Source organism: Pseudophryne corroboree, chromosome 2 (genome assembly GCF_028390025.1).
Source record: "Pseudophryne corroboree isolate aPseCor3 chromosome 2, aPseCor3.hap2, whole genome shotgun sequence".
Taxonomy (NCBI): domain Eukaryota; kingdom Metazoa; phylum Chordata; class Amphibia; order Anura; family Myobatrachidae; genus Pseudophryne; species Pseudophryne corroboree.
The window spans coordinates 9,693,387-9,837,565 of record NC_086445.1 but is presented as its reverse complement, the minus strand read 5'-3'; the positions used below and the strand labels follow the sequence as shown (position 1 = coordinate 9,837,565).

Sequence of the window (144,179 nt, the reverse complement as noted above, 5' to 3'; positions counted from 1 at the left end):
TGCTTGCGTTGGAATGTATGGTTTTGTGCGCAGCACGTTCCGGGAATCGAGAACGGAATTGCCGACGCGTTGTCCCGCAGGCAGTGGGACAGATTTCGGCTGATGGTACCTGAGGCCGATGCGCGGGGGTTTCAATGTCCTGATTATGTCTGGCAGGAGATCGGTCCGGACTGGAGAGCTTAGCGATGCGATCTGTAGCTCCGAACACGCTCAAGGCTTACAGTCAAGCTTGGAGTGAGTGGGAAGAGTTTGTCCAGGGGCAGGGCCAAGAAGGTAAGAGCGGGCATCGGTTGATGTTTTCTTTTATTTGGCAGCTTTTTGTCACCGGTAGGTCTAGAGCTGTGGTGTCCCGGTACCTAGCAGGGAACTCATTTTTTAATAAACTGAAGGGTTTTCCTGACGTGACAAAGAGTGGCCTCCTTGCAAAGGCGATGAAAGGGTGGGCGCGTGTGGCGCCAGCGCCGCCAGATAGGTGGCACCCGATCGATGCGGCCCTGCTGCCAGATGTCATCAGTGCGGTAGCCGGGGTTGCATCTTCACTTTTTGAGTCGCTGTTGTTCGAGTTGGCGTTCTCCATGGCTTATCATGGAGCCTTTCGGATTTCGGAATTGGTGGCGCCTTCTAAATGGACAGATTCGCGCATGCTCCAAGACGATGTGGTGGTGGGTGAGAGGTCTTTGCTGTGTAGACTGCGTCGCTCTAAGACGGACCAAGTGGGTAGAGGGCGATGGGTCACTTTGATGTCGTCTTTAGAGGAGCGCATTTGCCCGGTAAAGTTGGCAATGAGATATGCGGCAGTACGGCCCGATGCGGGGGGATCCTGGCTGCTGCATTATGATGGTTTACCATTGACGAAGTATCAATTTCGCTGGATGCTAAGTCGCTGTCTGCCGGCTTGGGCCCTTCACCCACTGCTTTTGGTACGCATTCCTTTGGAATCGGGGCTGTGACGTCGGCTGCTTCAGCGGGTTTTTCCGTTGCGGAGATTCAGGCTGTGGGGTGCTGGAAGTCTTCCAGTTACAGGCGGTATATTCGCCCGGTTTTATGAGTTGCTGTTTTAACTAACGTTAAGAGGTTTACTGTTGGATTTGTTGAGTCCGTCTTTGTACAGTTTGTGTTCGTTTGTCTCCCCTGTTCATCCTACTCAGGGATTAGCTACTCGCCGCTGTTGGCAGTGGGGGTCTGGAGTTCTTTTGCACTTTTTGCCTGACCTGACGGACTGAATTTAAATTTTACCATAATTCGGCTGATTGGTTCCAATTAAAAGTCCCTCAGCAGGTTTTTAAGCTTTCACCTCCAGCTGAGTTCTTCTATGTTTTCCCCATTTACACCCCTGCCCCCCCCCCCCCCCCCTTTTACTTTTGCTCTGGTTTATTTTGATCATTCCCTTTGTGCCTTTATGTTACGCTTCGATTGGCTTGAAGCTTGTTTAGCATGGCTAGGCCGTGACTCAATCAGAAATGAAAACCTTTTTTCTTTTGGCAGATCCTTCAGGTTAAGTCATGTATTAAGCTCATGTTAGGACATTTACTAACCTACTTTTTATTCCTTTCCTTCACTTTAGGTTGGGTGGATGACGAGTTGTCAGTATGGGTAGTCGGTCACTCTTTTGTTTACTGGGCAGCCAAGTTTTTGGCCTCGGAAGGGGTGCAGTTTTTTTCCCAGGCTCATAGTGTTCGTTGGCTTGGTTGGCGTGGAATGATGTGGCATGATTTGAAGGGTAGGTTGGTCAGTCAAGCCAGGGAGCATGAAGTCCCTAGGGTCCCAGTTGTCCATTTGGGTGGTAACGATCTGGGTAAGAGGACGTCTTTGGATTTGAGATGGTCCATGGTGGAAGATTTGTCCAGTATTGCCACAACTTGGCCTAGCTGTGTTTTGGTGTTCTCAATGATTGTGCCGAGGTTGCGTTGGCGAGGAGTGGCGGATGGTCACCCTATTGATGAGGCCAAGCAAAAGGTGAATGCCGCGGTAGCAAAGTGGGTGTTGGTTCACGGAGGGACAGTGGTTCGCCACGCTAGGATTCGGTTCCGTGACACTCACCTTTTTTGGCCTGATGGTGTACATTTGTCCAAGGAAGGGATGATGTTTTTCCTGGAGGATCTGTTTGAGGGGGTGCAGGATTTAGGTTGAGGGTATGGTGGTGGTGCGAAGCCTCTGTAGAAGAGTATTTCGCTGTTGGCGGAAAAGAACGGCAGGTTCTGGTTTGGTTTGTTTGTCACAGTTTATACGGTGTTGGTGTGGTTTAGGTGTACTCACCTCCATTGACTTTTAAGGCCACTAGATCACCCAACAGGGGGCAGCATCATCACCCATCAGGGTGGGAAATCAGCGTGGAGGTCTGAGTTGGATACCTATGTATGGTTTTTGTGGTAGATTAGGATTGTTTTAGTTTTAATGTCTTTGAGGTTATCTTCAGTGGGTTTTTAGCCGTTCTTTTTTCTGCCACCATATTCGGTTAATATTATATGCTAATTTAATATTTTCTTTTACAGGTTTTTTCTAGTGGTTAGGGTTACAATAAATAGTTAACAATTTTCTGCCAAATTAAAGTCTCCATGTCTTTATTCTTAGTATAAGGGTATAAGATGTTTTTACTGTTAGAATGGAGGCACACATCAGACATTAGGAGGTTTAGGAGAACATAATGACAGGCATGGGAATGTAGAGAGTTAAACCTCCTGTGATGGGTGTGGACCAAAATGGCATGACAGGTTACAGCCAATTATAGTTAGGGGAGGGATCAGTATACAGTATATAGGAGATGCATAGGGCATTAGGGGTCTCTTTTAGTTTGCCTTCCCAGCCTCCCACCCCATTTTAGTTTGATTAGGCACAGAGTTTTGTGGCTTTAGGTTGTTAGTAGTGGTTTTCTCATTGGCTATTTGTTTGGCGGAAAAGAAGAACGTCAGGTTCTGGTTTGGTTTGTTAGTCACAGTTTTTACGGTGTTGGTGTGGTTTAGGTGCACTCACCTCCATTGACTTTTAAGGCCACTAGATCACCCGACAGGGGGCAGAGTCATCACCCATCAGGGTGGGTAGTCAGCGTGGAGGTCTGAGTTGGATACCTATGTATGGTTTTTGTGGTAGATTAGGATTGTTTTAGTTTTTTTAATGTCTTTGAGGATATCTTCAGTGGGTTTTTAGCCATTCTTTTTTCTGCCACCATATTCGGTTAATAGTATATGCTAATTTAATATTTTCTTTTACAGGTTTTTTATAGTGGTTAGGGTTACAATAAATAGCTAACAATTTTCTGACAAATTCAAGTCTCTGTGTCTTTATTCTTAGTATAAGGGTATAGGATGTTTTTACTGTTAGAATGGAGGCATACATCAGCCATTTGGAGGTGTATTTGTGTTTACATATTACTATGGACTTCCTCTATAACGCATGCATTCCTGATTTATTGTGCAAGTCCTGCAATCTGAGTTCTGTGAATTATAACTCTGGATTCTTGTTCATCTATTTCATTACTCTGCTGCAAAACTCATACTGGACAACCATTTACAATACAATCTTCTTATGTTGTACCTTGGATTGTTACTGTGATTCCTCTGATATACATTATCATACCACTGCTTCAATAAAGTACTTAGTATTCACTCACTTCTGTGGACATTCATTACCTGCAACAGTGATTGTGATACATTCTGGTCCTGTATTCAAGCCCTGACTCATAGCTGTGTAACTACTCATCTGCTGTTTATCATCCGTGTAAAGTATGGTGCTGCACATAAACCTCATATAGTCTGAGGATTGTCCGTAACATAAACCATAACATTTTAACACTTAACTATAATTAATAAAGACAGGGAGACTTGAATTTGGCAGAAAATGTTAGCTATTTATTTAAGTGAACCATTAACTGATGAATAATTAAAGTAAAGTATGGTGGCTAGAAAGAACGGCTAAAACGAACCTATCCCATGAACAAAAAACCTATCTTATAAAAACTGACGTAAACCTTCCAACAAACAATAGGTATCCGCTCAACCTCCATCTTGACTACCCACCCGTGAAGGTGATGAGGCTGCCCCCGTGAAGGCGGTCCAGCAGATGTAATACCAGTCAACGAAGGAGAGCGCACCTAAAAATCAACCACCAAACGACCTCCAATCAACTCCTTTAATACAACAAAAGTTAACTTGCTGTTCTTTCCCGCCACAACCAAACCGTGACAACCCATATCACGGAAATAGCCAACGCACACAGCAGAAGAAATAAATACCACCAGTAGGGAGGGAGGGTGGGACGATTACAACAGAAGAGGCTGACCCAGCCCCTTTACCAGGCTTAAAAACCCTTTCCACCTACCCCCAACATTCATTCCTATTGGCTAACAATAAACTCCCATAATGCCTTACCGTCCTGCCCTCCAGACTAGCTGAGGTTTAACCCACTCCTCTCCTATTCTGTCAATTTGTTCTCCTAAACCTCATATAGTCTGAGGATTGTCCGTAACATAAACCATAACATCTTAACACTTAACTATAATGAATAAAGACACGGAGACTTGAATTTGGCAGAAAATGTTAGCTATTTATTTAAGTGAACCATTAACTGATGAATAATTAAACTAAAGTATGGTGGCCAGAAATAACGGCTAAAACGAACCTATCCCATGAACAAAAAACCTATCTTATTAAAAACTGACGTAAACCTTCCAACAAACAGTAGGTATCCGCTCAACCTCCATCTTGACTACCCACCCGTGAAGGTGATGAGGCTGCCCCCGTGAAGGCGGTCCAGCAGATGTAATACCAGTCAACGAAGGAGAGCGCACCTAAAAATCAACCACCAAACGACCTCCAAACAACTCCTTTAATACAACAAAAGTTAACTTGCCGTTCTTTCCCGCCAACAGCGAAGTTCTGCTCAACAGCAACTCCGCACCGCCACCATACCCCTAACCCAAAGAACCAACCACCGAAAACAGATCCTCCAGGAAAATAGAAAGTCCCTGCCTAGTCAAATGAACCCCATCCGGTCTAAACAAGTAGAAGAACCGAAACTTGATCCGCTGGTGCCACACCACAGCACCACCAAGAGCCACCACAAACTTAGCAACTGCAGAATTGACCTTCCGCCGAGAGGCATCGATTGCCCTGCAGTCCGCAACTCCACGCCAACACAACCGCGGCACAATACAGGACCAGATAAGTCTACAGCCCGGCCAAGCACCCGCAATCACCTGTAAGGCATGAACAATTGCCAATCTAAGATTCACTGCCTTCCTCTAACCCAGGTCGTTGCCACCTAAATGAATCACCAACAATTTGGGCAGCCCAAAACGCTTAACCTGCTCCAAAAGGGTAACCTTCAGATCCTGCCACAACATCCCCCTAACTCCTATCCACCTCATGTCATCCGACCCAACAAAGCCAGGAGCCCCTTCCGAAGCCACCAACTCGGCTGCCCAAAAAACATAGTAGTGACCAATCACCCAAACACTAAACTCATCCTCCCGCCAACCTAAAAAGGAAAATAAAACAGAGAATCTTGAATATACAAAGTGAAAAAAAAACCCAGACCAGAACAGGAACCAACTACTAGAACGAGGATCTGCCAAAAAGAAAAATTGAATAGAGGACTTTGAATTTCCTCTCGGACAAGCTTCAGGCCAATCGAAGCAACAAAAAGAAACGTAAGGAAAAATCAAAATAAGAAAAGGGGAATGGGGGGGGGGGGTTTAGGGAATGGAGGGAGGGGGCATTTGGGGTCACACAGAATAACTCGGCTGGAGGTGAAACGTAAAAACCTGCTGAGGAACTTGTAATTAGATGTCAATTAGCCAAATTGAATGAATTAAGCCAAATCAGTTCATCAGTTCAGGCAAAAAATCGCAAAGCACTCCAGACCCCCACTGCCAGCAGTGGCGAGTAGCTAGCCATCTGAGTAGGGAGGACAGGGGAGACAAACAATACAGAATGAACAAACTGAACTGAAACGTATAAAACAGTACACGAACAACATGTTAGTAAAAACAACAACTCGCTTACGCAACAACGGGCCGAATGTAACGCTTATAAGCCGCCGACTTCCAGCGGCACAAAGCCTTAATTCCACCCACGGCGCACCCTGCAGATGCTGCGGAAGTGGCGGCCCCAATTCTAAATGAATGCGAACCAAAGTCCCGAGGGGAGAGGCCCAAACTGGACAGGCAGCGCCGCATCATCCAAGTAAATTGGTATTTCGTCAATGTCCCCATTACCTGATGGTGCCAAAGTGATCCAATGACCTCTACCCATCTGATCCATTTTGGAGCGGCGCAGCCTGCACAGTACGGACCCCACACCCACGACAACATCCGCGCGCCGCATAATGGCCTCCGACTTCTTTGAAGCCGCAACTAACTCAGAAACTCTAAACGCGCCATGGAAAGCCATGGAAAAAGCCAACTGAAACAGAAGCGTTTTAAAACGGTAGTCCGTCACCCCCGCCACCGCCCCCAAGAGGGAAGAAAGCAGGGACGCATCAATAGTGCGCCAACTATCTGGAGGCACCGGTGCCGAGCGCGCCCAACCTTTAAGCACCTTCGTCAGCAGGAAACTCTTCGTAAAATCCGTCACACCCTTCAACTTTGAATAAAAGGATATCCCAGCGAGGCATCGAGACACCACGGCCCTCGATCGTCCCGTTACGAAGAGTTGCCAAACGAAGTCCAGAAACAATCTCTGACCCCTCTTACCTCTAGGCCCTTGGTCACGGGAAAAGTCTTCCCATTTCTTCCAGGCCTGACGGTATCCTGTGCGAGTGGACAGAGCCAAAGATAGCTCTGCTAGCCTTTCCAATCCACCATGATGACCTGCCAAACATAAGAAGGGCAGGGCAAACCCGCTGAATCAGCCTCCAGGGCCAACAAACGTAACCTATCCCACTGCCCCCTGGACAATGCATCGGCGATCCCGTTATCCACCCCGGGAACGTGCCGAGCCCGAAATAGAATATTGCAGCGCATACAAGTCAGCACGAGCCGCGACAACACCCGGAGGACCCGGAGGGCATTAGCCCTTTGGTTGTTAACCGCGTGCACGACCCCTAAGTTATCTCAGCGAAAAAGAATACTGCAATCGCGAAGGGGTTCCCCCCAAACCTCCAAGGCCACCATGATGGGAAAAAGCTCCAGCAACAACAGGTCGCCGGTCAGCCCCTCCCACGACCAAGACTCGGGCCATGAAGCCGCGCACCAAGCTCCGTCAAGATAACAACCGAACCCCGACGAGCCCGCCGCGTCCGTAAACTGCAGGTCGAAATTGTCAGTGAGCGGGGCCATCCAGATCAGCACACCATTGAGATCCGCCAGAAACGAAACCCACACAGAGAGGTCTCGCCTAATCCCAGACGAGAAATGGACAAAATGGTGTGGCCTGGACACCCCAGCCATGGACCGTTCCAACTTCCGACAAAAAACTCTGCCCATGGGAATCACCCGACAGGCAAAGTTCAACAGTCCTAGGAGGGATTGAGCCTCCAGCAACGTCACCTTACGCCGCTCTAAGCACTGCGCTATGGACTCCTGAAGCTTCGCAACCTTGTCCCGAGGCAGCCGGCAAGCCTCTGCGACCGTATCGATCTCGATACCCAAAAAGGACAAACAGGAGAGAGGCCCCTCCGTCTTGTCCACGGCCACAGGGACGCCAAAATGCCCCAACAAGGCACGCGGCGACAACAACAGGAAACCACAGCGAGGAGAATACGCGGGCCCCATACACAAAAAGTCATCAAGGTAATGCGCGATCCTGCCACCTCCGCAAGAAAACTCCACACACCAATGTAAAAAGGTGCTGAACTTTTCGAAAAAGGCACACGAAACGGAACACCCCATAGGCAGACACTTGTCTACAAAGTATTCCTCCCCGACGCGGAAACCCATGAATCGAAACGACTCCGGGTGCAAAGGGAGTAAGCGAAAGGCCGATTCAACATACAGCTTAGCCATGAGGGCCCCGGGGCCGCAGCCCCGCACCATGCCCAGAGCATCCTCGAAAGACTGATACACCACCGAACAACACTCCGGTGGAATTGCATCGTTAACCGAGGACCCAGATGGATAAGACAAATGCTGAATGAGCCGGAACTTCCCCGGGGCCTTTTTGGGCATGACCCCTACCGGGAAAATAATCAAATCCTCGACAGGCGGCAGCGCAAAGGGACCCGCCATTCTCCCCAGGCAAACCTCCTGCTCGACCTTTTGCTGAAGCACGTCGGGAAAATCCGGAGCAGACTGCAGGTTCCTGGTGGCCCAAACTAAAACCTCCCCCTCCACCGGCAAACGAAAACCCGACGCAAAACCATCCCGCAGAAATTTTGCGTCGTCTCTGTTTGGGTACCACCCCAACCATTTGAGCATGGCCCCCAAATGAACCGGGGTAGGCGCCCTAACTAGCGGCAAGCCCCCCAGTTGTTTTTCTGGCCGCGCCCCCGGACGCCTTAGCTCCCGGTCACCCTGCGCGGAAGCAATTGGAAGCCGGGTGGGATCCATTACATCGTAAGCAAAGGTGTCGAAAACGACACCTTCCCTTTCGCCGGCGCCTGTTGCGGAGAACGGGCCGTGTTCCAAGGGCGGCACGACGGAGCCTCAACTGCGGGCCGAGACTGACTCGCCACCGCGGTCTGCACCACCGACGCCCCTTTAGCCACCAATTTCATATCCTGTGCTCGCGTGACCCGAAGCCATACCTCCACATCTTTGCATCCGAAGTCAATGATGTGCAGGCAATCGTGTTTCTGACGGAACTGCTTGTCATAATGCAGCCACGAATCTTCTTTAGACTGACGATGCATGTCATGCACGAGGTGGATATAACTGATGACGTTCATGTGTTCATCAGGGCGATCCTCCAAGTAGCACGCCGCGAAGACACAGAAACCCGCCAACCAATTGTCATATGAGCGAAAGGCCTCCGCCCCAATACCGCCTTTCGCAAGGGCTTCCTTACCTTCCCTCTTGGTGTCCTCCGTCAACGTGAAAAGGTCGACGTATTCCCCCGTCTAATCTTCTTCTTGCAACTCTCACGCAACCCTCGCAACACTGCCGTGTACTCGCAGCGAACTACACCCGGCAAATTACGCCTCCTCCTTTCCCGTTGAGAACTACTACTACTCTTCCTAGACCGCTTATCCCGGTGCCGCGCCTTACGCCGTACTTGTAAGCCCTCTTCTTAGCCTTCGTGGTGCTACTAGCTGCCGACTGCAATGAAGAAGAAGAGGAAGAAGATCTACTAGACCTACTGCCGGACGAGGAAGAAGAAGACCCACGTGATACAGCAACTGTATTTGAATCCCACTCACTGGTCGGCCCGCTTCCTGAAGGTGAAACGTCCGCCACGACCGGCTCCTCTTCCCGATCGTCACCCGCAACCGAATCTGAAAAGGAAGGGAAAGCCGCCACGGGTGCCAAAGCCCCCACGGCGGGGATGAAAGCAGGCGCCCCTGCAGGCGACAGGGCAGCGCCACCCAGCAGCGAAGCGGCGGAGCCCATAGCACGACACGCTTGGACAAACTCCGCCATAGCGGGGCCAGAAACACCAGGTAGAACGGCCGCGTCGACCGAAGCGGGAGCCACGGAAACGCCACCCGGGTACAACGCCGACAAAAACGGCGCAAATGCCGCCGTCTTTGCCGACATTGCCGCTGCAAAGGCAGAGGGATCCGGAACCACAGCCGCAGCCCCAACGGACCCCCCGCTCCCCGGGCCCGCAGCAGGGATGGCCCTCGCGCCGCCGCCACGCCGACCCGGGCGGCCCTGACTGGGCCCAACGCCAGACGGCCTCCGTGCGCCCGCACTCCTGTGTGATGCACAAGCCGCCCCAACACTGCCGCGGCCCCCACTGCCCCCGCCCACCGGGAGAACCGGATGGCCACCGCTCCCAGACTGCTCCACTCCACCCTGGCCCCCCACAGTGACCGCAGCAGAATCCGGGGAACCCCCCCCACCGCTGGAGCGAGGAGAGCCCCCAGGAGGCACCATTGCCAAGCGCGTACGCGGGAACGTGCGCACCTGCGAACCAGCAGCCCTGAACAAAGCCCCCTCATCCAACGGGGATCCGTGAACGACTCTTAGCGGTGGAGGGCGCGGGGACCGCGCGCGTCCCCGAGCCACCGCAGCCGGAGAGGGATTACTGCCAGCGGGCACCCCCGCTGGCTCCCCCCTCCAAGTGCCCGATCGCGTACTCCACTGCCCGGCGCCTCGTCCAACACTACCAGCTGCTGCACCGGGAGAATCCCCCGGCGCCCGCGGCACAGCCAGTGCGGGAGCAAACGCATGCGCCGCCGCGCACCCGTGGACGGGCACCTGCAGCAGCGTCCGTAGACTGAGCTTCGGCCGTAAGCGCAGCGCTCCGGCCCGGGGCCCGAGAGGAAGAGGGGGCAGGAGGAGAATACCTTGCAGGGGCACCAGGGGAGCGGCGGGGATGGGACATGGCAGCCAGAACGCGCTTAACCAGGAGGTAATGGGCACAGAGAGGGGATGCAATGTGGCACAAATATAAAGTGCACCCAGGCCAGGCAGTGTGAGTAACACAGGAATAAGGGCTAGCAGCACAAAACACAGGAGCAAAAAAAAGGGGGGGTGAAGAGCACTCACCCCTACCACGAATACAGCAGAAGAGGCTGACCCAGCCCCTTTACCAGGCTTAAAAACCCTTTCCACCTACCCCCAACATTCATTCCTATTGGCTAACAATAAACTCCCATAATGCCTTACCGTCCTGCCCCCCAGACTAGCTGCGGTTTAACCCACTCCTCTCCTATTCTGTCAATTCGTTCTCCTTATAGTCTTAAGGTAGGGTCCACAGTCTGCTAAACATTATATCCTGCTACATCTCGCTCAAGACACTTCAGTATTCCACAGTCAAGTCTGGTTAACCATTTCTGTGCCACTCTGCATCTGCCTGCACCTCTGGCATTTATCCCTTCTCATAATTCACCTGCCAAACATTTAGGCAGGTGAATTGTAACATTATAACCAGCCAAACACTACTGGAGTAGTATCCCCAGAATGGACCCTTCTTGACAGGTCCAGTCCAGATCTCAGCCAGTCAGACTCAAGTCGCAGATACAGTTCCGGGTCTTCTGAGCAAGTTGCAGAACTTTGAGAGTATACAGATACTGCTGTTGCAGGCCTCTTTAGTAATGTCTTCTCGTGTGGATGTGCTGCAGCAGCAGATTATTCCAACCTCTCAAAGTGTCCTGGATGCAGTTAATCTTGCCATATTCAGCTCGGTGAGGACAATTTTGTTGGTACATCTTCTTGTAATTGTTCCAGGTCCTCTCAGTCCCACAATGGAGTGAATCCTGAGCGACTGAGTATATTGTTCTTGAAAATTGAACAGTTACAAAAATTTCTTACTGGTGTAACCCAATTGATACCAGACATTTTTTTAGAGTTTTTGGGACATCTTTAAAGCTTACTCTCAAGTTTTGGAGACCAAGGTGACTACAGACTCTTGTTCACTCACTACTGAAGTTTCCTCGTCAGATCGGAGTGAAGGGAGATTTTGGTGTTACCTGCAACCCAGGCTCTCTGAAGCTGAACGCCAGCGGTGTATGGAGAATGGTATCTGTCTCTATTGTGGGAGTGCTGAACACCTGATTAAAGACTGTTCATTATGAAAGTCCAGAAACTGTGATAAACTTAAGCATTCCAGGCTCCAAGCTGATAAATCACTCTATGTTCTTCCATAATCTACCTTACTCCCAATAAGGTTGCCCAAAAGAAAACTCATATTTACGATTGGAGTCCTGTGATAAGGGGCCCTTAAACTCAAATTTGGGAACCAGTAGGAGATGGTTAAGTCTCTCATCAATGGTGAGGAATTCACTGCCTGTGCCCCAGGAGGGGCTCGAGTGGCTTTGCCCCAGCAGGGGTTTTGAGTGGCTGTGCCCCAGCAGGGGTCTTGAGTGGCTGTGCCCCAGGAGGGGTCTTGAGTGGTTGTGCCCCAGGAGGGGTCTCGAGTGGCTGTGCCACAGGTGGGGTCATGTGTGCCAAAGCCCCAGAAGGGGACTTGTCTGCTCTGGCCTTTGGGCCTGAGGACCTGTCTGCCCTGGCCTCATGGCCTGAGGACATTGTTACCCCTACCATGGGGAAAGTAAGGACCGCCGTGTCCGTGGTCAGTCCAAATGTTGTCTTGTCTTTCAGGGTCTCCCAGTCATCCAGGTCTGCCTTGCCAGGGGTCCGAGAGGAGTCCGCCTTGCCAGAGGTCCGAGATGTGTCCGCCTTGCCAGAGGTCCAAGAGGAGTCCGCCTTTCAAGAGGTCCAAGAGATGTCCGCCTTGCCAGAGGCCCGAGAGGTATCCGCCTTGCCAGAGGTCCGAGAGGTGTTTGCCTTGCCTGAAGTTGTGCCAATGCCTGTCTTGTCTGGAGTCATGCTGATGTCTACCTTAGTCAATGGGTCTTCCCCAGGAGGGGAGGCCGATGTCCAGATTCCAGAAGGGGTAATTGATGAACTATCACCAAAAGGGTCATCAAACCCTGAAGCCCCATGAGGGGTTCCAGTTTCCGTGTCCAGTTCTGAAGCCCCTGGAGGGGCATCTGATCCTGCAGCTCTAGAAAGGGCATCTGATTCAAGTTCTAGTATTAAACATTGTGCCTCAGAGTTGATTTCCCGTTTGAACACAGCTTTCCCAGACGTTATCCAAAATTCCTCCAAATACTATCCTGTTGCATCTGTTAGTTCCAGTTCCAAGAAAGATCACCACTTTAACAAACCAGGGAATATTGTCTTCAAAGGAGATCTTGCTCAATTCCATATCCTGGCTCATCAGTATCACATCTACATCGAATTAGATTCATCAATCAGCATCACTCCTGCCAATGCTGTTAATTATTTCCTCAGATCCTTCAAAGGGGAAGCTTTGGACTGGCCAAGCTCTTCATCAAGTCCAAAGATCCATTACTCACTGATCTTCCTGCCTTCATTAAAGCAATACAACAAAGATTCACCCCAAAATCAGCCTGATCAAAATCATCTGAAGATTCAGATTCTGTCGTATCCATTTCCAGTCAAAGTCTGCCTGTTCCGGTCCGTAAAGTGAATCTAACTGTTCCTGTTATTGAGTCTTCATGTCTTGCTGATCCTAAGGAGAAATTTCCTGCCCTGCTGGTTCCAGGGAAGAACATTAAATTTCTTCAGTCCCAAGTAGGGGCTTCATGTCCTGTCAGTCCTAAGAAAGGTTTTCCTTCTGTCAAGCCTGAAAAAAAGTCCAATCTGTTGTTCCAGCTAAAGACTCTCAATCTGTTGATCCTGATCAAGACCCAGACCCTATCACCTTTAATGGGAAGTTGAAGCAATTTCGAGATCTGTTGCTTCAAGCTCAAGAAATGGTTCCATGCCTTTCCTCTGATGCTGAAAAAATTATATTTTTGTGCATGGCCTTCAAGGGGGAGGCTCTGGAATGGCTTAAACCACTCATCTCTTCTAATAATCCTGTTCAAGACTTGGAAGCCTTCAGTAATGCTGTTATTAAAATATTTATTGGGCCTGAAATAGATTTTTCTGAGTGCTCTGGGAGTCCTGCCTTGTCTGCCAGAGAACCACCTATTACTGAAGTCGGATCACCTTTGAGGAACCAGTGCACTAATATCGCTCCATCTCACAAAAACTACAGCCTTTCTAAATCTTCTCCAGAACAACAAACCAAGTACTTAACTACTGGCTGTATGTAATTTTTTATCTCCATACAATTGGGCTCCTGAAAATTCTTGTCATTGGAACCCATCATCTGCTCAGTCTGTCAAATTTTCATCTCCTGCTAAAAAAGCTGTGATTTTGCCTTGTGACATTGACTCCAATTTGGATTATGACTCAGCAGCCGAAGAAGCTCTGTTACTGGAGGCACCTGTAAGTTATGACAATGTCTTTTTGCTTCCAGTGGTAAAACCTAAATGGTCCCACTGGAAGCATCGTCAGAAATCTTGAATTTGTTTTTTCTGAGTTATTTATTTCAGAGACTTTTTTGTTCCCCTTAGCCCTGTTTGGGTGTCCGGAGTCCACACTGTAGGGGGGGTACTGTTATGATTTTGTTGGTGCATGTATTTCCTCTGTTTAGAATGCACCTGGGGTCAGCTGACATTAACAATCCATCAGTGTCTTTCCTGTGTTTTCTGTTCCTTAGGCTCTCTGTGTACATGCAGCTCTGCAGGTGCACAGGATTTGTAATTAGAGTTAACACCCCCAGCATGGCTTTTTGATTGGTTAGTGTGGCAGTTATAAACCAGCCAGCTTAGCTCTCCCATGCCGGTTATATTATTGTTATTTTCCTGCCAGAATGAGCTGAATTGCCTGGTATCTTTAGACCTAGCTCCTGTTCATGCCGAAAGCCTGGTCTGCCGGTTCCTGTCTTCCAGCAACTCCAGCAACTCTGTAACTTTATTACAGATTCCAGCAGTATAGAGAGGAAGGAATAATCAGTCAAGCCGTTATTATTTCAACTAATTAATTATTCTGTCACTTTAATATTCCATGAACATAATCTCCGGAGTTCTGTATAAGCTCAAATTGCAAGCCGTTTAATAGGAATATTTATCTAGACATTGTGAGTAGTTATAATTGCAGATCATGTTCTGCACCTCAGCAGTTCATAGAGAAAAGAATGCATAATTTATTTGTTACATCATTGTTACAGTGACCTGTTCTGTTACTCCCTGATAGTGAAGAATTCAGCAGAATACATTTTTTGCAACAGTGTATGGGGGAGACATATTATCTAAGTGAGTGGTTAGTTCAATTCACACAGGACGTTAAACTGTCCTATTCTACCACTCAGTGATAAATATACACTACAAAAACCCATTTTCATTTGTTAATCACTCCCTAATTATATAACGATATGGAATAAATATATGAGGAGTGTTTTTTTGTTTTTGTTGATCGGTGGATCACTATGCAATATATACAGTGGTGAAAATTTATATACCACATGTAGATACAATATTAATATTGATATTTGGATCGACTATTGAGTATTAATAGGAGCTATATCAGGCGCCCCAGCGCCAGATTTTATTATTTCATCTCTTACTATCTTCTAGTTTTTAATATTTCTCTTTTTAGATAGGTGGGGAGTTTATTTGAAATACTATAATAAAAGTTACATTTTAATTAATTAACAATAGCCAGTTTTTGACTGTGTGCACCACAATGCTACCTCTTTTCTTTTTCTTTTTTGACATTAACAATCCATCAGTGTCTTTCCTGTGTTTTCTGTTCCTTAGGCTCTTTGTGTACATGCAGCTCTGCAGGTGCACAGGATTTGTAATTAGATTTAACACTCCCAGCCTGTTTTTTTGATTGGTTAGTGTGGCTGTTATAAACCAGCCAGCTTAGCTCTCCCATGCCGGTTATAGTATTATTATTTTCCTGCCAGAATGAGCTGAATTGCCTGGTGTCTTTAGTCCTAGCTCCTGTTCATGCCGAAAGCCTGGTCTGCTGGTTCATATCATCCAGTAACTCCTGTCTTTGCCAGTTTGTGTTTCCAGGAATACCTTAGCTAAGTATTATGGACTTTCACTGTGCTTTGTGGATTCTCTAAGCATTCATTACTTGGGTTTACATAATACTATGGACTTCCTCTATGCTGCATGCATTTCTGATTTATTGTGCAAGTCCTGCAATCTGAGTTCTGTGGATTATAACTCTGGATTCTTGTTCAACTATTTAATTACTCTGCTGCAAATCTCATTTTGGACAACCATTTACTCTCTGCTCATGTTGTACCTTGGATTGTTACTGTGATTCCTCTGATATACATTATCATACCACTGCTTCAATAAAGTACTTAGTATTCCCTGACTTCTATGGACATTCATTACCTGCAACAGTGATTGTGATTATATTCTGGTCCTGTATTCAAGCCCTGGCTCATAGCCGTGTAACTATCCATCTGCTGTTTATTATTAGTGTTAAAGTATAGTGCTCCACATTATAGTCTTAAGGTAAAGTCCACAGTCGGCTAAACATTACATCCTGCTACACCTTGCTCAAGACACTTCAGTATTCCACAGTCAAGTCTGGTTAACCATTTCTATGCCACTTTGCATCTGCCTGCACCTCCAGCATTTATCCTCTTCTCATAATTCACCTGCCAAACATTTAGGCAGGTGAATTGTAAAGGAAGCCTTTCTTTCCCCCTAGTTTTCCCTTGAAAGTATGTCCTTCTAATAGATTTCCCATGGAAGCCTGTGCTTCCTGCTAGTTTTCCCATGGAAGCTTGTTCTTCTAATAGTTTTCCCATGGAAGCCTGTTCTTCCCCCTAATAGTTTTCCGATGGAAGCCTGTCCTTTCACCTAGTATTTCCATGGAAGCCTGTCCTTCCCTCTAGTTCTCCCATGGAAGCCTGTCCTTCTAATAGTTTTCTCATGGAAGCCTGTCCTTCACTGGGTGGAGATCATGTCAAACAAATCTTATTGACTTTTTTGACTGTGTGACTAAAGTGATGGATAAAGGTGGAGCCATGGATATAGCTTATCTAGACTTTAGTAAGGCTTCAGACACTGTTCCACATCGCAGACTGCTAAATAAACTTGTAAGCTTGGGATTGGATACTAGGATTGTTGAATGGATAAGATCTTGGTTGCAGGATAGAAAACAGAGAGTTGTGGTAAATGGAGTGCATTCACAGGAGGGAAATGTTGCCAGTGGAGTACCCAAGGGATCTGTACTTGGACCAGTGCTTTTTAATATCTTTTTTTTTGTGACATTGCAGATGGTATTAAAGGGAAAGTATGCCTTCTTGCAGATGACACAAATGTATACAACAGGGTAGACACACCAGGTGGGGTAAAACAAATGATTGAGGATCTAGGTAGACTAGAGGAATGGTCAAGAGTGTGGCAATTACAGTTTAATGCCCAAAAATGCAAAATCATGCACTTGGGTCTCGAAAATCCAAAGGCTAAATATAGTATTAATGACACTATGCTGGAAACTACTGAGGAGGAAAGGGATCTAGGAGTCACTATTTCAGGTGACTTAAAGGCAGGTAAGCAATGTAATAAAGCAATGAGGAAGGTTAGTCAGATTCTTGGCTGCTTTGGGGGAGGAATCAGCAGCAGAAAGAAAGAAGTAATAATCCCACTGTATAGGTCATTGGTACAGCCTCATCTAGAATACTGTGTTCAATTCTGGAGGCCATATCTTCATAAGGATATTAATACATCAGTGTCACAACTGAGGGCTGGTGCTGACAAGAGGAAGCCTCAGTTGTAGGGGATGAGCTGTATTTAAACTTGGAAGGTAATATGAGACTCTTAGACATGCAGATGGAGTTGCAGTACCAATGCCCAAAGACGTGACCACGACGACAGGAGTAAAAGTCAATGAGTTTTTTATTAAGCACAGTTCAGGTTATACAGCGGCAGTTACTGTGTTCAAGTATGGTATGAGTAACAGAAACAATATACTGTTCCTAGATGTGTAGCAGATGGAGGATGCCTCTGGGTGTGGTAAAATCAGGAACAGTCTTAGCAGACCAGGGGATGGAATGTCCTTAACCAACACCCGTCTACTGGGTGGTGGAATGAGAGTAGGAACTGACCAGCAGATGTCTCACTGGAAGCTGGTAGTATTGTTAAGCTTGAATGGACTGCCGGGTATGCCGGGTGGAACCGGACCAGATAGTGAACTGTGGAAATATGGAAGCACAAATTAAGCTAGAGAGCGATGACTATGGAGATTAATGGTTTGTTGAAGACTGATGGCGGAGCACCGATGATGCTTTGGTGATCGATGGCGGAGCATGCTTTGGTAATCGATGGCGGAGCACCGATGGAGATTAGAAACATGACACCGCTGGAAGCTGGATGCTGGAAGCCGGTGTTAGCAATAGGCCAGTAGCAGGATGCAATGGCATAGCACTGTGGAGTCAGGCTGCACCGCAAGGTGGAAAACTGGTGCGGATCTCTAGTGGAGTTGGAAGCAGGAGCTGGAATATCTGAAGCAAGATAAACAACCACAAGGAAGAGAGACTGGTAACACTGGGTTTGACAACCAAAGCACTGACCACTTCCTTGTTCAGGCACAGGATATTTATACCTGCAGAGAGGCAGGCATTGGATGAGCAATTATGCAGATTCCAACTGAGCAGCAGATAGGTGAAGCAAAGGCATGTGACTGAAACCAACATGCTGCGCCCATGTTAGCACTTGGAGGGAAAGTTAGCTTGTGAGACCATGTGGAGATTCAGCAGTAATGGCGGCAGAGGCCGCGGAGGGCAGGAGACGCCACACTGGTCACTTGCATACTGGAACCACAGGGATGACGGCGGAGGCCGCAGCAAGGCAGGGGACGTTACACTGAGTAATCTGTAAACTGGAAACACAGGAACGGCGGCGGAGGGCTGGAGACACCATTCTGAGATTTAACATTAGGCCGCTGTGACAGCACTGCAGAATGACAGGAGGGAGATGTAGAGTGTGGACATCAGCAACACAGCTGAGATCCGGCCCTGGAACGCTGAGCCAGCCTCAGGAGACATCTGAATGGTAAGTAATGGTGTCCAGTTACCCAGATCGTGACCATTAGAGACTGTACAGAGAAGGGCAACTAAAATGGTGCATGGCCTACATCACAATACATACCCAGAAAGACTAAGAAATCTCAACATGTATAGTTTGGAGCAGAGAAGGGAAAGGGGGGACATGATAGAAACTTTCATATATATATCAAGGGTTTTAACAAATTCCAGGAGGGAAACATTCTCCAAATGAAGAGAAGCAATAGGACACGAGGACATGCAGTGAGACTGGAGGGGGGGAGGTTCAGGGGAAATTTGAGGAAAAATTACTTCACAGAAAGGGTAGTGGACAAGTGGAATAGCCTCCCATCAGAGGTGGTAAGGGATAAGACAGTAGAGCAATTTAAACATGCATGGGATAGACATAAGGATATCTTTACAAAGAAATAAGGATCAAATAAGGATTGAGCTAAAAATAATGTTTAAAAAAAAGGGGGAGAGTAGATGGTCCAAGTGGTTCTTATCTGCCATCAAATTCTATGTTTCTATGTCCTTCCCCTTAGTTTTCCTATGGAAGCCTGTCCTTCCTGCTAGTTTTCCCAAGGAAGCCTGTCCTTCCCTTTAATTTTCCATGGAAGCCTGTCCTTCCCTCTAGTTTTCCCATGGGAGCATGTCCTTCCTGCTAGTTTTCCCATGGAAGCATGTTCTTCCTGCTAGTTTTCCCAAGGAGGCCTGTCCTTCCTTTTAGTTTTCCCAAGGAAGCCTGTCCTTACTGCTAGTTTTCCCATGGAAGCCTCTCCTTCCTGCTAGTTTTCCCATGGAAGCCTGTCCTTCCTGCTAGTTTTCCCAAGGCAGCCTGTCCTTCCTGCTAGTTTTCCCAAGGAAGCCTGTCCTTCCTGCTAGTTTTCCCAAGGTAGCCTGTCCTTCCTGTTAGTTTTCCCAAGGAAGCCTGTCATTACTGCTAGTTTTCCCATGGAAGCCTCTCCTTCCTGCTAGTTTTCCCATGGAAGCATGTTCTTCTAATAATTTTCCCATAGAAGCCTGTGTGGTACCCTGGAAAATTGGTGTGAATGCCCCTTTAAGAGCGCTGTCAATCTGCAGCAGGAGAAGGCACTGGCACAGCAGAAGTTAAGTTGAGCCCATAGTCCGGTAACGTGGTCTGTAGGAGGAGAGTTTATTGGACAGAGGCAGTTTGGTAGACCAGAGCCTTGTGGGAAGAAGGGGCAGTTGGGAATGTACAGACAGGAGGTGCTAGACTGGAGATGCCGGCTGAACGCGGAGCAGAGCGGGATCTGAGCACAAGGCCAGACTCAGGACACTGAGTGGTGAGAGCAGCACTGCAGAAGTGTAAGCTGCAAGGTGCAGCCGGGGAGTCAAGTGCGAGACAGTGGGTGCTGAGATGCCGCAGCCAGAAACCGGACACCGCCAGGCCTGGTGAGAGGCATGGACACCGCAGCCATCCTGTGTCAGCGAGGAACTACTTGAAGCAGGTCCAGCAAGTATATACCTCTGCTCCCAGGATCTGAGTACCTTGAGTGATTCACAGGCAAGAATGCCCTCCATCTTCCGCCATCATTATTCTTGACTGTCCACTGTTAAAAGGGCACATCCAGCAGTGCCATAGTTTACAAGTAAGAACTAGGTTTTCTGCAAGTACACAGCAAATTTTTGTTCTAAAATGATTGAGTTTATTGCAAGTACAGGTTAGACAAGTGTTTCTCAGACACTGTGCCGTGGCACACTAGTGTGCCCTGAGCAGGCTCCAGGTGTGCCGCCATAGAAGCACAGCCAGTCCCGTCAGTGTTTTGCCGCCACTAAGGCCCTGGAACGATCAATACTGGTGGGTTTAGTGGTTGCGGGGCCCGTTCTAATTTTGGGCTCGGGCAGTGTTGGGCTCTTCTAGCTTTCTCAGATGTGGCTCAGGTGTTACCTATGGAGAAGCTGCGACATGACATCCTAGGACACGCAGCTGCACCATGCATCACCATTATATTTGAATGTGCCTTGGCAATATTCAAATCTTGTATGAAAATCTCTGGGTTAGACATTTCTTTTGAAAGACTGAGTTCTAAGCAAGGTGGGCAGTTATTAATGGAAGGACTAAGTGATTTATGCAAATATAGGTAAAGTCCTGCAACAGGCAGAGAACTGTTTGTTCCATCCAAAGCCCCTGATTGAGTGAATTACCATTGTCAAGCGACACTATCCTTCCTTCGCTAGCTACACCTTCTTTGAATAAAAGAACTGAGTACCATTGACATTATCCCAATCCAGGATTCCCCCCATACATCTGTGTGCCCCTTAATCCATTGACACACTGTAACATAGTAACATAGTATCTAAGGTTGAAAAAAGACAATTGTCCATCGAGTTCAACCTATCTGTGGTCTCCTACGCACGATTATTTTGTATAAAATTTTGACTGAAGTTGATGACTGCCGTTACGTTTTACCCCTCTTTTTTATAATAACCATAGTGCGTGACTATGCCCCGTAACCCTGGATATCCTTATGCATTAGGAATTTATCTAACCCATTCTTAAAGGTGTTGACTGAGTCGGCCATTACAACTCCCTCAGGCAGGGAATTCCAAACACGTATCGTCCTTACCGTAAAAAAGCCTTTACGCCGTATTGTGCAGAATCTCCTCTCCTCTAACCTGTGCGAGTCTCCACGAGTTCTCTGTGTTGATCTAACCAAAAACAGGTCCTGCGCAAGATCTGTATATTGTCCCCTTAAATATTTGTAAATGTTGATCATGTCCCCTCTTAATCTCCTCTTTTCCAGTGTAAACATGTTTGTTCTTGCAAGCCTTTCCTCGTATTCCAGCGTCTCCATACCCTTAATTAGTTTGGTTGCCCGCCTCTGAACCTTTTCTAGCTCCAGGATATCCTTTTTGTAGTAAGGTGCCCAGAATTGTACACAGTATTCAAGGTGTGGCCTCACAAGTGATTTATATAACGGGAGTATAATACTCTCGTCCCTAGCATCAATTCCCCATTTTATGCATGCTAATATCTTATTAGCCTTCTTTGCTGCAGTCCTACTTTGGGTACTACTGCTTAGTTTGATATCTATGAGGACACCTAAGTCCTTTTCCAGTACATAATCCCCTAATTTTGCCCCATTTAGTAGTTAGGTGTTATTTTTGTTCTTGTTACCACATTGCATTACATTACACTTGTCTGTATTGAAGCGCAAAATGTGGCACGGCAGACTTCTGCCAGAGCTCCAATGATATTTGCCGGTGAAGATAACTGTACCCCGGCTAAAGAAAGCTAGGAAGTTATTGGTTATGATTACTGAGCATGTTTTCCATTATTCTTCACATCACCACATTATAGAATGGAATGCTAATGTCACAGGCCACCGGGTGGTGTAGTGGCGGTGTTTCGTACCTTAATTTCCCCTGATGATGTCGGTCCCAGTCTTCTTGGACTTTGCTTTCTTGTCACCTCTGGATACCCAGCAGAAGGAGCCCAAACAGACCCCAGACAAACAAGTCACCACACTTTTGGACAGTGACTGGTATTTTATTATCACCAATAAGGTGTCACTGCTATTGTGTTAAACGGTTTAGTAGGGTAGAATTGAAATTAAGCAATGTCACTATATATAGGAACAGATCAATATGCAGATCAGCAGTTCGAGATCATATGGTATCACAGGTAATATAGTCAAGCATTAAACATTTTAGTTACATATAACAAATTCACGGCTTTTAGGAGAACTCACAATTGCAAGTATTTCTTCAATATACTCGTAAATGAACTTCTCACAAATAATTTATCGTATACTATTACGTCACTATTAACCATAACCTTAAATGTCTACCAATTGACTGGCAGCAAGTAACCAGGAACGGTGTCCAAATTAGTGTCCCAAGTGTCCACACGGTGGCTGTAGAATTACTATTAACCGTAGTGTTCCTTACAGTATCTCAAGTGTCCACTAGAGGGTGTAGGAGTACAATCCGGCAGTGACTAGTAACTGAGTTTTGTATATTATCTCAGATATCTTATAGGAAGGCTTTCAGTATAAATCCTGAGGTAAATACGGACTAAAATAACTGGATGCAATTCTGTCAGATAGCCACTCACTATCTAGGGTAAGGGGGGATCAATACTGTTCGCACGGGCTGGTTCTGTCGGTACTAGTGCTAACTAATATCACCTTCTTTAAGGTAACTCCTAATAGGCAGTAACCTTTTTTTCTCATTCCTTGAACACAACACTGTCGCTGTCCCCGGGTGACCTTGCGTAGATTAAAAGCATCACATTCTCCCCCTGGGCTCTGCCTGTCGGACACGGCTGTGCTGCTGCGGTACTGGTTGGCTGACAGGTGTCATATATCTCAGGGCTCTTCCCCTCTCTGTCTGTAGTAACAAATGGGAATATTGCTGCATGAGGGAAGCACCTGGCTGAGTTGGCAAGGGTTGGCTGGCTGTCAAGTTGAGCTGCTGCTGAAATGGCCTCACTGACTGACACTACCTCCAACTGTCTGTCTGACCCTGGCAGCCTCAGGTGATGGGTGACAGGGGTCTTAGGCTGTGCTGACAGACTTATACAGGGCTGACTGGAGAATGACACAAAAAGGGGTTCTGACTGTCACTTGGATATGGCTGGCTGTGCTGAGGCACTGTCACTGGGGTATGGCTGGCTGTGCTGAGGCACTGTCACTGGGGTATGGCTGGCTGTGCTGAGGCACTGTCACTGAGGTATGGCTGGCTGTGCTGAGGCACTGTCACTGAGGTATGGCTGGCTGTGCTGAGGCACTGTCACTGGGGTATGGCTGTCTGTGCTGAGGCACTGTTACAGACACAATGTGAAGGGGCAAGGTTACTCGCTGCTCCCCACAGCTGCACTCCATCCTCTCACTGTCAGGCAGCCTCTTCAGTGCTTCCCAGCTGTGATGACAGAGACTCCATGCTGCTTCACTTGCGGCTCGCACGCTGATATGATTCCTGTCAGCACTTCTCTCTCAGCAGCTGTGACGCTTCCTTCCCTAGCGTCTCACTCAGTTGTCGGGCGCAAACGGCTCCACTTGCGACCGCTCTCCTTTCGCCGCTGGTCACCCCTTTTAGGGCTCTCTGGACGACAACTCTCCACACTGCAGCCTCACACACTCTCCTCAGAGCAGTAACCCTGCCTCCTCAGCTTCCCGCTCTGTAAAGGTCATGGGGTCAGCCAATCGCAGGGTACTTTTCTCCCAGCTCTCTGGCTGTGACAGTTGGGCTCCTCTGGTTCTAGACTTGACTCCCCTGGGTCCTAGTGCCCCCCATGTCAGCTCCTGCTGACACCACTAAAAGTTAGGGGATAGTTAACCTATGCAGTGCTGCGTTGCTAGGCATGGGCCTGTACTGTAGTGGGAACACCACAGGATAGTGCCACATATTCCTCCACTTGAAGGTTGCGTGTCCTCACGCAAAAGCAACATTTATGTACAATGTCCTGACAGTCTTTCTCATAGCAACATACACAACATCTATTTTTAAAATTGGATTTCCAAACACTTTGTTAAGTAATCCTTCATGCATTACTTAAGAGTTCAATTGGCATGAATACAAAGTACATCAAGAATGCAATTTTTACAATCACAGGTAAGTATGTATACAGTGAACACATACACATTTATTCCCTATACCTTAGGGGCAAGACACCTTGGGTGCTTCTTTCTGACCTTCTGACTGCAGGGTCAGGTACATCACTGAAAGATTGCTCAACAGCATGACTGGGACCACTTGGATTATCAACAGGCATGGGTACTGGCTGTTCTAGGGTGATGACCCCTGACGGGCCTGAAGGAACTGAGCCACACATGAAGAGAAGTAGCTCTATGGGGTCATGTAGTGGGGCACCCATTGAAGGTCCGCATTCCTCTGCCACAGGTACATCCTCTCGCTTGGATTCACACACCTTGGTGCTACATCTTTTAATCTGATCACGAGGTACTGTGCTGATGGGACCTTCTTTTCCTTTTTGAATTCTGTCAGATAGCCACTCACTATCTAGGGTAAGGGGGGATCAATACTGTTCGCACGGGCTGGTTCTGTCGGTACTAGTGCTAACTAATATCACCTTCTTTAAGGTAACTCCTAATAGGCAGTAACCTTTTTTTCTCATTCCTTGAACACAACACTGTCGCTGTCCCCGGGTGACCTTGCGTAGATTAAAAGCATCAAATTCTCCCCCTGGGCTCTGCCTGTCGGACACGGCTGTGCTGCTGCGGTACTGGTTGGCTGACAGGTGTCATATATCTCAGGGCTCTTCCCCTCTCTGTCTGTAGTAACAAATGGGAATATTGCTGCATGAGGGAAGCACCTGGCTGAGTTGGCAAGGGTTGGCTGGCTGTCAAGTTGAGCTGCTGCTGAAATGGCCTCACTGACTGACAACACCTCTTACTGTCTGTCTGACCCTGGCAGCCTCAGGTGATGGGTGACAGGGGTCTTAGGCTGTGCTGACAGACTTATACAGGGCTGACTGGAGAATGACACAAAAAGGGGTTCTGACTGTCACTTGGATATGGCTGGCTGTGCTGAGGCACTGTCACTGGGGTATGGCTGGCTGTGCTGAGGCACTGTCACAGACACAATGTGAAGGGGCAAGGTTACTCAGTGTTCCCCGCAGCTGCACTCCATCCTCTCACTGTCAGGCAGCCTCTTCAGTGCTTCCCAGCTGTGATGACAGAGACTCCATGCTGCTTCACTTGCGGCTCGCACGCTGATATGATTCCTGTCAGCACTTCTCTCTCAGCAGCTGTGACGCTTCCTTCCCTAGCGTCTCACTCAGTTGTCGGGCGCAAACGGCTCCACTTGCGACCGCTCTCCTTTCGCCGCTGGTCACCCCTTTTAGGGCTCTCTGGACGACAACTCTCCACACTGCAGCCTCACACCCTCTCCTCAGAGCAGTAACCCTGCCTCCTCAGCTTCCCGCTCTGTAAAGGTCATGGGGTCAGCCAATCGCCGGGTACTTTTCTCCCAGCTCTCTGGCTGTGACAGTTGGGCTCCTCTGGTTCTAGACTTGACTCCCCTGGGTCCTAGTGCCCCCCATGTCAGCTCCTGCTGACACCACTAAAAGTTAGGGGATAGTTAACCTATGCAGTACTGCGTTGCTAGGCATGGGCCTGTACTGTAGTGGGAACACCACAGGATAGTGCCACACTAATGTATGTTAATTTTTATTGATTTCAATTATTTTACGTTGATTTGTGATTCCAATGATATTTTTATTCACCCGTGATTCCAACCAATTGTCTTTTGCATACTGAATGATCCTTTGTGGTGTGAACTGTAGCAAATTGTCATCTCTTGTTCTTCTTGATGCCCAATTGTTTTGTGATTCTTTGAATTCAATAGTCAATTAATCAACCAATAATCTTCAATCCAGAGTTCATTGCAGCTGAATAAAAAGACCTATTGTTGGAATTCCTGACTCATTTGTGATTCGTATTAATCTATCCGGGCTCTCTGAGCACAATACTATGAGACAAGGTACGGGGAACAACATTTCATGGGAAACGTCCATCACACAGCCACCCAATCAATACCTCTGAGACCTATCTCAACCACTTAGACATACCCTGCCAACCCCAGGGGTGTTACACCTGTCCATCCATCTAGTTCTCCCATGGAAGAATGTCCTACTAATAGTTTTCCATGGAAGCCTGTCCTTCCACCTAGTCTCCTGCGATGGCCACTATTTCATGCAGGAATGTAAGGGAGGAACCACGATAAGCAGCCTCTCCCATTCTAAGCGCCGTACTTGATGCAGTTACTGTGACCGCAGCACTTGTAACCAGGAAGGAGCGTGCAGAAATCCATGGTAAAAGACTGCAATTTTAATTGCACACTGGTATAACCGGCTCACCAGGTACCCTGGGTGTTGGGCTGTCACAGCCATGGGATGTTCCACGGGTGTGCATGTGGCGAGTAGGCGAAAAGGGATGCATTCAATAGGCTGTCGGGATACCTGCGTTCAGGGGATCGATGACAGAATCCCGACATCCAGCATTTTCCCGGCACACAGAATCCCTACACCCTCCAGGTATTCCCACCCAGTTGGTGGGTCCCTGCCACCAACCGAGTGGTAATAGAACCTGTGGCTGGAGCAGTGAGCCCACGAGGGTACTCGCTGCCTCGTTGCTGGGATTCCAGCAGATGGGACGCCGCTGTCGGTATAGTGACAGCCAAAATCCCATCTTCCGGGATATCAAATGTACCCCGGGGAGAACCGCCTTTGGAACTCAATGTGCATGCGTGTATCACCAGGGAGTGTATCGCCATACCAACAGGTGTGCACCACACTCAGCTACACAGTATAATATAGGCAGGGAAACAGAGTAAGTATATCAATGTGCATGTGTGTATCACCAGGGAGTGTATCACCACAGCACTAGGTGTGCAACACACTCAGCTACACAGTATAATACAGGCAGGGAAACAGAGTAAGTATATCAATGTGCATGTGTGTATCACCAGGGAGTGTATCACCACAGCACTAGGTGTGCAACACACTCAGCTACACAGTATAATACAGGCAGGGAAACAGAGTATGTATATCAATGTGCATGTGTGTATCACCAGGGAGTGTATCACCACAGCACTAGGTGTGCAACACACTCAGCTACACAGTATAATACAGGCAGGGAAACAGAGTATGTATATCAATGTGCATGTGTGTATCACCAGGGAGTGTATCACCACAGCACTAGGTGTGCAACACACTCAGCTACACAGTATAATACAGGCAGGGAAACAGAGTAAGTATATCAATGTGCATGTGTGTATCACCAGGGAGTGTATCACCACAGCACTAGGTGTGCACCACACTCAGCTACACAGTATAATACAGGCAGGGAAACAGAGTAAGTATATCAATGTGCATGTGTGTATCACCAGGGAGTGTATCACCATAGCACTAGGTGTGCACCACACTCAGCTACACAGTATAATACAGGCAGGGAAACAGAGTATGTATATCAATGTGCATGTGTGTATCACCAGGGAGTGTATCACCACAGCACTAGGTGTGCAACACACTCAGCTACACAGTATAATACAGGCAGGGAAACAGAGTAAGTATATCAATGTGCATGTGTGTATCACCAGGGAGTGTATCACCATAGCACTAGGTGTACAACACACTCAGCTACACAGTATAATATAGGCAGGGAAACAGAGTATGTATATCAATGTGCATGTGTGTATCACCAGGGAGTGTATCACCACAGCACTAGGTGTGCAACACACTCAGCTACACAGTATAATACAGGCAGGGAAACAGAGTAAGTATATCAATGTGCATGTGTGTATCACCAGGGAGTGTATCACCATAGCACTAGGTGTGTACCACACTCAGCTACACGGTATAATACAGGCAGGGAAACAGAGTAAGTATATCAATGTGCATGTGTGTATCACCAGGGAGTGTATCACCACAGCACTAGGTGTGCAACACACTCAGCTACACAGTATAATACAGGCAGGGAAACAAAGTAAGTATATCAATGTGCATGTGTGTATCACCAGGGAGTGTATCACCACAGCACTAGGTGTGCACCACACTCAGCTACACGGTATAATACAGGCAGGGAAACAGAGTAAGTATATCAATGTGCATGTGTGTATCACCAGGGAGTGTATCACCACAGCACTAGGTGTGCAACACACTCAGCTACACAGTATAATACAGGCAGGGAAACAGAGTAAGTATATCAATGTGCATGTGTGTATCACCAGGGAGTGTATCACCACAGCACTAGGTGTGCACCACACTCAGCTACACAGTATAATACAGGCAGGGAAACAGAGTATGTATATCAATGTGCATGTGTGTATCACCAGGGAGTGTATCACCACAGCACTAGGTGTGCACCACACTCAGCTACACAGTATAATACAGGCAGGGAAACAGAGTATGTATATCAATGTGCATGTGTGTATCACCAGGGAGTGTATCACCATAGCACTAGGTGTGCACCACACTCAGCTACACAGTATAATACAGGCAGGGAAACAGAGTAAGTATATCAATGTGCATGTGTGTATCACCAGGGAGTGTATCACCATAGCACTAGGTGTACAACACACTCAGCTACACAGTATAATATAGGCAGGGAAACAGAGTAAGTATATCAATGTGCATGTGTGTATCACCAGGGAGTGTATCACCACAGCACTAGGTGTGCAACACACTCAGCTACACAGTATAATACAGGCAGGGAAACAGAGTAAGTATATCAATGTGCATGTGTGTATCACCAGGGAGTGTATCACCACAGCACTAGGTGTGCAACACACTCAGCTACACAGTATAATACAGGCAGGGAAACAGAGTAAGTATATCAATGTGCATGTGTGTATCACCAGGGTGTGTATCACCACAGCACTAGGTGTGCACCACACTCAGCTACACAGTATAATACAGGCAGGGAAACAGAGTATGTATATCAATGTGCATGTGTGTATCACCAGGGAGTGTATCACCACAGCACTAGGTGTGCAACACACTCAGCTACACAGTATAATACAGGCAGGGAAACAGAGTATGTATATCAATGTGCATGTGTGTATCACCAGGGAGTGTATCACCACAGCACTAGGTGTGCAACACACTCAGCTACACAGTATAATACAGGCAGGGAAACAGAGTATGTATATCAATGTGCATGTGTGTGTATCACCAGGGAGTGTATCACCATAGCACTAGGTGTGCAACACACTCAGCTACACAGTATAATACAGGCAGGGAAACAGAGTATGTATATCAATGTGCATGTGTGTATCACCAGGGTGTGTATCACCACAGCACTAGGTGTGCACCACACTCAGCTACACAGTATAATACAGGCAGGGAAACAGAGTATGTATATCAATGTGCATGTGTGTATCACCAGGGAGTGTATCACCACAGCACTAGGTGTGCAACACACTCAGCTACACAGTATAATACAGGCAGGGAAACAGAGTATGTATATCAATGTGCATGTGTGTATCACCAGGGAGTGTATCACCACAGCACTAGGTGTGCAACACACTCAGCTACACAGTATAATACAGGCAGGGAAACAGAGTAAGTATATCAATGTGCATGTGTGTATCACCAGGGAGTGTATCACCACAGCACTAGGTGTGCACCACACTCAGCTACACAGTATAATACAGGCAGGGAAACAGAGTAAGTATATCAATGTGCATGTGTGTATCACCAGGGAGTGTATCACCATAGCACTAGGTGTGCACCACACTCAGCTACACAGTATAATACAGGCAGGGAAACAGAGTATGTATATCAATGTGCATGTGTGTATCACCAGGGAGTGTATCACCACAGCACTAGGTGTGCAACACACTCAGCTACACAGTATAATACAGGCAGGGAAACAGAGTAAGTATATCAATGTGCATGTGTGTATCACCAGGGAGTGTATCACCATAGCACTAGGTGTACAACACACTCAGCTACACAGTATAATATAGGCAGGGAAACAGAGTATGTATATCAATGTGCATGTGTGTATCACCAGGGAGTGTATCACCACAGCACTAGGTGTGCAACACACTCAGCTACACAGTATAATACAGGCAGGGAAACAGAGTAAGTATATCAATGTGCATGTGTGTATCACCAGGGAGTGTATCACCATAGCACTAGGTGTGTACCACACTCAGCTACACGGTATAATACAGGCAGGGAAACAGAGTAAGTATATCAATGTGCATGTGTGTATCACCAGGGAGTGTATCACCACAGCACTAGGTGTGCAACACACTCAGCTACACAGTATAATACAGGCAGGGAAACAAAGTAAGTATATCAATGTGCATGTGTGTATCACCAGGGAGTGTATCACCACAGCACTAGGTGTGCACCACACTCAGCTACACGGTATAATACAGGCAGGGAAACAGAGTAAGTATATCAATGTGCATGTGTGTATCACCAGGGAGTGTATCACCACAGCACTAGGTGTGCAACACACTCAGCTACACAGTATAATACAGGCAGGGAAACAGAGTAAGTATATCAATGTGCATGTGTGTATCACCAGGGAGTGTATCACCACAGCACTAGGTGTGCACCACACTCAGCTACACAGTATAATACAGGCAGGGAAACAGAGTATGTATATCAATGTGCATGTGTGTATCACCAGGGAGTGTATCACCACAGCACTAGGTGTGCACCACACTCAGCTACACAGTATAATACAGGCAGGGAAACAGAGTATGTATATCAATGTGCATGTGTGTATCACCAGGGAGTGTATCACCATAGCACTAGGTGTGCACCACACTCAGCTACACAGTATAATACAGGCAGGGAAACAGAGTAAGTATATCAATGTGCATGTGTGTATCACCAGGGAGTGTATCACCATAGCACTAGGTGTGCACCACACTCAGCTACACAGTATAATACAGGCAGGGAAACAGAGTAAGTATATCAATGTGCATGTGTGTATCACCAGGGAGTGTATCACCATAGCACTAGGTGTGTACCACACTCAGCTACACGGTATAATACAGGCAGGGAAACAGAGTAAGTATATCAATGTGCATGTGTGTATCACCAGGGAGTGTATCACCACAGCACTAGGTGTGCACCACACTCAGCTACACAGTATAATACAGGCAGGGAAACAGAGTAGGTATATCAATGTGCATGTGTGTATCACCAGGGAGTGTATCACCACAGCACTAGGTGTGCACCACACTCAGCTACACAGTATAATACAGGCAGGGAAACAGAGTATGTATATCAATGTGCATGTGTGTATCACCAGGGAGTGTATCACCACAGCACTAGGTGTGCACCACACTCAGCTACACAGTATAATACAGGCAGGGAAACAGAGTATGTATATCAATGTGCATGTGTGTATCACCAGGGAGTGTATCACCATAGCACTAGGTGTGCAACACACTCAGCTACACAGTATAATACAGGTAGGGAAACAGAGTAAGTATATCAATGTGCATGTGTGTATCACCAGGGAGTGTATCACCACAGCACTAGGTGTGCACCACACTCAGCTACACAGTATAATACAGGCAGGGAAACAGAGTATGTATATCAATGTGCATGTGTGTATCACCAGGGAGTGTATCACCACAGCACTAGGTGTGCACCACACTCAGCTACACAGTATAATACAGGCAGGGAAACAGAGTATGTATATCAATGTGCATGTGTGTATCACCAGGGAGTGTATCACCATAGCACTAGGTGTGCAACACACTCAGCTACACAGTATAATACAGGCAGGGAAACAGAGTATGTATATCAATGTGCATATGTGTATCACCAGGGAGTGTATCACCACAGCACTAGGTGTGCACCACACTCAGCTACACAGTATAATACAGGCAGGGAAACAGAGTATGTATATCAATGTGCATGTGTGTATCACCAGGGAGTGTATCACCACAGCACTAGGTGTGCACCACACTCAGCTACACAGTATAATACAGGCAGGGAAACAGAGTAAGTATATCAATGTGCATGTGTGTATCACTAGGGAGTGTATCACCATAGCACTAGGTGTGCAACACACTCAGCTACACAGTATAATACAGGCAGGGAAACAGAGTATGTATATCAATGTGCATATGTGTATCACCAGGGAGTGTATCACCACAGCACTAGGTGTGCACCACACTCAGCTACACAGTATAATACAGGCAGGGAAACAGAGTATGTATATCAATGTGCATGTGTGTATCACCAGGGAGTGTATCACCACAGCACTAGGTGTGCACCACACTCAGCTACACAGTATAATACAGGCAGGGAAACAGAGTATGTATATCAATGTGCATGTGTGTATCACCAGGGAGTGTATCACCACAGCACTAGGTGTGCAACACACTCAGCTACACAGTATAATACAGGCAGGGAAACAGAGTATGTATATCAATGTGCATGTGTGTATCACCAGGGAGTGTATCACCACAGCACTAGGTGTGCAACACACTCAGCTACACAGTATAATACAGGCAGGGAAACAGAGTAAGTATATCAATGTGCATGTGTGTATCACCAGGGAGTGTATCACCACAGCACTAGGTGTGCACCACACTCAGCTACACAGTATAATACAGGCAGGGAAAAGGGAGTAAGTATATCAATGTGCATGTGTGTATCACCAGGGAGTGTATCACCACAGCACTAGGTGTGCAACACACTCAGCTACACAGTATAATACAGGCAGGGAAACAGAGTAAGTATATCAATGTGCATGTGTGTATCACCAGGGAGTGTATCACCACAGCACTAGGTGTGCACCACACTCAGCTACACAGTATAATACAGGCAGGGAAACAGAGTATGTATATCAATGTGCATGTGTGTATCACCAGGGAGTGTATCACCATAGCACTAGGTGTGCAACACACTCAGCTACACAGTATAATACAGGTAGGGAAACAGAGTAAGTATATCAATGTGCATGTGTGTATCACCAGGGAGTGTATCACCATAGCACTAGGTGTGCAACACACTCAGCTACACAGTATAATACAGGCAGGGAAACAGAGTATGTATATCAATGTGCATGTGTGTATCACCAGGGAGTGTATCACCATAGCACTAGGTGTGCAACACACTCAGCTACACAGTATAATACAGGCAGGGAAACAGAGTATGTATATCAATGTGCATATGTGTATCACCAGGGAGTGTATCACCACAGCACTAGGTGTGCACCACACTCAGCTACACAGTATAATACAGGCAGGGAAACAGAGTATGTATATCAATGTGCATGTGTGTATCACCAGGGAGTGTATCACCACAGCACTAGGTGTGCACCACACTCAGCTACACAGTATAATACAGGCAGGGAAACAGAGTAAGTATATCAATGTGCATGTGTGTATCACCAGGGAGTGTATCACCACAGCACTAGGTGTGCACCACACTCAGCTACACAGTATAATACAGGCAGGGAAACAGAGTAAGTATAACAATGTGCATGCGTGTATCACCAGGGAGTGTATCACCATAGCACTAGGTGTGCAACACACTCAGCTACACAGTATAATACAGGCAGGGAAACAGAGTATGTATATCAATGTGCATGTGTGTATCACCAGGGAGTGTATCACCACAGCACTAGGTGTGCAACACACTCAGCTACACAGTATAATACAGGCAGGGAAACAGAGTATGTATATCAATGTGCATGTGTGTATCACCAGGGAGTGTATCACCACAGCACTAGGTGTGCAACACACTCAGCTACACAGTATAATACAGGCAGGGAAACAGAGTATGTATATCAATGTGCATGTGTGTATCACCAGGGAGTGTATCACCACAGCACTAGGTGTGCAACACACTCAGCTACACAGTATAATACAGGCAGGGAAACAGAGTAAGTATATCAATGTGCATGTGTGTATCACCAGGGAGTGTATCACCACAGCACTAGGTGTGCACCACACTCAGCTACACAGTATAATACAGGCAGAGAAATAGAGTAAGTATATCAATGTGCATGTGTGTATCACCAGGGAGTGTATCACCACAGCACTAGGTGTGCAACACACTCAGCTACACAGTATAATACAGGCTGGGAAACAGAGTAAGTATATCAATGTGCATGTGTGTATCACCAGGGAGTGTATCACCACAGCACTAGGTGTGCACCACACTCAGCTACACAGTATAATACAGGCAGGGAAACAGAGTATGTATATCAATGTGCATGTGTGTATCACCAGGGAGTGTATCACCACAGCACTAGGTGTGCACCACACTCAGCTACACAGTATAATACAGACAGGGAAACAGAGTAAGTATATCAATGTGCATGTGTGTATCACCAGGGAGTGTATCACCATAGCACTAGGTGTGTACCACACTCAGCTACACGGTATAATACAGGCAGGGAAACAGAGTAAGTATATCAATGTGCATGTGTGTATCACCAGGGAGTGTATCACCACAGCACTAGGTGTGCAACACACTCAGCTACACGGTATAATACAGGCAGGGAAACAGAGTAAGTATATCAATGTGCATGTGTGTATCACCAGGGAGTGTATCACCATAGCACTAGGTGTGCACCACACTCAGCTACACAGTATAATACAGGCAGGGAAACAGAGTAAGTATATCAATGTGCATGTGTGTATCACCAGGGAGTGTATCACCACAGCACTAGGTGTGCAACACACTCAGCTACACAGTATAATACAGGCAGGGAAACAGAGTAAGTATATCAATGTGCATGTGTGTATCACCAGGGAGTGTATCACCACAGCACTAGGTGTGCACCACACTCAGCTACACGGTATAATACAGACAGGGAAACAGAGTATGTATATCAATGTGCATGTGTGTATCACCAGGGAGTGTATCACCACAGCACTAGGTGTGCACCAGACTCAGCTACACAGTATAATACAGGCAGGGAAACAGAGTAGGTATATCAATGTGCATGTGTGTATCACCAGGGAGTGTATCACCACAGCACTAGGTGTGCACCACACTCAGCTACACAGTATAATACAGGCAGGGAAACAGAGTAATTATATCAATGTGCATGCGTGTATCACCAGGGAGTGTATCACCACAGCACTAGGTGTGCAACACACTCAGCTACACAGTATAATACAGGCAGGGAAACAGAGTAAGTATATCAATGTGCATGCGTGTATCACCAGGGAGTGTATCACCATAGCACTAGGTGTGCAACACACTCAGCTACACAGTATAATACAGGCAGGGAAACAGAGTAAGTATATCAATGTGCATGTGTGTATCACCAAGGAGTGTGTCACCATAGCACTAGGTGTGCAACACACTCAGCTACACAGTATAATACAGGCAGGGAAACAGAGTAAGTATATCAATGTGCATGTGTGTATCACCAGGGAGTGTATCACCACAGCACTAGGTGTGCAACACACTCAGCTACACAGTATAATACAGGCAGGGAAACAGAGTAAGTATATCAATGTGCATGTGTGTATCACCAGGGAGTGTATCACCACAGCACTAGGTGTGCAACACACTCAGCTACACAGTATAATACAGGCAGGGAAACAGAGTAAGTATATCAATGTGCATGTGTGTTTCACCACGGAGTGTATCACCATAGCACTAGGTGTGCACCACACTCAGCTACACAGTATAATACAGGCAGGGAAACAGAGTAAGTATATCAATGTGCATGTGTGTATCACCAGGGTGTGTATCACCACAGCACTAGGTGTGCAACACACTCAGCTACACAGTATAATACAGGCAGGGAAACAGAGTAAGTATATCAATGTGCATGTGTGTATCACCAGGGAGTGTATCACCACAGCACTAGGTGTGCACCACACTCAGCTACACAGTATAATACAGGCAGGGAAACAGAGTAAGTATATCAATGTGCATGTGTGTATCACCAGGGAGTGTATCACCACAGCACTAGGTGTGCACCACACTCAGCTACACAGTATAATACAGGCAGGGAAACAGAGTATGTATATCAATGTGCATGTGTGTATCACCAGGGAGTGTATCACCACAGCACTAGGTGTGCATCACACTCAGCTACACAGTATAATACAGGCAGGGAAACAGAGTAAGTATATCAATGTGCATGTGTGTATCACCAGGGAGTGTATCACCACAGCACTAGGTGTGCACCACACTCAGCTACACAGTATAATACAGGCAGGGAAACAGAGTAAGTATATCAATGTGCATGTGTGTATCACCAGGGAGTGTATCACCACAGCACTAGGTGTGCAACACACTCAGCTACACAGTATAATACAGGCAGGGAAACAGAGTAAGTATATCAATGTGCATGTGTGTATCACCAGGGAGTGTATCACCACAGCACTAGGTGTGCAACACACTCAGTTACACAGTATAATACAGGCAGGGAAACAGAGTAAGTATATCAATGTGCATGTGTGTATCACCAGGGAGTGTATCACCACAGCACTAGGTGTGCAACACACTCAGCTACACAGTATAATACAGGCAGGGAAACAGAGTAAGTATATCAATGTGCATGTGTGTTTCACCACGGAGTGTATCACCATAGCACTAGGTGTGCACCAGACTCAGCTACACAGTATAATACAGGCAGGGAAACAGAGTAGGTATATCAATGTGCATGTGTGTATCACCAGGGTGTGTATCACCACAGCACTAGGTGTGCAACACACTCAGCTACACAGTATAATACAGGCAGGGAAACAGAGTAAGTATATCAATGTGCATGTGTGTATCACCACGGAGTGTATCACCATAGCACTAGGTGTGCACCACACTCAGCTACACAGTATAATACAGGCAGGGAAACAGAGTAAGTATATCAATGTGCATGTGTGTATCACCAGGGTGTGTATCACCACAGCACTAGGTGTGCAACACACTCAGCTACACAGTATAATACAGGCAGGGAAACAGAGTAAGTATATCAATGTGCATGTGTGTATCACCAGGGAGTGTATCACCATAGAACTAGGTGTGCACCACACTCAGCTACACAGTATAATACAGGCAGGGAAACAGAGTAAGTATATCAATGTGCATGCGTGTATCACCAAGGAGTGAATCACCATAGCACTAGGTGTGCACCACACTCAGCTACACAGTATAATACAGGCAGGGAAACAGAGTATGTATATCAATGTGCATGTGTGTATCGCCAGGGAGTGTATCACCACAGCACTAGGTGTGCAACACACTCAGCTACACAGTATAATACAAGCAGGGAAACAGAGTAAGTATATCAATGTGCATGTGTGTATCACCAGGGAGTGTATCACCATAGCACTAGGTGTGCACCACACTCAGCTACACAGTATAATACAGGCAGGGAAACAGAGTAAGTATATCAATGTGCATGTGTGTATCACCACGGAGTGTATCACCATAGCACTAGGTGTGCACCACACTCAGCTACACAGTATAATACAGGCAGGGAAACAGAGTATGTATATCAATGTGCATGTGTGTTTCACCACGGAGTGTATCACCATAGCACTAGGTGTGCAACACACTCAGCTACACAGTATAATACAGGCAGGGAAACAGAGTAAGTATATCAATGTGCATGTGTGTATCACCAGGGTGTGTATCACCACAGCACTAGGTGTGCAACACACTCAGCTACACAGTATAATACAGGCAGGGAAACAGAGTAAGTATATCAATGTGCATGTGTGTATCACCAGGGAGTGTATCACCACAGCACAAGGTGTGCAACACACTCAGCTACACAGTATAATACAGGCAGGGAAACAGAGTAAGTATATCAATGTGCATGTGTGTATCACCAGGGAGTGTATCACCACAGCACTAGGTGTGCAACACACTCAGCTACACAGTATAATACAGGCAGGGAAACAGAGTATGTATATCAATGTGCATGTGTGTATCACCAGGGAGTGTATCACCACAGCACTAGGTGTGCACCACACTCAGCTACACAGTATAATACAGGCAGGGAAACAGAGTAAGTATATCAATGTGCATGCGTGTATCACCAGGGAGTGTATCACCATAGCACTAGGTGTGCACCACACTCAGCTACACAGTATAATACAGGCAGGGAAACAGAGTATGTATATCAATTAGAGATGAGCGGGTTCGGTTTCTCTGAATCCGAACCCGCCAGAACTTCATGTTTTTTTTCACGGGTCCGAGCGACTCGGATCTTCCCGCCTTGCTCGGTTAACCCGAGCGCGCCCGAACGTCATCATGATGCTGTCGGATTCTCGCGAGGCTCGGATTCTATCGCGAGACTCGGATTCTATATAAGGAGCCCGCGTCGCCGCCATTTTCACACGTGCATTGAGATTGATAGGGAGAGGACGTGGCTGGCGTCCTCTCCGTTTAGAATTAGAATAGATTAGAGAGACACTTGATTTACTAATTTTGGGGAGCATTAGGAGTACTCAGTAGTGTACAGTGCAGAGTTTTGCTGATAGTGACCAGTGACCACCACTTTTATTTATAATCCGTTCTCTGCCTGAAAAAAGCGATACACAGCACACAGTGACTCAGTCACATACCATATCTGTGTGCACTGCTCAGGCTCAGGCCAGTGTGCTGCATCATCTATTATCTATATATAATATTATATATATCTGTCTGACTGCTCAGCTCACACAGCTTATAATTGTGGGGGAGACTGGGGAGCACTACTGCAGTGCCAGTTATAGGTTATAGCAGGAGCCAGGAGTACATAATATATTATATAGTGAGTGACCACCAGACACACAGTGCAGTTTATTTAATATATCCGTTCTCTGCCTGAAAAAAGCGATACACACAGTGACTCAGTCAGTCACATACCATTATCTGTGTGCACTGCTCAGGCTCAGGCCAGTGTGCTGCATCATCTATATATATATTATATATCTGTCTGACTGCTCAGCTCACACAGCTTATAATTGTGGGGGAGACTGGGGAGCACTACTGCAGTGCCAGTTATAGGTTATAGCAGGAGCCAGGAGTACATAATATTATATTAAAATTAAACAGTGCACACTTTTGCTCCAGGAGTGCCACTGCCAGTGTGACTAGTGACCAGTGACCTGACCACCAGTATATAATATTAGTAGTATACTATCTCTTTATCAACCAGTCTATATTAGCAGCAGACACAGTACAGTGCGGTAGTTCACGGCTGTGGCTACCTCTGTGTCGGCACTCGGCAGCCCGTCCATAATTGTATATACCACCTAACCGTGGTTTTTTTTTCTTTCTTTATACATACATACTAGTTACGAGTATACTATCTCTTTATCAACCAGTCTATATATTAGCAGCAGACACAGTACAGTGCGGTAGTTCACGGCTGTGGCTACCTCTGTGTCGGCACTCGGCAGCCCGTCCATAATTGTATATACCACCTAACCGTGGGTTTTTTTTCTTTCTTTATACATACATACTAGTTACGAGTATACTATCTCTTTATCAACCAGTCTATATATTAGCAGCAGACACAGTACAGTGCGGTAGTTCACGGCTGTGGCTACCTCTGTGTCGGCACTCGGCAGCCCGTCCATAATTGTATATACCACCTAACCGTGGTTTTTTTTTCTTTCTTTATACATACATACTAGTTACGAGTATACTATCTCTTTATCAACCAGTCTATATATTAGCAGCAGACACAGTACAGTGCGGTAGTTCACGGCTGTGGCTACCTCTGTGTCGGCACTCGGCAGCCCGTCCATAATTGTATATACCACCTAACCGTGGTTTTTTTTTCTTTCTTTATACATACATACTAGTTACGAGTATACTATCTCTTTATCAACCAGTCTATATATTAGCAGCAGACACAGTACAGTGCGGTAGTTCACGGCTGTGGCTACCTCTGTGTCGGCACTCGGCAGCCCGTCCATAATTGTATATACCACCTAACCGTGGTTTTTTTTTCTTTCTTTATACATACATACTAGTTACGAGTATACTATCTCTTTATCAACCAGTCTATATATTAGCAGCAGACACAGTACAGTGCGGTAGTTCACGGCTGTGGCTACCTCTGTGTCGGCACTCGGCAGCCCGTCCATAATTGTATATACCACCTAACCGTGGTTTTTTTTTCTTTCTTTATACATACATACTAGTTACGAGTATACTATCTCTTTATCAACCAGTCTATATATTAGCAGCAGACACAGTACAGTGCGGTAGTTCACGGCTGTGGCTACCTCTGTGTCGGCACTCGGCAGCCCGTCCATAATTGTATATACCACCTAACCGTGGTTTTTTTTTCTTTCTTTATACATACAAACTGGTTACGAGTATACTATCTCTTTATCAACCAGTCTATATATTAGCAGCAGACACAGTACAGTGCGGTAGTTCACGGCTGTGGCTACCTCTGTGTCGGCACTCGGCAGCCCGTCCATAATTGTATATACCACCTAACCGTGGTTTTTTTTTTCTTTCTTTATACATACATACTAGTTACGAGTATACTATCTCTTTATCAACCAGTCTATATATTAGCAGCAGACACAGTACAGTGCGGTAGTTCACGGCTGTGGCTACCTCTGTGTCGGCACTCGGCAGCCCGTCCATAATTGTATATACCACCTAACCGTGGTTTTTTTTTCTTTCTTTATACATACATACTAGTTACGAGTATACTATCTCTTTATCAACCAGTCTATATATTAGCAGCAGACACAGTACAGTGCGGTAGTTCACGGCTGTGGCTACCTCTGTGTCGGCACTCGGCAGCCCGTCCATAATTGTATATACCACCTAACCGTGGTTTTTTTTTCTTTCTTTATACATACATACTAGTTACGAGTATACTATCTCTTTATCAACCAGTCTATATATTAGCAGCAGACACAGTACAGTGCGGTAGTTCACGGCTGTGGCTACCTCTGTGTCGGCACTCGGCAGCCCGTCCATAATTGTATACTAGTATCCAATCCATCCATCTCCATTGTTTACCTGAGGTCCCTTTTAGTTGTGCCTATTAAAATATGGAGAACAAAAATGTTGAGGTTCCAAAATTAGGGAAAGATCAAGATCCACTTCTACCTCGTGCTGAAGCTGCTGCCACTAGTCATGGCCGAGACGATGAAATGCCAGCAACGTCGTCTGCCAAGGCCGATGCCCAATGGCATAGTACAGAGCATGTCAAAACCAAAACACCAAATATCAGTAAAAAAAGGACTCCAAAACCTAAAATAAAATTGTCGGAGGAGAAGCGTAAACTTGCCAATATGCCATTTACCACACGGAGTGGCAAGGAACGGCTGAGGCCCTGGCCTATGTTCATGGCTAGTGGTTCAGCTTCACATGAGGATGGAAGCACTCAGCCTCTCGCTAGAAAACTGAAAAGACTCAAGCTGGCAAAAGCACCGCAAAGAACTGTGCGTTCTTTGAAATCCCAAATCCACAAGGAGAGTCCAATTGTGTCGGTTGCGATGCCTGACCTTCCCAACACTGGACGTGAAGAGCATGCGCCTTCCACCATTTGCACGCCCCCTGCAAGTGCTGGAAGGAGCACCCGCAGTCCAGTTCCCGATAGTCAGATTGAAGATGTCAGTGTTGAAGTACACCAGGATGAGGAGGATATGGGTGTTGCTGGCGCTGGGGAGGAAATTGACCAGGAGGATTCTGATGGTGAGGTGGTTTGTTTAAGTCAGGCACCCGGGGAGACACCTGTTGTCCGTGGGAGGAATATGGCCGTTGACATGCCAGGTGAAAATACCAAAAAAATCAGCTCTTCGGTGTGGAGGTATTTCACCAGAAATGCGGACAACAGGTGTCAAGCCGTGTGTTCCCTTTGTCAAGCTGTAATAAGTAGGGGTAAGGACGTTAACCACCTCGGAACATCCTCCCTTATACGTCACCTGCAGCGCATTCATAATAAGTCAGTGACAAGTTCAAAAACTTTGGGTGACAGCGGAAGCAGTCCACTGACCAGTAAATCCCTTCCTCTTGTAACCAAGCTCACGCAAACCACCCCACCAACTCCCTCAGTGTCAATTTCCTCCTTCCCCAGGAATGCCAATAGTCCTGCAGGCCATGTCACTGGCAATTCTGACGAGTCCTCTCCTGCCTGGGATTCCTCCGATGCATCCTTGCGTGTAACGCCTACTGCTGCTGGCGCTGCTGTTGTTGCCGCTGGGAGTCGATGGTCATCCCAGAGGGGAAGTCGTAAGCCCACTTGTACTACTTCCAGTAAGCAATTGACTGTTCAACAGTCCTTTGCGAGGAAGATGAAATATCACAGCAGTCATCCTACTGCAAAGCGGATAACTGAGTCCTTGACAACTATGTTGGTGTTAGACGTGCGTCCGGTATCCGCCGTTAGTTCACAGGGAACTAGACAATTTATTGAGGCAGTGTGCCCCCGTTACCAAATACCATCTAGGTTCCACTTCTGTAGGCAGGCGATACCGAGAATGTACACGGACGTCAGAAAAAGACTCACCAGTGTCCTAAAAAATGCAGTTGTACCCAATGTCCACTTAACCACGGACATGTGGACAAGTGGAGCAGGGCAGGGTCAGGACTATATGACTGTGACAGCCCACTGGGTAGATGTATGGACTCCCGCCGCAAGAACAGCAGCGGCGGCACCAGTAGCAGCATCTCGCAAACGCCAACTCTTTCCTAGGCAGGCTACGCTTTGTATCACCGCTTTCCAGAATACGCACACAGCTGAAAACCTCTTACGGCAACTGAGGAAGATCATCGCGGAATGGCTTACCCCAATTGGACTCTCCTGTGGATTTGTGGCATCGGACAACGCCAGCAATATTGTGTGTGCATTAAATATGGGCAAATTCCAGCACGTCCCATGTTTTGCACATACCTTGAATTTGGTGGTGCAGAATTTTTAAAAAAACGACAGGGGCGTGCAAGAGATGCTGTCGGTGGCCAGAAAAATTGCGGGACACTTTCGGCGTACAGGCACCACGTACAGAAGACTGGAGCACCACCAAAAACTACTGAACCTGCCCTGCCATCATCTGAAGCAAGAAGTGGTAACGAGGTGGAATTCAACCCTCTATATGCTTCAGAGGTTGGAGGAGCAGCAAAAGGCCATTCAAGCCTATACAATTGAGCACGATATAGGAGATGGAATGCACCTGTCTCAAGTGCAGTGGAGAATGATTTCAACGTTGTGCAAGGTTCTGATGCCCTTTGAACTTGCCACACGTGAAGTCAGTTCAGACACTGCCAGCCTGAGTCAGGTCATTCCCCTCATCAGGCTTTTGCAGAAGAAGCTGGAGGCATTGAAGAAGGAGCTAAAAGGGAGCAATTCCGCTAGGCATGTGGGACTTGTGGATGCAGCCCTTAATTCGCTTAACAAGGATTCACGGGTGGTCAATCTGTTGAAATCAGAGCACTACATTTTGGCCACCGTGCTCGATCCTAGATTTAAAGCCTACCTTGGATCTCTCTTTCCGGCAGACACAGGTCTGCTGGGGTTGAAAGACCTGCTGGTGACAAAATTGTCAAGTCAAGCGGAACGCGACCTGTCAACATCTCCTCCTTCACATTCTCCCGCAACTGGGGGTGCGAGGAAAAGGCTCAGAATTCCGAGCCCACCCGCTGGCGGTGATGCAGGGCAGTCTGGAGCGACTGCTGATGCTGACATCTGGTCCGGACTGAAGGACCTGACAACGATTACGGACATGTCGTCTACTGTCACTGCATATGATTCTCTCAACATTGATAGAATGGTGGAGGATTATATGAGTGACCGCATCCAAGTAGGCACGTCACACAGTCCGTACTTATACTGGCAGGAAAAAGAGGCAATTTGGAGGCCCTTGCACAAACTGGCTTTATTCTACCTAAGTTGCCCTCCCACAAGTGTGTACTCCGAAAGAGTGTTTAGTGCCGCCGCTCACCTTGTCAGCAATCGGCGTACGAGGTTACATCCAGAAAATGTGGAGAAGATGATGTTCATTAAAATGAATTATAATCAATTCCTCCGCGGAGACATTGACCAGCAGCAATTGCCTCCACAAAGTACACAGGGAGCTGAGATGGTGGATTCCAGTGGGGACGAATTGATAATCTGTGAGGAGGGGGATGTACACGGTGATATATCGGAGGGTGAAGATGAGGTGGACATCTTGCCTCTGTAGAGCCAGTTTGTGCAAGGAGAGATTAATTGCTTCTTTTTTGGGGGGGGTCCAAACCAACCCGTCATATCAGTCACAGTCGTGTGGCAGACCCTGTCACTGAAATGATGGGTTGGTTAAAGTGTGCATGTCCTGTTTTGTTTATACAACATAAGGGTGGGTGGGAGGGCCCAAGGACAATTCCATCTTGCACCTCTTTTTTCTTTTCTTTTTCTTTGCATCATGTGCTGATTGGGGAGGTTTTTTTTGGAAGGGACATCCTGCGTGACACTGCAGTGCCACTCCTAGATGGGCCCGGTGTTTGTGTCGGCCACTAGGGTCGCTAATCTTACTCACACAGTCAGCTACCTCATTGCGCCTCTTTTTTTCTTTGCGTCATGTGCTGTTTGGGGAGGGTTTTTTGGAAGGGACATCCTGCGTGACACTGCAGTGCCACTCCTAGATGGGCCCGGTGTTTGTGTCGGCCACTAGGGTCGCTAATCTTACTCACACAGCTACCTCATTGCGCCTCTTTTTTTCTTTGCGTCATGTGCTGTTTGGGGAGGGTTTTTTGGAAGGGACATCCTGCGTGACACTGCAGTGCCACTCCTAGATGGGCCCGGTGTTTGTGTCGGCCACTAGGGTCGCTAATCTTACTCACACAGCTACCTCATTGCGCCTCTTTTTTTCTTTGCGTCATGTGCTGTTTGGGGAGGGTTTTTTGGAAGGGACATCCTGCGTGACACTGCAGTGCCACTCCTAGATGGGCCCGGTGTTTGTGTCGGCCACTAGGGTCGCTAATCTTACTCACACAGCTACCTCATTGCGCCTCTTTTTTTCTTTGCGTCATGTGCTGTTTGGGGAGGGTTTTTTGGAAGGGACATCCTGCGTGACACTGCAGTGCCACTCCTAGATGGGCCCAGTGTTTGTGTCGGCCACTAGGGTCGCTTATCTTACTCACACAGCGACCTCGGTGCAAATTTTAGGACTAAAAATAATATTGTGAGGTGTGAGGTATTCAGAATAGACTGAAAATGAGTGTAAATTATGGTTTTTGAGGTTAATAATACTTTGGGATCAAAATGACCCCCAAATTCTATGATTTAAGCTGTTTTTTAGTGTTTTTTGAAAAAAACACCCGAATCCAAAACACACCCGAATCCGACAAAAAAAATTCGGTGAGGTTTTGCCAAAACGCGGTCGAACCCAAAACACGGCCGCGGAACCGAACCCAAAACCAAAACACAAAACCCGAAAAATTTCAGGCGCTCATCTCTAATATCAATGTGCATGTGTGTATCACCAGGGAGTGTATCACCACAGCACTAGGTGTGCACCACACTCAGCTACACAATATAATACAGGCAGGGAAACAGAGTAAGTATATCAATGTGCATGCGTGTATCACCAGGGAGTGTATCACCATAGCACTAGGTGTGCACCACACTCAGCTACACAGTATAATACAGGCAGGGAAACAGAGTAAGTATATCAATGTGCATGTGTGTATCGCCAGGGAGTGTATCACCACAGCACTAGGTGTGCAACACACTCAGCTACACAGTATAATACAGGCAGGGAAACAGAGTAAGTATATCAATGTGCATGTGTGTATCACCAGGGTGTGTATCACCACAGCACTAGGTGTGCACCACACTCAGCTACACAGTATAATACAGGCAGGGAAACAGAGTAAGTATATCAATGTGCATGTGTGTATCACCAGGGAGTGTATCACCATAGCACTAGGTGTGCACCACACTCAGCTACACAGTATAATACAGGCAGGGAAACAGAGTAAGTATATCAATGTGCATGTGTGTATCGCCAGGGAGTGTATCACCATAGCACTAGGTGTGCACCACACTCAGCTACACAATATAATACAGGCAGGGAAACAGAGTAAGTATATCAATGTGCATGTGTGTATCACCAGGGTGTGTATCACCACAGCACTAGGTGTGCAACACACTCAGCTACACAGTATAATACAGGCAGGGAAACAGAGTAAGTATATCAATGTGCATGTGTGTATCACCAGGGAGTGTATCACCATAGCACTAGGTGTGCAACACATTCAGCTACACAGTATAATACAGACAGGGAAACAGAGTAAGTATATCAATGTGCATGTGTGTATCACCAGGGAGTGTATCACCACAGCACTAGGTGTGCACCACACTCAGCTACACAGTATAATACAGGCAGGGAAACAGACTAATTATATCAATGTGCATGTGTGTATCACCAGGGAGTGTATCACCACAGCACTAGGTGTGTAACACACTCAGCTACACAGTATAATACAGGCAGGGAAACAGAGTAGGTATATCAATGTGCATGTGTGTATCACCAGGGAGTGTATCACCACAGCACTAGGTGTGTAACACACTCAGCTACACAGTATAATACAGGCAGGGAAACAGAGTAAGTATGTCAATGTGCATGTGTGTATCACCAGGGAGTGTATCACCACAGCACTAGGTGTGCACCACACTCAGCTACACAGTATAATACAGGCAGGGAAACAGAGTAAGTATATCAATGTGCATGCGTGTATCACCAGGGAGTGTATCACCATAGCACTAGGTGTGCACCACACTCAGCTACACAGTATAATACAGGCAGGGAAACAGAGTAAGTATATCAATGTGCATGCGTGTATCACCAGGGAGTGTATCACCATAGCACTAGGTGTGCACCACACTCAGCTACACAGTATAATACAGGCAGGGAAACAGAGTATGTATATCAATGTGCATGTGTGTATCACCAGGGAGTGTATCACCACAGCACTAGGTGTGCACCACACTCAGCTACACAGTATAATACAGGCAGGGAAACAGAGTAAGTATATCAATGTGCATGTGTGTATCACCACGGAGTGTATCACCATAGCACTAGGTGTGCACCACACTCAGCTACACAGTATAATACAGGCAGGGAAACAGAGTAAGTATATCAATGTGCATGTGTGTATCACCAGGGTGTGTATCACCACAGCACTAGGTGTGCAACACACTCAGCTACACAGTATAATACAGGCAGGGAAACAGAGTAAGTATATCAATGTGCATATGTGTATCACCAGGGAGTGTATCACCACAGCACTAGGTGTGCACCACACTCAGCTACACAGTATAATACAGGCAGGGAAACAGAGTAAGTATATCAATGTGCATGTGTGTATCACCAGGGAGTGTATCACCATAGCACTAGGTGTGCAACACATTCAGCTACACAGTATAATACAGACAGGGAAACAGAGTAAGTATATCAATGTGCATGTGTGTATCACCAGGGAGTGTATCACCACAGCACTAGGTGTGCACCACACTCAGCTACACAGTATAATACAGGCAGGGAAACAGAGTAAGTATATCAATGTGCATGTGTGTATCACCAGGGAGTGTATCACCACAGCACTAGGTGTGCACCACACTCAGCTACACAGTATAATACAGGCAGGGAAACAGAGTAAGTATATCAATGTGCATGCGTGTATCACCAGGGAGTGTATCACCACAGCACTTGGTGTGCAACACACTCAGCTACACAGTATAATACAGGCAGGGAAACAGAGTATGTATATCAATGTGCATGTGTGTATCACCAGGGAGTGTATCACCACAGCACTAGGTGTGCAACACACTCAGCTACACAGTATAATACAGGCAGGGAAACAGAGTAAGTATATCAATGTGCATGTGTGTATCACCAGGGTGTGTATCACCACAGCACTAGGTGTGCACCACACTCAGCTACACAGTATAATACAGGCAGGGAAACAGAGTAAGTATATCAATGTGCATGCGTGTATCACCAGGGAGTGTATCACCATAGCACTAGTTGTGCATCACACTCAGCTACACAATATAATACAGGCAGGGAAACAGAGTAAGTATATCAATGTGCATGTGTGTATCACCAGGGTGTGTATCACCACAGCACTAGGTGTGCACCACACTCAGCTACACAGTATAATACAGGCAGGGAAACAGAGTAAGTATATCAATGTGCATGCGTGTATCACCAGGGAGTGTATCACCATAGCACTAGGTGTGCACCACCCTCAGCTACACAATATAATACAGGCAGGGAAACAGAGTAAGTATATCAATGTGCATGTGTGTATCACCAGGGTGTGTATCACCACAGCACTAGGTGTGCACCACATTCAGCTACACAGTATAATACAGGCAGGGAAACAGAGTAAGTATATCAATGTGCATGTGTGTATTAGAGATGAGCGGGTTCGGTTTCTCTGAATCCGAACCCGCCCGAACTTCATGGTTTTTTTCACGGGTCCGAGCAGACTCGGATCCTCCCGCCTTGCTCGGTTAACCCGAGCGCGCCCGAACGTCATCATGACGCTGTCGGATTCTCGCGAGACTCGGATTCTATATAAGGAGCCGCGCGTCGCCGCCATTTTCACACGTGCATTGAGATTGATAGTGAGAGGACGTGGCTGGCGTCCTCTCCATTTAGATTATAAGAGAGAGAGATTTACTGGAGCTTAGGACTAGGAGGAGTACTGTAGAAGTGTAGAGAGTGCAGAGAGTTTACTAGTGAGTGACCACCAGACAGTGCAGTTTATTTAATATATCCGTTCTCTGCCTGAAAAAAGCGATACACACAGTGACTCAGTCACATACCATATCTGTGTGCACTGCTCAGGCTCAGCCCAGTGTGCTGCATCATCTATATAATATATATTATATATCTGTCTGACTGCTCAGCTCACACAGCTTATAAGCCGCTCATAACTTTATTGTGATTACATAAACATTTTACTTAAGCTAGCTTATCACTAAATAAAACCACACCACACACTGAAATAAAGACACGGACACAGTAGCTGGAGTTAAAGGTCAGACGATGTTTATTAATCGCTGACCAACTCTTTAAACTAATAATTGAGGCCGAATTAGAATTGAATTGAATATATATTAACTTTAGTTTGGAGGATGGCAAACAGAAAACCGCTGCCAAACACCAGCACCCGTCACCTAGATGACAACCACCAAACCAAGGAGGGGAGTACACATACCCCGCCTCCTTCCCGCATAACCCGCATTGTGCTGGCCTTACCCCTCTTTCTCTGGCAAACGTTCGGTTCCCGCAGGGGAACGTCTAAATGTCCAACCGCAAGAAAAGGACACACCTGCCGTCCATTTAAAGAGGGAGCCCCACAATGACCACTTATGCCTGTGTGACAGCTGGTTGGCAGCGATTTCCCGCCAATCTGGCTTTCAATAGCCCACAGCAAGAACAAAAAACGTAGACGCATTCTGGGAGGGCGGGCGGGCATAAACTGAAAGGCAAGAGGGAGTCTAGCAAGATGGCCACCCCCTATATACTAACCTAAGAGTAGACCCTCCTCTTCATCCTGATGCACAACCCCTTAAACCAATAGGAAAAAACCAACCGGGAAAACTGATCTGCCTAGCAACTGCTTAGTCATTTAACAACCAATCACAAAAAGTTGATCGCTTATATGGCCTCAGGCTTATGCAGCCTTCAGCTTATCTAAGCCGCTCATAACTTTATTGTGATTACATAAACCTTTTACTTAAGCTAGCTTATCACTAAATAAAACCACACCACACACTGAAATAAAGACACGGACACAGTAGCTGGAGTTAAAGGTCAGACGATGTTTATTAATCGCTGACCAACTCTTTAAACTAATAATTGAGGCCGAATTAGAATTGAATTGAATATATATTAACTTTAGTTTGGAGGATGGCAAACAGAAAACCGCTGCCAAACACCAGCACCCGTCACCTAGATGACAAACCACCAAACCAAGGAGGGGAGTACACATACCCCGCCTCCTTCCCGCATAACCCGCATTGTGCTGGCCTTACCCCTCTTTCTCTGGCAAACGTTCGGTTCCCGCAGGGGAACGTCTAAATGTCCAACCGCAAGAAAAGGACACACCTGCCGTCCATTTAAAGAGGGAGCCCCACAATGACCACTTATGCCTGTGTGACAGCTGGTTGGCAGCGATTTCCCGCCACCAAGGTTTTCCAAACCGCCACCGCCATCCGCAAACAGAACCTTAACCAACCAGAAACTAACTAGCTCTAACGAAAAAGACCGAAAATATCTTCCAGAAAAAACTGCACTCCTTCCGGAGAAAGGTGAACCCCATCGTCTCTATAGAACTGCCTGTTCCGCAGCACCAGCAGAGGATGCTTAATTGCCACTCCGCCTATGGCCTTGACAAACAGAAACACCGTCGAGTTCACCTTTTTGCGTGCTTTCTCCAGCGCCGAGAAACGCACCGCACCACGCCAATGGAAACGGGGCACCATTTCCGACCAGACAATGCATACCCCAGGCCAGTGACAACGTATCGCCACCACATCCGCCTTTATAGACAAAATCAAGTCTATGCCTTTAACTCGGCCCAGATCATTACCACCCAGATGAATGATAATACAACTGGGGCGACCCCAGCGGCGCTCCCTAGAAAAAAGGACGCGCAACAAATCACCCCATAACATGCCCCTAACACCTAACCATCTAAATTGCCGGGACCCAAAAATCTCAGTCGCCCTAGATGCCATGGGATGTTTCTCCGCCCAAAAAACATATGAATGACCAACCATCCATATGTGGTCTCCAAAATTGCTGACAGCTGTAAAAGAAAATATCCTAATGTCAGATTATGCACATAATCTGTAACTTAAACACAACGTAACCAAATTAAACCCAAGTGAAGGAGAAAACTCAAAAAACCTCCCGTGGACCTTGGTAGAACAGCCAATTGAAATTAGGCCCCCTCGGAGGAAAAATTTTAAAAATTCGCTTCACACCCTCGATTCCTGAATGGTAAGCGTTCAAAAACCGACGAGTAAACACGTTTTTGGGTTAGCGCAACAGGCGCACTTATAACTTATCTATACGGACATAGGACTTATAGGAGGCCGACCTCCAGCGACCCAACTCCCGAATAGCCGCTGGTGATGAACCAGCGGCCGCCGCATGGGTAGCCGCCCCAATCCGAAAGGAATGAGTACCGAAGTCCGCCTCCTGCAAGCCCAACGCCGTCAAACATTTCTTGAACACCGATGAGAACTGAAACTTTGTCAGAGGGTCCAACTGCGCGTGCACCAGCAACTGGTTGCCCCCCGGAGGTCTTAACCGCACATACTCTTGCGTCAACCGCAGCGGGCAAACGCCCATACCTCCCTGAGCCTCCAAGGACAACCAGCGACCCCGACCTGTTTGATCTGTCTTGGACCGCACAATCCTACAGAGCAACAGGCCCTCCTGCAAGCGCACATTCTCGTAGAGCAGACCCGATTCCCGGGACGCCTTGCTGCTCGCCACTAGCTCGCTCACCCGAAAAGCCCCGAAAAAGGCCAGGGCATACGCGCTACTAAACAATGCCACCTCAAATTCCGAGGACGCAATCCGAGGTAGCACACGCAGCAATTCCGCTAGCAGCTGCAACGTTATAGGCCTACGTGAATCCGCAGGCGCCGGGTGCAACCTAGCCCAACCTTTCAGCGCTCTGGAAAGGACAAACGACCCCGTGGGGTCCGTTGTCCAGTGGAGTCGCGAGTGAAAGGCGATGCCCGCAAGGGCAGTAGCCATGGCCGCTTTTGACCTACCGTTTTGGTAATGCTCCCAAACAAAGGTCAACAGGGCGTCGGCCGAGGACTCACCTGCTACCCCGTACCTACTCTGAAAGGCTGACCAATCCCGCCATGCAGCATCATACGCTCGTAGCGTAGAGGGAGCCAGTGCACACCTGGCCAACGCCGTTAAACCGCTTCGACCATCTGACAGACAGAAGGTGGGCACTGTAACCCCTCTGCCTCCGCTCCCGGAACCAACGTCCTGAATTTGTCAAACTGGAACCGGGACAATGCATCCGCAATTCCATTGTCAACTCCAGGTACGTGGCGAGCCCTAAAATTAATATTGCGCTGCAAACAAACCAACACTAAATGCCTTAGCAATCGCAGCGCCTGCGGAGATGAGGAACGCTGGTTATTAATCGCATGCACTACCCCTAAGTTGTCGCAAAGAAACAAAATGTCCCTATTTGCGAACCGTCCGGCCCATAACTCAAGCGCCACTAAGATCGGGAACAATTCCAGCAGAAGCAGGTTCTTGGTAAACCCACGCGTTACCCAAGATGCCGGCCAGGCCGCAGCGCACCATGAGCCAGCGAAGAACGCGCCGAAACCTCGACTGCCTGAAGCATCCGTGAACAACTGCAGCTGCTTACTGGAACAACAAGGAGCGGGCCACAACACTTCCCTGTTGAAGGACACCAGGAACGAGACCCAAATCCGCAAATCATCCTTGATCTCGCGGGAAAGGTACACGGAGTGATTCTGTCGAACCGTCCCCGCGGTGGCCCGCTCAAGTTTGCGACAGAAAATCCTACCCATGGGGATAATCCGACACGCAAAATTGAGAGAACCAAGCAAGGACTGCACCTGTTTAAGCCGAACCCTGCGTTTTCCTAAACAGTCTGTAATCAAACCCAATAGTTTCCGCACCTTATCCTCGGGCAAGCGACAGCACCCCCCTACCGTGTCAATCTCGATACCTAAATAGCTAAGACAAGTGCAAGGACCCTCGCACTTATCCTGCGCAACCGGTACCCCTAAAGCGCAGAATAACGACCTGGCCACCGAGAGAATGTCCCCACAGACCGAACTGTCTCCGGGGCCTACAAAAAGAAAGTCATCCAGGTAGTGAGCCACCCCCATCTGCCCGGAGGCGGTCTGGACGCACCAGTGCAAAAACGTGCTAAAGCACTCAAAGTAGGCGCAGGAGACAGAGCAACCCATGGGGAGACACCGATCGACGTAGAATTCGCCCCCTATTTTGAAACCCAGAAACCGCAGGGAATCTGGGTGTAGCGGGAGTAGCCGAAAGGCCGACTCCACGTCCAATTTTGCCAACAGACTCCCCGGACCACAATCCCGCACTAATCGCAGCGCGTCGTCAAACGACTGATATCGAACTCTGCATTGGGCTTCCGGGATAGCGTCGTTGACCGACAGCCCCGGCGGGTGCGACAAGTGCTGTATCAAACGAAACTTACCTGGGGCCTTCTTGGGCACTACCCCTACTGGGGAAATGCACAAGGAGGGCAACGGGGAAAGGGCGTAGGGCCCAGCCATGCGCCCCAGCCCAATCTCCCCGTCAACCTTCCGCCGGACTTCCTGCGGGAATTCCCGAGCCGATCTCAAATTCTGGCGTGCAACCACATACACCGAATCCGGGATTGGCAAACGAAAACCGTGCTGAAAGCCCTGCAAGAGAAACGATGCCGCCGACTCATCGGGGTACAAGGTAAGCCAGCGCTGCAACTCGGGAACTATAATCGGGGAGAAGGCCTTACTTGCCAATTCCACCGGCCTCGGTGGAAGCGGCAGGCTTACCGCCTGTCGCCGCGGTGCATTCCTTGGCCGGGTGACTGGCTCCGCACAACCTGCATGAGTGGCGAAAACGACAGCCCGTTCCTTTGCCGCATTTGCCGTCGTTGTAGGCAAAGCACTTGCCTTTTCCCGTCAATCGAGAAGCCACCGCCCCGGCCGCCCCGGGCTTCTTGGCCGTGACGTCCGGGGTGGGTTTGACCTGCTGCGTGACCTCCAACCACACCTCAACATCCTTAAAACCCGCGGGCAGGATGGGGTTGCCATCCTGATTGCGACGAAACTTCTCGTCGTAATCCCGCCACGCGGAACCCTTGGATTTTAAGTACATATCGTGTACTAAAAACAAATATTTCACCAAGTTGGCATACTCCGCGGGACGCGATTCCGTGTAGCAAGCCATGAACACCAAAAACCCACGCAGCCACTGGTGAAAATTGCGAAACGCATTTTCCCCAATACCACCCGGTTTCTTGGCCGCGTCAAAACCCTGCCGCATTTCCTCTGTAAGGGTGAATATGTCTACATACTTCCCCTTACGTATTTTTTCCCGCATGCGCTTACGAACCCCTCTTGTCACTGCCGTGTTGGCGCAATGTACCATCTCGCCGTAACGGGGAGGGTCGGAGGGGACCACCTGCGCAGGAGCGGCCACCTTGTGCGCCTCCTTGGCCATTCGCCGCGCGATGAGCCTAGCTAATTTACGCGGGCGCCGCGGAGAGCCGGATGATACGCTGCTAGAAGACGAGGAACTACAAGTTGAAACGTGTAAAGGAATATTTAGCTCACCGGAGTTTGAAGGACCCGGAACAGCGTCGTCCGCTGCACCCGCCTCCGCTGATGGCCGTACCTCCACGTTCGCAGTCGCGCTTGTCCGTGACCTTCGCCTCGTGACGGGCGTAGCCCCTGAATTAGACGGAACCTGCAAGGGAGAAAAAGAGGGGACAACCGGCACCGGGGGAACCAGAACATCATTAACACTTGTCCGCAAATGCGGAGGCGGAGAGCCCGTCCCCCCGTTCCGTGGCGGATGGCCGCCCGGCAGCTGCAGGGAGGGGGCCCCCGCCGAGGTGTACCCGATCGACTGCGTAAAGGCTGACCCGCTCACTGCACCGAAACTCGCGGGGTAAGACGGCCGCCACGCCGTATGCGGCGGGCAGCCGCCCGCCCCCGCCCATCCGTATGACGCCAGAAGGAACTGAGGGGGCGCCGCGAGAGGGGGCCAACTCTGTGCCACCTGATACCCACCGCCCGGTGCCTGCCCTGACTGCAGGCCCGCAAAGGCCGGCAAGGGCACCGCGACTCGGGGGCCACCGACCGACCACGTGGACTGCACGCCGGCGCCCGCGCTGGCCCCGTGCGGGGAAAACTGTGTGCCGGACACCGTCATGAAGCCCATGGAAGGCATGCTGGCGGCTAAGGGGAATGCTGGAGCCGGAGGCCACGCAAAACCCCCGGGGAAGGACTGGCTCCCCGCGAAGCCTTGCTGCGCTGCTACCGAAAGCCGGGCGTCATATAAGCCGCCGAGACGGATGTCTGTGTGGACCCAAACTGAAAAAGACCGGGAAGGGCGTGGAGAGGGGTTTGAAAACCGACGAGCGGGGGCGCCGTTAATGGCGTCGGGGCGTCTGACACCCAGGTGGAGCCCGAGCAGGCCACCGAGGCCGGGGGAAAACCCTGCCATGTGACTGCCGCCGGGGCGGGTGTGGCGGCCGCCGCTGCCACGTCCCCCGCCCCGGCGACACTAGGCCCAAACGGCCCAATATTATTTAAATTGAGGTGCGGTGTGCTAAACCCCCCGCTGGAGGGGGGTAGTATGGGGCCCTGTATTGTCCCGGGGACAGCGGGAGCCGCTACCCGCTGCCCTGGGCTCATATCCCCCAGCTGCATATTGACCCCCCCCTCGCCCCCCGCAGCTCTGCCGCGGCCGTCCGGCACAGCTTGTGCCCCCAGGACGCCGCCGAGAGCCGACCGCGGGGATGGAGGAGGAGGGCCGGAGGCACTTATGGAAGGAGGGAGGGAAGTCGTTTCGCCCGCGGGAGGCGCCGGGGAGCGCGGCCCAGCCGGACCGCGCGCACCCGCGCCACGTGCAGAGCGGCCGCCGGCCGCCGGAGGGGAAGTGCTGCAGACGCCCGAGGCAGGAGGGAGAGGAGAGGCCCGTCCCGCTGCGAGCGCCGGGACGCGCGGCCCGGCCGAGCCGCGCGCATCGGCACCACGTGACGAGCGGCCGCTGGCCGCCCGTCTCTGTGCAGCAGGGGAGCGGGCTGTAACTGCCCGTCCCCGCCGCCTGTCTGAAACAGGGGGAAGTCCTCTCTGTGGCGCAACGCTCGGGGAACGGGAGCGGAAGGCGCTCCCCGCATCCACGAGGCGCCGGGGGGGGGGAGCTGCACGTTTTGGACGAGGCATGGCAGAGGGGGGAGAATCTGCAAAAGTAGACAATGACACGCAGAGAGGGGGCACAGCACTGTATAATGCCCTAGAGAAGGCAAATGAAATTCAAAAAAAAAAAAAAAAAAACAATTTACAGGCAGTGAAAATAAGCAATAGTACTTATCCTTCCTGGGGCATAAACTGAAAGGCAAGAGGGAGTCTAGCAAGATGGCCACCCCCTATATACTAACCTAAGACCCTCCTCTTCATCCTGATGCACAACCCCTTAAACCAATAGGAAAAAACCAACCGGGAAAACTGATCTGCCTAGCAACTGCTTAGTCATTTAACAACCAATCACAAAAAGTTGATCGCTTATATGGCCTCAGGCTTATGCAGCCTTCAGCTTATCTAATTGTGGGGGAGACTGGGGAGCACTGCAGTGCCAGTTATAGGTTATAGCAGGAGCCAGGAGTACATAATATTATATAGTGAGTGACCACCAGACAGTGCAGTTTATTTAATATATCCGTTCTCTGCCTGAAAAAAGCGATACACACAGTGACTCAGTCACATACCATATCTGTGTGCACTGCTCAGGCTCAGCCCAGTGTGCTGCATCATCTATATATATTATATATCTGTCTGACTGCTCAGCTCACACAGCTTATAATTGTGGGGGAGACTGGGGAGCACTGCAGTGCCAGTTATAGGTTATAGCAGGAGCCAGGAGTACATAATATTATATTAAAATTAAACAGTGCACACTTTTGCTGCAGGAGTGCCACTGCCAGTGTGACTGACCAGTGACCTGACCACACTGACCACCAGTATAGTTAGTAGTATACTTATATTGTGATTGCCTGAAAAAGTTAAACACTCGTCGTGTGACTTCACTTGTGTGTTGTTGTTTTTTTTATTCTATAAAAATAAAACTCATTCTGCTGACAGACAGTGTCCAGCAGGTCCGTCATTATATAATATATAATATATACCTGTCCGGCTGCAGTAGTGATATATATATATTTTTTATATCATTTATCATCCAGTCGCAGCAGACACAGTACGGTAGTTCACGGCTCTGGCTACCTCTGTGTCTGCACTCGGCAGGCAGTCCGTCCATAATTGTATACCACCTAACCGTGGTTTTTTTTTCTTTCTTCTTTATACATACATACTACTACGACATCTCTTTATCAACCAGTCTATATTATTAGCAGCAGACACAGTACAGTACGGTAGTTCACGGCTGTGGCTACCTCTGTGTCTGCACTCGGCAGGCAGTCCGTCCATAATTGTATACCACCTAACCGTGGTTTTTTTTTCTTTCTTCTTTATACATACATAGTTACATAGACATCTCTTTATCAACCAGTCTATATTAGCAGCAGACACAGTACAGTACGGTAGTTCACGGCTGTGGCTACCTCTGTGTCTGCACTCGGCAGGCAGTCCATAATTGTATACTAGTATCCATCTCCATTGTTTACCTGAGGTGCCTTTTAGTTGTGCCTATTAAAATATGGAGAACAAAAATGTTGAGGTTCCAAAATTAGGGAAAGATCAAGATCCACTTCCACCTCGTGCTGAAGCTGCTGCCACTAGTCATGGCCGAGACGATGAAATGCCAGCAACGTCGTCTGCCAAGGCCGATGCCCAATGTCATAGTACAGAGCATGTCAAATCCAAAACACCAAATATCAGAAAAAAAAGGACTCCAAAACCTAAAATAAAATTGTCGGAGGAGAAGCGTAAACTTGCCAATATGCCATTTACGACACGGAGTGGCAAGGAACGGCTGAGGCCCTGGCCTATGTTCATGGCTAGTGGTTCAGCTTCACATGAGGATGGAAGCACTCAGCCTCTCGCTAGAAAAATGAAAAGACTCAAGCTGGCAAAAGCAGCACAGCAAAGAACTGTGCATTCTTCGAAATCCCAAATCCACAAGGAGAGTCCAATTGTGTCGGTTGCGATGCCTGACCTTCCCAACACTGGACGTGAAGAGCATGCGCCTTCCACCATTTGCACGCCCCCTGCAAGTGCTGGAAGGAGCACCCGCAGTCCAGTTCCTGATAGTCAGATTGAAGATGTCAGTGTTGAAGTACACCAGGATGAGGAGGATATGGGTGTTGCTGGCGCTGGGGAGGAAATTGACCAGGAGGATTCTGATGGTGAGGTGGTTTGTTTAAGTCAGGCACCCGGGGAGACACCTGTTGTCCGTGGGAGGAATATGGCCGTTGACATGCCAGGTGAAAATACCAAAAAAATCAGCTCTTCGGTGTGGAGGTATTTCACCAGAAATGCGGACAACAGGTGTCAAGCCGTGTGTTCCCTTTGTCAAGCTGTAATAAGTAGGGGTAAGGACGTTAACCACCTCGGAACATCCTCCCTTATACGTCACCTGCAGCGCATTCATAATCAGTCAGTGACAAGTTCAAAAACTTTGGGTGACAGCGGAAGCAGTCCACTGACCAGTAAATCCCTTCCTCTTGTAACCAAGCTCACGCAAACCACCCCACCAACTCCCTCAGTGTCAATTTCCTCCTTCCCCAGGAATGCCAATAGTCCTGCAGGCCATGTCACTGGCAATTCTGACGATTCCTCTCCTGCCTGGGATTCCTCCGATGCATCCTTGCGTGTAACGCCTACTGCTGCTGGCGCTGCTGTTGTTGCTGCTGGGAGTCGATGGTCATCCCAGAGGGGAAGTCGTAAGCCCACTTGTACTACTTCCAGTAAGCAATTGACTGTTCAACAGTCCTTTGCGAGGAAGATGAAATATCACAGCAGTCATCCTGCTGCAAAGCGGATAACTGAGGCCTTGACAACTATGTTGGTGTTAGACGTGCGTCCGGTATCCGCCGTTAGTTCACAGGGAACTAGACAATTTATTGAGGCAGTGTGCCCCCGTTACCAAATACCATCTAGGTTCCACTTCTCTAGGCAGGCGATACCGAGAATGTACACGGACGTCAGAAAAAGACTCACCAGTGTCCTAAAAAATGCAGTTGTACCCAATGTCCACTTAACCACGGACATGTGGACAAGTGGAGCAGGGCAGGGTCAGGACTATATGACTGTGACAGCCCACTGGGTAGATGTATGGACTCCCGCCGCAAGAACAGCAGCGGCGGCACCAGTAGCAGCATCTCGCAAACGCCAACTCTTTCCTAGGCAGGCTACGCTTTGTATCACCGCTTTCCAGAATACGCACACAGCTGAAAACCTCTTACGGCAACTGAGGAAGATCATCGCGGAATGGCTTACCCCAATTGGACTCTCCTGTGGATTTGTGGCATCGGACAACGCCAGCAATATTGTGTGTGCATTAAATATGGGCAAATTCCAGCACGTCCCATGTTTTGCACATACCTTGAATTTGGTGGTGCAGAATTTTTTAAAAAACGACAGGGGCGTGCAAGAGATGCTGTCGGTGGCCAGAAGAATTGCGGGACACTTTCGGCGTACAGGCACCACGTACAGAAGACTGGAGCACCACCAAAAACTACTGAACCTGCCCTGCCATCATCTGAAGCAAGAAGTGGTAACGAGGTGGAATTCAACCCTCTATATGCTTCAGAGGTTGGAGGAGCAGCAAAAGGCCATTCAAGCCTATACAATTGAGCACGATATAGTAGGTGGAATGCACCTGTCTCAAGCGCAGTGGAGAATGATTTCAACGTTGTGCAAGGTTCTGATGCCCTTTGAACTTGCCACACGTGAAGTCAGTTCAGACACTGCCAGCCTGAGTCAGGTCATTCCCCTCATCAGGCTTTTGCAGAAGAAGCTGGAGACATTGAAGGAGGAGCTAACACGGAGCGATTCCGCTAGGCATGTGGGACTTGTGGATGGAGCCCTTAATTCGCTTAACAAGGATTCACGGGTGGTCAATCTGTTGAAATCAGAGCACTACATTTTGGCCACCGTGCTCAATCCTAGATTTAAAGCCTACCTTGGATCTCTCTTTCCGGCAGACACAAGTCTGCTGGGGTTGAAAGACCTGCTGGTGACAAAATTGTCAAGTCAAGCGGAACGCGACCTGTCAACATCTCCTCCTTCACATTCTCCCGCAACTGGGGGTGCGAGGAAAAGGCTCAGAATTCCGAGCCCACCCGCTGGCGGTGATGCAGGGCAGTCTGGAGCGACTGCTGATGCTGACATCTGGTCCGGACTGAAGGACCTGACAACGATTACGGACATGTCGTCTACTGTCACTGCATATGATTCTCTCAACATTGATAGAATGGTGGAGGATTATATGAGTGACCGCATCCAAGTAGGCACGTCACACAGTCCGTACTTATACTGGCAGGAAAAAGAGGCAATTTGGAGGCCCTTGCACAAACTGGCTTTATTCTACCTAAGTTGCCCTCCCACAAGTGTGTACTCCGAAAGAGTGTTTAGTGCCGCCGCTCACCTTGTCAGCAATCGGCGTACGAGGTTACATCCAGAAAATGTGGAGAAGATGATGTTCATTAAAATGAATTATAATCAATTCCTCCGCGGAGACATTGACCAGCAGCAATTGCCTCCACAAAGTACACAGGGAGCTGAGATGGTGGATTCCAGTGGGGACGAATTGATAATCTGTGAGGAGGGGGATGTACACGGTGATATATCGGAGGGTGATGATGAGGTGGACATCTTGCCTCTGTAGAGCCAGTTTGTGCAAGGAGAGATTAATTGCTTCTTTTTTGGGGGGGGTCCAAACCAACCCGTCATATCAGTCACAGTCGTGTGGCAGACCCTGTCACTGAAATGATGGGTTGGTTAAAGTGTGCATGTCCTGTTTTGTTTATACAACATAAGGGTGGGTGGGAGGGCCCAAGGACAATTCCATCTTGCACCTCTTTTTTCTTTTCTTTTTCTTTGCATCATGTGCTGATTGGGGAGGGTTTTTTGGAAGGGACATCCTGCGTGACACTGCAGTGCCACTCCTAAATGGGCCCGGTTTTTGTGTCGGCCACTAGGGTCGCTAATCTTACTCACACAGTCAGCTACCTCATTGCGCCTCTTTTTTTCTTTGCGTCATGTGCTGTTTGGGGAGGGTTTTTTGGAAGGGACATCCTGCGTGACACTGCAGTGCCACTCCTAGATGGGCCCGGTGTTTGTGTCGGCCACTAGGGTCGCTAATCTTACTCACACAGCTACCTCATTGCGCCTCTTTTTTTCTTTGCGTCATGTGCTGTTTGGGGAGGGTTTTTTGGAAGGGACATCCTGCGTGACACTGCAGTGCCACTCCTAGATGGGCCCGGTGTTTGTGTCGGCCACTAGGGTCGCTAATCTTACTCACACAGCTACCTCATTGCGCCTCTTTTTTTCTTTGCGTCATGTGCTGTTTGGGGAGGGTTTTTTGGAAGGGCCATCCTGCGTGACACTGCAGTGCCACTCCTAGATGGGCCCGGTGTTTGTGTCGGCCACTAGGGTCGCTAATCTTACTCACACAGCTACCTCATTGCGCCTCTTTTTTTCTTTGCGTCATGTGCTGTTTGGGGAGGGTTTTTTGGAAGGGACATCCTGCGTGACACTGCAGTGCCACTCCTAGATGGGCCCGGTGTTTGTGTCGGCCACTAGGGTCGCTTATCTTACTCACACAGCGACCTCGGTGCAAATTTTAGGACTAAAAATAATATTGTGAGGTGTGAGGTATTCAGAATAGACTGAAAATGAGTGTGTAAATTATGGTTTTTGAGGGTAATAATACTTTGGGATCAAAATGACCCCCAAATTCTATGATTTAAGCTGTTTTTTAGTGTTTTTTGAAAAAAACACCCGAATCCAAAACACACCCGAATCCGACAAAAAAAATTCGGTGAGGTTTTGCCAAAACGCGTTCGAACCCAAAACACGGCCGCGGAACCGAACCCAAAACCAAAACACAAAACCCGAAAAATTTCAGGCGCTCATCTCTAGTGTGTATCACCAGGGAGTGTATCACCACAGCACTAGGTGTGCACCACACTCGGCTACACAGTATAATACAGGCAGGGAAACAGAGTAAGTATATCAATGTGCATGTGTGTATCACCAGGGAGTGTATCACCATAGCACTAGGTGTGCAACACATTCAGCTACACAGTATAATACAGACAGGGAAACAGAGTAAGTATATCAATGTGCATGTGTGTATCACCAGGGAGTGTATCACCACAGCACTAGGTGTGCACCACACTCAGCTACACAGTATAATACAGACAGGGAAACAGAGTAAGTATATCAATGTGCATGTGTGTATCACCAGGGAGTGTATCACCACAGCACTAGGTGTGCACCACACTCAGCTACACAGTATAATACAGGCAGGGAAACAGAGTAAGTGTATCAATGTGCATGTGTGTATCACCAGGGAGTGTATCACCACAGCACTAGGTGTGCACCACACTCAGCTACACAGTATAATACAGGCAGGGAAATAGAGTAAGTATATCAATGTGCATGTGTGTATCACCAGGGAGTGTATCACCACAGCACTAGGTGTGCACCACACTCAGCTACACAGTATAATACAGGCAGGGAAACAGAGTAAGTATATCATTGTGTATGTGTGTATCACCAGGGAGTGTATCACCACAGCACTAGGTGTGCACCACACTCAGCTACACAGTATAATACAGGCAGGGAAACAGAGTAAGTATATCAATGTGCATATGTGTATCACCAGGGAGTGTATCACCATAGCACTAGGTGTGCACCACACTCAGCTACACAGTATAATACAGGCAGGGAAACAGAGTAAGTATATCAATGTGCATGTGTGTATCACCAGGGAGTGTATCACCATAGCACTAGGTGTGCACCACACTCAGCTACACAGTGTAATACAGGCAGGGAAACAGAGTAAGTATATCAATGTGCATATGTGTATCACCAGGGAGTGTATCACCATAGCACTAGGTGTGCACCACACTCAGCTACACAGTATAATACAGGCAGGGAAACAGAGTAAGTATATCAATGTGCATGTGTGTATCACCAGGGAGTGTATCACCATAGCACTAGGTGTGCACCACACTCAGCTACACAGTATAATACAGGCAGGGGAACAGAGTAAGTATATCAATGTGCATGTGTGTATCACCAGGGAGTGTATCACCACAGCACTAGGTGTGCACCACACTCAGCTACACAGTATAATACAGGCAGGGAAACAGAGTAAGTATATCAATGTGCATGTGTGTATCACCAGGGTGTGTATCACCACAGCACTAGGTGTGCACCACACTCAGCTACACAGTATAATACAGGCAGGGAAACAGAGTAAGTATATCAATGTGCATGTGTGTATCACCAGGGTGTGTATCACCACAGCACTAGGTGTGCACCACACTCAGCTACACAGTATAATACAGGCAGGGAAACAGAGTAAGTATATCAATGTGCATGCGTGTATCGCCAGGGAGTGTATCACCACAGCACTAGGTGTGCAACACACTCAGCTACACAGTATAATACAGGCAGGGAAACAGAGTAAGTATATCAATGTGCATGTGTGTATCACCAGGGAGTATATCACCATAGCACTAGGTGTGCACCACACTCAGCTACACAGTATAATACAGGCAGGGAAACAGAGTAAGTATATCAATGTGCATGTGTGTATCACCAGGGAGTGTAGCACCACAGCACTAGGTGTGCACCACACTCAGCTACACAGTATAATACAGGCAGGGAAACAGAGTAAGTATATCAATGTGCATGTGTGTATCGCCAGGGAGTGTATCACCACAGCACTAGGTGTGTAACACACTCAGCTACACAGTATAATACAGGCAGGGAAACAGAGTAAGTATATCAATGTGCATGTGTGTATCACCAGGGAGTGTATCACCATAGCACTAGGTGTGCACCACACTCAGCTACACAGTATAATACAGGCAGGGAAACAGAGTAAGTATATCAATGTGCATGTGTGTATCACCAGGGAGTGTATCACCACAGCACTAGGTGTGCAACACACTCAGCTACACAGTATAATACAAGCAGGGAAACAGAGTAAGTATATCAATGTGCATGTGTGTATCACCAGGGAGTGTATCACCATAGCATTAGGTGTGCACCACACTCAGCTACACAGTATAATACAGGCAGGGAAACAGAGTAAGTATATCAATGTGCATGTGTGTATCACCAGGGAGTGTATCACCATAGCACTAGGTGTGCAACACACTCAGCTACACAGTATAATACAGGCAGGGAAACAGAGTAAGTATATCAATGTGCATATGTGTATCACCAGGGAGTGTGTCACCATAGCACTAGGTGTGCACCACACTCAGCTACACAGTATAATACAGGCAGGGAAATAGAGTATGTATATCAATGTGCATGTGTGTATCACCAGGGAGTGTATCACCACAGCACTAGGTGTGCAACACACTCAGCTACACAGTATAATACAGGCAGGGAAACAGAGTATGTATATCAATGTGCATGTGTGTATCGCCAGGGAGTGTATCTCCACAGCACTAGGTGTGCACCACACTCAGCTACACAGTATAATACAGGCAGGGAAACAGAGTATGTATATCAATGTGCATGTGTGTATCACTAGGGAGTGTATCACCATAGCACCAGGTGTGCAACACACTCAGCTACACAGTATAATACAGGCAGGGAAACAGAGTAAGTATATCAATGTGCATGTGTGTATCACCAGGGAGTGTATCACCACAGCACTAGGTGTGTACCACACTCAGCTACACAGTATAATACAGGCAGGGAAACAGAGTATGTATATCAATGTGGATGTGTGTATCACCAGGGAGTGTATCACCACAGCACTAGGTGTGCACCACACTCAGCTACACAGTATAATACAGGCAGGGAAACAGAGTAAGTATATCAATGTGCATGTGTGTATCACCAGGGAGTGTATCACCATAGCACTAGGTGTGCACCACACTCAGCTACACAGTATAATACAGGCAGGGAAACAGAGTATGTATATCAATGTGCATGTGTGTATCACCAGGGAGTGTATCACCACAGCACTAGGTGTGCACCACACTCAGCTACACAGTATAATACAGGCAGGGAAACAGAGTAAGTATATCAATGTGCATGTGTGTATCACCAGGGAGTGTATCACCACAGCACTAGGTGTGCAACACACTCAGCTACACAGTATAATACAGGCAGGGAAACAGAGTAAGTATATCAATGTGCATGTGTGTATCACCAGGGAGTGTATCACCATAGCACTAGGTGCGCAACACACTCAGCTACACAGTATAATACAGGCAGGGAAACAGAGTAAGTATATCAATGTGCATGTGTGTATCACCAGGGAGTGTATCACCACAGCACTAGGTGTGCAACACACTCAGCTACACAGTATAATACAGGCAGGGAAACAGAGTAAGTATATCAATGTGCATGCGTGTATCACCAGGGAGTGTATCACCACAGCACTAGGTGTGCAACACACTCAGCTACACAGTATAATACAGGCAGGGAAACAGAGTAAGTATATCAATGTGCATGTGTGTATCACCAGGGAGTGTATCACCACAGCATAAGGTGTGCAACACACTCAGCTACACAGTATAATACAGGCAGGGAAACAGAGTAATCATATCAATGTGCATGTGTGTATCACCAGGGAGTGTATCTCCATAGCACCAGGTGTGCAACACACTCAGCTACACAGTATAATACAGGCAGGGAAACAGAGTAAGTATATTTCATTAAGAACCTCACATTAAACAAAATCTGGAAATAAATATATCACACTACAGACCCCACTGTGCACTATAAGTAGAATAGAATGCATGTATATATTTAGCCCTTATTAACCTTTCTCCTGTGATCAGTGCACAGAGTAATTAGTGCAGGAGGACAGAGTGATGTCACTGACAGATTTCCTGCGATCTCCGCATATTATTAGTAATTTGTTCTGTAGCTTCATTTCCTGCTAAAGAGCAGATAGTAGAGCAGTAATCCGTCTCTTATTCCCTGGCAGGAGCGAGAGGAGACGGACCGCAGCCATGAGTAAGTGATCACATACAACGCTTTCTATTCTATCCTGGTAAATGGATATATCACTGGTCCCCACATATCATTATACATCTGTATAGGGCTACCTGGGGGCATATGAGGCATTATGGCAGCGTATCAGGGTTACTGGGGCATATGAGGCATTATGGCAGCGTATCAGGGTTTCTGAGGCATATGAGACGTTACTGCATTATATCATACCTCCCAACATGACCCTCACAAGGAGGGACACAATGCACTGCTCCTGGACTTCCCTCTTAGTGAATGATCACCATCACCTGAAACAACTTTCTTATCCAGTAACCTGTACAAAACAGGTGCCAGCTATCATACAGTAAGAGGCAGGAGCAGAGCATTGTGTCCTCCTGGAGAGGGTCATGTTGGGAGGTATGACATAGGTATGAGCACTGGGTCAGTATTAGGGTACAGCACAGGTGATGGTAATCATACAGTAAGAGGGAAGAGCAGGAGCAGAGCATTGTGTCCTCCTGGAGAGGTCATGTTGGGAGGTATGACATAGGTATGAGCACTGGGTCAGTATTAGGGTACAGCACAGGTGATGGTAATCATACAGTAAGAGGCAGGAGCAGGAGCAGAGCATTGTGTCCTCCTGGAGAGGTCATGTTGGGAGGTATGACATAGGTATGAGCACTGGGTCAGTATTAGGGTACAGCACAGGTGATGATAATCATACAGTAAGAGGCAGGAGCAGAGCATTGTGTCCTCCTGGAGAGGTCATGTTGGGAGGTATGACATAGGTATGAGCACTGGGTCAGTATTAGGATACAGCACAGGTGATGGTAATCATACAGTTAGAGGGAAGTGCAGGAGCAGAGCATTGTGTTCCTCCTGGAGAGGTCATGTTGGGAGGTATGACATAGGTATGAGCACTGGGTCAGTATTAGCTTACAGCACAGGTGATGGTAATCATACAGTAAGAGGGAAGAGCAGGAGCAGAGCATTGTGTCCTCCTGGAAAGGTCATGTTGGGAGGTATGACATAGGTATGAGCACTAGGTCAGTATTGGCATACCTCCCAACATGACCCTCTCCAGGAGGGACACAATGCTCTTCTTCTGGACTTTTCCCTTTCTCTGTGATTGCCATCACCTGTGTTGAACAGGTAAATGGATAAGAAAGGTGTTTCAGCACAGGTGTTGGCAATCACAAATTTAAGAGGGAAGTCCAGGAGCAGAGCATTCTGTCCCTCCTGGAGAGGGTCATGTTGGAAGGTATGGTATTGGGGTACAGCACAGGTGATGGTAATCATACAGTGAGAGGGAAGTGCAGGAGCAGAGCATTGTGTCCTCCTGGAGAGGTAATGTTGGGAGGTATGAGCACTGGGTCAGTATTGGGGTACAGCACAGGTGATGGTAATCATACAGTGAGAGGGAAGTGCAGGAGCAGACCATTGTGTACTCCTGGAGAGGGTCATGTTGGGAGGTATGACCTAGGTATGAGCACTGGGTCAGTATTAGGGTACAGCACAGGTGATGGTAATCATACAGTGAGAGGGAAGAGCAGGAGCAGAGCGATGTGTCCTCCTGGAGAGGGTCATGTTGGGAGGTATGACCTAGGTATGAGCACTGGGTCAGTATTAGGGTACAGCACAGGTGATGGTAATCATACAGTAAGAAGGAAAAGCAGGAGCAGAGCATTGTGTCCTCCTTGAGAGAGTCATGTTGGGAGGTATGACATAGGTATGAGCACTGGGTCAGTATTAGGGTACATCACAGGTGATGGTAATCATACAGTAAGAGGGGAGTGCAGGAGCAGAGCATTGTGTCCTCCTGGAGAGGTCATGTTGGGAGGTATGACATAGGTATGAGCACTGGGTCAGTATTAGGGTACAGCACAGGTGATGGTAATCATACAGTAAGAGGGAAGTCCAGGAGCAGAGCATTGTGTCCTCCTGGAAAGGTTATGTTGGGAGGTATGACATAGGTAGGAGCACTGGGTCAGTATTAGGGTACAGCACAGGTGATGGTAATCATACAGTAAGAGGGAAGAGCAGAGCATTGTGTCCTCCTGGAGAGGGTCGTGTTGGGAGGTATGACATAGGTATGAGCACTGGGTCAGTATTAGGGTACAGCACAGGTGATGGTAATCATACAGTAAGAGGGAAGAGCAGGAGCAGAGCATTGTGTCCGCCTTGATAGGTCATGTTGGGAGGTATGACATAGGTATGAGCACTGGGTCAGTATTAGGGAACAGCACAGGTGATGGTAATCATACAGTAAGAGGGAAGTGCAGGAGCAGAGCATTGAGTCCTCCTGGAGAGGTCATGTTGGGAGGTATGACATAGGTATGAGCACTGGGTCAGTATTGGGGTACAGCACAGGTGATGGTAATCATACAGTAAGAGGGAAGAGCAGGAACAGAGCATTGTGTCCTCCTGGAGAGGTCATGTTGGGAGGTATGCATGATTGCAGTATACAGATTTGTCCTCATTAGGGTTTCCAATCCTGAAATAATTTTTAATCCCACATTTGTGGATTATCAGGCTCCAATCTTGGTATTCCGTGATTAATTACGGGAAAATGTGGAAGAAAAATCATTATATTTTTACATTTATTTTTATTTAATCTCCATCCTTGTCTTCCCTGGTAGCCATCTCTGCCTCCTGGCCTCTCTGCCATAGATCTCCCCTCCCCCACCGCCCACTCTGCCAACTATCTCCCCCTCCTGTGCTCTCTACCATCCATCTCCCCCTCCTGTCCTCTCTGCCATCCATCTCCCCCTCCTGTCCTCTCTGCCATCCGTCTCACCCAACTGTCCTCTCTGTGATCCGTCTCCCCCTCCTGACCTCTCTGCTATCCATCTCCCCCTCCTGACCTCTCTGCCATCCATCTCCCCATCCTTCATCCCCTTTCTGCCCTCTCTGCCATCCATCTCCCTCTCCTGACCTCTCTGCCATCCATCTCCCCCTCCTGTCCTCTTTGACATCCATCTTCCCCATTCTGCCATCCGTCTCCCCCTCTTGTCCTCTCTGCCATCCGTCTCCCCCTCCTGTCCTCTCTGCCATCCATCTCTCCCTCCTGTGATCTCTGCCATCCATCTCCTTCTCCTGTCCTCTCTGCCATCCAACTCCCCCTCCTGTCTACTATGCCATCAATCTCCCCATCCTCTCCTCTCTGCCATCCATCACGCCATCCTGTCCTCTCTACCATCCATCTCCCCATCCTGTCCTCTCTACCATCCATCTACCCCTCCTGTCCTCTCTACCATCCTCTCCTCTCTGCCATCCATCTCTCCATCCTGTCCTCTCTACCAGCCATCTCCCCATCCTGTCCTCTCTACCATCCTCTCCTCTCTGCCATCCATCTCTCCATCCTGTCCTCTCTGCCATTCATATCCCCCTGCTGTCTTCTCTGCCATCCATCTCCCCATCCTATTCTCTCTGCCATTCATCTCCTCATGTCCTCTCTGCCATTCATCTCTCCACCCTGTCCTCTCTACCATCCATCTCCCCATCCTGTCCTCTCTACCATCCATCTCCCCATCCTGTCCTCTCTACCATCCTCTCCTCTCTGCCATCCATCTCTCCATCCTGTCCTCTCTGCCATTCATCTCCCCCTGCTGTCTTCTCTGCCATCCATCTCCCCATCCTAGTATCTCTGCCATTCACCTCCCCCATCTGTCCTCTCTGCCATTCATCTCCTCCTCCTGTCCTCTCTGCCATTCATCTACTCCTCCTCCTGTCCTCTCTGCCATTCATCTACTCCTCCTCCTGTCCTCTCTGCCATTCATCTCCTCCTCCTGTCCTCTCTGCCATTCATCTCCACCTACTGTCCTCTCTGCCATTCATCTCCTCCTCCCGTCCTCTCTGCCATTCATCTCCTCCTCCTGTCCTCTCTGCCATTCATCTACTCCTCCTCCTGTCCTCTCTGCCATTCATCTACTCCTCCTCCTGTCCTCTGCCATTCATCTCCTCCTCCTGTCCTCTCTGCCAACCATCTCCTCCACCTGTCTACTCTGCCATCCATCTCCACCTCCTGTACTCTATGCCATCCTTCTTTTCCTCCTGTCCTCTCTGCCATCCACCTCCCCCTCCTGTCCTCTCTGCCATCCATCACTCCATCCTGTCCTCTCTGCCATCCATCACTCCATCCTGTCCTCTCTGCCATCCATCTCTCCATCCTGTCCTCTCTACCATCCATCTCCCCATCCTGTCCTCTCTACCATCCTCTCCTCTCTGCCATCCATCTCTCCATCCTGTCCTCTCTGCCATCCATCTCCCCATCCTATTCTCTCTGCCATTCATCTCCCCCTCCTGTCCTCTCTACCATCCTCTCCACTCTGCCATCCATCTCCCCATCCTGTCCTCTCTACCATGCTCTCCTCTCTGCCATCCATCTCCCCATCTTGTCCTCTCTACCATCCATCTCCCTCTACTGACCTCTCTGCCATTCATACTCCATCCTGTCATCTCTGCCATCCATCTCCTCCTCCTGTCCAATCCATCTCCTCCTCCTGTCCTCTCTGCCATCCATCTCCCCCTCCTGTCCTCTCTGCCATCCATCACTCCATCCTGTCATCTCTGCCATCCATCACTCCATCCTGTCCTCTCTGCCATCCATTTCTCCATCCTGTCCTCTCTACCATCCATTTCCCCATCCTGTCCTCTACCATCCTCTCCTCCCTGCCATCCATCTCTCCATCCTGTCCTCTCTACCAGCCATCTCCTCATCCTGTCCTCTCTGCCATCCATCTCCCCCTCCTGTCCTCTCTGCCATCCATCACTCCATCCTGTCCTCTCTGCCATTCATCACTCCATCCTGTCCTCTCTGCCATCCATTTCTCCATCCTGTCCTCTCTACCATCCATCTCCCCATCCTGTCCTCTACCATCCTCTCCTCCCTGCCATCCATCTCCCCATCCTGTCCTCTCTACCATCCTATACTCTCTGCCATCCATCTCTCCATCATGTCCTCTCTGCCATCCATCTCCCCATCCTATTCTATCTGCCATCCATCTCCTCCTCCTGTCCTCTCTGCCATTCATCTCCTCGTCCTGATCTCTCTGCCATCCATCTCCGCATCCTGTCCTCTCTGCCATCCATCTCCCTATCCTGTCTACTCTGCCATCCATCTCCACCTAATGTCCGCTCTGCCATCCATCTCCCCCTGCTGTCTTCTGTGCGATCCATCTCCCCCTACTGTCCTTTCTTACATCCATCTACCCCTCTTGTCCTCTGTACCATCCATCTCCCCCTTTATCCACTCTGCCATGTACCTCGCCCATCCTCTCTACCATCCAACTCCCCCTTTATCCTCTGTGCTATCCATCTTCCCTTTTATCCTGTCTGCCATCTATTCTCCCATCCTCTGTGCCATCCAACTGCCCCTTTATCCTCTCTGCCATCTATTCTTCCATCCTCTGTGCCATCCAACTCCCCCTTTGTCCTGTCTGCCATCTATTCTTCCATCCTCTGTGCCATCCATCTCTCCCTGTATCCTCTCTGCCATCTATCCTCCCATCCTCTGTGCCATCCATCTCCCCCTGTATCCTCTCTACCATTTATCCTCCCATCCTCTGTGGCATCCATCTCCCCCTGTATCCTCTCTGTCATCTATCCTCCCATCCTCTGTGCCACCCATCTCCCCCTGTATCCTCTCTGCCATCTATACTCCCATCCTCTGTGCCATCCATCTCCCCCTGTATCCTCTCTGCCATCTATACTCCCATCCTCTGTGCCATCCATCTCCCCCTGTATCCTCTCTGCCATCTATACTCACATCCTCTGTGCCATCCATCTCCCCCTGTATCCTCTCTGCCATCTATACTCCCATCCTCTGTGCCATCCATCTCCCCCTGTATCCTCTCTGCCATCTATCCTCCCATCCTCTGTACCATCCATCTCCCCCTGTATCCTCTCTGTCATCTATCCTCCCATCCTCTGTGCCATCCATCTCCCCCTGTATCCTCTCTGCCATCTATCCTCCCATCCTCTGTGCCATCCATCTCCCCTGTATCCTCTCTGCCATCTATCCTCCCATCCTCTGTGCCATCCATCTCCCCCTGTATCCTCTCTGCCATCTATTCTCCCATCCTCTCTGCCATCCATCTCTCCCTCCTGTGATCTCTGCCATCCATCTCCTTCTCCTGTCCTCTCTGCCATCCATCTCCCCCTCCTGTCTACTCTGCCATCAATCTCCCCATCCTCTCTTCTCTGCCATCCATCACGCTATCCTGTCCTCTCTGCCATCCATCTCCCCATCCTGTCCTCTCTACCATCCATCTCCCCATCCTGTCCTCTCTACCATCCATCTCCCCCTCCTGTCCTCTCTACCATCCTCTCCTCTCTGCCATCCATCTCCCCCTGCTGTTTTCTCTGCCATCCATCTCCCCATCCTATTCTTTCTGCCATTCATCTCTCCACCCTGTCCTCTCTACCATCCATCTCCCCATCCTGTCCTCTCTGCCATCCATCACTCCATCCTGTACTCTCTACCATCCATCTCCCCATCCTGTCCTCTCTACCATCCATCTCCCCCTCATGTCCTCTCTACCATCCTCTCCTCTCTGCCATCCATCTCTCCATCCTGTACTCTCTACCAGCCATCTCCCGATCCTGTCCTCTCTACCATCCTCTCCTCTCTGCCATCCATCTCTCCATCCTGTCCTCTCTGCCATTCATCTCCCCTGCTGTCTTCTCTGCCATCCATCTCCCCATCCTATTCTCTCTGCCATTCATCTCCTCATGTCCTCTCTGCCATTCATCTCTCCACCCTGTCCTCTCTACCATCCATCTCCCCATCCTGTCCTCTCTACCATCCATCTCCCCATCCTGTCCTCTCTACCATCCTCTCCTCTCTGCCATCCATTTCTCCATCCTGTTCTCTCTGCCATTCATCTCCCCTGCTGTCTTCTCTGCCATCCATCTCCCCATCCTAGTCTCTCTGCCATTCACCTCCCCCTACTGTCCTCTCTGCCATTCATCTCCACCTACTGTCCTCTCTGCCATTCATCTCCTCCTCCCGTCCTCTCTGCCATTCTTCTCCTCCTCCTGTCCTCTCTGCCATTCATCTCCTCCTTCTCCTGTCGTCCCTGCCATTCATCTCCTCCTTCTGTCCTCTCTGCCATTCATCTCCTCCTCCTGTCCTCTCTGCCAAACATCTCCTCCACCTGTCTACTCTGCCATCCATCTCCACCTCCTGTACTCCATGCCACCCATCTCTTCCTCCTGTCCTCTCTGCCATCCATCTCCCCCTCCTGTCCTCTCTGCCATTCATCACTCCATCCTGTCCTCTCTGCCATCCATCACTCCATCCTGTCCTCTCTGCCATCCATCTCTCCATCCTGTCCTCTCTACCATCCATCTCTCCATCCTGTCCTCTCTACCATCCATCTCCCCATCCAGTCCTCTCTACCATCCTCTCCTCTCTGCCATCCATCTCTCCATCCTGTCCTCTCTGCCATCCCTATCCCCATCCTATTCTCTCTGCCATTCATCTCCCCCTCCTGTCCTTTCTACCATCCTCTCCACTCTGCCATCCATCTCCCCATCCTGTCCTCTCTACCATCCTCTCCTCTTTGCCATCCATCTCCCCATCCTGTCCTCTCTATCATCCATCTCCCTCTCCTGACCTCTCTGCCATCCATCTCCACCTCCTGTCCAATCCATCTCCTCCTCCTGTCCTCTCTGCCATCCATCTCCCCCTCCTGTCCTCTCTGCCATCCATCACTCCATCCTGTCGTCCCTGCCATCCATCACTCCATCCTGTCGTCCCTGCCATCCATCACTCCATCCTGTCCTCTCTACCAACCATCTCCCCATCCTTTCCTCTACCATCCTCTCCTCTCTGCCATCCATCTCCCCATCCTATTCTCTCTGCCATTCATCTTCCCCTCCTATCCTCTCTACCATCCTCTCCTCTCTGCCATCCATCTCCCCATCCTGTCCTCTCTACCATCCTATCCTCTCTGCCATCCATCTCTCCATCCTGTCCTCTCTGCCATCCATCTCCACATCCTATTCTCTCTGCCATTCATCTCCCCCTACTGTCCTCTCTGCCATTCATCTCCCCCTACTGTCCTCTCTGCCATTCATCTCCTCCTCCTGTCCTCTCTGCCATCCATCTCCTCCTCCTGTCCTCTCTGCCATTCATCTCCTCCTCCTGTCCTCTCTGCCATTCATCTCCTCCTCCTGATCTCTCTGCCATCCATCTCCCCATCCTGTACTCTCTGCCATCCATCTTTCCCATTCTGCCCTCTCTGCCATCCATCTCCCTCTCCTGACCTCTTTGCCATCCATCTCCCTATCCTGTCTACTCTGCCATCCGTCTCCACCTAATGTCCGCTCTGCCATCCATCTCCCCCTCCTGTCTTCTGTGCGATCCATCCCCCCTACTGTCCTTTCTTACTTCCTCTTGTCCTCTGTACCATCCATCTCCCCCTTTATCTACTCTGCCATGTACCTCACCCATCATCTCTACCATCCATCTCCCCCTTTATTCTCTCTGCCATCTATTCTCCCATCCTCTCTGCCATCTATCTCTCCCTCCTGTGATCTCTGCCATCCATCTCCTTCTCCTGTCCTCTCTGCCATCCATCTCACCCTCCTGTCTACTCTGCCATCAATCTCCCCATCCTGTCCTCTCTACCATCCTCTCCTCTCTGCCATCAATCTCCCCATCCTGTCCTCTCTACCATCCTATCCTCTCTGCCATCCATCTCTCCATCCTGTCCTCTCTACCATCCATCTCCCCATCCTGTCCTCTCTACCATCCTCTCCTCTCTGCCATCAATCTCCCCATCCTGTCCTCTCTACCATCCTATCCTCTCTGCCATCCATCTCTCCATCCTGTCCTCTCTGCCATCCATCTCTCCATCCTGTCCTCTCTGCCATCCATCTCCACATCCTATTCTGTCTGCCATTCATCTCCCCCTCCTGTCCTCTCTACCATCATCTCCTGTTCCATGCATCTCCCCATCCTGTCCTCTCTACCATCCTCTCCTCTCTGCCATCCATCTCCCCATCCTGTCCTCTCTATCACCCATCTCCCTCTCCTGACCTCTCTGCCATCCATCTCCTCCTCCTGTCCAATCCATCTCCTCCTCCTGTCCTCTCTGCCATCCATCTCCCTCTCCTGACCTCTCTGCCATCCATCTCCTCCTCCTGTCCAATCCGTCTCCTCCTCCTGTCCTCTCTGCCATCCATCTCCCCCTCCTGTCCTCTCTGCCATCCATCACTCCATCCTGTCGTCTCTGCCATCCATCACTCCATCCTGTCGTCTCTGCCATCCATCACTCCATCCTGTCCTCTCTACCATCCATTTCTCCATCCTGTCCTCTTTACCATCCATCTCCCCATCCTGTCCTCTACCATACTCTTCTCTCTGCCATCCATCTCTCCATCCGGCCCTCTCTGCCATCCAGCTCCCCATCCTATTCTCTCTGCCATTCATCTTCCCCTTCTGTCCTCTATACCATCCTCTCCTCTCTGCCATCCATCTCCCCATCCTGTCCTCTCTACCATCCTCTCCTCTCTGCCATCCATCTCTCCATCCTGTCCTCTCTGCCATCGATCTCCCCATCTTATACTCTCTGCCATTCATCTCCTCCTACTGTCCTCTCTTTCATTCATCTCCTCCTGCTGTCCTCTCTGCCATCCATCTCCTCCTCCTGTTCTCTCTGCCATCCATCTCCTCCTCCTGTCCTCTCTGCCATTCATCTCCTCTCTGCCATCCATCTCTCCATCCTGTCCTCTCTGCCATTCATCTCCCCCTGCTGTCTTCTCTGCCATCCATCTCCCCATCCTATTCTCTCTGCCATTCATCTCCTCATGTCCTCTCTGCCATTCATCTCTCCACCCTGTCCTCTCTACCATCCATCTCCCCATCCTGTCCTCTCTACCATCCATCTCCCCATCCTGTCCTCTCTACCATCCTCTCCTCTCTGCCATCCATTTCTCCATCCTGTTCTCTCTGCCATTCATCTCCCCTGCTGTCTTCTCTGCCATCCATCTCCCCATCCTAGTCTCTCTGCCATTCACCTCCCCCTACTGTCCTCTCTGCCATTCATCTCCACCTACTGTCCTCTCTGCCATTCATCTCCTCCTCCCGTCCTCTCTGCCATTCATCTCCTCCTCCTGTCCTCTCTGCCATTCATCTCCTCCTTCTCCTGTCCTCTCTGCCATTCATCTCCTCCTTCTGTCCTCTCTGCCATTCATCTCCTCCTCCTGTCCTCTCTGCCAAACATCTCCTACACCTGTCTACTCTGCCATCCATCTCCACCTCCTGTACTCCATGCCACCCATCTCTTCCTCCTGTCCTCTCTGCCATCCATCTCCCCCTCCTATCCTCTCTGCCATTCATCACTCCATCCTGTCCTCTCTGCCATCCATCACTCCATCCTGTCCTCTCTGCCATCCATCTCTCCATCCTGTCCTCTCTACCATCCATCTCACCATCCTGTCCTCTCTACCATCCTCTCCTCTCTGCCATCCATCTCTCCATCCTGTCCTCTCTGCCATCCATGTCCCCATCCTATTCTCTCTGCCATTCATCTCCCCCTCCTGTCCTTTCTACCATCCTCTCCACTCTGCATCCATCTCCCCATCCTGTCCTCACTACCATCCTCTCCTCTCTGCCATCCATCTCCCCATCTTGTCCTCTCTACCATCCATCTCCCTCTCCTGACCTCTCTGCCATCCATCTCCTCCTCCTGTCCAATCCATCTCCTCCTCCTGTCCTCTCTGCCATCCATCTCCCCCTCCTGTCCTCTCTGCCATCCATCTCCCCCTCCTGTCCTCTCTGCCATCCATCACTCCATCCTGTCGTCTCTGCCATCCATCACTCCATCCTGTCCTCTCTGCCATCCATTTCTCCATCCTGTCCTCTCTACCAACCATCTCCCCATCCTGTCCTCTACCATCCTCTCCTCTCTGCCATCCATCTCCCCATCCTATTCTCTCTGCCATTCATCTTCCCCTCCTGTCCTCTCTACCATCCTCTCCTCTCTGCCATCCATCTCCCCATCCTGTCCTCTCTACCATTCTATCCTCCCTGCCATCCATCTCTCCATCCTGTCCTCTCTGCCATCCATCTCCACATCCTATTCTCTCTGCCATTCATCTCCCCCTACTGTCCTCTCTGCCATTCATCTCCCCCTACTGTCCTCTCTGCCATTCATCTCCTCCTCCTGTCCTGTCTGCCATCCATCTCCTCCTCCTGTCCTCTCTGCCATTCATCTCCTCCTCCTGATCTCTCTGCCATCCATCTCCCCATCCTGTACTCTTTGCCATCCATCTTTCCCATTCTGCCCTCTCTGCCATCCATCTCCCTCTACTGACCTCTCTGCCATCCATCTCCCTATCCTGTCTACTCTGCCATCCATCTCCACCTAATGTCCGCTCTGCCATCCATCTCCCCCTCCTGTCTTCTGTGCGATCCATCCCCCCCTACTGTCCTTTCTTACATCCTCTTGTCCTCTGTACCATCCATCTCCCCCTTTATCCACTCTGCCATGTACCTCACCCATCATCTCTACCATCCAACTCCCCCTTTATCCTCTGTGCCATCTATCCTCCCATCCTCTGTGCTATCCATCTTCCCTTTTATCCTGTCTGCCATCTATCCTCCCATCCTCTGTGCCATCCATCTCCCCCTTTATCTTCTCTGCCATCTATCCTCCCATCCTCTGTGCCATCCATCTCCCCATGTATCCTCTCTGCCATCTATTCTCCTATCCTCTCTGCCATCCATCTCTCCCTCCTGTCTACTCTGCCATCAATCTCCCCATCCTGTCCTCTCTGCCATCCTCTCCTCTCTGCCATCAATCTCCCCATCCTGTCCTCTCTACCATCCATCTCCCCATCCTGTCCTCTCTGCCATCCATCTCCACATCCTATTCTGTCTGCCATTCATCTCCCTATCCTGTCCTCTCTACCATCATCTCCTGTTCCATGCATCTCCCCATCCTGTCCTCTGTACCATCCTCTCCTCTCTGCCATCAATCTCCCCATCCTGTCCTCTCTACCATCCATCTCCCCACCCTGTCCTCTCTACCATCCTCTCCTCTCTGCCATCAATCTCCCCATCCTGTCCTCTCTACCATCCTCTCCTCTCTGCCATCCATCTCTCCATCCTGTCCTCTCTACCATCCATCTCCCCATCCTGTCCTCTCTACCATCCTCTCCTCTCTGCCATCCATCTCTCCATCCTGTCCTCTCTACCATCCATCTCCCCATCCTGTCCTCTCTACCATCCTCTCCTCTCTGCCATCAATCTCTCCATCCTGTCCTCTCTACCATCCATCTCTCCATCCTGTCCTCTCTGCCATCCATCTCCACATCCTATTCTGTCTGCCATTCATCTCCCCATCCTGTCCTCTCTACCATCCTCTCCTCTCTGCCATCCATCTCTCCATCCTGTCCTCTCTACCATCCATCTCCCCATCCTGTCCTCTGTACCATCCTCTCCTCTCTGCCATCCATCTCCCCATCCTGTCCTCTCTATCATCCATCTCCCTCTCCTGACCTCTCTGCCATCCATCTCCTCCTCCTGTCCAATCCATCTCCCCCTCCTGTCCTCTCTGCCATCCATCACTCCATCCTGTCGTCTCTGCCATCCATCACTCCGTCCTGTCCTCTCTGCCATCCATTTCTCCATCCTGTCCTCTCTACCATCCATCTCCCCATCCTGTCCTCTACCATACTCTTCTCTCTGCCATCCATCTCTCCATCCTGTCTTCTCTGCCATCCATCTCCCCATCCTATTCTCTCTGCCATTCATCTTCCCCTCCTGTCCTCTATACCATCCTCTCCTCTCTGCCATCCTTCTCCCCATCCTGTCCTCTCTACCATCCTCTCCTCTCTGCCATCCATCTCTCCATCCTGTCCTCTCTGCCATCGATCTCCCCATCCTATACTCTCTGCCATTCACCTCCTCCTACTGTCCTCTCTGCCATCCATCTCCTCCTCCTGATCTCTCTGCCATCCATCTCCCCATCCTATCCTCTCTGCCATCCATCTTCCCCATTCTGCCCTCTCTGCCATCCCTCTCCCTCTCCTGACCTCTCTGCCATCCATCCCCCCCCCCTGTCCTCTTTGCCATCCATCTCCCTATCCTGTTTACTCTGCCATCCATCTCCCCCTCCTGTCTTCTGTGCGATCCATCTCCCCCTTTATCCACTCTGCCATTTACCTCGGCCATCCTCTCTACCATCCAACTCCCCCTTTATCCACTCTGCCATCTATCCTCCGATCCTCTGTGCTATCCATCTTCCCTTTTATCCTGTTTGCCATCTATCACCACATCCTCTGTGCCATCCATCTCCCCCCTCTATCCTCTCTGCCATCTATCCTCCCATCCTCTGTGCCATCCATCTCTCCCTGTATCCTCTCTGCCATCTATTCTCCCATCCTCTGTGCCATCCATCTCCCCCTCTATCCTCTCTGCCATCTATCCTCCTATCCTCTGTGCCATCTATCTCCCCTTTATCCTCTCTGCCATCTATCTTCCCATCCTCTGTGCCATCCATCTCCCCCTGTATCCTCTCTGCCATCTATTCTCCCATCCTCCGTGCCATCCATCTCCCCCTGTATCCTCTCTGCCATCCATCTCCTCCTCCTGTCCAATCCATCTCCTCCTCCTGTCCTCTCTGCCATCCATCTCCCCCTCCTGTCGTCTCTGCCATCCATCACTCCATCCTGTCCTCTCTGCCATCCATTTCTCCATCTTGTCCTCTCTACCATCCATCTCCCCATCCTGTCCTCTACCATACTCTCCTCTCTGCCATCCATCTCTCCATCCTGTCCTCTCTGCCATCCAGCTCCCCATCCTATTCTCTCTGCCATTCATCTTCCCCTCCTGTCCTCTCTACCATCCTCTTCTCTCTGCCATCCATTTTCCCATCCTGTCCTCTCTACCATCCTGTCCTCTCTGCCATCCATCTCTCCATCCTGTCCTCTCTGCCATCCATCTCCCCATCCTATACTCTCTGCCATTCATCTCCCCCTACTGTCCTCTCTGCCATTCATCTCCTCCTCCTGTCCTCTCTGCCATTCATCTCCTACTCCTGATCTCTCTACCATCCTCTCTTCTCTGCCATCCATCTCCCCATCCTGTCCTCTCTACCATCCTCTCTTCTCTGCCATCCATCTCCCCATCCTGTCCTCTCTGCCATCCATCTTCCCCATTCTGCCCTCTCTGCCATCCATCTTCCCCATTCTGCCCTCTCTGCCATTCATCTCCCTCTCCTGACCTTTCTGCCATCCATCTCCCCCTCCTGTCCTCTTTGCCATCCATCTCCCTATCCTGTCTACTCTGCCATCCGTCTCCACCTAATGTCCGCTCTGCCATCCATCTCCCCCTCCTGTTCTCTCTGCCATCCATCTCCTCCTCCTGTCCTCTCTGCCATTCATCTCCTCCTCCTGATCTCTCTGCCATCCATCTCCCCATCCTGTCCTCTCTGCCATCCATCTTCCCCATTCTGCCCTCTCTGCCATTCATCTCCCTCTCCTGTCCTCTTTGCCATCCATCTCCCTATCCTGTCTACTCTGCCATCCGTCTCCACCTAATGTCCGCTCTGCCATCCATCTCCCCCTCCTGTTCTCTCTGCCATCCATCTCCTCCTCCTGTTCTCTCTGCCATCCATCTCCTCCTCCTGATCTCTCTGCCATCCATCTTCCCCATCCTGTCCTCTCTGCCATCCATCTTCCCCATTCTGCCCTCTCTGCCATCCATCTCCCTCTCCTGACCTCTCTACCATCCCTCTCCCCCTCCTGTCCTCTTTGCCATCCATCTCCCTATCCTGTCTACTCTGCCATCCGTCTCCACCTAATGTCCGCTCTGCCATCCATCTCCCCCTCCTGTCTTCTGTGCGATCCATCTCCCCCTACTGTCCTTTCTTACATCCATCTACCCCTCTTGTCCTCTGTACCATCCATCTCCCCATGTATCCTCTCTGCCATCTATTCTCCCATCCAATGTGCCATCCATCTCCCCCTGTATCCCCTCTGCCATCTATCCTCCCATCCTCTGTGCCATCCATCTCCCCCTGTATCCTCTCTGCCATCTATCCTCCCATCCTCTGTGCCATCCATCTTCCCATGTATCCTCTCTGCCATCTATCCTCCCATCCTCTGTGCCATCCATCTGCCCCTTTATCCTCTGTGCCATCCATCTCCCCATGTATCCTCTCTGCCATCTATCCTCCCATTCTCTCCGCCATCCATCTCCCCCTTTATCCTCTCTGCCATCTATCCTCCCATCCTCTGTGCCATCCATCTCCCCCTGTATCCTCTCTGCCATCTATCCTCCCATCCTCTGTGCCATCCATCTCCCCCTTTAACCTCTCTGCCATCTACCCCCCCCCCATCCTCTACGCCATCCATCTCCTCATGTATCCTATCTGTCATCTATCCTCTCATCCTCTGTGCCATCCATCTCCCCCTCTATCCTATCTGTCATCTATCCTCTCATCCTCTATGCCATCCATCTGCCCCTTTAAATCTACCCCCCCATCCTCTCTGCCATTCATCTCCTCCTCCCGTCCTCTCTGCCATTCATCTCCTCCTCCCGTCCTCTCTGCCATTCATCTCGTCCTCCTGTTCTTTCTGCCATCCATCTCATCCTCCTGTCCTCTCTGCCATCCATCTTCCCCATTCTGCCCTCTCTGCCATCCATCTCCCTCTCCTGACCTCTCTGCCATCCATCTCCCTATCCTGTCTACTCTGCCATCCGTCTCCACCTAATGTCCGCTCTGCCATCCATCTCCCCCTCCTGTCTTCTGTGCGATCCATCTCCCCCTACTGTCCTTTCTTACATCCATCTACCCCTCTTGTCCTCTGTACCATCCATCTCCCCCTTTATCCACTCTGCCATGTACCTCGCCCATCCTCTCTACCATCCAACTCCCCCTTTATCCTCTCTGCCATCTATCCTCCCATCCTCTGTGCCATCCATCTCCCCCTGTATCCTCTCTGCCATCTACCTGCCCATCCTCTGTGCCATCCATCTCCCCCTTTATCCTCTCTGCCATCTATCCTCCAATCCTCTGTGCCATCCATCTCCCCCTGTATCCCCTCTGCCATCTATCCTCCCATCCTCTGTGCCATCCATCTCCCCCTGTATCCTCTCTGCCATCTATCCTCCCATCCTCTGTGCCATCCATCTCCCCCTTTATCCTCTCTGCCATCTATTCCTCCCATCCTCTGTGCCATCCATCTCTCCCTGTATCCTCTCTGACATCCATCTCCCCCTGTATCCTCTCTGCCATCTATCCTCCCATCCTCTGTGCCATCCATCTCCCCCTGTATCCTCTCTGCCATCTATCCTCCCATCCTCTGTGCCATCCATCTCCCCCTTTATCCTCTCTGCCATCTATTCCTCCCATCCTCTGTGCCATCCATCTCTCCCTGTATCCTCTCTGCCATTTATCCTCCCATCCTCTGTGCCATCCATCTCCCCCTGTATCCTCTCTGCCATCTATCCTCACATCCTCTGTGCCATCCATCTCCCCCTGTATCCTCTCTGCCATCTAACCTCCCATCCTCTGTGCCATCCATCTCCCCCTTTATCCTCTCTGCCATCTATTCCTCCCATCCTCTGTGCCATCCATCTCTCCCTGTATCCTCTCTGCCATCCATCTCTCCCTGTATCCTCTCTGCCATCTATCCTCCCATCCTCTGTGCCATCCATCTCCCCCTTTATCCTCTCTGCCATCTATCCTCCCTTCCTCTGTGCCATCCATCTCCCCCTTTATCCTCTCTGCCATCTATTCTCCCATCCTCTGTGCCATCCATCTCCCCCTGTATCCTCTCTGCCATCTATCCTCCCATCCTCTGTGCCATCCATCTCCCCATGTATCCTCTCTGCCATCTATCCTCCCATCCTCTGTGCCATCCATCTCTCCCTGTATCCTCTCTGCCATTTATCCTCCCATCCTCTGTGGCATCCATCTCTCCCTGTATCCTCTCTGCCATCTATCCTCCCATCCTCTGTGCCATCCATCTCTCCCTGTATCCTCTCTGCCATCTACCTGCCCATCCTCTGTGCCATCCATCTCCCCCTGTATCCCCTCTGCCATCTACCCCCCATCCTCTGTGCCATCCATCTCCCCCTCTATCCTCTCTGCCATCTATCCTCCCATCCTCTGTGCCATCCATCTCTCCCTGTATCCTCTCTGCCATCTATCCTCCCATCCTCTGTGCCATCCATCTCTCCCTGTATCCTCTCTGCCATTTATCCTCCCATCCTCTGTGCCATCCATCTCCCCCTTTATCCTCTCTGCCATTTATCCTCCCATCCTCTGTGCCATCCATCTCCCCATGTATCCTCTCTGCCATCTATCCTCCCATCCTCTGTGCCATCCATCTCCCCCTTTATCCTCTCTGCCATCTACCTGCCCATCCTCTGTGCCATCCATCTCCCCTGTATCCTCTCTGCCATCTACCTGCCCATCCTCTGTGCCATCCATCTCCCCTTTATCCTCTCTGCCATCTATCCTCCCATCCTCTGTGCCATCCATCTCCCCCTGTATCCTCTCTGCCATCTATCCTCCCATCCTCTGTGCCATCCATCTCCCCATGTATCCTCTCTGCCATCTATCCTCCCATCCTCTGTGCCATCCATCTCTCCCTGTGTCCTCTCTGCCATCTGTCCTCCCATCCTCTGTGCCATCCATCTCTCCCTGTATCCTCTCTGCCATCTATCCTCCCATCCTCTGTGCCATCCATCTCCCCTGTATCCTCTCTGCCATCTATCCTCCCATCCTCTGTGCCATCCATCTCTCCCTGTATCCTCTCTGCCATCTATCCTCCCATCCTCTGTGCCATCCATCTCCCCCTGTATCCTCTCTGCCATCTACCTGCCCATCCTCTGTGCAATCCATCTCTCCCTGTATCCTCTCTGCCATCTATCCTCCCATCCTCTGTGCCATCCATCTCTCCCTGTGTCCTCTCTGCCATCTATCCTCCCATCCTCTGTGCCATCCATCTCCCCCTGTATCCTCTCTGCCATCTACCTGCCCATCCTCTGTGCCATCCATCTCCCCCTGTATCCTCTCTGCCATCTACCTGCCCATCCTCTGTGCCATCCATCTCTCCCTGTATCCTCTCTGCCATCTATCCTCCCATCCTCTGTGCCATCCATCTCTCCCTGTATCCTCTCTGCCATCTATCCTCCCATCCTCTGTGCCATCCATCTCTCCCTGTATCCTCTCTGCCATTTATCCTCCCATCCTCTGTGCCATCCATCTCCCCCTGTATCCTCTCAGCCATTTATCCTCCCATCCTCTGTGCCATCCATCTCCCCATGTATCCTCTCTGCCATCTATCCTCCCATCCTCTGTGCCATCCATCTCCCCCTTTATCCTCTCTGCCATCTACCTGCCCATCCTCTGTGCCATCCATCTCCCCTGTATCCTCTCTGCGATCTACCTGCCCATCCTCTGTGCCATCCATCTCCCCTTTATCCTCTCTGCCATCTATCCTCCCATCCTCTGTGCCATCCATCTCCCCCTTTATCCTCTCTGCCATCTATCCTCCCATCCTCTGTGCCATCCATCTCCCCCTGTATCCTCTCTGCCATCTATCCTCCCATCCTCTGTGCCATCCATCTCCCCATGTATCCTCTCTGCCATCTATCCTCCCATCCTCTGTGCCATCCATCTCTCCCTGTGTCCTCTCTGCCATCTGTCCTCCCATCCTCTGTGCCATCCATCTCTCCCTGTATCCTCTCTGCCATCTATCCTCCCATCCTCTGTGCCATCCATCTCCCCTGTATCCTCTCTGCCATCTATCCTCCCATCCTCTGTGCCATCCATCTCTCCCTGTATCCTCTCTGCCATCTATCCTCCCATCCTCTGTGCCATCCATCTCCCCCTGTATCCTCTCTGCCATCTACCTGCCCATCCTCTGTGCCATCCATCTCTCCCTGTATCGTCTCTGCCATCTATCCTCCCATCCTCTGTGCCATCCATCTCTCCCTGTGTCCTCTCTGCCATCTATCCTCCCATCCTCTGTGCCATCCATCTCCCCCTGTATCCTCTCTGCCATCTACCTGCCCATCCTCTGTGCCATCCATCTCTCCCTGTGTCCTCTCTGCCATCTACCTGCCCATCCTCTGTGCCATCCATCTCCCCCTGTGTCCTCTCTGCCATCTACCTGCCCATCCTCTGTGCCATCCATCTCTCCCTGTATCCTCTCTGCCATCTATCCTCCCATCCTCTGTGCCATCCATCTCTCCCTGTGTCCTCTCTGCCATCTATCCTCCCATCCTCTGTGCCATCCATCTCCCCCTGTATCCTCTCTGCTATCTACCTGCCCATCCTCTGTGCCATCCATCTCCCCCTGTATCCTCTCTGCCATCTACCTGCCCATCCTCTGTGCCATCCATCTCCCCCTGTGTCCTCTCTGCCATCTATCCTCCCATCCTCTGTGCCATCCATCTCCCCCTGTATCCTCTCTGCCATCTATCCTCCCATCCTCTGTGCCATCCATCTCCCCATGTATCCTCTCTGCCATCTATCCTCCCATCCTCTGTGCCATCCATCTCTCCCTGTGTCCTCTCTGCCATCTGTCCTCCCATCCTCTGTGCCATCCATCTCTCCCTGTATCCTCTCTGCCATCTATCCTCCCATCCTCTGTGCCATCCATCTCCCCTGTATCCTCTCTGCCATCTATCCTCCCATCCTCTGTGCCATCCATCTCTCCCTGTATCCTCTCTGCCATCTATCCTCCCATCCTCTGTGCCATCCATCTCCCCCTGTATCCTCTCTGCCATCTACCTGCCCATCCTCTGTGCCATCCATCTCTCCCTGTATCGTCTCTGCCATCTATCCTCCCATCCTCTGTGCCATCCATCTCTTTCTGTGTCCTCTCTGCCATCTATCCTCCCATCCTCTGTGCCATCCATCTCCCCCTGTATCCTCTCTGCCATCTACCTGCCCATCCTCTGTGCCATCCATCTCCCCCTGTATCCTCTCTGCCATCTACCTGCCCATCCTCTGTGCCATCCATCTCCCCCTGTGTCCTCTCTGCCATCTACCTGCCCATCCTCTGTGCCATCCATCTCTCCCTGTATCCTCTCTGCCATCTATCCTCCCATCCTCTGTGCCATCCATCTCCCCCTGTATCCTCTCTGCCATCTATCCTCCCATCCTCTGTGCCATCCATCTCACCCTGTATCCTCTCTGCCATTTATCCTCCCATCCTCTGTGCCATCCATCTCACCCTGTATCCTCTCTGCCATCTACCTGCCCATCCTCTGTGCCATCCATCTCTCCCTGTGTCCTCTCTGCCATCTATCCTCCCATCCTCTGTGCCATCCATCTCCCCCTGTATCCTCTCTGCCATCTATCCTCCCATCCTCTCTGCCATCCATCTCCCCCTGTATCCTCTCTGCCATCTATCCTCCCATCCTCTGTGCCATCCATCTCCCCCTGTATCCTCTCTGCCATCTATCCTCCCATCCTCTGTGCCATCCATCTCCCCCTGTATCCTCTCTGCCATCTATCCTCCCATCCTCTGTGCCATCCATCTCTCCCTGTATCCTCTCTGCCATCTATCCTCCCATCCTCTGTGCCATCCATCTCCCCTGTATCCTCTCTGCCATCTATCCCCCCATCCTCTGTGCCATCCATCTCCCCCTGTATCCTCTCTGCCATCTATCCTCCCATCCTCTGTGCCATCCATCTCCCCCTGTATCCTCTCTGCCATCTATCCTCCCATCCTCTGTGCCATCCATCTCCCCTGTATCCTCTCTGCCATCTATCCCCCCATCCTCTGTGCCATCCATCTCCCCCTGTATCCTCTCTGCCATCTACCTCCCATCCTCTGTGCCATCCATCTCCCCCTGTATCCTCTCTGCCATCTATCCTCCCATCCTCTGTGCCATCCATCTCCCCCTGTATCCTCTCTGCCATCTACCTCCCATCCTCTGTGCCATCCATCTCCCCCTTTATCCTCTCTGCCATCTACCTCCCATCCTCTGTGCCATCCATCTCCCCCTGTATCCTCTCTGCCATCTATCCTCCCATCCTCTGTGCCATCCATCTCCCCCTGTATCCTCTCTGCCATCTATCCTCCAATCCTCTGTGCCATCCATCTCCCCCTGTATCCTCTCTGCCATCTATCCTCCCATCCTCTGTGCCATCCATCTCCCCCTGTATCCTCTCTGCCATCTATCCTCCCATCCTCTGTGCCATCCATCTCCCCCTGTATCCTCTCTGCCATCTATCCTCCCATCCTCTGTGCCATCCATCTCCCCCTGTATCCTCTCTGCCATCTATCCTCCAATCCTCTGTGCCATCCATCTCCCCCTGTATCCTCTCTGCCATCTATCCTCCCATCCTCTGTGCCATCCATCTCCCCCTTTATCCTCTCTGCCATCTATCCTCCAATCCTCTGTGCCATCCATCTCCCCCTTTATCCTCTCTGCCATCTATCCTCCCATCCTCTGTGCCATCCATCTCCCCCTGTATCCTCTCTGCCATCTATTCTCCCATCCTCTGTGCCATCCATCTCCCCCTGTATCCTCTCTGCCATCTACCTGCCCATCCTCTGTGCCATCCATCTCCCCCTTTATCCTCTCTGCCATCTATTCTCCCATCCTCTGTGCCATCCATCTCCCCCTGTATCCTCTCTGCCATCTACCTGCCCATCCTCTGTGCCATCCATCTCCCCCTTTATCCTCTCTGCCATCTATCCTCCCATCCTCTGTGCCATCCATCTCCCCCTGTATCCTATCTGTCATCTACCTGCCCATCCTCTGTGCCATCCATTTCCCCCTGTATCCTCTCTGCCATCTACCTCCCATCCTCTGTGCCATCCATCTCCCCTGTATCCTCTCTGCCATCTATCCTCCCATCCTCTGTGCCATCCATCTCCCCCTGTATCCTCTCTGCCATCTACCTGCCCATCCTCTGTGCCATCCATCTCCCCCTGTATCCTCTCTGCCATCTACCTGCCCATCCTCTGTGCCATCCATCTCCCCCTTTATCCTCTCTGCCATCTACCTGCCCATCCTCTGTGCCATCCATCTCCCCCTTTATCCTCTCTGCCATCTACCTCCCATCCTCTGTGCCATCCATCTCCCCCTGTATCCTCTCTGCTATCTACCTCCCATCCTCTGTGCCATCCATCTCCCCTGTATCCTCTCTGCCATCTATCCTCCCATCCTCTGTGCCATCCATCTCCCCCTGTATCCTCTCTGCCATCTATCCTCCCATCCTCTGTGCAATCAATCTCCCCCTGTATCCTCTCTGCCATCTATCCTCCCATCCTCTGTGCCATCCATCTCCCCTGTATACTCTCTGCCATCTATTCTCCCATCCTCTGTGCCATCCATCTCTCCCTATATCCTCTCTGCCATCTATCCTCCCATCCTCTGTGCCATCCATCTCCCCCTGTATCCTCTCTGCCATCTACCTGCCCATCCTCTGTGCCATCCATCTCCCCCTGTATCATCTCTGCCATCTATCCTCCCATCCTCTGTGCCATCCATCTACCCCTTTATCCTCTCTGCCATCTATCCTCCCATCCTCTGTGCCATCCATCTCCCCCTGTATCCTCTCTGCCATCTATCCTCCCTTCCTCTGTGCCATCCATCTCCCCCTGTATCCTCTCTGCCATCTATCCTCCCATCCTCTGTGCCATCCATCTCCCCCTGTATCCTCTCTGCCATCTATCCTCCCATCCTCTGTGCCATCCATCTCCCCCTGTATCCTCTCTGCCATCTACCTGCCCATCCTCTGTGCCATCCATCTCCCCCTGTATCCTCTCTGCCATCTATCCTCCCATCCTCTGTGCCATCCATCTCCCCCTGTATCCTCTCTGCCATCTATCCTTCCATCCTCTGTGCCATCCATCTCCCCCTGTATTCTCTCTGCCATCTATCCTCCCATCCTCTGTGCCATCCATCTCTCCCTGTATCCTCTCTGCCATCTATCCTCCCATCCTCTGTGCCATCCATCTCCCCTGTATCCTCTCGGCCATCTATCCCCCCATCCTCTGTGCCATCCATCTCCCCCTGTATCCTCTCTGCCATCTATCCTCCCATCCTCTGTGCCATCCATCTCCCCCTGTATCCTCTCTGCCATCTATCCCCCCATCCTCTGTGCCATCCATCTCCCCCTGTATCCTCTCTGCCATCTATCCTCCCATCCTCTGTGCCATCCATCTCCCCTGTATCCTCTCTGCCATCTATCCCCCCATCCTCTGTGCCATCCATCTCCCCCTGTATCCTCTCTGCCATCTATCCTCCCATCCTCTGTGCCATCCATCTCCCCCTGTATCCTCTCTGCCATCTACCTCCCATCCTCTGTGCCATCCATCTCCCCCTGTATCCTCTCTGCCATCTACCTGCCCATCCTCTGTGCCATCCATCTCCCCCTGTATCCTCTCTGCCATCTACCTGCCCATCCTCTGTGCCATCCATCTCCCCCTTTATCCTCTCTGCCATCTACCTCCCATCCTCTGTGCCATCCATCTCCCCCTGTATCCTCTCTGCCATCTACCTCCCATCCTCTGTGCCATCCATCTCCCCTGTATCCTCTCTGCCATCTATCCTCCCATCCTCTGTGCCATCCATCTCCCCCTGTATCCTCTCTGCCATCTACCTGCCCATCCTCTGTGCCATCCATCTCCCCCTGTATCCTCTCTGCCATCTATCCTCCCATCCTCTGTGCCATCCATCTCCCCTGTATACTCTCTGCCATCTATTCTCCCATCCTCTGTGCCATCCATCTCTCCCTATATCCTCTCTGCCATCTATCCTCCCATCCTCTGTGCCATCCATCTCCCCCTGTATCCTCTCTGCCATCTACCTCCCATCCTCTGTGCCATCCATCTCCCCTGTATCCTCTCTGCCATCTATCCTCCCATCCTCTGTGCCATCCATCTCCCCCTGTATCCTCTCTGCCATCTATCCTCCCATCCTCTGTGCAATCAATCTCCCCCTGTATCCTCTCTGCCATCTATCCTCCCATCCTCTGTGCCATCCATCTCCCCTGTATACTCTCTGCCATCTATTCTCCCATCCTCTGTGCCATCCATCTCTCCCTATATCCTCTCTGCCATCTATCCTCCCATCCTCTGTGCCATCCATCTCCCCCTGTATCCTCTCTGCCATCTACCTGCCCATCCTCTGTGCCATCCATCTCCCCCTGTATCATCTCTGCCATCTATCCTCCCATCCTCTGTGCCATCCATCTACCCCTTTATCCTCTCTGCCATCTATCCTCCCATCCTCTGTGCCATCCATCTCCCCCTGTATCCTCTCTGCCATCTATCCTCCCATCCTCTGTGCCATCCATCTCCCCCTGTATCCTCTCTGCCATCTATCCTCCCATCCTCTGTGCCATCCATCTCCCCCTGTATCCTCTCTGCCATCTACCTGCCCATCCTCTGTGCCATCCATCTCCCCCTGTATTCTCTCTGCCATCTATCCTCCCATCCTCTGTGCCATCCATCTCCCCCTGTATCCTCTCTGCCATCTATCCTTCCATCCTCTGTGCCATCCATCTCCCCCTGTATTCTCTCTGCCATCTATCCTCCCATCCTCTGTGCCATCCATCTCTCCCTGTGTCCTCTCTGCCATCTATCCTCCCTTCCTCTGTGCCATCCATCTCCCCTGTATCCTCTCTGCCATCTATTCTCCCATCCTCTGTGCCATCCATCTCTCCCTGTATCCTCTCTGCCATCTATCCTCCCATCCTCTGTGCCATCCATCTCCCCCTGTATCCTCTCTGCCATCTATCCTCTCATCCTCTGTGCCATCCATCTCCCCCTGTATCCTCTCTGCCATCTATCCTCCCATCCTCTGTGCCATCCATCTCCCCCTGTATCCTCTCTGCCATCTATCCTCTCATCCTCTGTGCCATCCATCTCCCCATGTATCCTCTCTGCCATCTATCCTCCCATCCTCTGTGCCATCCATCTCCCCCTGTATCCTCTCTGCCATCTATCCTCTCATCCTCTGTGCCATCCATCTCCCCCTGTATCCTCTCTGCCATCTATCCTCCCATCCTCTGTGCCATCCATCTCCCCCTGTATCCTCTCTGCCATCTATCCTCCCATCCTCTGTGCCATCCATCTCCCCCTGTATCCTCTCTGCCATCTATCCTCCCATCCTCTGTGCCATCCATCTCCCCCTGTATCCTCTCTGCCATCTATCCTCCCATCCTCTGTGCCATCCATCTTCCCCTGTATCCTCTCTGCCATCTATCCCCCCATCCTCTGTGCCATCCATCTCCCCCTGTATCCTCTTCCATCTATCCTCCCATCCTCTGTGCCATCCATCTCCCCCTGTATCCTCTCTGCCATCTATCCTCCCATCCTCTGTGCCATCCATCTCCCCCTGTATCCTCTGCCATCTATCCTCCCATCCTCTGTGCCATCCATCTCCCCCTGTATCCTCTCTGCCATCTATCCTCCCATCCTCTGTGCCATCCATCTCTCCCTGTATCCTCTCTGCCATCTATCCTCCCATCCTCTGTGCCATCCATCTCCCCCTGTATCCTCTCTGCCATCTATCCTCCCATCCTCTGTGCCATCCATCTCCCCCTGTATCCTCTGCCATCTATCCTCCCATCCTCTGTGCCATCCATCTCCCCCTTTATCCTCTCTGCCATCTATCTTCCCATCCTCTGTGCCATCCATCTCCCCCTGTATCCTCTCTGCCATCTATCCTCCCATCCTCTGTGCCATCCATATCCCACTGTATCCTCTCTGCCATCTATCCTCCCATCCTCTGTGCCATCCATCTCCCCATGTATCATCTCTGCCATCTATCTTCCCATCCATTTGTGCCATCCATCTCCCCCTTTAACCTCTCTGCCATCTACCTGCCCATCCTCTGTGCCATCCAACTCTCCCTGTATCCTCTCTGCCATCTATCCTCCCATCCTCTGTGCCATCCATCTCCCCCTAATGTCCGCTCTGCCATCCATCTCCCCCTCCTGTCTTCTGTGCGATCCATCTCCCCCTACTGTCCTTTCTTACATCCATCTACCCCTCTTGTCCTCTGTACCATATATCTCCCGCTTTATCCACTCTGCCATGTACCTCGCCCATCCTCTCTACCATCCAACTCCCCCTTTATCCTCTGTGCCATCTGATAATGTCAAATATTACCTTAAAACATAAAGCTATACACTATTACCATGGAGCCGCTATGGCCGCTAGACTTATTACACACACTACGGACTAAGTATGCTATTTGCGTACTGAGTACCATATGGATACGCACTTAGCGTATCATACGCTGTGCCGTGGGCGTGACCCACACGCGGCACGTACGCACATGGATTGAAATACTGTAAACCTTATTAATGAAACAATGTAATAATATGCTTATACTTTAAACCTTAAATAGCACTGGCGATACAAAGTATCTGCAGTGCATACACCTTAACAATGCAGGTAAATCTAAAACAAGTTAAACAGGTTAATCTACTTTAAAAGCCCAGGCAGGAAAGTGAAAACACAACACCGGTTTGTGGTAAACCACTGGGCTCTAACACCGCAGTGGATTATTCAGAGAAAAGGGGTAAACAGGCACAAGTTATACACTACAGGCTTACAAGGAAATCTAAACAGAATAATAGAGAATAATGGCTACAGAGAATATACATACGTGGGGAATCGTTAGCAAGCGCGTCCTGGACCAGTCGTCAGCTATCAGGGAGAAAGCCTTCAGAGTCTTGAGTCCGGCCAGGCAACAGTGGTCTTTTTATACACAACATACATTCACAATACAATGGTCACTGTAATCTCATTGTTCATTGGACACAGGGATGTGTCTCTACATTACAGTAAAGGTCATAGGTGGATTTGAACAGGTAGGCGATGTCCTTTCCCAACTACTCTGGTGGGAGGTATCCTCGGGATTCCCGCCGCATGTGTAATTTACAGCAAATACAGTTAATGTTCATATTTTACTTTCATACATAACTATACGCAGGAGCAAGCGATCCTTTCCTAACTAACACCGGAATGTTACCCTTAAAATACCCTACAGCTGGATACTAGACATCACCTACCAACCTTTATCTGACCCTTCTTATCATGCAAAGAGGAATCTCTCTGTCCAGGAACTGTTTAAACTAACATTACTCGCTGTCATGGTCTAGGGGAACTACATCTACAAAATGCACTATTTGGGTTAAACATGCTATGTTCGAGTCGCACGCTACACGCTCACAAACTCCGCCATAAATACACATATCACGTGCAGGGTCGCCGGAGCGACTCCTACGCAAACTGCGTATCACGCACAGGATCGCTGGAGCGACTCCTACGCAAATTGCGTATATGTGCATGCACGGAGGACTGAGTGCACGAGCAGCGGGCATGTGCATGGGATTAGTACAAGGAATATGTATAACGATATTTTTTCGACTTTGACAGTCCACCCTTTGGCAGTCGACAATAACTGCCACTATCTAAATGGAAAAACAGAAAAATATACAATACAATGAAATACCTATAAATGATTGGGTAAAGGGAGGAGAGGAGTAGGCGGGAAATATATGACCTAGTGGGATAGTAAAAGCATGTATGTATGAAATTCATGTCTGAGGGGCATGTATCACCGTGCCGTACATGTTCTAGATAAGCTTCGAGGTATTGCGAAGTATACATTAAATCCTTCTTATCCCATATTAAGGGTCTGTAAGTGGGCCAACAAATACTACCGAGCTCTTTTCGGCTTCTTATTCCAACAAATGGGGTGCACATTAGTTGATGATACATTGAGGGGGGAAAAACATGTGAATGCTAATATATGTACCTATATCACCTGTCGACTATGTGTGTCACTACCTGAAGGTTGTAGAGATGAAGATAAGAAACATGTGTCACAAATACATTCATATGATAATGTGTGCAATTGTCATTGGGTGTTGGTTGAAGTCTTGTCCGGAAGGCTGTATCCTTGCTGTGGGTGATAATCAAAGTCTTTCAAGTGTCCATAAAAAGTCTTTAAAGTCTCTAAAGTCTCTATAAAAGTCTTTTAGAATGTCCATCGAAGTCTGTAGAAATGTCCATCAGAGTCTGTAGAATGTCCATCAAAGTCTGTAGTCTTCTTCCGAATGGATGTGTTTTAGCTTGGGAGAAAAACAAAGGAGAAATGGGTGAAAGAAACGGACCATGGAATCACGTCTTATCACAACATTGTCTCAATTGATGGGTCATAAATTAAATCAGTTTGGGTAACAATGCCCTCGCTCCTCAAACTCATCACTTTGGTACTGCGCTTGCGCTGCATTAAAATCCGAACACATCTAAATATCAAACCAATCATTATGACAACTCCCAGGATACAAAGGAGAAACTTTCCTACATTCACGATAACATTTTGAGCCCATTCTCCTAATCCCGAGAACCAATTGTGTGGGTTCAACCATGAAACCCAGCCGGTCAGTTTATTACTCACAGCACTCAGGGTAAGGTTGTGTCTCTTTCGGAACTCCCACTTCAATTGCAAGATATCGTCCATCTTTTGATCTATGACCTCGGTTGGGTCATCAGTGCTGTTTGTGATATATGTACAACACTTCACACCGTACTGAGTTGCTAGGGTGACACAATACCCGCCTGTCACCGCTGTGATATAATTGAGGACCATCCTGTGCTGGATCAGTTCCATTTTGTAAGCTTGCAATTCCCTCCCAGTATACCTGAAGGTGTCATCATACATCTCTGTGATATTATCGATCAGGTTCGCTAGCGCATTAATATACCTAAAATTTATAATTCCTCTGGCGGTACGGGTGATATCTAGCGTGAGTAGGAATTGAATCCCGGTGGATTCGTGGATCAAATCAGAGGCTGCGTGCTCTGTCCTATCTATAAGGTGTCTCTTAATGATGTGTTCGTAGTGAGTGTGAGTGTAAGGAGCTTGAGCATTGCGGTGAACGTCTTTCATCTTATTATGGGTAATGGTCATTACTTCTGGCAACACTCTTCCAATGTAACACAATCCCTCTGAGTTTGGGGCAAGCCACTTATACGCCTTCCTCCCACATATGAAATATGCATCATCGGGGAGAACATATGGGACAGAATATGACATCACCATATTGCAAACCTTCCAAGTGAAAAATCCTATCCCTAACTCTATCATTTGTTCAGTACATGTATCAGGCTGTATGATATGCGCACAGTACCCTGGAGATACTTCTCCAACCCGCATGGTCCTACTTCCTAGAGTGTACCTATACCGAAAATATCTCCCACCGTCGTCTATTTGGCGTATAAGTTCAGGGTCTACGGGCATTCTATCGGCTCTGTGTGAAAATGCCATGGTTTGGTTGTTCCATGTCACTTCCCAATTTCCCGGCTTTCGGGGATTGGAAATGTTGAAACATATTAAGGACCTATCCACATGATATTGGTGGAGCTTCAAACTAGGAGGCCTAGAAATATTATTTTTCTTGTCCACCGGTCTCCCACCCCTTAATTCAAGTACCTCATCTAGTGTTAAAGGGTATGGTACTAATCCTGACTTGCTCTGACCTTGAGGTACTTGTGAGCACACCCAGCATTCTGTTTGGTTTAAAACCTTCCCCACTAATGAGTGATAGTCACTCAATGGATGACAGTCCATGTTGATATTAAGGCTGGACTGACATCTCTGGATGCACCCGCCCTCAACTATGTTTTCACAATTTCTACAAATACAATTTTCTTCAGCCATTAACCCTTCACAATGTCTCCTAGTGTCATGACTACCAGATCGTTTTCGGATACTCGCCTTTGCTCGATGAATATGTTGCGCTTGGAATTCTACTAATCCGTCCTTGTCATCAGAACCCATTCCAGATCCCTTCTCGACCTCTCTGGTACTCTCACCGAAATAGACTGCTCTGGTCAACAACAGGGTCACCAGGAAAACCCGGAACGCAGTCTCTTGGGGTAAGTCCCTCTTGCAGGAGGAGAAAGAAAGAGTGGTAATGGGAGGTAAAGAAAATAATAGAAGGGAAAGAAAACTGGTGCGACAACCGCCTCTGATCTTGTAGTTCTCTGTGCTCAGGTGCCGTGACAACAATCCTGCCTCTCAACCTTGCCGGAACAGGCACTCCAGTGATACGATTTCCTCCACACTCTGCTCTTTGTCACGGGCTTTCTCTGGGTCAGCAACCTTCTTACAGTGGGATGAGTGGACCCAAGTCTCTCTCTCGGCAACCTTCAATGCTGTCGTTCTGGTCAGTAAGACTTGGTACGGTCCTTACCACCGGTCAATAAGGCAACCTGAGCGTAGAAAATTTTGAATCATTACATAATCCCCAGGTTCAATGTCATGACAATTACTGTCTGGCAGGTCAGGAATCACCAACTTTAGATTGCTGTTTTGATTCCTCAACTGCTTGCTCATCTTAACCAAGTACTTTACAGTCACTTCATTATTGCATTTCAAATCATCCTGGGGGTCAATCATTACATGTGGTTGTCGACCAAAAAGAATCTCAAAGGGTGATAGGTTAAGAGGGGACCTGGGAGTCGTTCTGATGCTGTACAATACAAGTGGCAAAGCTTCTGGCCACAACAATCCAGTTTCAGCCATCACTTTGCTCAACTTGTTCTTAATAGTGCTGTTTACTCTTTCCACTTTCGCACTCGCCTGTGGGCGGTACGGAGTATGCAGCTTACTATTAATTCCCATTAATTTGCACATTACCTGAAAGACTTCACCTGTAAAATGGGTTTAAATCACTTTCAATTATCCTAGGGATTCCATACCTGCACACAAATTCCTGCACAATTTTCTTTGCAGTAAACACAGCAGTATTTGTGGCAGCAGGGAACGCTTCTACCCAATTTGAAAACACATCAATACAAACCAACACATACTTTAAGTTTCTACAGGGTGGCAATTGTATGAAATCAATCTGTATTACCTGAAAAGGGCCGTCTGTTGGCGGGGTATGAGATGGTTCTGTTGGTATTGCCTTTCCAATGTTCTTCATCAAGCAGGTAAGGCATGTCATTGCTCTTTTACCCGCATGAGAAGAGAATCCTGGTGCGCACCAGTAGGCTCTTACCAACTTGCACATACCCTCTTTGCCCAGATGAGTCAGACCATGTGCCGCCTCAGCTAAACTTGGAAGGTATGTTCTGGGAGCCACTGGCTTACCCTGTCCATCTGTCTAGAGTCCTGAGGACTCCTGGCCATATCCTTTTGACCTCCATACTGCCTTTTCCTGTGGGGAACACAAATTTTGCATTTCACTCAATTTTTGTGTGTTGACGGTATTGAATACCATCAGTTGTGTGATGTCTATCTGTATGGGGGTGCTGGCTGCTGATTTAGCAGCTTCATCTGCCCGGCTGTTACCAAGTGACACTGGGTCTTGGCTGTACGTGTGGGCTTTACACTGGGATAACAGCCACTCTGTCAGGTTCCTGTATCGCTGCTAGAAGTCTTTTGATGTGGGTTGCATGCGCCACGGGTGTGCCAGCTGCCGTCATAACATTTCTGAGGCACCATAGGGCCCCGAAATCATGCACTACTCCAAAGGCATACCTAGAATCCGTGTAGATATTGGCTGACTTACCCTTAGCCAATTCACACGCTCTGGTTAGGGCAACCAGCTCAGCAACTTGTGCTGAGTGTGGTGGGCCCAGGGGTTCCGCTTCTATGGTACCTTTTGTCATCTAGGACTGCGTATCCAGTACACAAGTCTCCCGAGTCCATCTGTCTGTGGCAACTACCGTCAGTGTAAAAAGTAAAATCTACGCCTTCCAGTGGGTTGTCACTAATGTCAGGCATTGCAGTGAAAGTTTGATTCAAATATTCCATACAATCATGTGTGTCAGTGTCTGTACTAAATCCTCCTTCACCATCACTCTCTTCCCCCACCCTTTGTGCCTGTCCAGGCACACCTGGGAGATACGTTGCAGGATTTAGTGCGCTGCATCTCCTTATGGTGATGTTTATAGGGGCCATTAGTGCTAATTCCCACCTCGTAAACCGTGCTGATGAGACGTGTCTAGTTTGGGCAGAATTCAGTAAGGTTGACACTGCATGAGGTGTATGGATGGTCAGGTTGTGTCCTAACACTACATCTTCGCTCTTACTCACTAGCAATGCTATCACTGCAACACTTTGCAAGCATGTGGGGAGAGACCGTGCTACGGTGTCCAATTGTGCACTGTAGTAAGCTACTGGCCTGTTGGCATCACCATGTCTCTGGGTTAAAACACCTGTCGCACATCCAGCACTCTCCGTACCGTACAATTCAAAGGGTTTCCATAATCTGGCATACCTAATGCAGGTGCCTGTGATAGGCACTGTTTGAGTCTTTCAAATGCCAGTTCGGACTCCTCTGTGTGCGAAATCCGATCTGGTTTGTTCGACGAGACCATCTCTTGCAAAGGTAAGGCTATTATGGAAAACCCTGGGATCCAGTTTCGGCAATACCCACACATTCCTAGGAAAGTGCGGATCTGTTGCTGGGTTTGTGGCAGAGTCATGTCGCGAATCGCCTGTATTCTATCAGCGGTGAGGTGTCTCAGTCCTTGTGTTAAGCAATGTCCCAAATATTTTACCTTGGTCTGGCATAACGGTTAAGACAGCTTTCCTTTTTGTAGCTACCATGAAAGAAGATATATTTATACCAGACTTGATGTACATATATTTTATTATTCCGGAGGAGGGATTTAAATCATTCAAAAGGTAAATACAATTAATTTTCACTTGATCATGCCTCTGAGTCTAATTAGGTTTAAGGAAAAAGGTTTATTTTTAAAGTTTTTGTACATATAAAGAGATGAATTGTCTATACAGGTGTTATGAATGAGGTAATTAACTACGGTATAAATACACTGTCAGTTATGAGTTGAAGTCACCTTTGATAAAGCAGCAGTAGCTGTGAAACGCGTCAGGTGTGAGCCTTTTCATCATCCTACTACAACATAATCACCATTGCTTGGACCACCGTGGACCCTACAAAACTGCCAACTCCGAACCACATCCGCAACCAAGGACTGGACTTTTGTTCGTAACACGGACAACTGGTGAGGACTTTCCAAATTCATGATTCAATATTGGAACTGCTAATCCTCCAGCGTTGGGACATATTCTTCCAGCCCAGGGACTATGCTATAGCCCCAGGATTCAATTGGTTCAAGTACATAGGGTCCTATGGTAAATTTGGAACAAGCTCATGTGCTGTTTAAACGGTGGTTAGAGGCTATTTATCACAGTGTAATATCAATTTTAATTGTTTACTGATAGTTTTTAAGCATAATAAATTTTATTTGACATTCAGACAATTCATCTCTGTAAGCGCAGCCTTATTGTTGTTGTCTTTTTGGTGGGTATCTCTTTGTTTCCCCTGCATGCGGTCCATAACTTCTCCTCTGCTGTCCCTGATCCCAATTCTGTGTGTTATATTGTGGGTCATGTTCTGGTCTAGGGGGTCGATATATCTTGTGTACTGTTAGATCTGCAATTCCGTGCAATATGTCCTTCCTTATGGCAGTTATAACATTTTATTACATACGACTTACCATCAGGGGTCTGGGGTTTCAGCTGATGTGGCCTTGTTGTAAGGGCCTGTATACTTACTGTCATCAGCTTATCCCCCTGTGACTCCCTGTGTTTAATGATGTTCTGATCATGCTCAATAGCGGACTCTCTTAACGCAGCCACCGAGATACCTCTCCAACTTGGTTGAGTGGTTTGTACCCTGGTTCTCAACACTTCCTTTAACCCGTCCATTAATACGGACACCACTACCTCCCTATGGTGCACATTATCCTTAATGTCTTCGATCCCAGTAAATCTAGCCATTTCCTGCAGTGCTCGATGGAAATAGTCAGAAGCCGTTTCACCTTCTTTTTGTCTAATGGAGAAAATTTTATTCCACTTGACAACAGTTGGGAAATATACTCCTAACTGCAGATTGATCTGTTTTACGTTCTTCTGATTGTACTCATCAGTGAGAGGTACTTCTGCATCTAATTTACAGTCCGCAATGAATTTCACGGGGTCAATATTGGAGGGCAAACATGCCCGTAGCACTGTACGCCAATATTTGTCATTGGGTTCGGTGGCGTTACCTAGTTCTCTAATAAACCTCTGACATGCGGCTAGATCTTTCCTGGGATCGGGAAATTCAGACATAATTGTCCTCAATTCTGCCCGGGACCAGGGACAATGCATAGCAATGTTTCTGATGGGAGTGACTCCCAGAGCGTCAGTCTTTCCATTGGGGACTGCGATCACCCTGACAGGATTCAGTTCAATTACATAATTTTGTGTTGACTCTACAATGTGAGAAGCAATTGTTTCGGCATAATGTACTGTACCGTACTTACCTGTGGACACGACCTCACCTGTCCCTCCACTAGGGGCCTTTGCTACTGCTCTTACTGGTTGGGCCGTGCCCACTTGGGTATCTTGTATGGTGGCTGCTAAAGAGAGTGCCGATATCGTGCTGGGCTCATCTTCTGGGTCGCAGTCCTGAGGGAAGTTTAAGATGGGATACAACTTGCACGGGTTAGCATTAGCATTAATACATTTATCTACTTTACTCTTATCATTAATACATTTATTAAGTGCACTCTTATCGTATATCAGTATGCCATTCTCTGTAGCCATTTTCTCCCCTGTAATGTACGGTGGTGGTGGTGCAGTTGCTATCAGTTTCCTGCTAGGGTTGGAACCAGCTGCTTGAGCTAATCCCTGTTGTATCTCACCCTCCTGTTGCCATAACTGTAAATAATCATAATGTCTAATCCTTTGTTTCCTGGATTTTATCAGACATATCCTTCTCCTTACATTTTGCAACACCTCATCAGGACTAAAACTGCCTACCCTAGGGAACGGTTCCCTATCTCCCACAGTCATACATTCCCATTCATTGCATAAGACCTCTGGGTGAGATCCATAATTCTCACACATTATGTACCTCGCTGACCCTTTAGGCCGCTGAATTTCAACCTGAACCCTGGTTGATCGTCCCTTACTGGCCCCCATATTTGCAGATATTACTCTCTTGGCTATTCCTGCAAAAACTAAAAAATACTCAATATAAGGCAACGGTGAAAGTTCAACGAGTGCTCTCACCCACTCTCGCCCACGTTGGCCAGTACACCTACACACTGTCCGCAGCGCTGGTTTTACCCAACCTAGGGCCCTACGTAACCTCTATTTACTGAGAGCGTGTGGGAGTGTGCTACCCCTCCCAGTAAATATCAGTTGTTGGAGATTTCCTGAGTGAACAGCGAAACTCCCTTAAAATAAAAAAACTGTTACACAAATCACGTCTGCGTGTACAATTAGCGTCTAAGATCCCGCGAATGTACGCAAATTGCGTAATGGGTATCAAGTTGAACTAACTATTGCACACACTAACGCGCAGTACAGTCGCACTGCGTATAAGTAACTGTTACTTATCCGCCGCACGACCAACGGAATCGATTGTTTAGGCTGCGAAACCTCAGTCGGAGCGTATCCTCAAAACGGGCCTATATGGGTATCTCGCCAACCCCCGGGGCTGCGATATCTCTCTGCTGACCTCTCAGGCTGCAGTATTCAGAGCTTCACTGACCTACTGGTCTGTGGTAAACTTGCTACCTTGCTCCTTTGTACTCTTATCAATGTTAACGTGAGCAAGCCAATCTCACGCCACCAAGTGTTCACTCCACCGGTGTACTCTCCTGCGGGATCTCGAATTCCCTTGGGTCCAAAACCTTTATTTGCACACTCACGCTCGTTCACTCATATACACTTTGATTTTTCTGTACAGAAAATTATCTTTCATTCAGGTGAAACAGCCTAGTCCCAGAGGTGACACAATAAGAGAAGGTTCTTTTAAACTAAATATTGGGAACTGATCAATTTGTGCTATTATCGCGTGGCTACCGTATCGCCTAAACTGAAACAATGCTATCGTGTGATTTGTATTTAGTGGGCGTATCTGTACGCACGTTGCGTAAAATACGTCTCGTGTGTAGGCCTTTGCATTGCGTACGCAGTCCCGTACGCTGTCCGAGACACGTATACAAAGGCCGGATACGTCCGCAGTAATACAAATACCACACTTCTATAAATGTAAACGATATTTAACTATAATCGCTTACCAAACACCACACAGTATCTCCTGTATAAACCCTTATAACTAGGCCAGGTTGTGTGTGTGTTTTACACGTACTCCCTTAAATATTACTCTATGGCCCTCATTCCGAGTTGATCGGTCGCAAGGCGATTTTAGCAGAGTTACACACGCTAAGCCGCCGCCTACTGGGAGTGAATCTTAGCTTCTTAAAATTGCGACCGATGTATTCGCAATAATGCGATTACTAACTACTTAGCAGTTTCAGAGTAGCTCCAGACTTACTCTGCCTGTGCGATCATTTCAGTGCTTGTCGTTCCTGGTTGACGTCACAAACACACCCAGCGTTCGCCCAGGCACTCCCACCGTTTCCCCGGCCACTCCTGCGTTTTTTCCGGAAACGGTAGCGTTTTCAGCCACACGCCCCTGAAACGCCGTGTTTCCGCCCAGTAACACCCATTTCCTGTCAATCACAATGCGTTCTCCGGAGCGACGAAAAAGCCGTGAGTAAAATTACTTTCTTCTTAGTAAAGTTACTTGACGCATGCGCAGTGCGAACATTACGCATGCGCACTAAGAGAATTCTCACTGCGATGCGATGAAAAATACCGAGCGAACAACTCGGAATGAGGGCCTATATTTTTAACTAAATAGCAACAGAAATTTAACAGATTAAAAAAACAATAGCTTTACGTTCTTACCTTTCGGATCCCACCAGCATCCCTACAAACCATGCGGAGCAGACGCTTATCTAATTAGCACCAATGTATCCACCCGACCAATAGAAGGCTAACAGGGAATACCTTCCCGCCCTTTGCTGATAGATAAAGTCTGTCTTGTCCTGCTAGGCTGCGGATATGAGGAGGACCAGACGATGCACCAAATTAATAATGTCAAATATTACCTTAAAACATAAAGCTATACACTATTACCATGGAGCCGCTATGGGCGCTAGACTTATTACACACACTATGGACTAAGTACGCTATTTGTGTACTGAGTACCGTATGGATACGCACTTAGCGTATCAGACGCTGTGCCGTGGGCGCGACGCACACGCGGCACGTACGCACACGGATTGAAATACTGTAAACCTTATTAATGAAACAATGTAATGATATGCTTATACTTTAAACCTCAAATAGCACTGGCGATACAAAGTATCTGCAGTGCATACACCTTAACAATGCAGGTTAATCTAAAACAGGTTAAACAGGTTAATCTACTTTAAAAGCCCAGGCAGGAAAGTGAAAACACAACACTGTTTGGGGTAAACCACTGGGCTCTAACACCGCAGTGGATTATTCAGAGAAAAGGGGTAAACAGGTACAAGTTATACACTACAGGCTAACAAGGAAATCTAAACAGAATAATAGAGAATAATGGCTACAGAGAATATACATACGTGGGGAATCGTTAGCAAGCGCGTCCTGGACCAGTCCTCAGCTATCAGGGAGAAAGCCTTCAGAGTCTTGAGTCCGGCCAGGCAACAGTGGTCTTTTTATACACAACATACATTCACAATACAATGGTCACTGTAATCTCATTGTTCATTGGACACAGGGATGTGTCTCTACATTACAGTAAAGGTCATAGGTGGATTTGAACAGGTAGGCGATGTCCTTTCCCAACTGCTCTGGTGGGAGGTATCCTCAGGATTCCCGCCGCATGTGTAATTTACAGCAAATACAGTTAATGTTCATAATCTACTTCTGTACATAACTATACGCAGGAGCGAGCGATCCTTTCCTAACTAACACCGGAATGTTACCCTTAAAATACCCTACAGCTGGATACTAGACATCACCTACCAACCTTTATCTGACCCTTCCTATCATGCAAAGAGGAATCTCTCCGTCCAGGAACTGTTTAAACTAACATTACTCGCTGTCATGGTCTAGGGGAACTACATCTACAAAATGCACTATTTGGGTTAAACATGCTATGTTCGAGTCGCACGCTACACGCTCACAAACTCCGCCATAAATACACATATCACGTGCAGGGTCGCCGGAGCGACTCCTACGCAAATTGCGTATATGTGCACAAACGGAGGACTGAGTGCACGAGCAGCGGGCATGTGCATGGGGTTAGTACAAGGAATATGTATAACGATATTTTTTCGACTTTGACACATCTATCCTCCCATCCTCTGTGCCATCCATCTCCCCCTTTATCCTCTCTGCCATCTATCCTCCCATCCTCTGTGCCATCCATCTCCCCCTTTATCCTCTCTGCCATCTATCCTCCCATCCTCTGTGCCATCCATCTCCCCCTTTATCCTCTCTGCCATCTATCCTCCCATCCTCTGTGCCATCCATCTCCCCCTTTATCCTCTCTGCCATCTATCCTCCCATCCTCTGTGCCATCCATCTCCCCCTTTATCCTCTCTGCCATCTATCCTCCCATCCTCTGTGCCATCCATCTCCCCATGTATCCTCTCTGCCATCTATCCTCCCATCCTCTGTGCCATCCATCTCCCCCTTTATCCTCCCTGCCATCTATCCTCCCATCCTCTGTGCCATCCATCTCCCACTGTATCCTCTCTGCCATCTATCCTCCCATCCTCTGTGCCATCCATCTCCCCCTGTATCCTCTCTGCCATCTATCCTCCCATCCTCTGTGCCATCCATCTCCCACTGTATCCTCTCTGCCATCTATCCTCCCATCCTCTGTGCCATCCATCTCCCCCTGTATCCTCTCTGCCATCTATCCTCCCATCCTCTGTGCCATCCATCTCCCCCTCTATCCTCTCTGCCATCTATCCTCCCATCCTCTGTGCCATCCATCTCCCCCTTTATCCTCTCTGCCATTCATCTCTTCCTCCCATCCTCTGTGCCATCTATCTCCCCATGTATCCTCTCTGCCATCTATCCTCCCATCCTCTGTGCCATCCATCTCTCCCTGTATCCTCTCTGCCATCTATCCTCCCAACCTCTCCACCATCCATCTCCCCCTGTATCCTCAGTGCCATCTATCCTCCCATCCTCTGTCGCATCCATCTCCCCCTGTATCCTCTCTGCCATCTATCCTCCCATCCTCTCCGCCATCCATCTCCCCCTGTATCCTCTCTGCCATCTATCCTCCCATCCTCTGTGCCATCCATCTCCCACTGTATCCTCTCTGCCATCTATCCTCCCATCCTCTGTGCCATCCATCTCCCCCTGTATCCTCTCTGCCATCTATCCTCCCATCCTCTGTGCCATCCATCTCCCCCTGTATCCTCTCTACCATCTATCCTCCCATCCTCTGTGCCATCCATCTCCCCCTGTATCCTCTCTGCCATCTATCCTCCCATCCTCTGTGCCATCCATCTCCCCCTGTATCCTCTCTGCCATCTATCCTCCCATCCTCTGTGCCATCCATCTCCCCCTCTATCCTCTCTGCCATCTATCCTCCCATCCTCTGTGCCATCCATCTCCCCCTTTATCCTCTCTGCCATTCATCTCCTCCTCCCATCCTCTGTGCCATCTATCTCCCCATGTATCCTCTCTGCCATCTATCCTCCCATCCTCTGTGCCATCCATCTCCCCCTGTATCCTCTCTGCCATCTATCCTCCCATCCTCTGTGCCATCCGTCTCCCCCTGTATCCTCTCTGCCATCTATCCTCCCATCCTCTGTGCCATCCATCTACCCCTGTATCCTCTCTGCCATCCATCTCCCCCTGTATCCTCTCTGCCATCTCTCCTCCCATCCTCTGTGCCATCCATCTCTCCCTGTATCCTCTCTGCCATCTATCCTCCCAACCTCTCCGCCATCCATCTCCCCCTGTATCCTCAGTGCCATCTATCCTCCCATCCTCTGTCGCATCCATCTCCCCCTGTATCCTCTCTGCCATCTATCCTCTCATCCTCTGTACCATCCATCTCCCCCTTTATCCTCTCTGCCATTCATCTCCTCCTCCCATCCTCTGTGCCATCCATCTCCCCATGTATCCTCTCTGCCATCTATCCTCCCATCCTCTGTGCCATCCATCTCCCCCTTTATCCTCTCTGCCATCTATCCTCCCATCCTGTGTGCCATCCATCTCCCCCTTTATCCTCTCTGCCATCTATCCTCCCATCCTCTGTGCCATCCATCTCCCCCTGTATCCCCTCTGCCATCTATCCTCCCATCATCTGTACCATCCATTTCCCCCTGTATCCTATCTGTCATCTATCCTCTCATCCTCTGTGCCATCCATCTCCCCCTCTATCCTATCTGTCATCTATCCTCTCATCCTCTGTGCCATCCATCTGTCCCTGTATCCCCTCTGCCATCTATCCTCCCATCCTCTGTGCCATCCATCTCCCCCTTTATCCTCTCTGCCATCTACCCCCCATCCTCTGTACCATCCATTTCCCCCTGTATCCCCTCTGCCATCTATCCTCTCATTCTCTGTGCCATCCATCTCCCCCTCTATCCTATCTGTCATCTATCCTCTCATCCTCTGTGCCATCCATCTACCCCTTTAAATCTCCCCCCCATTCTCTCGGCCATCCATCTCCCTCTGTATACACTCTGCCATCTACCCCCCCATCCTCTGTGCCATCCATCTCCCCCTGTATCCTCTCTGCCATCTATCCTCCCATCCTCTGTGCCATCCATCTCCCCCTTTATCCTCTCTGCCATCTACCACCCAATCCTCTGGGCCATCCATCTCCCCCTCTATCCTATCTGTCAACTATCCTCTCATCCTTTGTGCCATCCATCTTCCCCTTTAAATCCACCCCCCCATCCTCTCCACCATCCATCACCCCCTGTATCCTCTCTGCCATCTACCCCCCCATCCTCTGTGCCATCCATCTCCCCCTGTATCCTCTCTGCCATCTATCCTCCCATCCTCTGTGCCATCCATCTCCCCCTTTATCCTCTCTGCCATCTATCCTCCCATCCTCTGTGCCATCCATCTCCCCTGTATCCTCTCTGCCATTCATCTCCTCCTCCCATCCTCTGTGCCATCCATCTCCCCATGTATCCTCTCTGCCATCTATCCTCCCATCCTCTGTGCCATCCATCTCCCCCTGTATCCTCTCTGCCATCTATCCTCCCATCCTCTGAGCCATCTATCTCCCCCTTTATACTCTATGCCATCTACCTGCCCATCCTCTGTGCCATCCATCTCTCCCTGTATCCTCTCTGCCATCTATCCTCCCATCCTCTGTGCCATCCATATCCCCCTTTAACCTCTCTGTCATCTATCCTCCCATCCTCTGTGCCAACCATCTCCCCCTTTATCCTCTCTGCCATCTATCCTCCCATCCTCTGTGCCATCCATCTCCCCCTTTATCCTCTCTGCCATCTATCATCCCATCCTCTGTACCATCCATCTCCCCCTTTAACCTCTCTGCCATCTATCCTCCCATCCTCTGTGCCATCCATCTCCCCATGTATCCTCTCTGCCATCTACCTGCCCATCCTCTGTGCCATCCATCTACCCCTGTATCCTCTCTGCCACCTATCCTCCCATCCTCTGTGCCATCCATCTCCCCCTGTATCCTCTCTGCCATCTATCCTCCCATCCTCTGTGCCATCCATCTCCCCCTGTATCCTCTCTGCCATCTATTCTCCCATCCTCTGTGCTATCCATCTACCACTTTATTCTCTCGGCCATCTATCCTCCCATCCTCTGTGCCATCCATCTCCCCATGTATCCTCTCTGCCATCTATCCTCCCATCCTCTGTGCCATACATCTCCCCCTGTATCCTCTCTGCCATCTATCCTCCCATCCTCTGTGCCATCCATCTCCCCCTGTGTCCTATCTGTCATCTATCCTCTCATCCTCTGTGCAATCCATCTACCCCTTTAAATCTACCCCCTATCCTCTGTGCCATCCATCTCTCCCTGCTGTCTTCTCTGCCATCCATCTCCCCATCCTAGTCTCTCTGCCATTCATCTCCTCCTCCTGTCCTCTCTGCCATCCATCTCCCTATCCTGTCTACTCTGCCATCCGTCTCCACCTAATGTCCGCTCTGCCATCCATCTCCCCCTCCTGTCTTCTGTGCGATCCCTCTCCCCCTACTGTCCTTTCTAACATACAACTACCCCTCTTGTCCTATGTGCCATCCATCTCCCCCTTTATCCACTCTGCTATGTACCTCGCCCATCCTCTCTACCATCCAACTCCCTCTTTATCCTCTGTGCCATCTATCCTCCCATCCTCTCTACCATCCAACTCCCCCTGTATCCTCTCTGCCATCTATTCTCCCATCCTCTGTGGCATCCATCTCCCCATGTATCCTCTCTGCCATCTACCTGTCCATCCTCTGTGCCATCCATCTCCCCATGTAACCCCTCTGCCATCTATCCTCCCATCCTCTGTGCCATCCATCTCCCCATGTATCCTCTCTGCCATCTATCCTCCCATCCTCTGTGGCATCCATCTCCCCGTTTATCCTCTCTACCATTTATCCTCCCATCCTCTGTGCCATCCATCTCCCCCTGTATCCTCTCTGCCATCTACCTGCCCATCCTCTGTGCCATCCATCTCTCCATGTATCCTCTCTGCCATCTATTCTCCCATCCTCTGTGCCATCCATCTCCCCCTGTATCCTATCTGTCATCTATCATCCCATCCTCTGTGCCACCTATCTCCCCCTTTAACTTCTCTGCCATCTATCCTCCCATCCTCTCCGCCATCCATCTCACTCTTTATCCTCTCTGCCATCTATCCTCCCATCCTCTGTGCCATCCATCTCCCCCTGTATCCTCAGTGCCATCTATCCTCCCATCCTCTGTCGCATCCATCTCCCCCTGTATCCTCTCTGCCATCTATCCTCTCATCCTCTGTGCCATCCATCTCCCCCTGTATCCTCTCTGCCATCTATCCTCCCATCCTCTGTGCCATCCGTCTCCCCCTGTATCCTCTCTGCCATTTATCCTCCCATCCTCTGTCGCATCCATCTCCCCCTGTATCCTCTCTGCCATCTATCCTCCCATCCTCTGTGCCATCCATCTCCCCATGTATCCTCTCTGCCATCTATCCTCCCATCCTCTGTGCCATCCTTCTCCCCTTGTATCCTCTCTGCCATCTATCCTCTGAGCCATCTATCTCCCCATGTATCCTCTCTGCCATCTATCCTCCCATCATCTGTACCATCCATCTCCCCCTGTATCCCCTCTGCCATCTATCCTCCCATCATCTGTGCCATCCATCTCCCCCTTTATCCTCTCTGCCATCTACCCCCCATCCTCTGTGCCATCCATCTCCCCCTGTATCCTATCTGTCATCTATCCTCTCATCCTCTGTACCATCCATTTTCCCCTGTATCCCCTCTGCCATCTATCCTCTCATCCTCTGTGCCATCCATCTCTCCCTGTATCCCCTCTGCCATCTATCCTCCCATCCTCTGTGCCATCCATCTCCCCCTTTATCCTCTCTGCCATCTACCCCCCCATCCTCTGTACCATCCATTTCCCCCTGTATCCCCTCTGCCATCTATCCTCTCATCCTCTGTGCCATCCATCTCCCCCTCTATCCTATCTTTCATCTATCCTCTCATCCTCTGTGCCATCCATCTACCCCTTTAAATCTCCCCCCCATTCTCTCGGCCATCCATCTCCCTCTGTATACACTCTGCCATCTACCCCCCCATCCTCTGTGCCATCCATCTCCCCCTGTATCCTCTCTGCCATCTATCCTCCCATCCTCTGTGCCATCCATCTCCCCGTTTATCCTCTCTGCCATCTACCACCCAATCCTCTGGGCCATCCATCTCCCCCTCTATCCTATCTGTCAACTATCCTCTCATCCTTTGTGCCATCCATCTTCCCCTTTAAATCTACCCCCCATCCTCTCCACCATCCATCTCCCCCTGTATCCTCTCTGCCATCTACCCCCCCCCATCCTCTTTGCCATCCATCTCCCCCTGTATCCTCTCTGCCATCTATCCTCCCATCCTCTGTGCCATCCATCTCCCCCTTTATCCTCTCTGCCATCTTTCCTCCCATCCTCTGTGCCATCCATCTCCCACTGTATCCTCTCTGCCATCTATCCTCCCATCCTCTGTGCCATCCATCTCCCCCTGTATCCTCTCTGCCATCTATCCTCCCATCCTCTGTGCCATCCATCTCCCCCTGTATCCTCTCTGCCATCTATCCTCCCATCCTCTGAGCCATCTATCTCCCCATGTATCCTCTCTGCCATCTATCCTCCCATCATCTGTACCATCCATCTCCCCCTGTATCCCCTCTGCCATCTATCCTCCCATCATCTGTACCATCCATTTCCCCCTGTATCCTATCTGTCATCTATCCTCTCATCCTCTGTGCCATCCATCTCCCCCTCTATCCTATCTGTCATCTATCCTCTCATCCTCTGTGCCATCCATCTCTCCCTGTATCCCCTCTGCCATCTATCCTCCCATCCTCTGTGCCATCCATCTCCCCCTTTATCCTCTCTGCCATCTACCCCCCATCCTCTGTGCCATCCACCTCCCCCTGTATCCTATCTGTCATCTATCCTCTCATCCTCTGTACCATCCATTTCCCCCTGTATCCCCTCTGCCATCTATCCTCTCATCCTCTGTGCCATCCATCTACCCCTTTAAATCTCCCCCCCATTCTCTCGGCCATCCATCTCCCTCTGTATACACTCTGCCATCTACCCCCCCATCCTCTGTGCCATCCATCTCCCCCTGTATCCTATCTGTCATCTATCCTCTCATCCTCTGTACCATCCATTTCCCCCTGTATCCCCTCTGCCATCTATCCTCTCATCCTCTGTGCCATCCATCTCTCCCTGTATCCCCTCTGCCATCTATCCTCCCATCCTCTGTGCCATCCATCTCCCCCTTTATCCTCTCTGCCATCTACCCCCGATCCTCTGTACCATCCATTTCCCCCTGTATCCCCTCTGCCATCTATCCTCTCATTCTCTGTGCCATCCATCTCCCCCTCTATCCTATCTGTCATCTATCCTCTCATCCTCTGTGCCATCCATCTACCCCTTTAAATCTCCCCCCCATTCTCTCGGCCATCCATCTCCCTCTGTATACACTCTGCCATCTACCCCCCCATCCTCTGTGCCATCCATCTCCCCCTGTATCCTCTCTGCCATCTATCCTCCCATCGCCATCCATCTCCCCCTTTATCCTCTCTGCCATCTATCCTCCCATCCTCTGTGCCATCCATCTCCCCTGTATCCTCTCTGCCATCTATCCTCCCATCCTCTGTGCCATCCATCTCCCCCTTTATCCTCTCTGCCATCTATCCTCCCATCCTCTGTGCCATCCATCTCCCCTGTATCCTCTCTGCCATCTATCCTCCCATCCTCAGTGCCATCCATCTCCCCCTGTATCCCCTTTGCCATCTATCCTCCCATCCTCTGTGCCATCCATATCCCCCTTTAACCTCTCTGTCATCTATCCTCCCATCCTCTGTGCCAACCATCTCCCCCTTTATCCTCTCTGCCATCTATCCTCCCATCCTCTGTGCCATCCATCTCCCCCTTTATCCTCTCTGCCATCTATCATCCCATCCTCTGTACCATCCATCTCCCCCTTTAACCTCTCTGCCATCTATCCTCCCATCCTCTGTGCCATCCATCTCCCCATGTATCCTCTCTGCCATCTACCTGCCCATCCTCTGTGCCATCCATCTACCCCTGTATCCTCTCTGCCACCTATCCTCCCATCCTCTGTGCCATCCATCTCCCCCTGTATCCTCTCTGCCATCTATCCTCCCATCCTCTGTGCCATCCATCTCCCCCTGTATCCTCTCTGCCATCTATTCTCCCATGCTCTGTGCTATCCATCTACCCCTTTATTCTCTCGGCCATCTATCCTCCCATCCTCTGTGCCATCCATCTCCCCATGTATCCTCTCTGCCATCTATCCTCCCATCCTCTGTGCCATACATCTCCCCCTGTATCCTCTCTGCCATCTATCCTCCCATCCTCTGTGCCATCCATCTCCCCCTGTGTCCTATCTGTCATCTATCCTCTCATCCTCTGTGCAATCCATCTACCCCTTTAAATCTACCCCCTATCCTCTGTGCCATCCATCTCTCCCTGCTGTCTTCTCTGCCATCCATCTCCCCATCCTAGTCTCTCTGCCATTCATCTCCTCCTCCTGTCCTCTCTGCCATCCATCTCCCTATCCTGTCTACTCTGCCATCCGTCTCCACCTAATGTCCGCTCTGCCATCCATCTCCCCCTCCTGTCTTCTGTGCGATCCCTCTCCCCCTACTGTCCTTTCTAACATACAACTACCCCTCTTGTCCTCTGTGCCATCCATCTCCCCCTTTATCCACTCTGCTATGTACCTCGCCCATCCTCTCTACCATCCAACTCCCTCTTTATCCTCTGTGCCATCTATCCTCCCATCCTCTCTATCATCCAACTCCCCCTGTATCCTCTCTGCCATCTATTCTCCCATCCTCTGTGGCATCCATCTCCCCATGTATCCTCTCTGCCATCTACCTGTCCATCCTCTGTGCCATCCATCTTCCCATGTAACCCCTCTGCCATCTATCCTCCCATCCTCTGTGCCATCCATCTCCCCATGTATCCTCTCTGCCATCTATCCTCCCATCCTCTGTGGCATCCATCTCCCCGTTTATCCTCTCTACCATTTATCCTCCCATCCTCTGTGCCATCCATCTCCCCCTGTATCCTCTCTGCCATCTACCTGCCCATCCTCTGTGCCATCCATCTCTCCATGTATCCTCTCTGCCATCTATTCTCCCATCCTCTGTGCCATCCATCTCCCCCTGTATCCTATCTGTCATCTATCATCCCATCCTCTGTGCCACCTATCTCCCCCTTTAACTTCTCTGCCATCTATCCTCCCATCCTCTCCGCCATCCATCTCACCCTTTATCCTCTCTGCCATCTATCCTCCCATCCTCTGTGCCATCCATCTCCCCCTGTATCCTCCGTGCCATCTATCCTCCCATCCTCTGTCGCATCCATCTCCCCCTGTATCCTCTCTGCCATCTATCCTCTCATCCTCTGTGCCATCCATCTCCCCCTGTATCCTCTCTGCCATCTATCCTCCCATCCTCTGTGCCATCCGTCTCCCCCTGTATCCTCTCTGCCATTTATCCTCCCATCCTCTGTGCCATCCGTCTCCCCCTGTATCCTCTCTGCCATTTATCCTCCCATCCTCTGTGCCATCCATCTCCCCCTTTATCCTCTCTGCCATTCATCTCCTCCTCCCATCCTCTGTGCCATCCATCTCCCCATGTATCCTCTCTGCCATCTATCCTCCCATCCTCTGTGCCATCCATCTCCCCCTGTATCCTCTCTGCCATCTATCCTCTGAGCCATCTATCTCCCCATGTATCCTCTCTGCCATCTATCCTCCCATCATCTGTACCATCCATCTCCCCCTGTATCCCCTCTGCCATCTATCCTCCCATCATCTGTACCATCCATTTCCCCCTGTATCCTATCTGTCATCTATCCTCTCATCCTCTGTGCCATCCATCTCTCCCTGTATCCCCTCTGCCATCTATCCTCCCATCCTCTGTGCCATCCATCTCCCCCTTTATCCTCTCTGCCATCTACCCCCCATCCTCTGTACCATCCATTTCCCCCTGTATCCCCTCTGCCATCTATCCTCTCATCCTCTGTGCCATCCATCTCCCCCTCTATCCTATCTTTCATCTATCCTCTCATCCTCTGTGCCATCCATCTACCCCTTTAAATCTCCCCCCCATTCTCTCGGCCATCCATCTCCCTCTGTATACACTCTGCCATCTACCCCCCCATCCTCTGTGCCATCCATCTCCCCCTGTATCCTATCTGTCATCTATCCTCTCATCCTCTGTACCATCCATTTCCCCCTGTATCCCCTCTGCCATCTATCCTCTCATCCTCTGTGCCATCCATCTCTCCCTGTATCCCCTCTGCCATCTATCCTCCCATCCTCTGTGCCATCCATCTCCCCCTTTATCCTCTCTGCCATCTACCCCCCATCCTCTGTACCATCCATTTCCCCCTGTATCCCCTCTGCCATCTATCCTCTCATCCTCTGTGCCATCCATCTCCCCCTCTATCCTATCTTTCATCTATCCTCTCATCCTCTGTGCCATCCATCTACCCCTTTAAATCTCCCCCCCCATTCTCTCGGCCATCCATCTCCCTCTGTATACACTCTGCCATCTACCCCCCCATCCTCTGTGCCATCCATCTCCCCCTGTATCCTCTCTGCCATCTATCCTCCCATCCTCTGTGCCATCCATCTCCCCCTTTATCCTCTCTGCCATCTATCCTCCCATCCTCTGTGCCATCCATCTCCCCTGTATCCTCTCTGCCATCTATCCTCCCATCCTCTGTGCCATCCATCTCCCCCTTTATCCTCTCTACCATCTATACTGCCATCCTCTGTGCCATCCATCTCCCCCTTTATACTCTATGCCATCTACCTGCCCATCCTCTGTGCCATCCATCTCTCCCTGTATCCTCTCTGCCATCTATCCTCCCATCCTCAGTGCCATCCATCTCCCCCTGTATCCCCTCTGCCATCTATCCTCCCATCCTCTGTGCCATCCATCTCTCCCTTTATCCTCTCTGCCATCTCTCCTCCCATCCTCTGTGCCATCCATCTCCCCCTTTAACCTCTCTGTCATCTATCCTCCCATCCTCTGTGCCATCCATCTCCCCCTTTATCCTCTCTGCCATCTATCCTCCCATCCTCTGTACCATCCATCTCCCCCTTTAACCTCTCTGTCATCTATCCTCCCATCCTCTGTGCCATCCATCTCCCCCTTTAACCTCTCTGTCATCTATCCTCCCATCCTCTGTGCCATCCATCTCCCCCTTTAACCTCTCTGCCATCTATCCTCCCATCCTCTGTGCCATCCATCTCCCCATGTATCCTCTCTGCCATCTACCTGCCCATCCTCTGTGCCATCCATCTACCCCTGTATCCTCTCTGCCATCTATTCTCCCATCCTCTGTGCCATCCATCTCCCCTTTATTCTCTCGGCCATCTATCCTCCCATCGTCTGTGCCATACATCTCCCCCTGTATCCTCTCTGCCATCTATCCTCCCATCCTCTGTGCCTTCCATCTCCCCCTGTGTCCTATCTGTCATCTATCCTCTCATCCTCTGTGCAATCCATCTACCCCTTTAAATCTACCCCCCATCCTCTGTGCCATCCATCTCTCCCTGCTGTCTTCTCTGCCATCCATCTCCCCATCCTAGTCTCTCTGCCATTCATCTCCTCCTCCTGTCCTCTCTGCCATCCATCTCCCTATCCTGTCTACTCTGCCATCCGTCTCCACCTAATGTCCGCTCTGCCATCCATCTCCCCCTCCTGTCTTCTGTGCGATCCCTCTCCCCCTACTGTCCTTTCTTACATACAACTACCCCTCTTGTCCTCTGTGCCATCCATCTCCCCCTTTATCCACTCTGCTATGTACCTCGCCCATCCTCTCTACCATCCAACTCCCTCTTTATCCTCTGTGCCATCTATCCTCCCATCCTCTCTACCATCCAACTCCCCCTGTATCCTCTCTGCCATCTATTCTCCCATCCTCTGTGGCATCCATCTCCCCATGTATCCTCTCTGCCATCTACCTGTCCATCCTCTGTGCCATCCATCTCCCCATGTAACCCCTCTGCCATCTATCCTCCCATCCTCTGTGCCATCCATCTCCCCATGTATCCTCTCTGCCATCTATCCTCCCATCCTCTGTGGCATCCATCTCCCCGTTTATCCTCTCTACCATTTATCCTCCCATCCTCTGTGCCATCCATCTCCCCCTGTATCCTCTCTGCCATCTACCTGCCCATCCTCTGTGCCATCCATCTCTCCATGTATCCTCTCTGCCATCTATTCTCCCATCCTCTGTGCCATCCATCTCCCCCTGTATCCTATCTGTCATCTATCATCCCATCCTCTGTGCCACCTATCTCCCCCTTTATCCTCTCTGCCATCTATCCTCTCATCCTCTGTGCCATCCATCTCCCCCTGTATCCTCTCTGCCATCTATCCTCCCATCCTCTGTGCCATCCATCTCCCCCTGTATCCTCTCTGCCATCTATCCTCCCATCCTCTGTGCCATCCATCTCCCCCTGTATCCTCTCTGCCATCTATCCTCCCATCCTCTGTGCCATCCATCTCCCCCTGTATCCTCTCTGCCATCTACCCCCCATCCTCTGTGCCATCCATCTCCCCCTGTATCCTCTCTGCCATCTACCCCCCATCCTCTGTGCCATCCATCTCCCCCTGTATCCTCTCTGCCATCTATCCTCCCATCCTCTTTGCCATCCATCTCCCCCTGTATCCTCTCTGCCATCTATCCACCCATCCTCTGTGCCATCCATCTCCTCCTGTATCCTCTCTGCCATCTATCCTCCCATCCTCTGTGCCATCCATCTCCCCCTGTATCCTCTCTGCCATCTATCCACCCATCCTCTGTGCCATCCATCTCCTCCTGTATCCTCTCTGCCATCTATCCTCCCATCCTCTGTGCCATCCATCTCCCCCTTTATCCTCTCTGCCATCTATCCTCCCATCCTCTGTGCCACCTATCTCCCCCTTTAACTTCTCTGCCATCTATCCTCCCATCCTCTCCGCCATCCATCTCCCCCTTTATCCTCTCTGCCATCTATCCTCTCATCCTCTGTGCCATCCATCTCCCCCTGTATCCTCTCTGCCATCTATCCTCCCATCCTCTGTGCCATCCATCTCTCCATGTATCCTCTCTGCCATCTATCCTCCCATCCTCTGTGCCATCCATCTCCCCATGTATCCTCTCTGCCATCTATCCTCCCATCCTCTGTGCCATCCATCTCCCCCTTTATCCTCTCTGCCATCTATCCTCCCATCCTCTGTGCCATCCATCTCCCCCTGTATCCTCTCTGCCATCTATCCTCCCATCCTCTGTGCCATCCATCTCCCCCTGTATCCTCTCTGCCATCTATCCTCCCATCCTCTGTGCCATCCATCTCCCCCTGTATCCTCTCTGCCATCTATCCTTCCATCCTCTGTGCCAGCCATCTCCCCCTGTATCCTCTCTGCCATCTACCCCCCATCCTCTGTGCCATCCATCTCCCCCTGTATCCTCTCTGCCATCTATCCACCCATCCTCTGTGCCATCCATCTCCCCCTGTATCCTCTCTGCCATCTATCCTCCCATCCTCTGTGCCATCCATCTCCCCCTGTATCCTCTCTGCCATCTATCCTCCCATCCTCTGTGCCATCCATCTCCCCATGTATCCTCTCTGCCATCTATCCTCCCATCTTCTGTGCCATCCATCTCCCCCTGTATCCCCTCTGCCATCTACCACCCAATCCTCTGTGCCATCCATCTCCCCCTCTATCCTCTCTGCCATCTATCCTCCCATCCTCTGTGCCATCCATCTCCCCCTGTATCCTCTCTGCCATCTATCCTTCCATCCTCTGTGCCATCCATCTCCCCCTTTATCCTCTCTGCCATCTATCCTCCCATCCTCTGTGCCATCCATCTCCCCCTTTATCCTCTCTGCCATCTATCCTTCCATCCTCTGTGCCATCCATCTCCCCCTGTATCCTCTCTGCCATCTATCCTTCCATCCTCTGTGCCATCCATCTCTCCCTGTATCCTCTCTGCCATCTATCCTCCCATCCTCTGTACCATCCATCTCCCCCTTTATCCTCTCTGCCATCTATCCTCCCATCCTCTGTGCCATCCATCTCCCCCTGTATCCTCTCTGCCATCTATCCTCCCATCCTCTGTGCCATCCATCTCCCCCTTTATCCTCTCTGCCATCTACCCTCCCATCCTCTGTGCCATCCATCTCCCCCTTTATCCTCTCTGCCATCTACCCTCCCATCCTCTGTGCCATCCATCTCCCCTATATCCTCTCTGCCATCTACCCTCCCATCCTCTGTGCCATCCATCTCCCCCTGTATCCTCTCTGACATCTATCCTCCCATCATCTGTGCCATCCATCTCCCCCTGTATCCTTTCTGCCATCTATCCTCCCATCCTCTGTGCCATCCATCTCTCCATGTATCCTCTCTGCCATCTATCCTCCCATCCTCTGTGCCATCCATCTCCCCATGTATCCTCTCTGCCATCTATCCTCCCATCCTCTGTGCCATCCATCTCCCCCTTTATCCTCTCTGCCATCTATCCTCCCATCCTCTGTGCCATCCATCTCCCCCTTTATCCTCTCTGCCATCTACCCTCCCATCCTCTGTGCCATCCATCTCCCCCTGTATCCTCTCTACCATCTATTCTCCCATCTTCTGTGCCATCCATCTCCCCCTGTTTCCTCTCTGCCATCTATCCTCCAATCCTCTGTGCCATCCATCCCCCCCTGTATCCTCTCTGACATCTACCTGTCCATCCTCTGTGCCATCCATCTCCCCCTGTATCCTCTCTGCCATCTATCCTCCCATCCTCTGTGCCATCCATTCCCCCCTGTATCCTCTCTGACATCTACCTGTCCATCCTCTGTGCCATCCATCTCCCCCTTTATCCTCTCTGCCATCTATCCTCCCATCCTCTGTGCCATCCATCTCCCCCTGTATCCTCTCTGCCATCTATCCTTCCATCCTCTGTGCCATCCATCTCCCCCTGTATCCTCTCTGCCATTTATCCTCCCATCCTCTGTGCCATCCATCTCCCCCTGTATCCTCTCTGCCATCTATCCTTCCATCCTCTGTGCCATCCATCTCCCCCTTTATCCTCTCTGCCATTTATCCTCCCATCCTCTGTGCCATCCATCTCCCCCTGTATCCTCTCTGCCATCTATCCTCCCATCCTCTCTGCCATCCATCTCCCACTGTATCCTCTCTGCCATCTGTCCCCCCATCCTCTGTGCCATCCATCTCCCCCTGTATCCTCTCTACCATCTATCCTCCCATCCTCTGTGCCATCCATCTCCCCCTGTATCCTCTCTGCCATCTATCCCCCCATCCTCTGTGCCATCCATCTCCCCCTTTATCCTCTCTGCCATCTATCCTCCCATCCTCCGTGCCATCCATCTCCCCCTGTATCCTCTCTACCATCTATCCTCCCATCCTCTGTGCCATCCATCTCCCCCTGTATCCTCTCTGCCATCTATCCCCCCATCCTCTGTGCCATCCATCTCCCCCTGTATCCTCTCTGCCATCTATCCTACCATCCTCTGTGCCATCCATCTCCCCCTATATCCTCTCTGCCATCTACCTGCCCATCCTCTGTGCCATCCATCTCCCCCTGTATCCTCTCTGCCATCTACCTCCCATCCTCTGTGCCATCCATCTCCCCCTGTATCCTCTCTACCATCTATCCTCCCATCCTCTGTGCCATCCATCTCCCCCTGTATCCTCTCTGCCATCTATCCCCCCATCCTCTGTGCCATCCATCTCCCCCTTTATCCTCTCTGCCATCTATCCTCCCATCCTCTGTGCCATCCATCTCCCCCTGTATCCTCTCTACCATCTATCCTCCCATCCTCTGTGCCATCCATCTCCCCCTGTATCCTCTCTGCCATCTATCCCCCCATCCTCTGTGCCATCCATCTCCCCCTGTATCCTCTCTGCCATCTATCCTACCATCCTCTGTGCCATCCATCTCCCCCTATATCCTCTCTGCCATCTACCTGCCCATCCTCTGTGCCATCCATCTCCCCCTGTATCCTCTCTGCCATCTACCTCCCATCCTCTGTGCCATCCATCTCCCCCTGTATCCTCTCTGTCATCTATCCTCCCATCCTCTGTGCCATCCATCTCCCCCTGTATCCTCTCTGCCATCTATCCTCCCATCCTCTGTGCCATCCATCTCCCCCTGTATCCTCTCTGCCATCTATCCCCCCATCCTCTGTGCCATCCATCTCCCCCTGTATCCTCTCTGCCATCTACCCTCCCATCCTCTGTGCCATCCATCTCCCCCTCCTGTCCTACCTGCCATGCATCAGATGTACGCGCACAAATGCCAAACCAAGAAGCAATGCGATAGTTAGTACTGGAAGCGAGATGTACTAAGTAGTGAAAAGTGTGGAGAAGTGAGCCAGTGGAGAAGAACCAATCAGCATTATAGTAACATTTATAATTTGCATACTATAAAATTATACAGAGCAGCTGATTGGTTGCCATGGGCAACTTCTCCACTGGCTCACTTCTCTGCTCTTTTCACTGCTTAGTACATCTCCCTGGGATGCGGTTATGTGACTGGCAATCGGGATTTCGCCAATCACTATACCGATGCCGGAATCCAGCCCGGTGTTAAGCCCGATAGCTGGCATGCCGATCAAAAAGGACCTATATCCACTCTTGTCCACGACACCCATGGAGCGGGAATAGAACCTGTGGCGAGCGCAGCGAGCCACTGAGCCCGCTGCATGGCGAGCATAGCGTCGTCCCCCCCACACGTGGCATTCTAAACACCATGATCCCAGTGCCGATATGGCCGGTCACCTATACCCAAGCCATCTCCCTAGTCTCGTGTCCCTCTCCAGGCGAGAGCTTCTCATGAATCTGCATGTTATATGTCACACTGCAGACTGAGGCACTGTTATATGTCATAGTGCAGACTGAGGCACTGTTATATGTCACACTGCAGTCTGAGGCACTGTTATATGTCACACTGCAGACTGAGGCACTGTTATATGTCACACTGCAGACTGAGGCACTGTTATATGTCATAGTGCAGACTGAGGCACTGTTATATGTCACACTGCAGACTGAGGCACTGTTATATGTCACACTTCAGACTGAGGCACTGTTATATGTCACAGTGCAGACTGAGGCACTGTTATATGTCATAGTGCAGACTGAGGCACTGTTATATGTCATAGTGCAGACTGAGCCACTGTTATATGTCACACTGCAGACTGAGGCACTGTTATACGTCATAGTGCAGACTGAGGCACTGTTATAGGTCACAGTGCAGACTGAGGCACTGTTATGTCACAGTGCAGACTGAGGCACTGTTATATGTCATAGTGCAGACTGAGCCACTGTTATATGTCATAGTGCAGACTGAGCCACGGTTATATGTCACACTGCAGACTGAGCCACGGTTATATGTTACACTGCAGACTGAGGCACTGTTATATGTCATAGTGCAGACTGAGGCACTGTTATATGTCATAGTGCAGACTGAGCCACTGTTATATGTCACACTGCAGACTGAGGCACCGAACCCCCCCGAACTTCACCTTTTTTACACGGGTCCGAGGCAGGTTCGCACTGTTAAATGTCACACTGCAGACTGAGGCACTGTTATATGTCACACTGCAGACTGAGGCACTGTTACATGTCACAGAGCAGACTGAGGCACTGTTATATGTCACACTGCAGTCTGAGGCACTGTTATATGTCACAGTGCAGTCTGAGGCACTGTTATATGTCACACTTCAGACTGAGGCACTGTTATATGTCACACTGCAGACTGAAGCACTGTTATATGTCACACTGCAGACTGAGGCACCGAACCCCCCCGAACTTCACCTTTTTTACACGGGTCCGAGGCAGGTTCGAACCTTCCCGCCTTGCTCGGCTAACCCGAGCGCGCCCGAACGTCATCATCCCGCTGTCGGATTCTCGCGAGATTCGGATTCTATATAAGCAGCCGCGCGTCGCCGCCATTTTCACACGTGCATTGAGATTGATAGGGAGAGGACGTGGCTGGCATCCTCTCCATTTATATAGTTATATACTACACAGTTGATCTGATTGCTTAGCTTATTGTGGGGAGGATTGGGGAGCAGCTGTTAGGAGTACAGTGCAGAGTTTTGCTAATAGTGACCACCAGTTTTTTATCCGTTCTCTGCCTGAAAAAAACGCTCCATACCATATCTGTGCTCAGTGTGCTGCATGATATATCTGTGCTGAGTGCTCACACTGCTTAATTGTGGGGACTGGGGAGCAGCTATAGCAGGAGTACAGTGCACAGTTTTGCTGACAGTGACCACCAGAATACGTTTGTCTGCCTGAAAAACACTCCTGTGGTGTCTTTTTTTTAATACTATAAACGCAGTCTGCTGACAGTGTCCACCAGATCCATTATACTGTATATAGCAGTACGGTAGGCCACTGCTGTACCTACCTCTGTGTCGTCACTCGTCGTCCATAAGTATACTATCCATCTACATTGTATACCTGTGGTGTCTTTTTTTTATACTATAAACGCAGTCTGCTGACAGTGTCCACCAGGTCCATTATACTGTATATAGCAGTACGGTAGGCCACTGCTGTACCTACCTCTGTGTCGTCACTCGTTGTCCATAAGTATGCTATCCATCCATCTACATTGTATACCTGTGGTGTCTTTTTTTCTTTATACTATAAACGCAGTCTGCTGACAGTGTCCACCAGGTCCATTATACTGTATATAGCAGTATGGTAGGCCACTGCTGTACCTACCTCTGTGTCGTCACTCGTCATCCATAAGTATACTATCCATCCATCTACATTGTATACCTGTGGTGTCTTTTTTTCTTTATACTATAAACGCAGTCTGCTGACAGTGTCCACCAGGTCCATTATACTGTATATAGCAGTACGGTAGGCCACTGCTGTACCTACCTCTGTGTCGTCACTCATCGTCCATAAGTATACTATCCATCCATCTACATTGTATACCTGTGGTGTCTTTTTTTTTTTATACTATAAACGCAGTCTGCTGACAGTGTCCACCAGGTCCATTATACTGTATATAGCAGTACGGTAGGCCACTGCTGTACCTACCTCTGTGTCGTCACTCGTCCATAAGTATACTATCCATCCATCTACATTGTATACCTGTGGTGCCTTTTTTTCTTTATACTATAAACGCAGTCTGCTGACAGTGTCCACCAGGTCCATTATACTGTATATAGCAGTACGGTAGGCCACTGCTGTACCTACCTCTGTGTCGTCACTCGTCGTCCATAAGTATACTATTCATCCATCTACATTGTATACCTGTGGTGCCTTTTAGTTGTGCGCATTAAAATATGGAGAACAAAAATGTGGAGGTTAAAAAAATAGGGAAAGATCAAGATCCACTTCCACCTCATGCTGAAGCTGCTGCCACTAGTCATGGCCGAGACGATGAAATGCCATCAACGTCGTCTGCCAAGGCCGATGCCCAATGTCATAGTACAGAGCATGTAAAATCCAAAACACAAAAGATCAGTAAAATGACCCAAAAATCAAAATTAAAAGCGTCTGAGGAGAAGCGTAAACTTGCCAATATGCCATTTACGACACGGAGTGGCAAGGAACGGCTGAGGCCCTGGCCTATGTTCATGGCTAGTGGTTCAGCTTCACATGAGGATGGAAGCACTCATCCTCTCGCTAGAAAAAAGAAAAGACTTAAGCTGGCAAAAGCACAGCAAAGAACTGTGCGTTCTTCGAAATCACAAATCCCCAAGGAGAGTCCAATTGTGTCGGTTGCGATGCCTGACCTTCCCAACACTGGACGGGAAGAGCTTGCGCCTTCCACCATTTGCACGCCCCCTGCAAGTGCTGGAAGGAGCACCCGCAGTCCAGTTCCTGATAGTCAAATTGAAGATGTCAGTGTTGAAGTACACCAGGATGAGGATATGGGTGTTGCTGGCGCTGGGGAGGAAATTGACAAGGAGGATTCTGATGGTGAGGTGGTTTGTTTAAGTCAGGCACCCGGGGAGACACCGGTTGTTCATGGGACGAATATGGCCATTGACATGCCTGGTCAAAATACAAAAAAAATCAGCTCTTCGGTGTGGAATTATTTCAACACAAATGCGGACAACAGGTGTCAAGCCGTGTGTTGCCTTTGTCAAGCTGTAATAAGTAGGGGTAAGGACGTTAACCACCTCGGACCATCCTCACTTATACGTCACCTGCAGCGCATTCATCATAAGTCAGTGACAAGTTCAAAAACTTTGGGCGACAGCGGAAGCAGTCCACTGACCACTAAATCCCTTCCTCTTGTAACCAAGCTCCTGCAAACCACACCACCAACTCCCTCAGTGTCAATTTCCTCCTTACCCAGGAAAGCCAATAGTCCTGCAGGCCATGTCACTGGCAAGTCTGACGAGTCCTCTCCTGCCTGGGATTCCTCCGATGCATCCTTGAGTGTAACGCCTACTGCTGCTGGCGCTGCTGTTGTTGCTGCTGGGAGTCGATCGGCATCCCAGAGGGGAAGTTGGAAGACCACTTGTACTACTTCCAGTAAGCAATTGACTGTCCAACAGTCCTTTGCGAGGAAGATGAAATATCACAGCAGTCATCCTGCTGCAAAGCAGATAACTCAGGCCTTGGCAGCCTGGGCGGTGAGAAACGTGGTTCCGGTATCCATCGTTACTTCAGAGCCAACTATAGACTTGATTGAGGCACTGTGTCCCCGGTACCAAACACCATCTAGGTTCCATTTCTCTAGGCAGGCGATACCGAAAATGTACACAGACCTCAGAAAAAGAGTCACCAGTGTCCTAAAAAATGTAGTTGTACCCAATGTCCACTTAACCACGGACATGTGGACAAGTGGAGCAGGGCAGACTCAGGACTATATGACTGTGACAGCCCACTGGGTAGATGTATTGCCTCCCGCTGCAAGAACAGCAGCAGCGGCACCAGTAGCAGCATCTCGCAAACGCCAACTCGTTCCTAGGCAGGCTACGCTTTGTATCACCGCTTTCCAGAATACGCACACAGCTGAAAACCTCTTACGGAAACTGATGAAGATCATCGCAGAATGGCTTACCGCAATTGGACTCTCCTGGGGATTTGTGACATCGGACAACGCCAGCAATATTGTGCGTGCATTACATCTGGGCAAATTCCAGCACGTCCCATGTTTTGCACATACCTTGAATTTGGTGGTGCAGAATTATTTAAAAAACGACAGGGGCGTGCAAGAGATGCTGTCGGTGGCCCGAAGAATTGCGGGCCACTTTCGGCGTTCAGGCACCGCGTACAGAAGACTGGAGCACCACCAAACACACCTGAACCTGCCCTGCCATCATCTGAAGCAGGAGGTGGTAACGAGGTGGAATTCAACCCTCTATATGCTTCAGAGGATGGAGGAGCAGCAAAAGGCCATTCAAGCCTATACATCTGGCCACGATATAGGCAAAGGAGGTGGAATGCACCTGTCTCAAGCGCAGTGGAGAATGATTTCAACGTTGTGCAAGGTTCTGCAACCCTTTGAACTTGCCACACGTGAAGTCAGTTCAGACACTGCCAGCCTGAGTCAGGTCATTCCCCTCATCAGGCTTTTGCAGAAGAAGCTGGAGACATTGAAGGAGGAGCTAAAACAGAGCGATTCTGCTAGGCATGTGGGACTTGTGGATGGAGCCCTTCATTCGCTTAACCAGGATTCACGGGTGGTCAATCTGTTGAAATCAGAGCACTACATTTTGGCCACCGTGCTCGATCCTAGATTTAAAACCTACGTTGTATCTCTCTTTCCGGCAGACACAAGTCTGCAGGGGTTCAAAGAACTGCTGGTGAGAAAATTGTCAAGTCAAGCGGAACGTGACCCGTCAACATCTCCTTCTTCACATTCTCCCACAACTGGGGGTGCGAGGAAAAGGCTAAGAATTCCGAGCCCACCCGCTGGCGGTGATGCAGGGCAGTGTGGAGCGAGTGCTGACATCTGGTCCGGACTGAAAGACCTGCCAACGATTACTGACATGTCGTCTACTGTCACTGCATATGATTCTCTCACCATTGAAAGAATGGTGGAGGGTTATATGAGTGACCGCATCCAAGTAGGCACGTCAGACAGTCCGTACGTATACTGGCAGGAAAAAGAGGCAATTTGGAGGCCCTTGCAGAAACTGGCTTTATTCTACCTAAGTTGCCCTCCCTCCAGTGTGTACTCCGAAAGAGTGTTTAGTGCCGCCGCTCACCTTGTCAGCAATCGGCGTGCGAGGTTACTTCCAGAAAATGTGGAGAAGATGATGTTCATTAAAATGAATTATAATCAATTCCTCCGTGGAGACATTCACCAGCAGCAATTGCCTCCAGAAAGTGCACGGGGACCTGAGATGGTGGATTTCAGTGGGGATGATTTAATAATCTGTGAGGAGGGGGATGTACACAGTGAAAGGGGTGATGAATCGTACGATGATGATGAGGTGGACATCTTGCCTCTGTAGAGCCAGTTTGTGCAAGGAGAGATTGATTGCTTCTTTTTTGGTGGGGGCCCAAACCAACCAGTCATTTCAGTCACAGTCGTGTGGCAGACCCTGTCGCTGAAATGATGGGTTCGTTAAAGTGTGCATGTCCTGTTTATACAACATAAGGGTGGGTGGGAGGGCCCAAGGACAATTCCATCTTGCACCTCTTTTTTTCTTTCATTTTTCTTTGCATCATGTGCTGTTTGGGGACAATTTTTTTGAAGTGCCATCCTGTTTGACACTGCAGTGTCACTCCTAGATGGGCCAGGTGTTTGTGTCGGCCACTTGGGTCGCTTATCTTAGTCACACAGCTACCTCATTGCGCCTCTTTTTTTCTTTGCGTCATGTGCTGTTTGGGGAGTATTTTATTGAAGGGCCATCCTGCGTGACACTGCAGTGCCACTCCTAGATGGGCCAGGTGTTTGTGTCGGCCACTAGGGTCGCTTATCTTAGTCACACAGTTACCTCATTGCGCCTCTTTTTTTCTTTGCATCATGTGCTGTTTGGGGACAATTTTTTTGAAGTGCCCTCCTGCCTGACACTGCAGTGCCACTCCTAGATGGGCCAGGTGTTTGTGTCGGCCACTTGTGTCGCTTAGCTTAGCCATCCAGCGACCTCGGTGCAAATTTTAGGACTAAAAATAATATTGTGAGGTGTGAGGTGTTCAGAATAGACTGGAAATGAGTGGAAATTATGGTTATTGAGGTTAATAATACTATGGGATTAAAAAGGCCCCCAAATTCTATGATTCAAGCTGTTTTTTAGGGTTTTTTGAAAAAAACACCCGAATCCGACAAAAAAATTTCGGTGAGGTTTTGTCAAAACGCGTCCGAATCCAAAACACGGCCGTGGAGCCGAACCCAAAACCAAAACACAAAACCGAAACATTTCCGGTGCACATCACTAGTTATATGTCACACTGCAGACTGAGGCACTGTTATATGTCACACTGCAGACTGAGGCACTGTTATATGTCACACTGCAGACTGAGGCACTGTTATATGTCACACTGCAGACTGAGGCACTGTTATATGTCACACTGCAGACTGAGGCACTGTTATATGTCACACTGCAGACTGAAGCACTGTTATATGTCACACTGCAGACTGAGGCATTGTTATATGTCACACTGCAGATTGAGGCACTGTTATATGTCACAGTGCAGACTGAGGCACTGTTATATGTCACACTAAGACTGAGGCACTGTTATATGTCACACTTCAGACTGAGGCACTGTTATATGTCACACTTCAGACTGAGGCACTGTTATATGTCACACTGCAGACTGAGGCTCTGTTATATGTCACACTGAGAACTGAGGCACTGTTATATGTCACAGTGCAGACTGAGGCACTGTTATAGGTCACACTGCAGACTGAGGCACTGTTATAGGTCACACTGCAGACTGAGGCACTGTTATAGGTCACACTGCAGACTGAGGCACTGTTATATGTCACGTTATATGTCACACTAGATTGAGGCACTGTTATATGTCCCACTGCAGATTGAGGCACTGCTATATGTCACCATAGGCGTGCGCAGCACATTTTATTAGGGGGTGCACCGTTGGAGGGATGTGTCTACCACCGCCTTTTGGGTGTGTCTAGCACCATCTATTGATGGTCAATGCAATATAAAATGTCCACCCTTGTACCAATCCTAATAAAGCAGATACATTGTCAGATGTTGTGGTGTGCACCAAACAAACACCCCTGATGGCACTCACTGCAATTACACTGCTCCTCCTCAGCCTGGTCTGGCTCCCCCTCTCTTTCCTCTGCAAGCTGTAGCAGCTTACTTACAAGTCAGTCACTCACTGACACTGAGAGTCGCAGACTAGTACTGCTGCTGCTGGAAAAACGAGTGACGTGTCAATGCTGCTGCCGACTGCCTGCCAGTATTCAATTTGTCTTCCTAAGAGGAACGCTGGCTGCATGCTGATCCTCATCAGTGGCTGGCATTGGCATAGCATAGAAGGAGAGAGGTGGGCATGTGGCGGGTGGGCGTAATCACTTCACATCATACTGTTTTTGTACATGGAGGTGGAGATGGGAGTTTGAAAGCCGGTGGCAGTGGCACCCTTGATTAACCCAGGCGTCTGGTCAGTAATGCAGTCCTGACAGGGTGCAGCGCAGAGGAGACAGTAATCAGCTTGTTCGGCGATCGCTACATCAGGCATGTGAGATCAGGGTGCCAGACATTAGGGGGTGCCTGTGCGCACCAGGCACCCCCCCTGCGCACACCTATGTATGTCACACTGCAGACTGAGGCACTGTTATATGTCACACTGCAGATTGAGGCACTGTTATATGTCCCACTGCAGATTGAGGCAGAACATTTCACGTTATATGTCACACTGCAGATTGAGGCAGTACATATCACATCCTCATTACAAATGTGGATTGTGATAAATATGCCCCAATCTCTCAATAATAGACCCAGATCTCCCCTTTTTTAGCCCAGGAGCAGCGTATAGGGTTATTCTGTATAATATGTACTGTGCGGTGATAGAGGTTCTTACCATAGCTCAGGCTGTGTAGCCATAGACACAGTGTCACACAGGATTACTGCGCTCACCTTGTGCCGCTGATAGTGTAACAATTAGTTAAGCTAACAAGAAGTTCTTGCTGTTATTACACTGTGTTTTCATGGATACCGGCACACTAGAATCGCAGCTGGTGCCAGGTACTATAATGAGACACAGCTGCAGTACTGTACATGGTGCTTAGGAGCTCACATTATATATACAGATACATATTTCCCCTTAATCTGGGGTTTTGGCCCTCATTCCGAGTTGATCGCTCGCAAGGCGAATTTAGCAGAGTTGCTCACGCTAAGCCTACGCCTACTGGGAGTGTATCTTAGCTTCTTAAAATTGCGACCGATGTATTCGCAATATTGCGATTACAAACTACTTAGCAGTTTCAGAGTAGCTTCAGACTTACTCGGCATCTGCGTTCAGTTCAGTGCTTGTCGTTCCTGGTTTGACGTCATAAACACACCCAGTGTTCGCCCAGACACTCCCCCGTTTCTCCGGCCACTCCTGCGTTTTTTCCGGAAACGGTAGCGTTTTTATCCACACGCCCCGAAAACGCTGTGTTTCCGCCCAGTAACACCCATTTCCTGTCAATCACACTACGTTCGCCAGAGCGAAGAAAAAGCCGTGAGTAAAAATACTATCTTCATTGTAAAATTACTTGGCGCAGTCGCAGTGCGAATATTGCGCATGCGTACTAAGCGGAATTTCACTGCGATGCGAAGAAAATTACCGAGCGATCAACTCGGAATGAGGGCCTTTATTTTATTCTAGCACATTTGTGTGTTATACTGTAGTTCTCACTTTACCAAAATGTCTCACGGAGCTTAAACATCTTAGTGATATTTGGTGGACCCCCTTCTTTAAAGTAAACCTTCATTACCTTCACAACCAGAAATAAAGACACGGAGACTTGAATTTTGGCAGAAAAATTGCTAGCTATTTATTTGTCCCTAACCAATAGCAAACCTGTAAATAGAAATTTTTATTAAGATGCCGATCCAGCCGGCATATGGTGGCAGCAAAAAGAACGGCTCTATTAACCTAAATTAACCTTAAATTACTAAAACTTCGAAACGATCCTAATTTTAATACAACCATCACACACCGGTAACAGGTGACAACTCAACCCCCACAGTGACTACCCACCGCTCCTGGGTGCCCTGCCGCTGCCTTCCCGGACGGGTGGTCAAGCGGCCAATAAGTCGATGGAGGTGAGTGCACCTAAACCATACTAAACTGTAAAACACTACAGTTTACCATACAAATAGAAAACTGCCGTTCTTTTCCTCCAACAGCGAAAGACTCATCCCCAAAGTCTTCGCACCGCCACCAAAACCTACCCTAACTCCTGCAAAACGAAACCAAGATCCTCCAGGAACAACATCATCCCCTCATTGGATAGATGTACCCCATCAGGCCGGAAAAGGTGGCTGTCTCTGAACCGAATCCTAGGGTGGCGAACCACCCTCCCTCCGTGGGACAGCACCCACTTCGCCACCGCCCCGTTCACCTTTTTCCGGGCCTCATCAATCTGGCGACCATCCGCCACACCCCTCCAACTCAACCTCGGCACCATCAATGAAAAAACCAACACACAATTGGTCCATGCCGCGGCCACACTTGCCAGATCTTGTATCATGGCCCACCGCAGATCCAGGGATGTCCTCTTCCCCAGGTCGTTGACACCTAGATGGACAACCAAGACCCTAGGGACTCCATGCTTGATGGCCTGGCTAACTAGCCTACTCTTCAGCTCGCTCCACATCATCCCTCGCCAGCCAAGCCATCTAACACCTTGTGCTCCAGGCAACGCCTGAGCCCCCTCCGATGCCACAAACTTGGCCGCCCAGTACACATAGGAGTGGCCGACCACCCAAATAGCCAAATTGTCTTCAACCCAACCTGAAGGGGAAAAGAGGGGTAAAATTGATTACTAAATCTTCATTAATTGCTTTCACCTGAAGGATCTGCCAAAAAGAAAAAACTTATAGATCTCGCTATTGCAGCAGTCACGGCCTAGCCGATCTGCACCATGTTTCCTTGCCAATCTGAAGCGAACATAGACACACAAAGGGGAAGCTCAAAATAAATTCAAACGAAATTAAAAGGGGGGGGAGGGGGGGTATAAAATGGGAAACACATGTAATAACTCAGCTGGAGGTGAAAGCGTAAAGACCTGCTGAGGGACTCTGATTAGACCAAATTAGCCGAATTGTAGATTAGAATTCAGTCCGTCAAGTCAGGCAAAAAATCGCAAAATAACTCCAGACCCCCACTGCCGACTCATGCCAGCAACGATGAGTAGCTAATCCCTGAGTAGGATAAAAAGGGGGAAACCAACAGACGCACAACACCATAACTTACAGAACTGTAACAACATAATACAAACGCAAATAAACAGAGCGCCATGCGCAATCCGCCTTCTCATGCCACGGGGCGAATATATCGTCTGTAACTTGACGACTTCCATCGCCCCACCGCCTGGATTTCCGTTCTGGACAAACCCGCTGCCGCAGCCGACATCGCCGCGCCTATTCGAAAGGAATGGGTACCGAACGCAGCGGGTGGAAGGCCCAAGCCTGTCAAACAACGCCTCAGCATCCAACGAAACTGGTATTTCGTCACCGGCAGCCCGTCATAATGCAATAGCCATGACCCCCTCCTAGCGGGCCGCACCGCCACATATTGCACAGCTAGACCTACTGGGCAAACGCCCTCCTCCTGCGCCGGAACCAAAGTGACCCAGCGACCTCTCCCCACTTGGTCCGTCTTAGAGCGCCGCAATCTACACAGCAAGGACCTCTCACCCACTACCACGTCTCCGACCAGCATGCGCGAATCTGCTCTCTTGGAAGGCGCTACCAACTCCGATACCCTAAAGGCCCCGTGGTAAGCCATTGAGAACGCCAAACTGAACAAAAGCGTCTCAAACCTGGACGACGCGACTCGCCCCACCGCCGCGATGACGGCCGGCAACAAAGCCGCATCGATGGGCCGCCTCCCATCTGGAGGCGTCGGCGCTACTCGCGCCCACCCTTTCATAGCCTTCCGCAGAACATCGCTTTTTGTCACATCGGGGACGCCCCGCAGCTTGCAGAAAAACGAGACTCCAGCCAAGTACCGGGATACCACCGCACGGGACCTACCGGAAACATACAGCTGCCAAATAAAAGAAAGCATCAGCCGATGCCTGCTCTTACCTTTCTGCTGACGACCTTGGACAAACTCCTCCCCTTCGTTCCAAGCTTGTCCGTAAGCCTTGAGCGTGGCTGGCGCGACTGACCGCAACGCTAGACCCTCCAGTCCGGCCCGATCACCTGCCAAACATAACCGGGACAATGAAAACCTTGCTCGTCGGCCTCGGGTGCCAACAACCAAAACCTCTCCCACTGTCCTCGTGACAAAGCGTCGGCAATTCCATTCTCCAAACCGGGCACATGTTGCGCGCGGAACCACAGGTTCCTGCGCAAGCATGTCAAAAGCAATTGCCCTAGCACCCGCAGAACCGCCAACGACTTTGCCCTCTGGTTATTAATGGCATGCACCACGCCCAGATTATCGCATCTAAACATTATGCTGCGATTAGCCAGCCGATCGCCCCAGACCTCCAACGCTACCATAATGGGAAAAAGCTCCAGAAGCACCAGATCTTTTGTTAGACCTTCGCTATGCCATTTTGCCAGCCAGGATGCCGCGCACCAAGATCCCTCCAGAAAACAACCGAATCCAGAGGCACCCGCTGCGTCGGTGAACAGCTGCAACCGCTCGCTGTCCACCGCTGGCGCTTGCCATATGCACACCCCGTTGAACTCCTCCAGGAACGAGGCCCATATGGCCAAATCCCTTTTTATTTCGGAGGACAAACGCACAAAGTGATGTGGCCTGGCACACCCCGCCGTCGCCCTTTCCAGCTTCCGGCAGAAAAAAGCAAAGTTCAACATGCCCAGCAAGGACTGCGCCTGCCACAGCGTGACTTTACGCGACCCTTCGAACCGGCAAATGGAGTCGCGGAGCTTCGAAACCTTGTCCCGGGGCAGCCGACACTCTCCCGCCACCGTGTCAATCTCAATCCCCAAAAATGACAAGCATGAGGCCGGCCCCTCTGTTTTTTCCACGGCCACGGGCACACCGAAGTGGTAAAATAGAGCTCGGATGCTAAAAAGCAAGTCCCCGCACCGCGTAGCATTAGCCGGACCCGCACACAGAAAGTCATCGAGGTAATGTGCAACCCCGTGACCCCCTGACGAAGACTCCACGCAACAATGAAGAAACGTGCTAAAACGTTCGAAAAATGAGCATGAAACGGAACATCCCATCGGCAAACATTTGTCGATGAAATACTCTGCTCCAATCCGGAAACCCATAAAACGGAATGAGTCCGGATGCAACGGCAATAACCTAAAAGCTGATTCAACATCAATCTTAGCCATAAGGGCCCCGGTCCCGTAGCTGCGGACCATCTCTAGCGCCTCGTCGAATGACTGATACACCACCGAGCAATGAGCCGGCGGTATTGCGTCATTGACCGACGCCCCTAACTGGTAAGAAAGATGCTGGATGAGTGGAAAGCGCCTGGAGTCTTCTTAGGAACCACCCCGACCGGAGAGATGACCAAATCATCCACCGGGGGTGACATAAACGGTCCCCCCATCCTGCCCAACCTGACCTCCTTATCCACTTTCTCCCGAAGCACTCCCGGCAAGGCTCGGGCAGATTGGAGGTTCCTTTGTGCCCGCACGGACACCTCACTCGCAACAGGCAAGCGAAAACCAAACTTAAAACCGTCAAACAAAAATTTTGCATCCTCTCTATTCGGATACAATTCCAACCACCGGCCCATAGTGACAGTCCCCAACTTAATTGGTGGTGGAGCTCTGCGGAGCGGACCCGCTCGGGCCCGCTTGGGGTACGCTTGCTTACCCCGCGCCCCCTGTCTACCGCCTTTGAAACAAGAGGAGGCTGGGTGGGATCCACCACACTGCAAGCAGGAGTGACGAAAACGACACTGCTTGCCAAAGGAACATGTTCCGCTGTTAAAAGCGAAACACTTTCCTCTCGTGGTGGAACGCCCTCCTGCCCGGCCGGCCGATCCACCTGCCTTGGCAAATCCGCCGTCCACGCCGGACGCCTGGGCTGATGGCCCCGCGCGTCGCCCATCCGTCCCCTGTTTCCGGGGTTCCTCCTCCTGTTGCGAGGCCCGGGTTACTTTGAGCCAGACCTCCACATCCTTAAATCCGAAGTCCATGACTCGCAAGCCATCCTGCTTCTCCCGAAACTCCTGATCATACCGACGCCACTCCGAGCCCGAGGATGTGCGCTGCATGTCGTGTACGAGATGCAGATACCGGATTACATTCATGTGCTCCTCCGGCCTATCCTCCAAGTAGCATGCCGCAAATACGCAGAACCCGGCCAGCCAATTATCGAAGGACCGGAAAGCCTCAGCCCCCATGCCCTTCTTTGCGGCCGCTGCCTTATAATCTTTCTTCATGGCCCTTGTTAAAACGAAAACGTCCACGAAGTCACCCCTACGAATCTTCTTGCGGCAGCTATCCCGCAGCCCCCGCATTACTGCGGTGTAGTCGCAGCGAACGACCCCGGGCAAATCGCGGCGCTTCTTGGCCCTACGAGCTTCCTCGCTATCCCGCTTGCGCCGCTTACGCCTCTTCTGCTGCTTTGCCGCCCGCTTGGCGAATTTCGTCGCCCTCTTCCTTGCCCTAGTAGTGCTACTTACTTCGGACGCCTGCGACGACAAGGAAGATGAAGAGGAGGAAGAAGAAGAGCTGCGCGAACTAGAGCTTGCGGAGGACCCCGATACTGACTGCACCACCTCACCTGATGCTGTCGACTGTTCCGACATGGAATCCTCTGGCGCGTCAACCTCGACGTCTTCATCCATGAAGCCTGCCATCCCTTCGTCCTCGTGTTCTACAAAAGACAAAGAAGAGGGGGACCCGGCTCGCACTCGCGGCGCATGCCGAGCCCCACGAGCGGGGGGCCCTGCGCCCACGCGCCCCTGCCCATCACGTCCTTGCCCTAGCTCCAATTCCGCAGCGGCTGCTCCAAGCTCCCGGCAGGCGCGGGCCACCCGCTGCGCTGCTGAGGCTCCCCGCCTGCCGAACCCGCCTGCCTCCGCAGACGCGCCGGAACTTGCTGCCGCCCTCGGGGAGGTCACCGCGGCAAGCGGCCCCAACGCCTCCACCACTGTGGCCAGGGCCGACACCAGTGCCCCGGGAGGGTTCCGACCGCCGCGAAAACCGGTAACGGACCCCGAAGGACCCCCGGCCAGCGCCCGGGTGCAATCCCGCGCCCGCCGCCCGACGGTCGTGCTCTCGGCACCCGACGTCCGCCGCCCAGGCGGGAAAGCGGGGGCACCCCTGTCGGAACCCCCAATCTCCCCATCAGAAAACGCCTCCTCCCCTTGGAACTCAGAGTTATCCCCCGAACCTGGGGAGGAGCCGCCATCCTGCCACGCAGCGCGTGCTGCGGCCCTCCGGCCGCTGACCCATTCCCTGTCGCCCCTCCTCCCCCGGAAGCCACTGTATTCTGGCTCCGGTGAAGTATTTTGGGTAGACAGGGAGGGCCGTGGTGCTGCTGCGCGCGGTCCCGCGCGTACAGCACCGCCCGCGGTGGGCACGCGCGCACGCCGTGTACGCGCCCCAGCACCGCTCACTGAAAGGACCTCTTGCCCCTGCCTTGGTCTCTCCTGCCCAGCGCTGCCTTCAACTGACATGCGCTGCACCCCCCTGTCCGTCCCCCTCCCCCGGCCCCTGCCAGCCCCCGGCTGCCGGGGAGCTATGAGAGGGGACAGAAGCGCTGGTGATGTCCCTGCGCGCCCCCATGCGTGGTTGCGGCCACTTGCGGTGAGCGCGCGTCCCACTGCCGCCCGCCGTGAATGTCCCAGCTGCCGCATCCACTGCTGCCGCCGCGCGAGGCTCAGATACAGGCCCCGCGCGGCGAACAGGCGACCTCTGTCCGGCCCTCTCCCCCTGCCCGGCACTTCCACCCGGCCGCGGCAAGGGGGGGGAGATAGAGGCCGGGTCTGCCCGCATCACCTGGCGCCCGCCGCCGCGGCGTGCGTGCGCGCGCCCGACGCCGACACTGCCTCCGCTGCACCCGGAGGCGAAGGCCGAAGCCCGTCAACCCCCGGGCGGCCTGGAAGGACCTCCGGCGCCCCCCGCCGCCCGTAATTAGCCGGCAACGCCTGCCCGGCCCCAAGCGGTGAGGCCGATCCGGCCCGCCGAGTCGCTCTCCTGCCCGCGCCCGTGGAGGCTCTGGGGGACGGAGCCCCGTCCCCCAGGCCAACCACCCCTTCCCCTGGCTCAGCTCCACCGCTAGAACCGCGGTATCGAGCTGGAGGCCCAGCGGAACGGTGAGGGCGGGCAGACATGCTGACACTGACGTATGGCACTGGCAGGGGGGGGACACAGCAGAATTGCACCCAAAATTACCACAAAATATGTGTGGACAATATTAATGTCTGCACAGCAGTATGCTGACACTGAAGGATGGCACTGGCAGGGGGGAACACAGCAGAATTGCACCCAAAATTACCACAAAATATGTGTGGACAATATTAATGAGCAGTACGCACCAAGGCAAAATCTCCACAAGAGAGATCTAAAATGGCCTCACCTTTCTTATATATCACAAACCCTCCCCTTCAAAAAGGGCTGTACTTTCTTCACAGCTAGGTCCACCCCTCACCAGATGTTTAACTCTTTCCTTTCCTATGCAGTCAATTCTCTCTCCAATGAGTATAAACAACTATAAAAGTCACCTTATTGGAAAATGTATAAATAATCAGCTGCTGAGTGTCAATTATGCCTGTGTAAGCATAAAAAGAGATGGATCTCCTATTTTAATAAGAGAACCAACATGAAAATACTAGAGAACACTCTGCGCTATTTTGATTTTATCAGGCTATAAAATAAAGTGAAGTCACATGTACACACAATATTTTCTTTAATAGAACGATCATATTAATCAATATATAGTATAAATGCAATCACCATAAAAAACTCCTCAATAAAAAATGCGGATATATACACACAAAACTTCATGCTATATATTATAGACAAAGCATAAAAATCTCCTATTTCTAAAGCCGGCTTTTTAGACAATTGTGAATGGAGGTAAATCAGATCGTTTTCTAATCTGCATAAAAATGTCAAATAACACCTCCCTGCAGTGACCACGGTGTATAAAAACAGATATCCTTGTTCTCTAAAATTGTATAACTGGAAAATCTTCAATGCATTCCCTTAACAAGTGCAGAGAGAACGGATAATGAACATAATGATCACCACTTGGTCAATATTGTGTTAGTCTCAAAAGACCAGTGTGCAAATTGCAATTGATTTCAGAGTGCCCGTACAGCCGTCTGTAAATAAAACACGCTCACCCTCTGTCTCAGTTCGTACGCTGGGTCCAACTGAACGTGTGCTGTATTATAACGGCCAGGTGCGGCTAGGAGGCTCCGGACGTCTCCATCCTCCAAGATGTAGTTGCCGCTGCAGTTTCCAATTGCCGCTGATGTATTAGGCTGGCGTCCGGCATTTACACAGTATCTGTGCAGTATCGTCCACAATGGCAGTAGCACTGTCCCCAAGTGTCCCTTCTCTAACGCGTTTCGCTCATTCCTGGAGCTTTTTCAAAGACGGCTGGGCCGGGCCGGGCAATTTGCACACTGGTCTTTTGAGACTAACACAATATTGACCAAGTGGTGATCATTATGTTCATTATCCGTTCTCTCTGCACTTGTTAAGGGAATGCATTGAAGATTTTCCAGTTATACAATTTTAGAGAACAAGGATATCCGTTTTTATACACCGTGGTCACTGCAGGGAGGTGTTATTTGACATTTTTATGCAGATTAGAAAACGATCTGATTTACCTCCATTCACAATTATCTAAAAAGCCGGCTTTAGAAATAGGAGATTATTATGCTTTGTCTATAATATATAGCATGAAGTTTTGTGTGTATATCCGCATTTTATATTGAGGAGTTTTTTATGGTGATTGCATTTATACTATATATTGATTAATATAATCGTTCTATTAAAGAAAATATTGTGTGTACATGTGACTTCACTTTATTTTATAGCCTGATAAAATCAAAATAGCGCAGAGTGTTTTCTAGTATTTTCATACTGTAGTTCTCAGCATTGCATTAACTGTTCTGAATGGATAGATCACCATTAATGAGTCGTGTAGTGTCTCTCAGCCAATGTTCTGTCAGCGCAGACACACACGCCATTGGTAACTGATGTTATGTCATAGGAACGGACCCCCATTCTACGTCTGTGTTAGTACTGTAACACATTCCCCAATGCATTCATTCGCTGTAACATAAGGTACATGAGCGGCAGAAGCAACAGTGCTTTGTCTAAGCAAGATGGGCAGCGAAACGCGTTGGTTAATAAGCAAACAATTCTAGTGTGTGATATCTATGACGACGGAGCTTGCACTATAATGAGAAGCCTTTGTCCCCTCAAAGCTAGAATATTTCAATATGTAGATGCTATCCCCAGATTTACTAACTTGAAATATGGGAGTGGATTTAATAAAGCTTCTAAACAACCAAGGAAGGAAGCAGCAGTGATAGGAAATCCGCCCGTACCTAAATGATCCCCCGTATGTAGAAGGCTGAGAGCTGCAGGAATGGCGCGATTCCTACCATTTATCCCGCTCATTTAAAGCTGAAATAAGTTAAGAGACAAAATCAGGTTGGTTTAAATGAGCGGGCTAAATTGCCAGAATTGCGCCCGTTCCAGCAACTCGCAGCTTACTACATAATGGCCGAAGGTCTTTTTGGAGATCTAGAGGTATGTTCGCGATCATTGAGGGGACGTTACACATGCAGAAACACGAGTTTTTGGTGTTTGTAGAGATGCGCGCGTTCGGTTCAGAGAAATCCAAACCCACTCAACCTCGCGGTTTGACTGGAGTGTTCCTGTTAAGTCTGGATGTCAAAATGAGGCAAAATGTTTCCGGAAATCTCGGAACCTGCATGTTTGCCATTTCATACAGGAGAGCGGAGGGAGAGTGTGTAGGACAGTGGGCTGTAGAAATATTATTATTATTATTATGGTTGTTAATAGGGCACCACAATTGGTCCACAGCTCTCAGGTCAGTCACTGATGCATGGGGTGCAATGGAAATACTCATAACTATCTGACACCTGTAGCTAGGAGGTGTAGAGTATAGCTGGTATAGCTGTGTCTGAGCCAAATCCCAACATTTGTAGCTTAAAATAGGGATTTTGCATTACTTATCACCAGCTCTGAGTTGGTGAAGAGAAATTTGCGATAAGTCCCATGGAGACTCATCGCCGATAACTTATCACCGGTAATAGGATTTACCTGGCGATAAGTTATCGCAAAACCGCAATATCGCGGCTAATTGGATACCCCTCATGAAGAGTGAGCCAGGGGAGCTAGGGGCAGGGGTGGAACTATTGGAGGATGCAAGAAGGTGAGGCAGACTACGTGGTGACATGGATAAGTGGTGGCTGGAATATGCTTTTGTAAACAGGTGGGTTCTCAGTGACCGCTTGAAGCATTGCATGCTGGGGAATATGGTGCCCATACACTTGTGCGATGCCCCATGACGCAACATCATGGTGCATCGCACCGGCAGTTCAGGTGCGATGAAATCACACCTGTACAGCCAAAGTGATTACCATGCGATAGATCGCATGGTAATCACGTGATGGGCACTTCACCCCCGAGTGGGAGCGGCATCTGGCCACTCCCGGTGGGTGCCCATTGCGCATCGCAGTGCAATATATTGCATGTGTTTTTAAAAACACATGCAATCGCACTGGGATGCGATAAATATTAAGTGCAGCACATAGTATCTTGAGACGCGAGATTCGACCGGCGTGCCCGTGCATCGTGTCGCAAGGGGGATCCGGTCTGAAGATCGACAGTGTCTAGGTCGACAATGTTAGGGGTCGACCACTATAGGTCGACAGTCACTAGGTCGACATGGATGGAAGGTCGACAGGGTTTCTAGGTCGACATGTGCTAGGTCGACAGGTCTAAAGGTCGACATGAGTTTTTCACATTTTTTTTTCTTTTTTTTAATTTTTTCATACTTAACGATCCACGTGGACTCTGATTGGAATGGTAAAGTGTGCAGAGCGAAGCAGTAGCGGAGCGAAGGCACCATGCCCGAAGCATGGCGAGCGAAGCGAGCCATGCGAGGGGACGCGGTGCACTAATTTGGGATCCGGTCACTCTACGAAGAAAACGACAAAAAAAAAATCCTCATGTCGACCTTTAGACCTGTCGACCTAGCACATGTCGACCTAGAAACCCTGTCGACCTTCCATCCAGGTCGACCTAGTGACTGTCGACCTATAGTGGTCGACCTAAACATTGTCAACCTAGACACTGTCGATTTGATGAACCACACCCGTCGCAAGGTACCTAAAATGTACATACAATTCTTCGATTTATCTCACAGATGCGGTCAAAATTGAAGGATTGTACCTGATATCTCACAAGTGTATGGGCACCATTAGTCTGACGGAACGAGAGAGATTGTTTCAACAATTTTTTTTTTTTAAATCCCAACTAATTTCTAAATAAATTTTGCTTTTCTTCTCTGATCAAAGAGAAATAAAACAACAGATAGTGAGTTATTCTACTTTGTAATATATACTGTGAGAGAGGAAATATAATTTGGTGTAAATGTACAGACTGGTGAGGATAACAGAAACGTACGGCTGTCTCCACTCTGCCAAACGCCAAGGGTCAAACATGAACCAGTGCAGGATGCTCAGGGACAGGAACCGGAGGGTCTAATTAATGAAAGGTCTCATAATGACTGCGCTCACAATTTACAGGTTACTTCATAGAGACATTAGCAACTTTCAGGTCACTCACTGTAGATGGATCAGATCTAATGAGGCCTATTACCACAAACACTAAATCATCCATTACAGCCTATTATCATTTACCGTTTTACTGCGGAATAGCTGCTTCATTTACCGCCAGCAGAGACTGACATTGTAGTATTACAGGATGTAATGCATCTAACAACATTTTTGTGGCACTAAACATTACTTTTATCTAACAAACAAAGTCTCTAAGTGGCCAATACTGTCAGCTGAAACACGTGCTCTGCGCGATCTACTTTCAGAAATGATCTATTTCTATATTCCGGTTCTGGGGCCTCTGATTCTCTGCTCGGATGAATTGTATTTGTGTCTGTAAACTCACATTTGGATGTTTGCTTTTAATAGTTTTTTCCATGTCTATATTTTACTTTTCTTTATAGTTCTGAATTTGAGTATAATCAACCAATAATCAATGCTTTACTTGGTTACCACTACATAACTACTTTGTCTCCATTTCCGTGTACTGGCCCCAGGTCTGTGATTTGCTGCTTGGAGAAGCTTGCGATTACATTTGTAAACTCACTTTAGGATAATCTTTTTTTGTAATAGTTTGGTCCATGCCTCTGTTTTGCTTTTCTTTATAGCCCTGACTTTTAGTATAATTAATCAATGATTTATCTGGTTTCACTGCATAAATACTCTACCTCCATTTACCTGTACTGGCCTCAGGCCTCTGATCTATTTTGATTTTTGCCCAGTATTGTGAACTGTGAGGTCAAAATGACTGGAAATGACTGAAAGCTAATGTTATTGATGTAAATAATATTGTAGTAACAGGTCCAAATTACATGATTATAGATTTTTTTTATACATTTTTACTGAAAACCAAAATATGAGTGTGGTTTTGCCAATGGAATTACGGAGGTGAAAACTGTTGCCAGCTAAGAAAAAGAAAATAATTTCTCTCCCAATCGCACAACTTTCTTCTCTTTTTCTATTGTATCTCTAATCAGATGTAATTAATGCTTTGTGTATTCTGTCCCACACAGATCTCAGTTTGCCGATGGATAATAATCTTACCATGGGCACAAACTTCAGAAACAGTTCTTCCTTGGAGTTCACCTTCATCTGTTTTCCCGAGGTTCCCAGCTGGAACATCACTGGTTTCCTCATCTTCTTTCTTCTGGTGGCTTTAATCTCCAATGTGACATTGCTGGCGGTCATCTGTGCTGAGCCTAGACTCCACCACCCCATGTATTACTTCCTGGCCATGCTCTCCTTGGCGGATATTCTTCACTGCACTTGTGCGACTCCCAGAGTTCTGGTGATCCTCTGGACAAACGCCATGACTATCCAAGCAGCAGCCTGTTTTACCCAGATATTCTTCACTACGATGTGGTCAGCCACAACATCTTCCATATTCCTGGTGATGGCATACGACCGTTACGTGGCTATTTGTCACCCTCTGCATTACCCTACCATTGTCACAAACCAACTTGTGGTGAAGGCCACTGTGTTTGTCATGATCAGGAACTTGGCTGTATCGTTGCCCCTACCCTTGCTGGCGGCAAATCTTGATTACTGCTCCAGTAGGGAAATTCTTCACTGTTTCTGTGAGAATATGTCAGTCGAAAAACTGTCCTGCAGTGACAATTCTTCCACCAGCATCTACGGCTTAGTGGTCTTCATCTTGGTTGGAGGTACAGATTTCCTGCTCATCGTTATATCATATTTAATCATTCTCAGAACCGTGGTGGCAGCACGTTCCTTCAGTGCTGCCTTCAAAGCTTTTCGCACGTGTGGCTCTCACCTTATTCTCATCTTTTTGTTCTACCTCACCATCGCCACCACAATAGTGTCTAATCGGGCAGTCAAGGAGATCCCTCGGCCTGTACATGTCCTGCTTTGTCTTATTCACCAGCTGTTGCCGCCAACTCTGAACCCACTTGTATATGGTGTTATGACCATGGAGATCAGGCATGCTATCAAGAGGATGTTGGGAAAGATTCAGATTTATCCGTGAGTTGGAGTCTGCAGCTGAGTCACCGCTCACATCCTGAAGCTGAGTCACCGCTCACATTCCTGGAGCTGAGTCACCCCTCACATTCCTGGAGCTGATGTACCGCTCACATTCCTGGAGATGAGTCACCCCTCACATTCCTGGAGATGAGTCATCCCTCACATTCCTGGAGATGAGTCATCCCTCACATTCCTGGAGCTGAGTCACCCCTCACATTCCTGGAGATGAGTCACCCCTCACATTCCTGGAGATGAGTCACCCCTCACATTCCTGGAGATGAGTCATCCCTCACATTCCTGGAGATGAGTCATCCCTCACATTCCTGGAGATGAGTTACCACTCACATTCCTGGAGATGAGTCACCGCTCACATTCCTGGAGCTGAGTCACCGCTCACATTCCTGGAGCTGAGTCACCACTCACATTCCTAAACCGACTTTATTGAAAGGAAGACTGAGTTTGAAGTTGTACAGTATATATACAATTGTGCAAAATGGTGAAGCAGCACATGTGCTAACATACTGTAATTGTTACTAGATGTTACTTGCAGGGATAATAACACTCCCACAATTCTGGAAAACCAACCATCGGTCGCGATGTCATGTAATGATTGCGTGTCGGTGTCTAGAGTCTTTTCAAGATGTATTATTATATGATTTCTGCTATTTGCATACTGTAGTTGGGAGTACCGTTTAATGTATTATGCTCCCATCACATTTACCTATTTACTGTCACAGGAGTCATAGCCCGAGCAATATGTTCATTGATCAGATGTGTCTATTTGATGGGAAATATCCTCTCCGTTTTGTACATAAGTTACTGTACTATACCAATGTTTTTGCCACGGCAGATGGGGCTTTGGGAACAGAGTGAAGATATATAATGTTATGACCATTACAGAGGAGCCGGCAATAAATTAATTTTAAATTACAAAACACATTTCCAATATTCTTCTCCAAGTGACTCTTACACAGATATTCACCCCAGGCGCAATGACTGCCGTGCGTCTGACACGTAACGGAGGGAGAGGCTTGCATTGTACATTTGGGATGCAGTTCATTTACCAGCTGTGGGGATCCCGACGGTCATGAGAACGATGCCAGAATCCCAACAGCCGACGAAATGCCGACCACAGCCTCCGAGTTCCCACTCGGGGCTTGGTCCACGCCACCACCTGAGGGGGAATATAATAGCGTAGTGAAGCGTGACTCTCCGCCGTAATTCCGGCTGTTGGGATTCCGGCGTCAGTCTCCTGCCCGCCAGTATTACATACCGGACCCGTACATTTCTATACATCATTTTTCATTTATTTTTAATGACTTTAAAAGACTCTGATCCTGCACTCACTATCACTATTCATATATTGCTGTATACGGCAACAGCAGTGATATCAATAACTTCTCAGTGCAGAAAAACATAATTAAAAGAGAGAGAGAGGGGGGAGAGAGAGAGAGAAAGCGAGGGGGAGAGAGAGAGAGGGAGAGGAAAGTAGAGAGGGAGGGGGAGAGGAAGGGAGGGAGGAAGAGAGGGTGGAGGAGGAGAGTGAGGGAGAGAGAAACACAGAGAGAGCAGGAGAGAAAGGAGAGGGAAGAGAGGGGGAGGGAGAGGGAGAGAGAGGGGTTGGAGAGGGATCGAGAGGGGGAGAGGGAGGGAGAGAGAGAGAGGGAAAGGGGAAGAGAGAGAGGGAGGAGGGAGAGAGGATGGAAGAGGGGAGGGAGAGAGAGACAGAGAGGGGAAAGAGTAAGGGAGGGAAGAGCGGGAAAGAGTGGGGAAGGGGGAGAGAGAGAGAGGAAGGTAGAGAGGGAGGGAGAGGGGTGAGAGAGCGACAGAGAGGGAGGGAGAGTGAGAGGAAGGTAGAGAGGGAGGGATGGGGTGAGAAAGAGAGGGGGAGAGGGAGGGAGAGTGGGAGGGAGAGAGAAAGAGAGGGTGGAGGAGGAGAGTGAGGGAGAGAGAAGAGAGGGAGAAGGAAG

At 49.5% G+C, this 144,179-nt stretch overlaps 1 protein-coding gene across 1 annotated transcript; it reads left to right on the top strand.

The window, feature by feature from the left end:
- Window positions 1–65,729: 65,729 nt before the first annotated feature.
- On the top strand, window positions 65,730–142,239 carry LOC135050444 (olfactory receptor 56A4-like). The gene is made up of 2 exons (XM_063956933.1): window positions 65,730–65,794; window positions 141,240–142,239. Exons 1-2 carry the CDS (start codon window positions 65,791–65,793, stop codon window positions 142,211–142,213), a joined length of 978 nt encoding a protein of 325 aa, XP_063813003.1. The 5' UTR covers window positions 65,730–65,790; the 3' UTR covers window positions 142,214–142,239.
- The last annotated feature ends 1,940 nt before the right edge of the window (window positions 142,240–144,179 follow it).